Below are 111,046 nucleotides of genomic sequence, written 5' to 3' on the forward strand. Positions count from 1 at the left end.
CCCTCCCTCCCCAAGTGTATCGCGCTCAAAGGGAATCTTCTGCCCCCTCGAGGGTCCTCTCCCTTCCCGGTGGTCTCCCGCTCCGGAGTCCTCCCAGCAGGACCCTGTCCCCATTCCCCCCTCTCCAGATCCTCCTTCCCAGGGTCCTCTTCCCCAAACACTCCCACCCCAGGGTCCTCCCCCACAGGGTCTGCCTATCTCCAGGGTCCTCCCCCAGGGTCCCCCTCCCCCCAAGGCTCTCCCAGGGGTCGCCACGGCCTTCGGACTGACCTGCGAAAGCGTGGGGTCGGGGTCGGACTCTGCCCGCGCCGCGCGCTCTGCCGCCCCCTCCACGACACCGGCCAGTCCGAGTGCGAGCGCGAGCCGCGGGACCCTCCCTCCCAGCAGCGCGAGGCCACTTGGCGCGGCGCCGCCTCCACGCGCTCCCGCCACCAGCGCCCCCCCGCTCGCCTCCCCCCGCCTTCTGCTCCGGGTCCTGAGCCACCCCGCCCCCGCTCCCCGCCCCCAGCCCGGCTGTCGCCACGGCCTCCCCCCACCCCGGCGGCTCCCAGGGCCCCAGCCCGCGCCGCGCCTCCACCTCCTCCCCGGGATCGACGCCGCCGCTGGCCAATCGCTGCCTGGAACCGACAATCAGGCCCCGCCCCTGATCCCGCCCTCATCTCCCCGTCTCCGGAACACACCAATAGGAAGGACGGTGCGGGGGCGGGGCCAGACAGTTGCCTAGCAGCGGCGGGGTTGGGCGGGGGCGGGCGGCCGGGAGCGGTGATCCGGACGCGGCGGGGGCGGGGAGGGGGCGGAGTCTGAAGCGGGGCGGGGCCTGCGGCGGCTATAAAGGCGACCGCCGCTGGGTCCCGCGGTTTGTGGTCCGGGTTCGCGCGTCTTTCCACTTCGCAGTCGCCGCCGCTGTCGCCGTTGCCGCCCGCACCCCCCCTCCGGTCTGTGGTGCAGCCGGGACCCAGGACCATGTCGCTGTCGCGCTCGGAGGAGATGCACCGGCTCACGGAAAATGTCTACAAGGTGAGCCCCCAGCGCCGAGCCGGGCTCGCTCCGTGCTCCCGGGTCCCCGCGCCGCCCGCGCGCTCGGGCCCGACCAGCGCGGCCCCAGGGCCGGGTGGCCGGGGCCTTCGGGGTGCGGCGCCGAGAGTCCGGCGCGGCCGGTTACAGGTGGCCGTCCCCGCCCGGACCCTCTCCGCCCGCAACCTCTCCGCCCGCCGCCGCCTCGCCGCCCCCGGCCCCGGCGGGGTGGACGCTCCCCCGCCTCGACGGCCCACTCGGCCCCCGTGTCTCCCCGTGCTCCCGCCTGGCTTCCGGGGATGGAGCCGTGCGCCAGGCCGCCCTCGCAGCCCGGGGTCCTCCCACGCGGTGGCGCGAGGCTTTGGGCACTTTTCCTCCCTGGGCTTCCCCGTCCACGGCTCGGTCCCGGGCGTGAATGACGGGGCCCGAGGTGGGCGGTCGCGCGGGGCAGGCTGGTCGGGGACGGTAATCCGTCGTCTTATGTAACCGCGAAGGAAACGGGGCGTGTGGGGGCTGGCGCGCCCGCCTCCGCAGCCGCATCGTGCGGTGACAGTCGCACATCCAGGGCCGCAGAGCCCCGTGGAGCCGCCACCCCCTCCCGGCCGTTCCTGCGCCTTGTGCGCGCGCTGGCAGGCCCTTGGCCTTGAGCCTCTTCCGCGTGCGTCCCGTCGGCTCGGGGCCTGGCCCCGGGCGGTCCCCGGCCCTCTCAGGACGTGCTGCGTCTCACACCTGTGTCTGAAGGTGAGGCGCGGGCGGGGATGGCGGGCCTGGCCTCTGTGCGGCAGTTGCTGGTTCAGCGCCCGGAAGGGGGTTGCAGCCCAGCCGACCGAGCTACAGCCTGGAATTGTGTTAAAGAGCCACGGCCAGGCCTTCCTAGCCAGCGGCCTGGGAATCCCTCCTCACGGGCTCAGCCTCCCGACAGCCAGGTGGAGGCTTCGGTTTCAGCTGGAGTCCAGGGGCAGACTGTACTGTGGAGGTGCAGCTCCGTCGGTGGGGAGGAATTCCGAAAGCCGGTGGGGGACAGACCAGCCCCGTTCTGGAGTCATGTCAGAGCTGCTGGAGGACAGCGCTGGGAGAGTGATCTGAAGCAGCGTGGAAGAGGAGCAGCCTTCGGGGTTTATGTTCGGTGTCGTGCAGAATCTGCATACGTTTCTGGTCTCCTCACCTCTGTAGCAGCAAGTGCCGTCAGGGGAGGGAGGTTTATTAAATTATTAGTCATTAGTTCCAGTACAGTTTGCTCACTATTGCAGGGAGTGGAAGAGAAGTGCTGTCTTTTTTTCCTGTTGTCCTTGCTTCTGCACTGAAACCATTAAACAGGAACTTTCATGGTGAGGATTCTGAGGGGTACAGGGAGTGGCTTTGCTCTGGGGAATCCCATGATTGTCCTTAATAAAACTCTCCTAACCCAGGCGTCAGACTGCAGTTACAGCTGAGTGGCTCCCTCGAGATGGAGCTGTAATTTATCTGGAGGTCTGAAGTGAAATCTGTCGGCAGGATGGTGGCAGAAAAACTCTTAGGGTCACAGTGTTTGGATACTTTGAGCCCCTCTGGAAGCAGCTGGCAGCTTTCAGGTGCACTTTAAACACACAGGTGCAGTGTTTTGCTTTTGGCAGGTCACTTGATCGGTGAGTTTCCCATGTGAAGGTGTGGTAATGAGATGACACAGTTCTGCAGGGTTGGAACAGGTTGTAGGTGTCTGAAGGGCTGTTCCACCTTAGAAGCACTCCTGCCCTAATAAGTCTTGGTTCTGTAGGTAGGTGGCTCTCACCACCACTCCGGGTGCTTGACTGCTGAGTCTTCAAGTCCTGATGGTCTATTACCTTTCTGTGTTTTGTCCTAGGGAAACTCTAGGTGCCATGGCAGTGCCAGTCTTGGCTGGGCAGCTGTAGCACATAGGCCAGGCAGAAACCCAGCTCACATGGAGGCAGTCGGAAGACAGCCAAAGCCACCTGTGTGCAGATCTGGGCCGGTCCAGCCGGTCGAGGCACTGCCGTACTCTGTCCTATCCTGGGACAGTGCTGCCTCTGGCATCCCTTCTAGGGGCTACTCCTGTGCCCTGGTTGGAGGCTAGTGGAATCCCTGGCAGTGCCTCTTGGACGGGCTGGATGTGGCCCTGCTCAGTGTCCCTCTGATGCGGCTCAGTGGTTTGCTCTGGCCCTTGTTGCCTCAACTGTGGCTCTGACTGGTGTTTGCCTTGGCACAGGAAGGCACTTGTTCTTGGCCTTGCTGATTAAAAATGTGAGAATAAAATGTACAGTTTGGACTTTCCTCCCTGCAAGAATCTGTAACGCAGATTTTGACCTCTCCCGGTGGCTCAGTTCCCTTGGGAGGTTTGTCCTCGGGGAATTTCATGGGAGATGAAGGACAGAGGAACAGAATGGCTTCTTGATGTCTTCTGAGAACTCATCCTTGGACCTTCACGGAGCAGGGACTGGGCTGGGCCCTGCAGGGGTTGGAAGAGTGAGGCCAGGAAGGCCCCTTCCTCTGCTGGCAGAGCCTGGAGCCCAGACCTGGTGCTCACTCAGGGCAGCCCTGGGTGACTGCCTCGATCCAGGGACAGAGTGCTGGGGTGGATCTCCTGCCCCCAGGTGACTGAGTGTGCCTTTCAGAACTAAGGCAAGTGAGACCACAGCCCTCTTGGTGAGCTCTCCGAGCGTCCCTGCATGCTGAAGGGGGCTCCTTTAGAAGCTGGCCTTGGCTCCTGGGGGTGCCAGGGAGATGGTCACGTACGAGTTTTTCTCTCAGTGTTGTATCCTAAGAGAAGCTCCAGCTCCCGGTCAACCTGCAGACCCTGAGGGTGGCGGTTCCTGCACCTACTGTAGGAATAGTGCCTTCTGCCTCCAGCCTGTCACAAGGCATGAGAATATGGGAGACTGGCCAGAGGAGGAGCAAGATCCTGTTAAAGCCCAGGGCATGGCTGTTCATGGGGGTGTGGCCTCTGGGCTTGGGTCAGGCTGGTCACTGAGGGTCTGATTGCAGTTTTCACCCTGAGGCTATAGCGGGAACCTGGCCTGTACATTCTGCAGCTCTCCCGAGGGAGCGGGTGCCAGAGGGTTCCTGGAGCTGGGAGACAGTTGGGACTGCCACCTCTGGTGTGATTGATAAGGGCTGGCGCAAGGCTCAGGCCTTGGGTGCTGGGTGGCAGGGAGCCCACTGCCAGCCTCTCTGATCAAGGCCAGGCCTTGCCCACTCCACCACAGCATCCCACCACTTCTCCAGGTGGGTATTCAGGGAATTGGGGGAAGCATGGGGCACCCAGGCACTCTGCTGCTGACCTCAGACCACCTTGACCCTCACCCATGGTGGTAGTAGTCAGAAACCCAGCATGTGGAGTGGACAGGACTCACCCCCTACCCCCCATTTGGAGCTGGTGGAGTAGGGTCTCTGACAGGCACTTTCTGGTTGCCCACTTTGCTCAGGAGGAGAGCGTGCGTGCGTGCATGTGCACGTGTGTGTATATGTGTGCACATGTATATATGTACACGCACACACGTGTATATGTGTGCATGTGGTGCTTTGCTTTGTTTTCAGAGATGCTCCAGGGGCTGCCCCCTTGGGTCCGGTCTTCCCATGGCACGCCCAGCTCTGCAGTTCCTAAATGAACCTGCCTGCCCGTCCCTCCCCTTGCCCACCACCAACAGGAATGGGCAAGTGGTTTGAGCAGGAGTGCATCTCTTGGGGCAGAGTAGCCAGGCCAGCAAAAGGCAGTTCCTTTGTCACGCTGATCTCTGAGCTGTCCAGCTCTGCAGCCTTTGTCCCCAGGTCATGTTCTGTAGATGGTCAGCTCCAGGGGCACCCCACTCTTCTGTTGGCCCACCAGGTGCCAGTGCCTGGTGCATAGTTACACACAGTCAATGTTTGCTGTGGGTGTAGCCAGGTGTTTCCAGAGTCACCTGGGACACGGGGGTGTGGCCATCTGCAGAGTTCTGGCAGGCAGGGAGAGTCTCTTGCCTGCTATCCCGATCAAGCATATGTCCTTTGTTGGGGAGGCTGGCTTGACTCCAAGGGCTGATTGAGTGGACTTGAGAATCAAGGTTACAGTGAAGGCTCAGGCTGCTTGGGGCTTTTGGGAACCACCGTCAGAGGGGAGAGGCAGAGGGTGGGTGCCGCTGGGAGCTGTGACCTTGGCAATGCCTGTTTTGGACTGAAGCTTTCGAAGGTCAGGCTCTGTCCCCTGGCCATAGGCAGCACCAGCTGGGCCACCCAGGTTAGATGATCTTGTTGGGGAGGACTGGTGTGTCGCCTGGCCGCTGAGTGGGAGGGTCCCTTTCCCCGCTCCCGAGTGTGGGAGGTAAGGCTGGAAGGGACGCATCGGTGAGGCTCACCCTTCTCTCCAGTTAGCAGATCTGAGCCTGCTCAGGGGAGCAGCCCGATGCTGCTGCAGGACAGCAAGCGGTGAGCAGGGCTGGCCCTTGGCCCTGCTCAACCCTACATGGTCTTCTGTCCACTAGCTGCCCTGCACTGGCATTGGCTGTGGCTGTCATCGTTGGGTGGGGACACCTGAAGAGTCGCTTGGTGTGGGGGTGCCTGGGACTGCTGCTGGCGGGGGCTGGCCCCGGTACACGGAGTCTGGGTGGTCTTTCTTGAGGCCTCAGCATGGAGAAGCCTGTGCTCTCCTGGAAACCCTGCATCAGGGCGCTGGCGCTGTCAGCCTCCCCCTCATGGCTGCGCTGCCATCCGCTGCCTGCGGGCCGCAGTAATGACAGGCAGGCACGGCAGAGCCGGCCCCTTCCTCCAGCGCACTCCCACCTCCCCCAGCGCTGACTCATGCCCGGCCCGGATTGTGTCTGTATAGCTGCAGGATGACTTGAGGGGCCTTCGCCTGGGGGGCACAGGAGGCTGAGGAGGTAGGGCTGCGTCCCTGCACCCTGTGCTGGGCGGCTCAGCCAGCTGGCACTCGAGGAAGTTGACCTGAGTGTCCCAGCCGTCTCAAGTGGGAAGACCCTTCCATCCCCACAAGATGTGTTCTGAAGACTCAGGTCTGGTAGTTCAGGACTTGTTTCATCCGTGGCTGTAGAACATGGTCCTGTCCTGCTCACTAAGGTGTCCTGAGGCCTGGAAGGGTGGCCAGCCCGACAGTGACCTGTTAGGGCTGAGGGATGGACTAATCCCATTTCTGGATTCTGGAGTATTCAGGTGTGATCGCCTTCCCCCCTTTGCCTGGCTCTGCTCTCCATCCCTGCTCCAGGAGCAGCAACCCAGGCCCTTGGTGGGTTGCTTCGAGGTGGTGGCAGGCTTGTGCCCTAAGCAGATGGAATCCCTGTTTTGGGGGCCTGTGGGTGGGCGGAAGCTGGGGAGGTGGCCCTGGCATGGACCTGGCCTGGGTGGGCTGGCGAGTCAGTGGGTAGCGGTTTGTCCTGCTGTGTCTGTCCCAGGAGTGCTTGATGTTGGTCCCATGCTACAGGGACCAGAAAGCCCAAGGGGCTCGAGGGTGGCCGGGATGGCAGTGAGAGAGTGGGAAGGCAGTGCCTGAGTCCGTCCTCGTCCTTCAGTGCATACCTAATGGAAGGTGAAGTTACAAAGGGTCACCTTGGAAACCATGGGGGCAGGCCAGGGATCTGCACCATGTGTGGGCACGCAGTGGCCAGGCTGTCACTGCTATTGGCAGGAGTCCCTCTCTGCCCACCTCGGTGCATTTGGGGGCTGCCAGCCGGCTCCTTTGATCTGCCTTCATCTCCTCCTTCCAACTCCCACCACAGGAGCCTCCGTCACCAGCCAGCCTTGGAAAATCCTGTCTGGCTCTTGGGCTTCCTGCCTGGAAGAACCTTGCCTGGCCTCTCCCCTGCCCTGTCTGTGTGACCTGGACAGTGGGCAGGATGATCCCGGGTCCCTGGAGTCTCCCTCCAGGGCGTGGTGGAGCCAGTCTTGATGTTCCCCAGCTCCGAGATGAGAATCCCAACAGCCCTGGCCTGCACTTTTGTGGGGTGGTGGGTGTAACACATTCTGCCCGCGGTGCCGTCCATGAGATGTGGCCTGCTTGGAGGGAAAAAGATTGCTGATCAGAACAGGGCACTTTCTTCTTACTTAGAATTTTTATTTTATACCTGCTGGAATAGCTCGTTTAGAGTTATTTTAGACAGAGGGGTTTTTGGTTTTTGGCTGGTTGGTACAGGGAAGGAACTCCAAACCCTGGTGTTATCTGCTTCATGCTCTAACTGGCCAGCCTAGACAGAGTTTTAAAAAACGTGTACTAAGGGGCTGCTGGTTGGCTCAGGTGGTCAGAGCACGGTGTTGATAACACCAAGGTCCAGGGTTTGATGCCTGCACTGGCCAGCTGCCAGGAAGAAAACAATCGTGATTATCAGATATATGTGAAGTAGATGGTGGGGTTTTACTGATGCTTTTTCTTATCCTGAGTCTGACTCTTCTGAGTTGTGTTTCATCTCAGGGCTGTCAGCATCTGGGGGTCCCCCCGGCCCTCACCCTTGAGCCATTGTGGGGGTGAATGATGGAGCATTTCCTAAGCATGTCTCGGTGTTTTTTTCTGAGCCCCGTCCTTCCATGTTTGTTACTGGCAATTCCTGGACCAACAGAAGGTTTTCAGATGACAGCTAGCCCTCCTATTCATTCTTTGGATGGTCCTAAGTGGTTTGTGGACTGAAACATCCAGGCTTGTCCCTGCCCAGGCTGGCCTGTGCTGGGTCGTGTGGTGGACATCACGGCTGCTGCTGGTGACAGCAGTCGCGTGACACAGAGATGTCAAGATGCGCGGGGATTGCAGAGGTGTCCATGCTGGGAAGGAAATCGACATCTGGCCTTAGAGTGGGATGTGGGGATGGTGTTGGGGGGAGAGGGTGTCCCCCACCTGCAGGAGCTGGAATTCTGTCCAGAGGAGTGTTTGTGTCACCCAGAGCCCAGTGTGGTCATAGTGGATCCTGCTAACAGCAGACAGAGTGCCCTTGCAGCCTCCAGGCCAGGGGGCTGTGGTGGAGGTAGAGATACCTTTGTCTGAAATCAAATGAACCTGGGGTTCATCAATAACCTTGCCCGCTAAGCCTGCTGCAGGGGCTGATTGAGCTGCCTTGGCCCATCCTGCTCTTTGGCTGGGAGTCCGGGGCCTTGGTGGCCCCAGGCAAGTGGTAGGAGTCCCAGCCCCACCAAGGCGGTGGCGGTGAGGTTGGGTGCCTGGGGCCTGAGTGGTGTCATGGCTCTCACACACTGCTGGCTCTATGCTGAGGGAGGCAGAGTGTGGTGTGAAGAGCCTGGGCTGTGTGTCTGCGATGATAATGGATAACCTTGACAGCTTACCCACCCCGGCACTGTGTTGAGAGTTCTGCTGGCCTGATCTCCTTTACTCTCATACCTGCTTTGTGAGGGGGGTTCTGGGGGTCCCTACTTGATGGGGAGCTGCAGAGGGGCGAGGCAGCATGTCCCAGCCCGTCGCAGGTGTGTGGCTGAGGCGGGGCTGTGGCTTCCCAGTGTGCTGCCCCTGTTCTTCCGCTCAGGTGTCCCGAGGAGTTCATGCAAGGAGTTCAGGTTCTGTGCCACCTATTTCTCCTTAATAATTCATGAGACCGTAGAATATTTCCTGGTGGCTATGGTCATTGGGGGCACAGAGGCCAGTGGTGGAGAGCAGGAGACCCGGCTGCTGTCTGAATTCCTGGGCGCTGAGGGTCCTCTGTGTTCCTGTGCGTGACCATGGCCTCCTGGGCCAGCGCATCCTACCTGCCTGACCCGGGGTCGGTGGGAGGAGGGACTGTTCCTGAGCATTCCAAGGCTGCTTCCCTGCCTGGTCATCCATCAGCCCGGGAACCCAGTCCTGTGAGCCCGGGCTGAGCTTTCACAGGGAGAAGCCGTGAAATGGTCGGCAGCCAGAGCTATTCTTTTTTTTTTTTTTTTTTTTTTTTTAAAAGATGACCGGTAAGGGGATCTTAACCCTTGACTTGGTGTTGTCAGCACCACGCTCAGCCAGTGAGCGAACCGGCCATCCGTATATGGGATCCGAACCCGGGGCCTTGGTGTTATCAGCACCGCACTCTCCCGAGTGAGCCACGGGCCGGCCCAGCCAGAGCTATTCTCATGGGCCAGCAGGAGCCAGACTGGTTCTGTGGCTGGTAAGAGCTGCTGGGGGCCGCTCCACGCGGGTGTGGGAGTGAGCGTCGTCATCCACTCAGGCTGCCACGCACAGTGCCACACACTGGTGGCTTGAACAGACACTTATCTTCCCAGGGTTCCGGAGGCTGGCAGTCCCAGATCAAGGTGTTGCGGGGTGGGTTTCTCCTGAGGCCTCTCTTCTTGGTTTGTAGACATCGTCTTCTGTGTCTTCACATGGTCATTCTTGTGTCTGTCTGTGTTTTAATCTTCTCTTCTAAGGACAGCAGTCAGATTGGATTAGGGCCCACCCATGTGGCCTTGTTTAACCTTAACCTCTTTAAAGGCCCATTGTCCGAATATCATCACATTGTCAGGTACTGGGGTTAAGACTTCCGCATATGAATTTGGGGAGACACAATTCAGTCCATAATACCCAGTGAGCGGAAGTGCAGTCAGCCGGTTTGGGGTGGTGAGGGATGGTCCTGGGTGTTGTCTGTCTTTACTGGGAAACCTGTCTTCAGGCTGATTGTATGTCGATCCCCATGATGGTTTTCCTCCTCTGATCTCAGTCACACTGCAGTGCTCAGTTGGGAACAACAGGAAGATTTGCAGGGGGACATGCTGTGGTTTCATTACCCAGGCAGTCGGTGGGAGTGTGGGCCCTGGCTTCACGACAGACACAGACAGAAAGCAATTTGAGTGCATACCTCCCCTTGTATGGGCCAGGGTAGCCAGACATCAGGGGGTGTCTGCAATGCCTGCCAGGGAGCTGTGTCCCCGTTTACGTGGGGCTGGGCAGGATGTGCCTCTCGGACAGGAAGGAAGTGGCCAGGCTCGTTGGTCCCGTGTTTGGACCATGCAGTGCAGCAGCTTGTGGTCTGATGGGTGTTATCCAGTTCCTGTGGGGGGTGGCTCTCGCCCTGGGATAGATCTGGGTCCAGCACTCACTGGTCAAGCCACTCCAGCATGTGCAGACTTGGGCTTCCTGCATGCAAGGCCCCAGGTGTGGCTTTTGCCTTTGGAGATCTCTGCCTGGGGGACCTGGTTCAGGAGAGGTTGAGAGTGGCGGACTTCAGGAGAAAGCTGGAGGTGGGGGTGTCCAAGGCCCAAGGAAAGGGTGTTGTTCCCCAAAAGGGGAAGTGAGGACTCTGGGGGACTTTGGTGGCCCTTTGAGCCCCGGCTCTGAGTGTAAGTGGCCACTGTGACCCTCCCATATGGGGAGTAAGGAAAGTCCTGGCTCAAGAGTTGGCCAAAATATTGTCTTTTGTCCCTGTTGCAGGGACCTTCTGGGTCTCCTGGCGGGTGGGGTCCAGCAGGGTGATGGGAAGGGGTACCTGCGCCTCCGGCGCCTCCTGATGGGAGACCACCCTGCTCCCTACTGTCTCATCTGGGCCCCATGCCAAAGACACAAGGATCCACTTTATTAAGATGTTGACAGCTTTTCCAGGGGAGCTGCTGGAGGCCTAGAGCTGGAACTACCGCAGTAGGGCAGCTGGCTTCTCAGGCCCTCACACCAGTGGGCTGGCCCTCCCGGCCAGGGCTGGGCCCTCTGCCCGGTCCATCTCGCACAGGCCCCTGGGGGAGCCTTGGTCAAGTGGGCCTTACTGAAGCTGCCCTTCATGAGGCCCCCTGGCTGAACCTGAGCACCACTCATGCAGGTGGGGCCTGCAGCCCTCTGTCTGGAACAGTCTGAGCTTCTCTTCCTGCCTGCATGGGAAGCTGCCATGTGTCCTGATGCTCAGCTTCCACGTAGAGTGCTTTTCTATGTGTCCTGCTCAGGAGACCATGGCCAGCCTGGCCTCCCCATGTGCCGTGTGGCCCGTGTCCACACTGGGAGGCTGTCAGGCTGAGGCCAAGTGCCTGCGGTGGGGGATACTCGTGGCCGGCAGCCCCCCCATGTTGCACAGAGTGGTCTAGCCACTCTGTCCTCCTTCCCATGGACAGGTGGAGGTGCTAGCTGCCACAGCCCCCTGGCTGTGGGGGGCAAGGCTGGAAGGGCGAGCTCTGCCTGGCTCATCCTGCAGGTTCTTGCCAGCCTTCACTCTCCCATTCTCACTCCATGGGTTCTTTCCTTCACTGTGTCCACTCATTTTCCAAGTTACTGTCTGCACACTCTCGACTTTCCTCTGAGTCTAACCAAGTGAGATGCTGCTCACGGTCTGCCTCCTCCAGGCAGCCCTCCTGGCATTCACTGAGCTCTTAGAGTTGGTTTTATTCCTTCAAGAGGATCTCCCAGGACAGACATTCCAGATGTTAGAGGGGAACAGAACCTTCCACCCCACCCCAGTGTGGCACACATTTGGGGGTAAAGTCTCCCCTCTTAGGCACTCCAGTACCTCACCTGGCACACAGAGGATGTTCCCTAATAAATATTGAATGAGCAGGTGAGTAGTGGAAGAATTTGCCAGCGCTAAATAGAGTCCTTAGCACAGGAAAGCTGCCCAAAGAATAAACACAGTCGCAGTGTGCGAGGGCAGGGTCCGGGCAGGTGTCAGGCCTTCTTTTGCCATAACCCAGGTATAGAGTTTAAAGAAAGTTTCTGTCCTGGCGGGGGACGTGGTCACGGAGGCTGGGGCCCTGGGGTTCGTTCCAGGTATGGGGACGACACAATGCGGCCCTGGTGCCCTCAGTGTGGAACAGTGAGCATTAGACCTGCCGTGCAGAGGTGGCTGCTCCAGTGTGGCGAAGTTACTCTTGGTGAAGTTTCTGCTCTCTAGTCTTTACTTTTTAGTTTTTACAGGCCCTTTGTTATTGATAAGAAAAGATCTTGCCTTCCCCTTTAAAGTGAAGAGATCCCGTTCCTCCTCTGACCAAGAGCACGTGTTCCCGAAGGTTGTTTGGGGTTTGGGCATGCTCCCTCCTGGCAGGGGTCCAGCAAAGAGACAGACTTGTTCATTACTGGGAAACAGTGGTGTGTGGCTGCAGACAGAGCTCTTCTCTGCTCGGGGGTGGCAGTCTCAGCATTCTTTCCCTGGGGAGGTGATAGCTGGGGCGGGGGAAGCTGCTGCCCACTGTCTGGGACCCCCAGGGCACAGTGAAGCCCCCATCAGCCACAGGTGCCTGGAGAGGCTGGACAGGCCCTGGATCAGGACACTGGTCTGTAGCATGCTCACCCCACGATGGGCTGTCCCTGGGGGGCAGGAGCCTCCACATGGCCTCTGTGGGTGGGTTTGGGCCCGTTTTGGTCTTTCATGGGGGTCTGAGAGGCCCCCACCAGAGAGAGATGACTCACAGAGGGGCTGCCCCCTTCTCAAGGTCCCTCCCATGGTTCCTGGGAATTCAAGTGACCCAGAGGAGGGTCGGGTGACATTCTGTGGGCACCAAGATAAGGTTCCACAGAAGGCCTGCTCTTCTGGCTGGGGTGCCGGCTGGCGTATGCAGAGCTGGAGGGAGGAACTGGCTCTTCTGCCAGGAAGGAGAGCCTTCCCAGAATGTCAGCTCAATGGCATCATGCTTCTGCCACCACTTCCAGGCTGGGACAGCAGCACCTGTGTTTCCTGGACGGCCGGGCCTCCCTCTTGGCAGACGGAGGCCAGGGCCATGTCCAGGTGGCCTGGCTGACACCCAGTTCGCCCAGGCCCTGCCCACCCGCTCCTGCATTCCTCGTGTGTGAGCTCAGCTGCTGCCCTATGGAGGCAAAACCTCAAGCTGTCCCCACATGTCACATGGAGGGCAGGGCATGGCAGCCCCTGGCTTGTTTTCTACTGTCACTCAGGATGTTAATGGAGTGCAAAGAACTGATCTCAGGTTGAGCTGCTTCTTCCACCCAGGGGCCCACCCAGGAGCCCATGGGGGCCGAGGTCCTCGAGCCAGCACACCGAGGTCTCATGAGACATCTCTAGGGAGGTGTTTGTCATGCACAGTGAGAAACATCTGATTCTGCCACTCTCTGCACACACGTGTACGTGCACACACTGCAACACCAGAATGGGGCCGCACCCACCCTTGCTAGTTTGTACCCCACTTCTGCTCTATTTCAACCGTGCTGCTGAGAGTTCCCCTCGGTCCAAGTGGTCTCCCCCTACCCTTAACTTCCAGACTTTGTCTCCGGCCCAGAATTCTCCCAGACAGCAGATCCATCTCATCCCACTGCCTGTGTGATATTTCTGCCACCGTTCCCAGGCACTTCTTGGATTTAACTGTCCAGACTCCTGGTTCCCTGGCTTATGGGAGGCTTGCCCACCATGGCATCCCCAGACCAGAGGCCTCCATGCTGCCTGCCTCTCCCCTCCCCCCAACATCTCACCCATCCTAACACCGCGGTGCCTGCAAGTGCAGAACATGAGGAATCCCGCCCTGGCCAGGGCGCCTTCCCTTCCCAGGAGCACTGAGCAGCCTCCTGACAGGTCTCCCAGCACATGCTGGAGCCCATGGCTAATGCTGTCTTCCCTGAGCAGCCAGGGGGCTCTTTGAAACATAGCAACACTTGCTCTGCTCAGACCTTCCCTGCCTTTCCTTCCTGCCTAGGGACTTGCCTGCATTGCCATGTCCACTTCTCCTCCCGTTCTTAATCCCTACTGCCCCTTCCACCCCTGCACACCCTGTAGGCTGTGGCCTCGGGGCCTTTGCGCTGCTTGTGCCTGCCAGCTGCTCTCCTCTGCTGATGTCCACATGCTTCTGTCTCTTCCCACCCACCTCTCCATGAGCCTTGTCCCCCTTGTCCTGCATTCTTATTCTCTATTGTTCTCGTTGGCTCAGTGGACGGGACTTTGGCTGAGTGGTCTGCTGCCACCAATGATGCTCATAGGCTTTGGGCCTGCCTGAATAGGTGTCCTCACCTTTGCTGTGTCCAGGAAGGAGGAGGCACCCGCCCCGTGACCTTGGGTGGGTAGCATTACCCTCACAAGGTTCCTGACATGGTCGAGTGCCTGCCACCCCTACCACCGAGCTGCGAGCCCTCGAGGTATGAGGCCTGCACGTGAGTCGGTGGTCATCCCCCAGGACCACAGGGCCATCTTCTCCCCAAGAACATGAGTCTCATCCCCTGCAAGAACACGGGTCTCATCCCCCCCCAGGAACATGGGTCTCATCTCCCCCAGGACCACAGGGTCACCTTTTCCCCAGGAACACGGGTCTCATCCCCAGGAACACGGGTCTCATCCCCAGGAACATGGAGCCTCTGTCCTCCCCCAGGAACACGGGTCTAACCCCCCCCCAGGAACACGGGTCTAACCGCCCCCCCAGGAACACGGGTCTCACCCCCCCCCCAGGAACATGGGTCTCACCCCCCCCAGGAACACGGGTCTCAGCCCCCCCCCCCCCCAGGAACACGGGCCTCGTACCCCAAGAACTCGGGTCTCACTCAGTGCCTCTCTGTGCAGACACCTCGTTTATATCTCTGGGCAGGCAGATGGAGCCACATTTTGTGGTGGGGAGTGGTTTCAGGGCCCTTAAATGCACTTCTCATCTGCCTCGTTGTCTGAGGACAGAAGCTGGGATGGGGTCTCCCTTGCTCCCTGGCCCACAGGTTGGGGCTGGGCAGGTGGGGCCCACAGCCTCCCCAGTGTCTGCAGCAGGGCTGGGACTCTCTTCCCATTGTCCTCAGGGAAGATCAGGTTCATGTCCTAACAAACGATCGGAAGATGTAGGATGTGGCCAAGACAGGTGTCTTTCGAAGTTCCTCCCCGGGACCTCGCTGGCTGGGGTTGGCTGTTGACAGTTGGTGCCTATTATGCTGGGAGAATTCTCATTTGGCTGTGGTTTGTGTGCGCCTGTTTTTATGCCTTGTAATTAAAACATTTATTTGGTCTTCACAGGGAAAATCTAATTTCTTGAGTCTAAGAACTGTGGATGCTGGCACTCAGACTCCAGTCCATGGGGCAAACAGATCGGGAGCCTGTTGGATTATTCATAGCGTGGTGTTTGCAAATCAGGCTGTGGATCGCTGTAATCAGAGCTGATGTTTGCTAATTGATGGGTTGAGTTAGGATTGGGGGGCGCGCCAGGTGTCGCTGAGCACTTGTGCGTGGCCACCGGGGGGCTTTCTGGGGCTGACTCAGCTCTGCCAGACGGGTATTGGCATCTCGTCAGTCACATGTCTGAGTGCCGATTGCATGCCACAGGCTGCCGTACAAGCATTCCCATATTTAATCTGCAGACACCACCCCTGTGCAGCTGGTTCTGTTCCTGTCCCCACTGTGCAGATGTGAAAACTGAGGCTCAAGGAGGTGATCTGCCCAAAGGCATTCAACAAAGGGCAGAGCTGGAAATTGACTTGGGGAGCTTTCCAGATGATGCCTGCTCTGGATTGTGTCCTCAAAGATTGGGGACTCCCAGAGTGATCGTGTGGCTTGTGCCAGTAACATGTCTTTCTCTTTTCTGCTTTTCTCCAGACCATCATGGAGCAGTTCAATCCCAGCCTGCGGAACTTCATCGCCATGGGGAAGAACTACGAGAAGGCTCTGGCAGGTAGAGCTGGAACCCTGGCTCCACGGAATGGGAGTGTCGGGCGGGCTTGGCGCTGGGCACATTCCTGGCATGGCAGACAGACTTCAGCATAGCCCCTGGGCTGACTAGAAGCGGGAGGAGGTCTTTTCTTCCACAAATAAAACCTGACAGAGGCACTGAGTAAAGCTGTAGCTCACCTCAGTGGCCTATGAGCTCTGAATCTGTCCCCGCTGTCACAGAAAGAGCATATCCTTGGCTGTGTCCTGTAGCTGTGGTGACAAGCACAGCATTTAAAGACAGGAGTGGGGTGTGGATGTCTGTTCTTCAGAATCATCTGGAAGCTATAGGATTGGGGCTTAAATGAAGCCATTGGTACCTGCAACTGGGTCTTTCCATCCTGGTGGGTGCCAACTGGCTCCTTGATGAGTTGCACCGTGGTGGGGATGCGCTGTCCCTGGGCACTGACCCCTGTTCTCCTGCACCCCTGACCATGTCTGTCCAGGCAAGGTGTTGGGCTGTCTCTAACTGCGGCACCCTTATAAGCAAAGCTCCCTCCCTGTGTCTCCACATGGGCACACAGCAAGCCGCTGGCCCCTGCTCCTCCACATCGCATCATGGAGTCTCCTGAAGGGTGGAGCTTGTCCAGTTTTGGGTGTCAGGCTTTGTTGGATGGGGTGTCAGGGGGCAAGCAGAGGGCCAGAGTCAGTCAGCGCATGGTCTTTTTCTACCACTTTCACCCCGTGGTCACTGGGAGCAAAGCCCCTGGATGGAGCACTGAGCAGGAGGGGCCTGTCCTGTTAGCGCCTCCTCATCAGTTCTCCAGGTGGGGTTGTCCAGCTACAGTTATGCCTGCCGTGTCCAGTGGGGGACAGAGGTTCTTCCTGCCACCCAAAGGGCCTCCATTGTGCAGTCCTGCCAGGCAGCCTCCTATGCCCTGATCCTTCCCTCTGAGGGCCACTGTGGGCTGGGCTGAACCTTTGGAAGGGGAGTGGCACCGTCTCCTGCCAAGACTGTGGAGGTCACAGGGACCTTGGAGGAGTGCAGGAGGATGGCCTGGGGGAGTCGACAGCCCTGAACAGCAGCCCTGTAGGGTGGTCTCCACATTTCTGTGTGGATGTGAAGGGGCCGGGGCTCCCCATGCTGCCTGCTGCTTGCAGCGTGCACAGAGGTGGTTCTGCAGCCAGCACCCTGCAGTGCAGTTTTGCTCCACCCTGCCCTGCAGTCCTAAGCTCAGTGACACAGCCACAGGGGCTCAGAGCACAGAAAAGCACACCTGCTGTTTGGATACCAACTCTGTCCCATCAAAATTGTCTTAAGGAGCTATTTTTCATCAAGTGGAGAACCTGCCTGTAGGGTCTTAATGACAACCCAGATTCTCGGGCTCCTGGCCAGGAAGCGTCTCTCAGGCCTGGTTGTGGAAGTGGGCAGTGTCCATGTGGCCTCCTGGAGGGAGGAGGATGGACTTGGCCTCTTGTCTGAGGTGTCGATTGCTGGGAAGAGGCTTCTGCATGAAAGCAGGAAGGCTGAGGTGGGCCTCCAGGGCAACCTGGGTGTTCCTGCTGTCTCCAGGTACAGCACGCGATCAGATCCTCCAGGCAGAACTAATTCCCGGACCCTTTGAATGCAAGAATCAACTGGGGGTGGGGGGCGCACTCTGGGAGACTGGGAGTTGGTCTGGCTTATTTCAGACCAGCAGTGGCTTCCTTTTTTCAAAACCATTGGTCTATAGGTCTCTTGGGGACCTAAGCTTTGGAGGTTTCTTTCTTACCCCTTGTGTGGCTTTCTCTGAGAGGATGGAATTTCATCCCCAATTGTCCTGCATTCAGGGAAGTGGTCTGGATGTCCTCTTAGTGGGTCATGGTGGAGGCGGGTCGTGGTGGAGGCCGAGCCTATGGTCCCTTCCTCTTTGATCTGTGTCCTGTGGCTCTTTGATGCCAAGTCCTGGGTTTCCTTCTAGGCCTTCCCGCCTCCCACTCAGGTTCCTCATGCGGTTTGTCATGTGGTAGTCAGGGCTGCGTGTGGAGAATGGGAGGTCGCTTCCTCTTCTCGTTTCCCTGGATTGTCTCCAGACAGAGCTCAGCCGTCCAGGCCACCACCACCTCAGCTGTGTCCAGCCTCCCGTGCCAGATTTCTGCTGTTTTGCTTTTCCTTCATTCAGCTTTCTTAAGCCCACCCCTCCCAGGCAGCAGAAGCACCTCAGTCACCTGCAGACGTGCTCTTGTGCCTCAGGACAAATTGTGTGCATTTCAACTGAAAACCATATAAATAAAACTTGATAAAGCCTCCAGTAATAAGCCCCTGACTGGGCTCTGTAGAACACGGATTAGAAACTGTAATTGTGCTGCTACCGGCTGCTCCCCAAGGTTCTGCTCTCTAGGCGTGGACTCCTCATCCCTCCTGAAGGTCGGGGTGCGTGGGGCTCCTTCTAGGTGCGAGAGGAGGAGCCCAGGCTGTGGCTATCATGGTTGTGGCCTGGGGGGGGTGGGAATTCAGTGGGCCTGAGCTTTCCACCGCTTCTGATTAGATCAGAATTTTCCGGGGAGTGGCGGGTCGCCCTGATAGCAGTAACACTCTGTGATGCCATGATCCTGCTTGGAATAGGAATGACCCACTCCCAGTTACAAGTCTCTGTTCTGACACCCAGAAACTTGGGGATCTTCGAGCGGGTGGCTGCCTGCCTCGCGGTGCACGCCAGGTGGTAGCTCCTCTCCTCCCAGCAGCACGTGGCCGGCAGTCTGCTGTGCGGTTCCTCTCCAATGGCTCTGCACCCCACCCCTGTGCTATTGGCCCTCCCAATGGGAAAGGAATAAGAACGTCAACAAAAAATAGGGTTACATCCGATGCGGAAGTCAAGCTGGAGTGTTCTTTGCGCTTGTCTAGGCACCGAGCAGGGACTGGGGTATGCTGCTGTGGGGGAGGGAGAGGTTGCCCCAGCACCCGCAGTTTGCCTGGATCTAGGACCCACGTTGACACAGGACAGATGAGCAAGAGGAGGCACATATGTGTTACTGGTTTTACATGTGTGTGGGGCTTCCCAAGGGTGAAGTCTGGAGATGTGGCCAGGGATGCTTCTGTAGTTTTTGAGCAGACGACGATCAGTGTGTGAAGAAAGGACAGGACCAGGGGGCTGTGGCCATGGTGACTGGCTCAGGTGTCCCTAGGAGGCATGTGGGGGGAGGCTAGTGGAAGATCAGGGCTGCTTCAGGAGGTTTGTTTATATCCAGGCGCATTGCAGGCTCCAGGCTCTGGTGATAAGGGCTACTTTCTCAGCCTGGTACAGGGAGGGTCAGGCCACCGAGCCCTTTCTGAAACCACAGTGTCTCCTCCAGTGTTTTCAGATCTGAATGATCAACGTGCCAATCTCCGTATATGGGGACAACATGTCCGCCACTCCTGCGCTGTGATCACAGCAGTCTTGCTGTGGGTCTTGTCCAGTCTGTGTGAAGGAACTGACAGCTCCCTCTCTTCTCTCCCAGGTGTGACCTACGCTGCCAAAGGCTACTTCGATGCCCTGGTGAAGATGGGGGAGCTGGCCAGCGAGAGCCAGGGCTCCAAAGAACTTGGTAAGACCCTGAAGACCCCAACTTGCAGAGAGCCCCGGAGGCCTCTGCGGGTGTTGGCTGTGGGAGCCTGTCCTGTGTCTGGTCTTTCTTTGATTGGGAATCAGGAGTCACCTGTCAAATAAGAAAGGATTTTTTAAAGATGAAAATAAGCCTCAGAGCTGGTGATGGCTGTGGGGGGCAATCCCCACCGAAAGTGGGGTGTACCAGGCAACCTTGGGGTGCTGTGCAGAGCTCACAGTGGTGGGCCATCTCCCCTGAGGAGCACAGCTGAGGTGGAGAGGTGTCGCCAATCCATGCTTAAAGATGTCAAGGCAGAACTTGGTTGGAGGGCTTGCCGATTGTTCAGCAGTTAGAGCACAGCCTTGTAGCACCAAGGTCACAGGTTTGGATCCCTGTACCAGCCAAACACCAAAAAGAGAGAACTTGAACATCCAACGTAGCAGATCTGTGTGAAAAGTTAGACTCGGATGATGGTTTTTGGTCTAAAAATGAGTGGAAAAAGGGCACAGACCCATAGTACAGTGTGACCTTGATTTTAAGTACGTCACACACACACGCATCTCATAATGGAGGAGGAGACCCCAGAAGTGTTATCAGGTTGAATTCCTGGGGTGGATTGTTATTTTCTTTAAGCCTTTTCTATGTTTTGCAAATTTCCTACAATGAGCCCATGTTACGTTTATGATCGGGACCCATATGAAACATGGATAGTCACAGGCTCCCGTGCAGTGGTGTTGCAGACGGGGCTTTAGGCTGGATCCATGTTTCTGTGGTCCTCCTGACCGAGGAAGGCGGTGCCGTGGCTGAGATCTCTGCCTTGCCAGGGATGCTGTGGCTGTGGGGACAGCCTGGGGCTGGCCTGGCTTGTGCTCACTGGCAGCTCTCAGGGAGGCTGGCCTTCCACAAACAGGAAAGCCTAAATTGGCCAAGAAACTGCTTGGATTCGTCCACCCTTTAGCCACACAGGACAGGCTTTCTGCGTCTGGCATCTTGTCTGTGGACACTTCCTTGAGGTCAACTTTCTGGGCAGTGGTCAGTGTCTGGCAGTAGGAGTGCACGGACAGGGGTTGATGTGATGGGGGGGTCAGTCTGCCGAGCCCTGGTTCCTTCTGTTCTGCTTTTCTCCCAGCCCTGACAGCTCCCCTCGACTGTACTGGCAGGTGGCGGGGGGGCTGGGTTTCTCTTCCTGCCTGTTAGTTCCAGCTCCTAGAAGCAGCCTGTCTCCCCATGCCATGGCTTTCAGGTAGAGACCCCACTGACACAGCTCTGCCCGCCCTCACTCCCAGTCTCACCATCTCCACGCCCACACCAGTAGTCAGACTTGTTGACTTAGGGCTTTGCATTCACTTCTGCAGCTCCCCCGTTTGAGGACACCAAGCCTAGGTGTGCCGGGTCCTCGGGCAGGCTGCGGGGGTGTGTGCTCTGGCTCTCATGGTCCTTGCAGCAGCCAGAGTTCTAGGAGGTGCTGCTGTGTGGACAGACATAGCCGTGGACTGGCATAGGTTGGGGACGAAGGCGGAGGGGACAGTATGTGCCGCCTGGTCGAGCCTATGAGGATGGGGACTTTCTTCGACATCCAGAAGGAAGGCCACGTGGCTCTCGCCAGCCCTGATGGCTCGAGAGGAAAAGTGTGTCACCTCTTGCAGACACAGAGCTGCTGGAACCCTTGGCAGCCCCGTGGGGTAGTGAGAGCTGAGGGCTGCGTGGTGGGGTTCCCCGGGCTTGGGATGCAGCCTGTCTGGTGTGATGGATGGGCTCCCAAGCCATGGGTTGGGTCTGCAGAGTTTGGAGGAGGTGTCCCCCCTCACAGCCTGGTCTCTGACCCCCTCAGAGGGAGATTGTGCATGATGCCCTGTGTGTGTCTGTGAAAGGGGCGTTTTCTTATCGTGATGAATCTCAAATCAGGGGACATGTGTGCTAGAGGGCAGTTGCTTCTCCCCACAGTAACACGCAAGGGCGGGGTGTGCCCAGTGGAAACTCCAGGCCCCATGAGGACCCACAGCCAGGGGGATGGGTGTGTCTGAAACTGTAGTGAGATCCCAGAACTTCCTCTTGGCAGAGTGCTATTTGGGATTCTGTGTCCTTGAGCCCCGGAGCAGGTGGCTGCAGGAAAGGGGGCACCGGGGAGCCACAGCAGGAGCCCCACAAGTCAGGGAGCATCCTGTCCACGTGTGCTTTTTGAATTCTGCTGTGGGGCTGATTGAGAGAGTGGAGTCCCTCCTCTGCATCTGCAAAGATGGCCGGCCAGCTGGCAGCCTTGCTCCAGGAGTCAAATTTTTTTCTTTATTGACATAATTCATATGCCACAGAGTTCACCCATGCAGAATGCACAGTTGAATGGGTTTTAGTGTATTTCACATGTGCAACCAATACCCCATATAACTTCCAAACACTTCATCACCTTAGAAACCCATACCTGTTAGCAGTTTCCCCGTTCCACCCTCCTCATCCCCTGGCAACTGCTAATCTGCTTCCTGTGTCTGTGGAGTTGCCTGTTCCGGACTTTTCTTATAAGTGTAATCATAGAATTCGTGTCTTCTTGTGCCCAGCTTCTTTCAGTCAGCACATATTTTAAGGTTCATCCACGTTGTGTGTGTCAATGCTTCATTCCTATTTATGGCTAAATAATATCCCATTGTATGGGTGGACCACGTTTTGTTTACCCTTCATCGGCGGTGGACGTCCAGGCCGCTTATACCTCCCAGCTGTCGTGAATACTGTTGCTGTGCACATTCGGGTACAAGTGTGTGGGGACGCATGTTTTCATTTTGTTGGGCACGTACCTGGGAGTGGATTGCTTGGCCGAGTGGTTGGGATTTGAGTTTTCATTAAAGCAGCACACCCTCGGTTTAAAAATAAGTTACTGGCCAGCTGTAAAAAAAAAAATAAATAAGTTGGTCCTGTTGCCCACCCTCCTCACTGGGCCACTTCAAAGACGTGTGCTATTTTCTGTTTGCTTCCGTGTGTCTGAAAGGCAGGCTGTTTCTCCTTATTTTTTCAATTTTAGACTTTAATGAATTGTTACTATGGAAAATTTGGATTTAGCTCTTTCGTAATGTCCTCTTGCCCCTCTCAGCTTAATTATCAAAATTTTTGCTTAAATCAGTGTACAGGGCTTATGTGATGATGATGCAAATCCTTTTCACAGCTAGGACACGTACATATTGTGATTTCATTACAGCTTGATTTGGGTATAATTGAAGTACAGTGAACTGCACATAGTCGGGCGTACCATGTGATGAGTTTTGACGTGTGTGTACACCTGGGAGCCCGTTGCCACGGTCTCGGCAGTGAACTTGCCTGGGAGACTATCCTGCCATGGTCTTCGCCCTCGCCTTGGCTCCTGGCAATCGCCGATCTGCCTGCTGTGCTGTAGTCCAGTGTGCACGTGCTGGGGCTTTGTGTGGGTGGACGCGTGCAGAGCGCGCTCTCCCTGCTTGGCTTCTTCCAGGCTGCACGATCATTTTTGAGATTCTTCTGTGTTGTTGCGTGTATTGATAGCTCGTGTCTTATTGCCTGGTACTGTTCCATGTTTGGATGTACCGCAGTTTGCTTCGACAGTCACCTGTCCGTGGATGTCTCCGTGGTTTCCTGCGTGGGCACTAACACTGCGTTTCTGTAGTCAACTGACAGCGTGGCGTCTTCGCCCGCTCCTGCTTGCCCTGCGTCCTTCTCTAGGGCCGCATCTGTTCAGATCTTTTCCTTTTTTTTTTTTTTTTTTCCCCAAAAGATGACCGGTAAGGGGATCTTAACCCTTGACTTGGTGTTGTCAGCACCACGCTCAGCCAGTGAGCGAACCGGCCATCCCTATATAGGATCCGAACCTGTGGCCTTGGTGTTATCAACACCGCACTCTACCGAGTGAGCCACGGGCCGGCCCTCAGATCTTTCCCTTTATTCTGTTCGGGTTCTGTTCGGGTTTTGTCATCTTAGTGAGTTATAACTGTTCTCTACGTACCCTGGATATGAGTTCTTTGTCAGGTATGTATTTTGTGGATGTTTTTCCCAGTCCTTCATGTTTGTGACAGTGGTTTTAACTTTGATGAAGTTGAGCTGACATTTTTGTGTGGTAGTCCACGAATTTCTGTTATTATGTCTCTGACCATGATGTTTATTATTAGACTTTTTTTTTCTAGAGTTAACGACTGCCTCACCGCTCCCTTTGCTGGGTCTTCAATGCACAGTGACAGATTTATTCCCAAGCCCTCGGACAGCAATCTCAGACCCTTCTTTGCTGTCGCCGTCTCAGTGGGTCTGTCCGTCGTTTCTCCCGCCTCCCCTCCTCCCCCTGTGGTTGTGCTCCTGTCCCTCTGAGCTGTTTGGTTGTGCACAGGGGTACCTTCTCCATCACCTGGAATTCCCATGCCTTCTCCTGGGCAGAGCCCCATGTTTTCTGGGTCCTGTGTCTTTGACCATTCCTGTATTCCTCCCTCAATTAGGGGAATCGTTCTTTTTGGGGGGGCGGTTCTCGAGCAGTTAAACAGGGATGTTTCCTGCGTGTCTGCAGGTGTGCTCTTCTGCCGGTGCTGATGGCTTGACTGGTTTAGAGTTCCACGTGGGACATGGTCTTCACTTGGAGTTTGAAGGCACTGCTCCATCTTCTCACTCCAGTGTCACTGAGTTCAGTGTTGTTTTGAAAGTGATTTTTTTTCATTTTTAATGTGAGTGTTTTTTGTTTTTCTCTCACTGGGGAAGCTTTTGAAACCTTCGTCCTTCTGTGTTCTGAAATTTCCTGACAGTAGCAAGGCAGGGGGCATAGAGACCCGAGAGAGGCCTGCAAACGAAGTGTCATGTGATGGCAGGTGGTGTGCAGCTTCTGGGGCCGCAGAAGCTGCGACCCCCAGGTGAGGAGGACTGGGGTTGCGACTACAGGAGAGCAGCAAAGCACATGTCCAAAGGTGTGCAGTGGACAGAAATGAAGTGTTTTGCAGAAATGCGGGAAGTGTGGAGTGGAGGAGGGTGGTGAGGCTGGGAGGGAGGCAGGGCTTTGAGCAGCCAGGGCCACCATGTGTCAGCCATGGGAAGATTGATTTGTGGCACCCTCTTTTCTCACTCCATCTTAGGATCCGTCCGTGTTCTCATCATAAGCAGCAGATGCGTTTGTTTTCGCTGCTGTAGAATATTCCATAAACACATAATAAACAGTTTGTTTCTCTGTTCTCTTGATTAGCAGTTGAGTTATTCCTGGGGGCTTTACGGTTCTGAACAAGCTGGTCTGTGGGAGCCATGAAGCTGAGCCATTCTACTGGGTGAATTCCATTTGGCTCTGTGGCATTCTGCTGCAACCACTTGGAAAATAAGTGAAAGAGGCATGCATGTTACTCCCTGGGGTTTCTGGCTCATTAGTTCCTGGGTAGTTTTCGCTTTATGTGTTTGCAGCCTGTGTTATTAAGTGCATACATGTTATGCAGATGTATCTCCTTGATGAGCTGACCCTTATTTTTGTGAGAGGACCTTCTTTGGCCCTAATAGTCTCATTTTTAGTGTCTCTTGTTTGATGTTGAGTTTGGTTTCCTCCTCCTTTTCCTGTCTAGAGCCCTGGGGGCTTGTTCACTTCTGATCACTTTCCCCTCAGCATGTTCTTACTGCTTCTGGATGAAGGGGATGAAATGTGATGTCTCTGCTGTCCTGGGGGTGAACCAGAGCCCTTGGGGAGTGGAGTCCCTCCTGGGAGACAGAGCCCAGGTCTCTGCTGGTGTAGAGGCACTCTGTTCAGGCTAACCCTCAATTGGACCAGAGACTGTTTTCAGTGGTTTAAGCTTGACACCCAGCAAAGCAGGGCTTTAGTGCACCCTCTCACTGCTCGCCTCCTGCCTGGGCCCCTCTGTCTGTGCCCCATGGCCAGGTGGGGTGTGGGTTGCCAGGCAAGCTATGGTGCTGACTCTGACTGCTCCCCTTCCTCCTTTTCTGTCTGATCCCTCCCCTCCCATTCTTTTGGTTCTTTCTCATGTGAAATACAGCTGCTTGGTGCTCCTGTGCTGCTCGCTGGGCTGATGTAGGATCTCCTGCACTGACCCTTGTCTAACTGCCGTGGATGATGTTGGCCCCCCCTCACTCCTTCAGAGACCTGAGCTGTGTTCTTCCTATGGAGAGTGAGGGTCTCCAGCAGCATGCCCCCCAACCCCAGGAGTTAGCCCAACGTGTACTGCTCAGGGGTAAACCCCCAAGTCTCCAGAGCAGAGAGGCATCCAGCATGAGCTCTCCTACTTCTGAACGAGAGTACAGCCCACTGTGGTGCAAGCCAGAGTGTCATCGTGCTTTGAACCCACAGCCAGAGCTGCCCCTTTGTTCCTTTCCTCTGTCCTTTTGAGTGAGTGAGAGGTCAGGGCAGTGTCTGCCTCTGTTTCAGCTGGTCTTTCTGTATCTGCAGCTCCAGCAGTGTGGCGCTCACAGCTGGGGAGGCAGCCTTGGGCTCTGCAGCCTGCAGTCCTTGCAGAGGGGACATCCTCTCATCTTTAGTTGGAGGTTTTTTCCCCTGCAGTGAGAAAGTCTGTGCAGTTGACTCGGGACTTTGATATGGCAGCCTGCTTAGGCAGGGGATGGAGGGATGGCTCTGAGTTCCAGAGTCTTCCCACAGCCCTCGATCCCCTAGCCAGCAGCCACCGCAGTGACTTTGCTGGAAGACTCCACTGTCCCGGATCCTCTGGGTCATGTCTCTGCAAGGCATGCCTGGATCCCGGCTCTGGCACATGGACAGTGTACAACTGAGGTGAATCCTGTTGCTCTGTGGCCTCTCTGATGTTCATGTGCTTGGGTGCAGCTTTCCCAAAGTGGCGTTCTGTTCATCTTCCTCACAGTTTTTGGTGCTCAGGAACAGTCCCTGCGGCCAAGGAGCCTGGCTGGTGGCCGAGGGAGGGCGGGCTGAGCCTGGTCACAGACGCAGTGCTGTGTGTGAGCTCGTCCTGTCTCCCTGCTGACAGAGCCGGTACTCTGGGGACTTTGCTAAGATGTGATGAGTGGCCTCCATTTCTCCTGCTCCCCCACGTCTGTCAAGCCCATCTGCAGCAGCAGCACCACCAGGGCTGGCGTGGAGGCCACAGGCTGGAGGTTGGGGCAGGCGGCTCACCTTGCTGCTGGGCCTTGGGGGTGCCCACCGTGAATGGTGTTCTGGGTCTTTGTGCAGGTGGAGGATGCCTGTCCGGTCTGCCTCACAGACAGCAGTGTTGTTTGCAGTACCCCCAGGGGACTGCAACCTGAGCACGTCCCACCTGCTGGACATCCAGGCCCTCTGGCTCTCCTGCCCAAGGCGACTGGGAGTAGAGAGTTGGCCGCGTGGGGAGACAGATAGGAGGAGACCAGAATCTGGATGCATCTGGGCTCCTGCTGCAGCGTGCACACCTGGGCAGGTGGGCAGGTGACTAGCGCTCTGCCAAACCACCCTCGTGAGAGGAGGGTCACGTCGCCTGCCCTTCGGCCCATCCCTGACTCTGTAGGCAGGCTAAGGTCAAATCATCAGTGGAGTGTGGGAGACTTTTCAGGAAGACGCTGTCATCACAGCAAGCAGGGTTGACCTGCACGTCAAGCCTGTCTCTGTCTGGAGGCCTTGACCATCGCTGTGCTTCTTGTCAGAGGCTCCACTGAGGGTAGCATCTGAGCCAGTTGCTTTGTTCAGCCCTCACCTGTCTCTGGAGGACAGTGTTCAGTTGCTGTCCTTTGAAGAGGCAGCTTTGTGCCTGCTGGTGACTGCAGCATGCTTGTTTGTGATGGCAGGGCATGTGTGTGCTTGCTGGGCATGCCAGGCATGTGCTCGGGCACTGCTATGTGTCCTCCAGCACCCGGGAGAGCGGCAGGAGCTCCGTGTTGGGCGCAGCCTTGGAACAGGGATGCTTGCTGGTGGGTGGTGGCGTCCCCGCCTGGAACTGTGGGCCGCGTTTGGTCACTGATTCTCTGAATTGAGGTGTGGCCTGGAAAGCTCCCATGGCCTCTGGCTGCTGTCCACCGTCTTGCCCACATCTGGAAGGCTGGCCTGGGGGGCAGGCACCCCTTACTGGCTCGGCAGGTGTCAGCTATTCTCCCTAGTCAGTCTCACTCTTGGAGGCGGGGGGCTCCATTCCTGTGTGTGGCATTGGTAGTCTCTGAAATGTGGGGTGCCAGCCAGAAGGGAGTACCATTGGCTGTGTGACCCGAGAGGGCCTTCGAGGCTGTCCCTGACAGTTCCTGTTGGCTGAGGTGGTTCACAGGCACTGCCTGGTGCTCCTGGTGAGGCTGGAGGTCACCAAGCTGTGTCACGGCACCTGCTGGATCAGGCTAAGCCATCTACACCTGGGCTAAGAAGCCCGAATATATCCCAGCCTCCCCTCTGGGCGTGTGACAGCGGTCTGGTGGGTGTGTCATGTGCTGTCGGGTCCTAACAGCGGGGACCATCTTTGAGATTTTTAGGTTCTCCTGATAGACATCATTTGGAGGCCATAATTAGATCCATGCAGCAGGAGCGGTCGATTTCACACACCTCAGGGGGCCTGATCCCGAGGTTCCTAGCTGGTCCCAGCCTCCACGGCTGCCTGCAGATGAACGGGTACAAGGGGACCCAGCCCATGGCCAGCCTGGAGTGGGGGCTCCCCTACTGGAGCAAAACTCTTGCTTGCAACTTCCCTTTCTCTCCCCTTCCCAGCTTATGGCTTCAAGCCTCCCCCCAACACATTCTGTTCCTTCTGCCCCTCTCCACCACGGGATGTGGGGGTGAAGGTGCTCCTTAGACAAGCACCCAAAGAAGTAGCTGGTGGACCAGCTCTTCCCTGGGTCCCTTCCTCGAGCCCCCCATATGGATCCATCATGAGGTGACACAAGACAGCATTTTCTAGAATCTGTGTCTTCGTGCCGTGTAGGCCCTATGTAAGCCGAAGCCAGTGCCTGGGCTGTGTTCCCTCAGCCCACGTGGCAGCTGAGGTGACCGGCTCTCCTCCTGGGGCCTCCAGCGTACCAGCTGTACTGCCTGCTGAAGCTTTGTGGTGCTGGATTGAGCCTTTGTCAGGAGAGATTAATATCCATCTTCATTGGATTTGCTGTGTCCTAGGCAGCGGCTCTGTGATAGCGGGAGAGATAGCTCAGCGTGTTTCCATGTCCCTCGGCGCCTGGGTCTGCTGCGCGGTGGGAACGTCAATAAGGAGCAGCGGCAGGGGCCGCGGGGCCTCGGCACAGCCCTCGGGGTTTCTGCTTGCGGAGGATGAAGAGGGACCTTCGGCCGTGGTTCTGTCCCAAGCCTGTGTCCTGCTGGCGGACTGGGGCTGGGTGGACTTAGAATTGACCTTGGGGCTCTGGGAGGACCAGCCGGTGGCCTCCACATACTTTGCTGCTGCTTTGAGAAGGAGAAGCTTGGGACCTGTCCCGTGTCCTGGCTTATAGCAGAGGAGGAGGCGCGGGGTCCCAGAGAGACTTGCGTCTCTGAGCATGAACACCAAATTGTGAGGCTTTGCCTCGGCCAGCCTGGACAGGTGGGCCAGTCTTTCCCCTGAGATGCTGGAGCCGCCAGAGGGCTCTGGGGCCCCTCTAGGAGCCCCTCAGTCCTGGGAGGTGCAAGTGCTGGCTCAGGAGCCTCTGTAGGCAGGTCTCTGTCCATCCCATGTGGGGGGGGGGGGCAGCTGAGGTCCCCAGGGGGTACAGCTCTGTGCATTCTGGGTAGTTGGCAGGAGGGTAGGCAGGTCAGTGGCACTGTGGAACTGACCAAAGCAACCCGAGAGCCAATGGCCAGTGTGTCTGAGTGGCCACTGCTCCTGTCTGTGTCTCACAAGACTGGAGCAAGCCAGTGCCTGAGAGACTGTCCCCAGGAGGGGTGGTGCCCACTTGCACAGTTAATCAGGGAGCACAGATAAGCTCAGTGGAGAGTCGTCCTCAATGGCCCTGGTAACAAGCTGAGCAGCAGGGCCTCCCCCAGGCCGACAGGATGGCCTCACAGTCCCATTTGCAGCGGGAAGGCGAGTCTGTGTGGCTTCTGTCCCCTGCAGAGCAGCTGTTGCAGGGGGTTGGTCCCCAGGGGCCAGGACGCTGGTCAGTGCTGGCTGGCCATGGGTGTCCCTCGGGTCTCCTTGTGTAGAAGGGAAGCAGGTGGGGCTCAGGTCGGAGCCCCTCTTCAATTCTCTGTCTCTGTGGCACAATTAAAAATGAGGTCTGCATAGGCTGGCTGGCTACCAGGTGGTCAGAGCTGGTACTGGTAACACCAAGGTCCAGGGTTCCATCCCTGTACTGGCCAGATGCCCCCCAGCCCCCCCCAAAAAAATGAGTCTGTAGACCTAAGGAGATGGGGACCCAGACGGAGCTGGGACAGGAGCCAGGATGCAGTCAGCTCAGCTCCTGTGCCTTTTCACTGCCCTGGGGAGGGTGTCCCTCCCATCTGGTACTGCCAAGAAGGTCACCTAGATGTCCTCTTGGTTGTGGCACTAAGTCCTACTGGAGGGTTTTGGGGGTGCTGCAGTCTCAGAAGAGTCTTTCTCAGATTTGAGGACCCAGAGACTGGGGCCGGGCCACGCTCCAGCCTCCTCAAGTTCCTGACCGTGGGCGCGGCTGCAGGTGGTGCTGGAGCCTGACAGCTCATTGCTGGGCTTCCCTGGGCAGTGGTATCAATGACCATCGTCCCAGACGTGCTCCCACACCCCAGTCGCTGAGTCTCCACTTTCCTGCTGTCTCCAGGCCCCTCCCTGCCCAAAACACAGCCAGGGACTGAGTCTCAACAGCTTCAGAAGGCAGTCCTGGCTGGAGTGCACCCTGGCTGTCTCTGCTGCATTTGTTTCTTTGAGCATCAGAAGGAAACACTGACAGAATGTTAACTTCTGGTGTATTGGTCTTTTTTTTTTTTTTTGCTTATAACGAAACAACTGGACTGGGTGATTGATAAGAAAGTAAAATTTATTGCTTAAGGTTTTGGAGGCTGGAAAGTCCACATTCAGGGAACAGATCTGATGAGGTGACTACAGCAATGCAGGGTGTCACATGGTGAGAATGGCACAGCAGAGAGACTAACCCCCTCACGTGCTCCCCTTTTAAAGCCCTCAGAACAACACCCCAACTACCATTGTTATCTATTTACTGGCATGGCCCTGCAATCCAGTCACCTCTTCAAGGCCCCGCCTTTCAATTACGGTCATCAGATTTCCCACCCTCAACAGTTACAGTGGGGATTAAGCTTCTAATATATGAATTTTAGGGACACAATCCAATCAATCCACATCTAGCAGCCCTGAATGGTGGGTCCATGGCTTTTGTTGTGTTGTCCTTGGTATGTTTTGTACATTGGACACATTTTACAGTTGTCACCAGTGGCCACACGCAGGCGGTCACGTTGTTGGAGATCTGACTGGACTGTGTCCTGGGCAAAGATTCAGCACATGCGTACACACACCCAGCCAGAGCAAGCGAGCGTAGGTGCACAGCCAGCACTGATTCCAGCTACGCACCAGGAGTGCACGCGCTGTCTGCATGGAGTGCCAGGGAATAGCGACCGTGGCTGGAGGGATCACAGGAAGACTGACGCCGGCAAGGTGGTCAGAGAGGCTGGGAAGGGGGATCCACAGGCAGTGACCCTCAGTGACGTGCCTGGCTGAACTGCTTGCCTGGGACATGTCACATGCTGAGGGTAGCTGGGGTCCCTGGACTGGCCTCAGGGACGGTCAGCAGGCATTTCTGGCGTCTGTTCTCCTGCCTCTGTGGCCGCCCCTTCTCTGTGGGGAATGCTTCCAGGCCCCTCACTTTGTCTGGGCCCACTTGGAAGAGCTGGTGCCTAGTGCCTGTTCACAGTGGACTCACTCTGCCCGTTTGGGGGACCACCCCAGTGCCATGCGCTCTCACAAGCCCAGCCATCAGCCAGAGCGTTCCTAGGCGATGTTCAGTCCGCCCCTCAGGCCACTTCCACATCTACCTCTGTTGTCCCCACACAAGGCCAACATGCTCAGGGCTTGCTGGGATGAAGCCTGGGTCTTTGGAGACACGTCTTTTCCCCAGGGGTGGTTAGTTTCAAAAGACACATTCACCAGAAAGAAAGGAGTGGACTCCACTCTGTGCTATGGGTCTGGGTCTGCCCTCTCCCGCCAAGAGGGTGTCCATGTGGCCTCCTAGGCCTGGGTGTCCGGGTTTGCTCCACCAGGAGACCTTGGTCACTTGTGGCTAAAAGGGAAGGGGAAAGACCCTCCCCTCAACCGTATTCAGACCTTAAATCTCCTTGCAGACATGAGGCAGAAGAGAAGTCAAAGGCGTTTAAAGGGAGAGGGTCTGAGGGACAATGAGTCCTGCAGAGGAGAAGTTCCTGGCGGGTGATGAGGCCAGCAGGAAAGGACAGGGAAAAGGTACCACCATGCCTGCCACCTGCTGTACGGGAGCCGTCCCAGACCCCAGCAGCGAGGCCCGTGTGGAGATGACCATGGCAGGCTTACCAAGTCCTCCCCAGACCTGTCTCCGCTCCGTGGTGGTTCAGGGGCCTTTGAAGCAGCCCACCCCAGCCACCTAGACAGCCAGCCTGTGAACCTGGGGTCTGCTGTGGGACTGTGAGCCTGGAAGTGTGCGACGGATGTCTGTGACCTCGTTAGAACGCAGACTCACCCCCGCAGGCCTGAGGCGGGCCCGAGATGCCCCCGTCTGAACAGACCAGGGGATGGCACCACAGTTCCAGGGCTCTGACCTTGGAGCAGGTGGAGAGGGGCTGCTGGCCGGCTCAGGACAGTAGGAGGGGGAAGGAGGCCAGCTCAGCCCCTCTGCTCCCTCTCTTCTCTTGAAGCCCCTTCCCCCACCACCCCTGGCCCAGTGTCCGAGATCGGATTATTGACTCAACATTGACACTGAGGAGGTTCTGTGGACTTGTTTTGTTTTTGTTTTGGAACACAGGATCAGTCAGCATCCCTGTCTGCTGTCATTACCATGGCAACACAGCCATCGATTTTTCTGTGCTCAGCCCCGGCCACATTTCATTTTGCCTTTTTTGTGGGTGGGAGAAGAACCGTACTCTTCCAAGGAGAAACTTGTGCTCCAGGCAGCAGAGCAGGGGTTCTCAGCCCTGCGGCAGCCCCACGTCCCATCCCCCTCCCCTCCATGGCCCCCCTCACTGCCCTCCTCCTGACGCGTGCTTTGTACCCGCGCCTGGTTCAGGCCTATGCTAATCAGCTCTCCCAGGTGTCTTTCTGCTCTGAAAACACCAGAATAATTGAGCATTATGGATATTTGCCTCAGAAGTCTCCAGAAGGTGATGCGTGCTCCCAGCCAAGTCTGAGCAGGTGACCCTTTGGCTCAGATCCCCCAGCAAAGAGGATGAGAGCTCTGGCACCGCCAGAAATGACAAAGACCCCAGAAAGGAGTGTTCTGGTGCCCTCAGTGCCCACTTGTGCCCAGAAAGAACTCCATGGCCACCTGCCAATGACAGGCGTCTGTCTGCTAGTTTCAGGGATGAAAGTCCAGCTCCAGGAAGAATCAGGGCTCGAGGTAGAGTCAGCTCAAGGGTCCGATGCCTGCTCTCGGCACCTTCTGGCACCATTTGGGCCATTGGCCGACGAGAACTGTTCCAGCACACATTCTGCCATCTGGGGCTCTGCCAGGAGGTCGCAGAGAACAGAAGTGATTTCCATGCCATGTGGGCCTGGCGGGGCAGCCTGTCCCGACATCCTGCATGGCACATATGTGCCCACAATGACACCAGTGTCATGGCCTCAAGATCACGGCTGTGCTGGTCTTGTTTCTCCTCCTCCTGGGTTGGTCTTTGCATGCCAACGTGTCAGCACCCCAGCAGGGTCAGGACTCTCAGCGGGCTTGTGGCTGCTGTGGTCCTCCCTGGGTGGCTCCAGTTCCCAGAACCTCAGGGAGGGGTCAGCTGAGTCACCCACGTTCCACCTGCCGGAGCACTTATACGCCCTTCTCCCAGGTTTAATGCCTCAAGGGGCCCCGGGGCAGAGTCGAGGAGAGTGAATGCCAGCCCAGCCCGCAGGCCCCAGCTCAGTCCACTGCCATGTTCCTTGACTCCGTGGCCTTCTGGGCTCCATTAGGCTCCTCCGGCAAAGCGCACAATGGCCCTGGCCTGGCCTGGCCTGTTGTGAGTCAGGGAGCAAGAGGGTCCCTCCCTAGTACCCTACATTCATGCCTCATGGCCTGAGAAACACTCCTCGGGGTCTAGCTGAAACCCTTTCTGCTTTGACATCCACTCTTGTCAGTCTGACCTTGGCACCAAGAAGCGCCAGCCTCCCCGAGGTGAGACTGGGAGAGTGCACGATGCCCTGCCCCTCTGCTCCCCACCCTGGCCTGGCCTTTCTGCGAGCTCCCGTCCCCATCTGACATAGGGACTGCGGCAGAGAAGGAGACACCCCCTCCCGGTGAGTCCTGGTGGGTGGTGACCCTGGGGTCTGTGATGGCTTCCACTCTGTGGCCATTCTCTGCCTTCTGAGACGTGGTCACGTGGCTGTCATTGGGGATCCTCCCTGGGATAAACATGGCTGCCCTTGACAGATCGCGGCAGTTTTACCTCCAGAGGGGAGCAGCATGGGCCACCATGTGGTTGGGGTGGGGTCTTAGAAGATAGCCCGTGTCTCCTACAGACTGCGTGGTGTGGGGCCTCATATCTCCTGGAAGGGCCAGGAGGGGAGGTGGCAGGCTGTGTTTGGGAGCCCGGGTGCATGGTGGCAGTTGCTCCTGGGCCCATCTGGGCTGGGGGAGTCCAGGTTAGGGCACTCATGTTGTGGGGTGGCCAGACATTGACTGGTGTGCTGGGCTGGGGGTGAGCATGTTATGGGATTTGCATTAAGGGCTCAGGGGGGCTCTGGAGGCCCTCAGAGGTGACCAGTGACCAGATGCCAGGAACTAGGGTTCAGGTGTTGGTGGGGCCTGGATATGGGCGGGGACTCAGGTGTTGGGGAGGAAGGGGCACTGGCCATCACCAGCCTTCTGACCACAGGTGGGCCAAGAGCTCTACCTGTGGGCTGGGGGCTCTTCCTTTCTGCCCGTTTTTTCTAACTGCTTCACCCACCGCCCTCAGGGTGTACGAGGAGGGGCCATCTGTGGCCCCATTCCCTGTAGTTATGAGACCGTAGTCTCACTGGTTTAATCCTGGGTGCCAAGTGCAAACATCCACACTTTGATGAGAAAATGGCTTTGGCTCCAGGAGCTGCTGTCCGTGGGCCCAGTCCTGGAGCACTTTCCCCACGCACCCTATAGTATTGGGGTCCCATTACCCCCAGGTCTCCCACCCTGCATGGACACATTCTCTAACTGGCAGACATGGCAGATGGAGGTCCCAGACCTTGAGAGTTGGTCTCACTACAGGTGGCAGTGGGTTCTGGAAGCCCTGGTTTTTGTAAGTTTCCTTTGTAGATGGTGTTGGATGCTCCCTCCCCGTGACCCATTGCTTGCCCCTTCCACATGTGCCCTGCCCCTCCAAGAGCCAGTGCTCAGCAGCCTGAGCTCTTCGGAGATGCTCAGACCTTCTCCCCACCCAGTGTCCGCAGCTTCATCAACGGTTTCTTGGGTTAAGCAAGTTTTTAGAACTTTCATCACCTGGGTTGCCTTCCAGACACTCTGACCTCTTGGAGATCACGCTAACCTGTGGTGGGCACAGCATTCTGCAGACCTGGCCCCATGACACGGAGCAAGTCCTGGGATTTCTATGCTATGAATTGTTAGTCCATTGTTTTGGCCCTAGAGGGGCCCTCAGGTGGAGTCTGGTTCACTCCCTCTGCCCTTACATATCAGGACAGGGGAGCCGCACAGATCTGCCATCTCCAGCCCACAGGTGACCAAGCCCCCAGCCCACGTCCCCACTCTGCTCCCTGTCTTGTCTGAGTCTCCCAGATTCATACTGCCTCTGTGCAGATTATAAGAACATGTTGTAGGCTGGCCAGTTAGCTCAGCTGGTTAGAGTGCAGTATTATAACACCAAGGTCAAGGGTTCTGATTCCTGTACTGGCCAGCTGCCAAAAAAGAAAAAAAAACCCACATATTTTCGGGGCGGGGGGGAAGGCCTGATTGTTTAAAAGTGTCACTGTTGTGAAAGACACAGTATGATAAGCTCTTCTAGATTAAGAGACTAAAAATTTCCAGCATCACAGAGTGGGGGCAAGGACTCTTCTGGTGCTGCTGGACGTTAGTTATTTCCTCGTGACCCAGAGTTGAGCCCATTTATGGGTTTGTTTTATTCACTTGTTTCAAATGCTTATGAAGCCGTGCTCAAATAAGTAGGATGGTGACTTATTGAAAACAGAGGGAAACACTGAAGACGTGTGTGTGATTCTGACGACCTGGGTTGGGGGAAAGCTCATCGATGGCATTGCGGGGACACTCAGGACATGGTGGTGTGGACCATGCACCGGAAGAGGGCTTGTGTTGTGGTAACCTTCCCCAGTGTCAGGGCGGTGGGGTCATGATGTGGTGAGAGGTCCTTGGTCTTAGGATACAGGCAGAGGTGTTGGGGCGTGGGGGCAATGTCACAGCGTGCGTGCGTGTGTGCGCGCGCATATCAGGAAAAGAGACCTAAAGCAAATGTGGCAAAACCCTGACAGCTCGGGAGCCTGGGGGAAGGTGAGCAGGCATTCGCAGTAGCATTCCGGTGACTTCTCTGTGGGTTTTGGAGGTCGGGCTGGGAGAACACTTTCTGTCTTCCAAGCCGCAGAGAGGAATGGACTCAGCGGTGACTTTTAGCCCTTTTGATCCCTTTTGATCTCTCGGCGGCTTCCCATGGCGTTGACCCAGGGCCATTCGTGGGAACCCCTGGGTGTGGTTGGAGAACCAGCCTCAGACTCGCCCACAGAGCTGGCCCTGGCCACATTTGAGTCCCTGCTGTGCCGGCATTTGGTGCCCTGGGAGACTTCCTGGTGCTCATGGAGCTGGAGTGGGAGGCCAGGTCTGGGGCTCCCTGTGGTCTCAGCACCCCCAGCAGCCGTGGCGTCCCTTAACAGTACAGCCAGGCCGTGCTCTTCCTCTTCTTTTCTGGGACTGCCCTGTCCTCCCCACCCCCCAACCCCCCGCTTCCAACCTCAGTGGCCTTCCCTCTCTTCTCTGAGCACCCCAGAACAGCCGTCTGAGATGTCACCGGTGGCTAAGTCCCTGCACTTGTGTGAAGCCATCTGCTACCCCGGGGGTGCTGCTCGCTGCACTGTGCTGTCTTTCAGAAGTTCTGAAAGCGCCCAAATGAGCGGCCGATCCTTCCGTCATCTGCTGGTATGACTCGGCCGTGTCCCAGCAGTGCCTGCCTTTCTTGGGGTCCAGGCCATGTCTGGAGCTTCGTGCAGCATCCCTAAGACTTCTCCCGAGAGCCTTCCCTGTGAGCTTTGGTCTTGCTTGGCCTCCCTTACCTGTAACCTCACCCTTTAAGTTCTGAGCACATCCCATGCTTCCTCTGTGCCGGGAGTTCTCTGATTTCTGCCTTTTTCTCTCGGGATTGGGATTGCTCAGTATGACATGGCAGCATTTGGTGGTCCTCCAGTCCTGCTCCTTCCCTCAGTGGGCACATTGGTTCCCTTAGGGACTGGCCAGCCTCTACCTTGGCCATCCTGGGCTCCATGTGGGGCCAGCCTGGCACCTCCACCTCTGTCCTGGCAACCAGGGTTCATGCGTATTTTGGAGGGTCTGTGGGAAATTTTTCTTGTACTGGCGGTGAGATAAAATATATAAGGAAGAGACACAGAAGCAACCGAGCCCTGGTGTTCCTCTGTGCATGATCCCAGGGTTTGGCAGAAGCCAGCTTCTTCAGGGGGTGGGTGCGCCAGACGAGGCCAAGGCCCCCCCAGAGTACAGCCTGAGAGCTCGCTGCCTGCTCTGCTCTGCTCTGCACGGGGAGAGAGCTGAGTCACCATACTCCTTGTGGAGTCGGTCCCTATCAGCATCTGCAGCTTAATTTATCCTTCCTTACTTTATCTTCCCAGTGGATTAGGACTAGCCTCGGGCAGGGACAGGAGCATTGTTCTCTAGGGGAGGTGGTAGGTGGCCGCCACCACTGATCTCCAGCTCCTTCTCCATCAGAGGAGGGTCCAGTCTAGATTCTGGAGGAAATTTGAGGGAGTTACAAGGCTCTGACCTCCCAGGACGGTCTCTTGGGGGCTGGGGATGCGACCCCAACGTTTGCGCTGCTTCCCTGGGCTCTGCTCACCAGTGGACTCTGGTTGTGAGCAGGTGAGAGCCTCAAGAACGTGTATCAGGAGGACGCACCGTATGTAAGTGGAGCTTAGGGTCACCCTAAAATAAAACTGCTTCTTAAGGAGCTGTCGCAGCAGCACTGTTTGTAATAGCCCAAAAGTGGAAACAACCCAGATGTCCACCTGTGATGAATGGGTGAACAGATTGGGGCCTGTCCATGTACTGGGATATCATCCAGCCATAAAAAAGAAGTTATGACACATGGTACAACATAGACGATCCTGATGGGCATTATGCTGGGTGAAAGAAGCCAGACATAAAAGGGCTTGTGTCGTGTGATCCCACTCATGGGAAATGTCCAGGGTAGGCAAATCCACAGAGGTAAAAAGCAGATTGGTGGTTGCCAGGGGTGGGAGGAGGAGGGATGGGAGTGACTGCTGAGGGGTGCAGGTTTCCTTGGGGATCATGAATATGTTCTGCAATTAAAATAGAGGTGATGGTTGCTTAACTTCATGAATGTACTATGTGATACTGAATCATTTGCTTTAAAACGGTAAAAAATGGTGAGTTTTATTATAATTTTTAAAAACACAGATCCCACCGCATGGGGGAACAGACTCATCAGTCTCACACACGTTTTGAGGCTCGGTGGTTCTGGGCGCTTGGGTGAGGTTACGGGCCCAGTGCGGAGTCGGGGGCTGACCGCTGCAGGAACCAGGATGCTGTGGTCTTTCTGAAGTGTGGCCACAGTTTCTGTGGGTTTCTTCTTTCTGTTTCTCTGGCCTGGCTGCAGGTCTGAGGAGGCGGCCTCTGCAGCCCCTACAGCTCCTGAGTCTCAACTGCTTATCTCCAGCCTGCCCATTGGCCACGAGTTAGCCTCGGGCAGGTTGTGGGGGGTTCCACTAGAATCCAAGCCCCAAGTCCCTCCCCTGCAAAGTGGGGAAAGAGTATTGAGCCTGCAGCTTAGCATGAGAACTGGTGTTTGTGCTGTGTGGCATCTTTTCAGCTGCAAGTAGAGAGGTCCTGTGAGCGTCTCAGAGAGAGGGAATTTATAAACGGAAGAAGCAGCCGGTGGGGAGGTGGTGGGCTGGTCAGTTCAGCAGGTGGGACCATGGGTGTCCATCTCCACTCTCTGCTACCCCTGGCAGTGTTGCTGGGCTTGCTGGCACCAGAAGATGGGGGCCTGGCTAGGTAGAGTGGGTCAAGGAGAAGCCAGGCTGGGATCTGCCTGCCGGGGGAGGGTCCCCTGTGCCCTGCTGTGATTGCAAGAGGAGCTAGGACTCCTGGATGGACAGGGCACACTTGAGTGGAGCAGACTGGAGGACAGAAAGGTACCTGCTGGGGCTGTGCACAGGGCGGGCCCCCAGCTCCCTGTCCAGCCTCACTGTGGCGCCAGCGTTGACCCTTTGCTGGAGGATGGCACCCTGGCCTGGGTCCTGAAGCAACTGCACTCAGACCATCCACAGGACACCAGGCTCCCTGATCACAGTCAGTCATGTAGAGTGAGGGTGGTAGTGATCATCCAGCATTGTCCTGTGTTGGCCACGAGACACAGCTGGCCCGTGTCAGCTGAACATGCTCCTTGCATATTTCGCACGTCCCGTGTGTCTGTGAGGAAGTGCAATGTGCGCGTGTTGTGCTCGTGTGAGAGCTGTGTGGGTGGGTTCAGAGTGCACGCATGAGTGTGCATGCCTGTGTGTGTCAAGCATGCCCATGTGCACCTTGTGCATGTGCTCACATATGCATGCATGCCTGTGTGTGTCGAGCGTGCCCATGTGTGCCCTGTGCACCCTGCGCGTGTTGAGTGTGCATGTGTATGCGTGCATGTGAGACAGCTGCCCCAGCCCCTGCCTCCCCCCAAGGCAGTGGGGATGTTGCCACATGGACTGAGTTTCACTCCTAATCTAAAAACTCGAGGCCATGTTTGAGGTTACTGACAGTACCAAAAACGTTTGGACAGCAGGGCTGGTGGGGTGAGACCTGAGTGACTCACTGGAGGCCGCCCTTCTGGCTGCCTGACTCACCGTAACTGGGGGTAGAGGGTGGAGGAGGGTGTGGCCTTGTGTGCAGGGAGCCTGTGTGTTCTCTAGACTTTCATCCCAAACAAAGTGTCCTGCCCGTGTCACCCGTGAGTGCCCCTAGACTCTCCTGTCCTTTCCTTGCCTCCTGACGCTCCTCACCACTCCCACACGGGGGGCGCTGCTGGACCCTCCTCCAGCCTCCTGAGCTGCTGAGGAGCTCCCCGGGGTCCTGCCAGCCCCAAGCGGGGGGAGCCAGGACCCAGGGCTCGCTGACTCAGGGCTTCTCCCCAGGCCACTGTGCTCCCACGCCGGCACCCCAGGCTGCCCGATCCCTGTTGACCCTTCAGAGCCCTGGCTCTCTCGCTGTTTGCCCTGGCATAGCTGGATCTCCCTTTCTATTTTGAACCTGGTTTATTGAATTTGGGACCCACCTGTGCTGTGAACCCAGGTGGTGTCTACGTCAAGTGAGGCCAGTTAGGAAGCCCACCAGCCTTCTCCTTCCCTGCAGCAGGGTGGACCTGGAAAGTTCTGACCGCTGGTGGGAGGGAGGGTGGAGAGGTCACAGGACCCCAGAGTGGGGACTCGGCCTCATGTTTCCCCTGGAATGTGGTTCCCACGGGCTCTGGGGCCATTCACTGGCCCGTCTTCCAGGATCCAGAAAGGACACAGGGAACAGAGGACAAGACTTCTTAGTTGCTCATCTGGCAGAAGTCCCTGCCCCTGACCAGCGGTTCTTGTCACCAATGCCTGAGTTTTTGGTGTTCCTGGGAGCTTGGTGCATGGCACAGGAGGTGGCATTGGCAGGGTGACTGTCCCCCAATCGACGTGGCACACCTCTGGCGCTCCAGGGGTTAAGTGCTGGTGGCTGCACACACTCACACAGTGTGCTTGTGGCTTCCTGCAGCTGCTTGTAAAATGCAGTTTAAAACTTCACTGTGTGGGCTGATTTTGCACAGCCACCAGCTTGAAGCTCAGGGCTGTGTGCACGCCTGGTTCTGTGCAGGTTTGCCTGGGCATGCTTGGCGAGCAGGCCGCTGGGCTGGGGCTCCGGCTTGTGGGGAGTCTGGGGTATCAACACGGGCCAGGCAGAGTGGTGACAGCTGTCCCTGTTGGGGTCTCTGACACCGCTCACGTGGCTGGAGTCCCTGAGGAGCGTCACATAGTCTTTGGCATCAACAGTCCTTTTTAAAGGGTTTGCTGTGTGGCGATGTTGTTCTCCAGATGTTCTTGAATCGGTTGTGTGCAGCCTTTTAAGGGAATACATGTTTTCGATTTGATCTTGACCTAAACTTACGATTCTGGGACCTAAAGATCATGGCGAGAGTCCTGTAGGGAGGTTCCAGCCGAGTGTGGTCAGGTGGCCTGAATGCTGCCCCTGGCTGTGGGCTTCACCTCTTTCTTGTGCACTGGTGGCCCAGCTTGGGGCAGCGACCTCGTGAAGGCTGGGTGTGTGTGATGCCCAGGAGTGACGCTGGTGCTTCGAGGCCACAGATTGGAGCCGGGCTCCCCTGCACATTGTGGTCGTGAACTGTCCCTTGACATCGATTGAAGCCAATTCCTGATGTCTTTGGGCCTGAGAGCCAGGAGGTGTATCTAAGACCCCACATCCCACTAGCACAATCACACAAACCCCAGAGTGTTTCCACACCTTGTCTGGGCGGCTTCCTGGTCGCAGAGGCAGTGGGAGCATCCCTGGGATTGGTTGGTGCCGAGAAGCACAGAGGGGCAAAGCGAGCTGGAGCCGCCTCACATACCCTGCTGCTGGCTGGCGCCCTCAGGGCTGCCCACTCCTATCATAGGAGGTCTGGCCCAGGGCTCCTGGTTTCCTGTGACAGGCCCGTGGTGTCCCAGCTATGCAGATCAGGGCACCAAAGCGCCACATGGCAACACGCACATGCTGGCCAGAGTTGTGTCTCCTCTCCCCCAGGGTCTATGCTGGCCACCTGGCTCCTGTCCCCTCAGCTGCCCTGGGCAGGCACCTGCCCTTGTTTGTCTCAGTGGCTTCCCTGCAACCGAGGACAGGATTAGGGTAGTGTGACCAGGCTCCTTGTGCCAAATTCTGCCCCCTTCACCATCCTTGGACCTGCCCTGAGCACCTCAGGCCCCAGGTTGAGATGGGACAGGAGTGGGACTTATGTCAGCTCCTGCTGGAGCTGGCAAACCACAAACTCACCTCTACCTACCATCGGCATGTGGTTTACCACTGACCACATGCAGTCCCGGTCTCATCTCAACCACGAGGGACCTGTGCCATGGCAGCAGCTTTCTTGTTCCTGCAGGTGCAGGTCCTGGGGCCGTCACCACGCCCCTACACTGCCCCACAGTGCTGGGCCACACAGCAATGTCCAGGCTGTGGTCATGCTAGTGGGTGGGGCTGGGGTGAAGAAGCCTACAGTGACGGGCGGACACCTGTGCCTGCGTACATGGAGGAGCTGGGAACACTGTGACACTTGGTAGATGTTTATCAAATTGAACCATGTAGTTTGTACTTGGGCAGGGCTGGGGCTCTGGGGGGTCTCCCCACCCCCATGTTGCCCTCTCATCCCACCTCAGCCCAGCTTGTAGCACAGCATGTCCTGGAGCTATGTGGTACACCATGTACACGCACTGTCACAGCCACTAGCGTGCAAACATGCAAACGTTAACACTCATGCATGCTCACTCCCAGACACTCACAACCACATTTGGTGCTTCCAGGGGTTGGCTGGTGCTTGGCCCCTACCCCTGAGCTCACCTTCCCGGTGGGCTCAGGCAGAGGCACTGTGTCCGCGCTCTCCTCCAGTCACTGGGCCCTGTCTTGGGGGGGGGGGTCTCTGCCCCGGGGACAGGTGGCTACAGGTGCCCAGCCTGGGGCTATGTGTGGTTCCCCTGAGGGGTGCATGGCACCCCGCCAGCCCCCACCCCTGTACACAGGACCATACCAGGTCTGCCCACTATCTCCCAGAGAGGCAGGACATGGTCAGGCTTCATGCCACCTCCAACAGGAACACATCTTGGCTACCAGGTGACTCTCTCCTCCCTGGGCTTACAGGGGTACTCAGATCTCTTTTCTCTCCTCCCTCGACAGAAATCTGTGTGCATGATGTGAGTGCTTGGCTTGTGGGAACGCAGTCAGCAGATGCAGGACTGACAGCAAGAATAGCTCAAGGCCTGGGTAGCCAGAGGGGTGCCTGGAACGGCTCAGGGGTGGTGCTTGAGTGTGCGTCCTTCTGGAAGTGGCCATGGGCCACCAGGCCCTGTGGGGAGGAGGCTGACATGGGTGGCCAAGGCCCCACTCTGCGACACTCACCTTCCTGCTCATGGGGTTGTGCTGATTAAAGGAGGCACGTCCGTGAAGTTCCTCGTCCTTGGTCAGTGCTCAGAGTGTCCCTGTGGTCATTAGGGTCGAAACAGTCCTAGCAGCTTATGGAATATGGCCCCGAGACCTGCGTCAGGTGGTTAGGACTTCCTGCGGGTCGTCAGGGGACTTATTCTGGTTTCTTGTGGGCCCTGGGGGTTCCTCTGTGGCTGTGAAAGGCATTGGCCCCAAGAGAGGACCCCTCTGGGTTGAGCAGCCCTGGAGCAGCCTAGACGTGAGGAGAGGACAGTCCTGCTTCAGGCAGCATCTTGGGGACAGGGTTCGCCAGAAAGTGACCCACTCTCTAGGAGCGACAATCCTCCTGCTCTGTTTGTGTCCACAGCACATGGTCAGTGCCTGGCACCAAAAAACGGTCACTTAGCAAATATTTGCCTATCCAGTGAGTGTGGCCAGACCACCCAGTTCCTCTGCAGACGAGGAGACAGAGCCATCTGCCCTAGGGGCAGGGTCCTTCTTGCCAGTGCTGCTGGGTGAGTGGGCAGCTCTGAGGGTCTCGGGGGTCAGGCACTGTTGCATGCTCCTAGCCCAGAGCATCTGTTCCATGCAGCGCTGATTTGGGGCAGGTGCTGTGGCTCTGCTGACTCAGTGCCCAGGGCCAGGTCCTGGAATGTGCAGGTGGCTGTGCCCCCTCGGTTGGCAATGTGGTCATGCCCACTGGTCCTGGTGGCCTTACTTCAGATGGAATCACAGCTCTGTGGAAGCTTCGGGAGCTTTGGGAGAAGGAAGAAGGTAGGAAACATCTGGCAGAGGAGGCAGGAGCTCGGCTGGGTGCCCATATCTCTGAGCTTCTTCCTCCTGCAGGGCTTCTCTGCCTCTTTGGCAGGGGTGGGTGACAGCAGTTTGGCGATCCCCTGCAGAGAGAGTGCTCAGGGCACGGCCTGACATCAGGTTAACCGAGCGTGCAGGTGAGCCTGAGCCGGGCCTCGCAGACATCCCCACTGGAAGTGGCCTTGACAGCCATTCACCTTTGTGCTGCCACGATTCCAATTTCTTAATCTGCCTTTTGCACACGGACCAGGGGAGCGTCCGCGTCCCTAAAGAGTTGCTGCTGTATGAAAACACAGAGGAAGCAAGAGCTGTGTCCCCAAGGCCCCCGGAGCAGCAAGGTGAACCCAGGCCTCTGTGCACTGATTTGGCCGCCCGATGGGCCAGGCCCAGGGGAGCCTCCTCCAGCCCTCACTGCTCCGGGGTCTGGGCCAAGACGCAGGCCGGTCCCGGAAGCGCCACTTTCTCTTTCCTCCTCTTTGTTCCCCTGGAACTGGTGAGGCCTGGGGTGCCCAGCGTGTGCCCACAGCAGCGTCCCCTAAAGGAGGCCTGTCCACACTGGTGTGGACCCTGGACCATTGGCCTGGGCTCAGCGTGGGTGGGTCAGCGGTCACTGGTGACCGTGAGCGAGAGTGAGTCATGCGTGAAGACGCATGTTTGTGCTCTCAGGTGTGCACCTTGGGGTTGAAATGGCGCACGTGAGATCTTCCTGTCTCCTTTGTTGTGAGTGGCTGCTGTGATGCAGATTTTCAAGGTCCTCTCCAAAGGTGTCAAGCGTTCCGTGCATTTGAGTTCCAAGTCCCCTGTCATTCCAGAATTTTCTGTTTCTCTTGGTGGCGTCCCCTCCCCTCCCCCTCCCATCTGACCCTGGCACCCCCCAGGCCTTGTGCCTGGGGCCATGGGTTTTCCTGGGCAGCAGACGGGACTTTGTGGGTGAAGACCTCCTGTGGCACCAGTAGCTGGCCTGCAGTGTCTGGCACTCGGCCCCCAGGTGGGATGACAGGTGGAGTACCTGACACCCTCTCCCCTTTTCTCTTCCTGCCATTCTGCCTTTCAGGAGACGTTCTCTTCCAGATGGCTGAAGTCCACAGGCAGATCCAAAATCAGTTGGAAGAAATGGTGAGTCCAGGTTCCCAGTGGCCCCCTCAGGGGAGGGGAAGACGCGGGAAGGGGGCTGTTGGGGTCAGCTAAAGGTGGCTGCGTGCTTTGGCCGCACATCCACCAGGAATGTTCCATGGTCCTGCAGCCACACTCAAAGGCAGGACATACCCTGGGCTCAGGATGCAAATCACATGACAACCCTGAGGAGCCCAGGGAGGTGACTCACCATGGGGACCCAAGATGCATGGGGGACCCAGGGAAAAGGGCATGGGCCATACCGGGTTCTCATGTTCAGCTGGTACTGGGGGATCCCTGACAGCCCAGCCAAGACCCACCACCTGCTGCTGATAGGGTCAGGAAGTCAGATTTCCTTTGGACTCTCCCAACTGTAAAATGGAGGCAAAACACACAGTGTTCCCGAATCAACACACTTTTGGGGTCGCTGGTTTGCTGCATCTGGTGTAAAGCGTAGGTTCACTGAGGTCCTTCCAGCTTCCGTCCGGGCCCATGGTTGCTGTCGGCCTGTGTCTTCCAGGTCCTGGCATGGGACAGCAGAGGAAGGGTGGCTGGGAGGCTGTTTCTGCTTCTCCCTTGAGAAACAGAGCCTTTGTAGTTGTCGAAGGCTGGGATTGTCTGATGTTCTGGAGTTCTGTTGAGCACTCACACCCACAACCTCCTGGCTGCAGGGGGCCCACAGGGCCATGCGGGGTCATCTGCTCATTGGTCAGACAGGCTTCTCGCATCCAGGGCATCCAGTGTTGAGGCTGCATGGTGACCGCCCGCCCTCCCCGGCCAGCTCACTTCCCCCAGCCCTAGCCTGCCTCCCGCTCCCGGCCCCGTGCATTCGAGCTGACAGCTGAAATGTTTTCTCTCCTTGTCCAGCTGAAGTCTTTTCACAACGAGCTGCTCACACAGCTGGAGCAGAAGGTGGAGCTGGACTCCAGGTACCTGAGTGTAAGTACGCCCTGCCCTCACCTGCTGGGTCACCTGTGTGCTGGAATCCTACCGTCTGAGGGCTTTTTTCCAACTTCCTCCGAGCTTCCCATCCGAGCAGCTCCTTGACCCTCTGACATTATTGCCCTTTGAGACTGAGTGCCTCCTCCCCTGCGCACACCCCAAATGCAACTCTGGGGGTGGACCTGTTGCACCTGAACCGTGCCTGCCCAGTTCTGGTGCCCGTGCCTCTGGTCCATGTGCAGTGAAGCTGACAATGGGACTGCGCCATGCTCTGGAACCACACGACTCCCTTTGCCCTGCTCAGTGTCACCATGCTGTTCCTGTCCTTGCCCGTTCCCTCCCCACCAGCTGGCAGGAAGCGCAGGCTGCAGCTCTCTGTCCGTTCTGTCTGCTAGTGGCGTTTGGGGGGTGGGTGGTGAGGCTCGGCTGGTTTGGCCAGGTCTGATTTTCATCTTCAGGGAACAGGGAGCTGCCATGGGGTGGGCCCGGGCTAGGGGCTGATTGGCAGGCAGCATCTGCTGCTGTCCATCGCGTCAGCTAAGCAGCCCTCGCCACGCTTCTGTTGTTTGAACCTCAGGCCGCGCTGAAGAAATACCAGACGGAGCAGAGGAGCAAGGGTGACGCCCTGGACAAGTGTCAGGCCGAGCTGAAGAAGCTCCGCAAGAAGAGCCAGGGCAGCAAGAACCCACAGAAGTACTCGGACAAGGAGCTGCAGGTGGGGCCCGCCGCCTGCTGCCATGGCCGCCTGCCGCCACGCTGGGACTTGGGCCCACTTGTTAGCAAGCCATGGAGGGAAGAGTCTGCCTATTCGCCCACAGCCTTCACTCCCTCGGCCACAGGGAGCAGCCCCCAGGCCCCAGGGGATTGGGCAGCAGCAGGCCTTGCTCTCCTGATAGCGTTCTGGACCAGTGCCCCTGCCTTGCTCTTGGGAGCCTCCAAGGGTTGCTGGAAGGTTCTCAGCTGACTAGCAGAGCCCAAATGAAGTCCTCCTGCCCCTCGTCCTCTGGGTTCCTGCCCCGAGGTCAGGCCCCAGACGGTTCATGCAGTCCGCCCATGCCAGGGCTGGGCCACAGAGCCATCAAGGGCATCTCAGCCCCAGCAGCTTGTGGCAGGTGGCATTGGAGGCATCTGAGAGGGACCTGCTGTGGTGTTCCTCTCATCATCACACTGGCACAGGCTCTGTGTGTCGAGCAGGTTTGGGTTTAGGACAGCAATGTCTGTAGGGCACTGTGCGAGCCTTGTCCACCTGACACAGGCAGGCCCCAGAACCCCCTCCCCACGCCCTGTTTGCAACAGGAAACGCCCCAGCCAGTCACCAAGTGGCAGCTTCTCAGAAGTGCCCTGGGCGGGCATAGGTGCGGTGCTGGCAGGTTAGTCCCTGGCTTCTGAGTCCCTATCCTTCCTGCCGGTCAGGTTGGGGAAACTTGGCAAGCGCCACACACACCTGCCCAGGTGAGTGTGAGTGTCCATGTGTGTGCATGCAGGTGTCCTGTGGTGCGGAGACGTAGCTGCCTGCAAGTGCCTCTAGCTTCTCCTGGACCACAAAGCCTGTTCCCACTTGGAGCACGTGCCCTGCTCCCCACTTGACCATGGGGAAGCCAGCGGTCTGCCCAGCCTGCCAAGGGTCCCTGCAAGGGACCACCTGGTGGAGCAGGGTCGGCCCCACAGGAGGGGGCAGGGCTGAGCAGGGCAGGTGGGGATGATGGTAACCCAGTGATCTCCTGTGCAGAGGTGGGAGATCCCTGGAGTGGCTGCTGCTGCCTGTAGGCTCTTGCTCAGGCTCTTGGGTGTGTTTCCCATTCGTGCCTTTATTTAGTGCATCCTCTCCACATCAGGCCCATTTTCCCCTGTCTGGCCTTTGTTTGGATTATTTGGGTCATTTTTTTTAACTAAGGTCCTAACTCCTCACTGCCTCTAAGGGTGTTTCCAGCCTGAGGCTGTTCCAAGTGCTGCTGCAATGAGCCTTGTTATTTCTGTGAATTAATTCCCAGGGGCAGGATGGGGTGGAGTAGTACAGACAGGTGTAGGTCAGCATGTGTCTATTTTTCTTTTAGTTTTGCTGTTTTGCTTTCAGAAGACCTGGCCAGCAACAGCGCCCCTGCAGCCTGGGAGAGCAGTAGCGTCCTCCATGCAGGGGTGGGCAGCACAGGTGTCATTACAGGTGTAATTGTGGAGGGAGCCCCCCTCCCCCAACCTGGTCCAGGTGTGAGAGCGCATCCTAGAGGGAACCTTCCCTAAGGACTGGTTTGGGTGCTGCAGGTCGCCAAGGCGGGCTCCTCTGGGGTTCAGCCACCTGCTGGGAGGAGCCGGAAGCCTGCGGGGTTTTGTCTTTCTGTTTTTGTTCTTTGGTAATGGCTTTATTGAGACATGGTGCACAAAGCATACCATCCACCACTTAAAGTGTACGATCCAGTGGCTTTGGTGTATTCTCAGAGTAGGGCAGCCACCCCTAATGTAGACTGTTTTCATCACCCAGAAAAGAACCCTGTGCCCGCCGGCAGTGCCACCCCAGCAGCTGCCAGTCAGCTTTCGGTCTCTGTAGATTTCCCTGCTCCAGGCGTTTTTACAACTGGACTCACGTAGCTTGAGAGGTATTCAAAAGGTCCACGGAAGGCTGTACCATCTTTCAGTTGTTTTTCCATGAACTTTTTGAAGTACCGTGTATGTGGCTGTGTTTGGCTTCTTGCATTGAGCATGACGTTTCCAAGGTTTGCCTGTGTCACAACGTGTTTCACTACCTCATTCCCTTTTATTGTCAAATATCGGTGTTTTTTCTTTTTCCATCACGGGGATATGTGAGGCTCTGTCCTGCTCAGGGCCAGGGCCCTCTCCCGGGCACAGCCAGCCTGCCCTGTGGCTGGGCTGGCTGGGGGCCATTGTAGGAGTCTCCAGCTGAGGGACAGAGATTGTGGCTGGGACCCTGGTAAGGGTGTCCTGTGGCTGGAAAAAGGCCAGGGCCAGGTAGAGGCTGTGGCCTGCAGGTCAGTTGTAGACTCTGCTGTACAGTACAGAGCTGTGCAGGCAGCCTGCAGAGTGCCGCGGGTGCCATGTGCCCTGGCTCCTCAGGCCTTTCTGTGTGGGGGATGTGGACAGTGCTCTCCTTGCACATGGCCAGGCCTGCCTGTTTGCTGTGGGCTGCCAACCCATTGGGGTCTGCTGTAGGGCCATCTTGGTACCTCAGGGGACCTCGGGGTGGGTCCCATCTGTCCTTCCCATGGGGTCCACCCCAGCTGCCCCATGTGCAGCCTGAGGGTCAGCTGACTGGAAGCCATTACGGACTTGTCATGGAGGTGACTTGATGGGCTTCTGGTCCCACTTTAGCACGTGTCGGCTCCGTGGCCTTGGGCGAGGTGGGTTCCTTCTTCTCCCTCCTCTGTAGAGCCCAAGGGGCTGCACTCAGGCCTGAGGAAAGCTGCAGTGACTGGAGGTCACGCTGGTAGCCTGTAGGTGCCTCTCCCACAGTAAACATGAGTGACCCCCAGCTTAGGAGCTAACCAGATACCTGTCCCTCAGGTCATTTTCATGAAGTCCCGTCCCCTCGCTCTGAGAGGTCAGCTTTCCTGAGCAGGTGTTGGAGGATGAGGTGCGTTTATGCCCCTCCTGGTCTCTCTGTCCTGGTGGGTCAGAGCCAGAAGTTGGGAGTGACAGGGACGTTTTGGTCAGTGGTGTGGCCTGACTGCAATCTGCTGAGCCGAGAGGTCTTCCTAGCCTCTGCAGCTTGGCCTAAGGCACAGGGCGGTGAGGGCAGCAAGGGCAGGGGGTGCAGGCAGTGGCCCTAGAGTGGGTGGTGTGTGGGGACTCCAGGACGGGCCACCTCCCTCTGGAGAGGCCCTCCACTGCCTGGGCGTGATCATGCTTGGTGAGGCTCGCCCACCTCGAGCCCCTCCTTGGAGATGTGTGATGCTGACTTTCTTCTTGGGTTCAAGGGTCAGCCTGCAACCGAAGCTTCCCTGGTGGCCTGTCTCCTCAGTGTAGCTGTGCAGCCCCGCATAGCCTGGCCTCTGCCCCACTGTGTGGCTCTCCCTACACGGGGCCCTGGCCAAGCCGCCTGCTGGCCGCAAACCTGAAGCAGCTCCTGCTCACCCTGTGTGGTCTGCAGAGGCCGAGGCTGGCCTGTCCTGCCCTGGGCACAGCCTCGAGGTGGATGTGGGCTTGGATCCCAGCACTGTCGCTTATGGGTCATGTGGCTGTGGGGAGCTCTGGATTCTTTCTGAGCCTCAGTTTCCCTGTTTGTGAGATGGGGTATTTCTACCTTCCTCCTCTGGGCACTGACAGGAGGGGCCCACAGGGCCTGGACAGAGCAGGCATCCATCTCCCCGTCACATTATTTGCCTGGGCCACCCCTCTGTCTTCTGCTGCTCCAAGCCCACCTTCCTTTTCTGTGGGAAACACTGCTTTGGCCCTTAACCATCCAAGTGTTTAATTTTCGTAATTTTCCCAGATAACTTGAGTTCCTTCCAGAAGGGCCAGGCCGGGCCCTGTCTCTCTCCTGCATACCCCTCAGTGCTGAGCACAGGCTGGTTACGCAGTGGAGAGCCACCTCAAAGGACAAAATTGCAACAAAATTGCTTCAAGATCTCCATTATTCCATAAAGTAGAGTAAGTGTTCCAAAGAGCCAAGCAAAGGAGGTTGGCTTTGTAGACAGAGAAGACTGAAGAAAGTAGAAACGAGGACAAAAAGTGGATTGGGGGCTGGCCCCTTGGCTCACTCGGGAGAGTGTGGTGCTGATAACACCAAGGCCACGGGTTCGGATCCTATATAGGGATGGCTGGTGCGCTCGCTGGCTGAGCGTGGTGCTGACAACACCGTGCCAAGGGTCGTGATCCCCTTACTGGTCCAAAAAAAAAAGCGGATTGGCCTTTCAGAGTTACTTTCCTGGTGAGGTGGGCGCGGGGAGACAGTGGTAGGAAATGACTGACCGGTCCACCTCAGCCTACTTCAGGCCGTCTGTGTGAGGATTAAAGCAGGGACCACTTATTAGCATAGCTGTTGAAGATTTAAACTGGCCCGTTTGGGAGATTGGCTGTTGTCTTTCTCCTGACTTCTCGGAAGGTCAGTGACTGGAACTTAGCAGGCGTGTGACTCCATTTTGACTTTTAGTCTGGTCTTTTGGTGCCTAGGCTAGGAACTTAGTCCAAAACAATGGTTTCCTATAATTTTTATTTAATAGCCAATAAGTGCTGAATTGTTTCAAAAAAACGTTTTGAGCGTGGGAGGTGGAGTGAGCCACTGACCAGCACGTTTTGCTCTCCAGTGGCATAGACGCCCAAGGGGCCAGGGTGGGGCACCGTTGGGGTCCCTAGCCCCATGTCTGAGCTTAAGGGGATGGGTTCAGAGTTAGTGTACAGCTGCTCACAGGTCCCCCTGAGCTGGGCGGGAGGCAGGCTGGGCACTGTCCTGGGGTGAGTATGAGCACCTACCCAGCAGTCTTGCTGGACTTCCCAGCCCTCCTGGGGCTCTTCTTGCGGGTTCTCTTTGCCTTGCAAATCTGGCCAGGGGCCAGGCCCTGACTTCTGCTTTGGGGTGTGGCTGCTGGGCCTGGGCAGGGCCCTCGGCAGTTTCAGTTCTGCAGCACCTTCCGTCCCCTTCTGAAGGGCAGGTGAGCTGAGCTGGCTGTCCCCGCCCCTCCATGCACAGCCACGCCCCTCTGTGCAGACCAAACTCCTCCATGTATAGTCACACTCCTCCAGGCCAGACTCGCAGACACTGTTGTCTTGCAGGGAAGACATCCCAGGTCCTGGTCGTCACAGGGCAATGGCTTGTTTGAGTCACTTTCCATGAGGAAGAGCAAGACTCTTTCATTTCTTAAGGCAGCTGATGGCTTCCAGCTGTTCTGCATGCTGGCCCAGTAGCCACCTGCCCTGGAGGCTGCTGGGGGTCTCCAGCCAGATTGTAGCTCATGGTGCTGCTCTGAAGAGCCCTGCCTTGGCTGGACCCTCAGGACATTGCAGCCACTAGGCCTGCGTGCTGTGATCTCTTGAACTGTGGCTTTGATGTGTGCCCTATGGGGGCCACCGGTGACTTTGCAGTTGTCCCCAACCCTGCAGAAGGGCTAGGAGAGGTGGACATGCCCACACACTGTGACTAGGGTAGGGCAGGATTCTGGCCTGTTTGAGCTCCTGGGGTTACTTCCTTGAGCTGACCAGGAGATAACTGGACTGCTGGAAGTGGCCCGAATCTCATCTCAGGCCAGGGGTGCATGGGGCTGATATGCGGACGTTCCCAGGTCGCTCCTGCACACGGGGACCTTTCCCTTTCCCTCTGGAGACTCTCCAACTCTGCATATTCTCCCCTGGCAGACCAGAGCCGTGCAGCTCCTGCCTAGTGGGCAGCGTGTGCAGGTGGAGGCTGGTTAGGGAGCCCCAGCTTGGGGTCCTCGAGCTGTGCCCAAGTCTGTGCCCCGACACTAGTTGCTCTTGCTGCACTCGTTGGAGCAGAGGGGGCCACATGTGCCAGGCCACCTCAGTCTGAGGATGAGAGGCTCTAAAATGCAGTTGTCAGACATGGGTTCCCCTCAGTGCCCTGAGAGGTGGGTGGTTTGTTTTGAGAATCTGTTGCAGGGCTCACCTGTGTACTTCTGGAGCCCACGCTAGCTTCAGCCCTTGCCCCATGCTCTCGAGCTGTGTATGTGCAGAGCGCCCGCGGGGCTCTTGTCAATGGGATGTGCAGGGGAGAGCTGTGAGCTGCCTGGCATCGGGGCTGAGCCCATGCAGCTTGCTGGGGGTGGGAGTGGGAGGACAGCTCCACACTCTCCAGGGGTGTGGACCTGGCAGAGGCCCCCACCGCCTGCTGCCCTTTCCTATAGCCTCTCTGCCTCCGGGCACTGCTTGTGGCTCATCCACCTGCAACAGTGGCCAGGTCCCAGCTAGACTGAGGACAGGCCGTGCCCAGAGTGGTGGTCACCATGCACTGGGTGTCAGAGGGGGTGGAGGTGGTGCTGCATGAGGGCGTGAGGTTGATGAGACCCTCCCCCAGAGAGGGAGGCAGACCAGGAGCATCGCCCCTCTGTCATTGACAGCTTCCTGTGAGCGGGGCTGAGCTGCGGAGCCTGCCATTTTCAAGACCTGCCCATAATTGAGAATGTGTTTTGGGATTTCTTTGAGAGGAGTTAATTTTAGTTATAGGTCAAGGAATAGGAGCAGAGAAGCATTTGGGGCATTAACTAGGACGGGGACTTTCAGGAACACCCTCATGGCCCAACGTGGCCCTTCACTCCCCAGACGTCCAGTCGCTGCAGCGTTCGCAGGCCAGGCACTGACGGAGATGCCCATCTGCGTGCAGCATGGAGGGACGTTCTCCTGGGACACAGGGGGAGGACGAACCATGTGTCTGGCGTGTGCAGGCACAGGCTTCGCCCAGCTCCTCCTCAGTATGGAGGGTGCAGCTGTCCCAGTGGGGCTCGCAGGGACATGGGAAGTGAAAGCCACGATGGGCCTCAGAGCAGAGTCCAGCCCAGGCCCACCTCAGGGTGTGGGGAAGGGACATGTCCACGTGCCCTACCCTGCAGATGGCACCCAGGGCAGAAGGGAGGGGCTGGGGAGCCAGGTGGTCCACCCCATTCCCTGGGCTGGCTTGTGGGTGTGAGGGGCTTCGTGCGGCAGAGGGGAGCCCCTGCCCACTGAAGCCAGCTGCACCCGGCTGCTGAGAGGCAGGAGGGCCTGCGGATCCGGCTGCTCATGGCCATGCTGGTTCCATCGCCGGAGAGGGGGGTCCTTCCACTGTGCCAAGGGCAGCTCTGCTCCTAGTCGCCTACCGAGAGTCATGGCTCCGACCCCGGGCCGGCCACTCCTGTCCTCTGCCTGGGTGCCCGTGGCCGTTCACGCCTCTGCAGGGGCCCCTTCCTCGCCCGGCCATTGTCTCCATGGTCCCCACGCAGGCACACAGTGTGTACACGTTCTCCCTCCTGTAAACCTCGCAGGGCTTGGGACGGGTTTCTCCTGTTCTTATTTTTGTCACATTTGACCCACCCCCAGCCCAGCTCTTATTAGAACCAGACTGAACACAAGCAGGAGGTTGAATGCGACATTTTTTCTTTCTCGCTGTGTGACTTGGCTACATCACTGACACCCTTCTGGGCTCTCACTCTCTGGAGTGGAGCATCGTGGGTGCTGGGGCCGAGGGGCACCGTGACCATGAGGACACCCATCCATCACGCCAGCCTTCACAGTGTGTGCTGGGCGTGTCATGGGTACTGAGGGAGGGGCGACTGAGACCCCAAAGGCCCACGTGACAGCCCAGAAAGAAGCAGCTGGAGGCGGGTGGGCGGGCTGGGAGCCGGCGTGGGGCACCCGGCCCCTGCTCAGAATCACCTTGGGAGGGGCAGGACCTGATGGCCCCAAGCCTAGGGAGTGAAAACCCCAGAATGTCCCTGCTTGGCCCGCAGGGGTGTTCTTGGGCAGCCCTGCCCTCCACCCACCCCACCTGGGGCTATCCTGGGCTGGGGTGCTGTGTGGAGAGCCAGGTGTCCTGCCCAGGCCAGCCCTCAGCTGTCACCGTTCTGAGGCAACATGGGCGACACGGGCTGGCCTGGGGGAGGGAGGGGCTGTCCCACAACCCAGGCAGGGGTGCTGTTCCAGAAGGCCATGGGGCGCAGGCGCGCGGGCCGCCCTTCAGCCCAGGGGGAAGCAGCCCTGTTGCTGTTTCTGTAACACGGAGACACAGGTCAGGTGCCTCTCCCTGGCTGGGTCTGCCTGTTCCAGAAGGCCTGAACACCAGATTGCCCTCTGAGAAAGGGGAGAAACTCTATTTAAAGGGGTGTAATTAACAAAGCAGAGACAAAGTAACTATAGTTTAGATCTTCAAAAGAGATAATAGCAGAGGCTGGTCCTGGTTGCAGCAGCGGCCTGGAGTTTGATGGCGGCGGGGCGGTCGAGCCTGTTCTTGTCTTAGCAGAGCTCTTAAGAGCTGAAGGCAGCCTGTGACAAACCCACCTTGCCAGTGTCTCTCCCTGGAGTAAAGTCAGTCAAAGCCCTCCTAGGCAGCCTGGGGACAGGACGGCTGGGGGCGGGGACTGTGCCCTGCTGAGCATCCCACCTTGCCTGCCCCCACACCCTTGTGGACGGTTTGGTCGGTGGGCCTCCAGCTTCTCAGCGTGGTCAGCCGCTATGTCGGGTGACATGGCCACACGCTATCCTACGTCTCAGTGTGCAGAGTGCTGGCATGGGTGGGGCATGGGGCAGTGGGTGCCTGTGGCTTATGGACCTCAACCCTTGTCCATCTGGTGGAAGCCTGGGCTCCTTTCCCAGGAAAACGGGGTCCCCTGGGGCTCGTTAATCCTGGAAAGCCTGCCACAGAGGTGCGACACTGCCTGCTGTCCTCATGTGGACATTCTTTTCAAGAAAGGCCAGGTGTGCCTCAGGCCCTGGCCACAGAGGGCATGGCCTGAGACTGGCTCTGCACTCTCGTGTTTAGGATGAAATTTAAGGGTCCTCCATTTCTTTGAACTACCTGCCATGGCCCCATCATGCCTGTAATCCAGCCGCTCTGTGTGTTGGGTCCTGCAGACTGGAAGGCCTGGTCGGCAGGGAGGCTGTTGGCTGCAGCCAGCAGGTGCCCGTGGTTACATGCAATCTGGGTGTCCGAGCCTTGCTGCCTCCTGCACATCACAGCTGATAGGGTTCCTGGCTGGCTGCTTGGAGTAACTGCTTCTAGAGGTGAGAGCTGAAGGCCGGGAATTAGGTTCTTATTCATGAGCTGCAGGGGACCTAGGGCGTAGCGCGAGGTTCAAGGTTTATGAGAAAGCCACCACAGCCATCTGGGTTGAGGGAAACCAAAGCAGCTTTGGATGATTCTAGAATGCCCCTCCCCCACTCTGAGTCACTGCTTGCTCTGGAGAGGGAGGAGATATGTTGGGATCACTTTTGTCTTCAGAGCACAGGGCTGTGCCGCCCAGGGTGACCAAGTGGGAGCGTTTTGTGGGTCTTAAATGCTCTCAGCTGGGCGTTTCCATAGCACGTCGCCATGGCACCCAGGAAAGCAAGGAGCACGCACAGGCAGTGGTGGGCGGGGACGGGCTGGGTGCCATGTGAAATGGCCTGCTGCCACGCTTGAATGGCATGGGCCACGGCTGCGTTCTGGCCTCTATACTTTGCAGAAGGCTCAAATCTCCTCTCTGTGTCCACCCACTCCCCAACATTCCCCTTGTGGGGTGAAGATCCTCATTTGGCCTAGATTTCCAGGGTCTGCCTAGTGAAGTTGTGGCCTGTCTCCGTAAGGAGTTAGCGTCCTGGAAAAGGAGGTCAGGAAAGTCAGCTGTGGTTCCTAGACAGAAGGGGCAGCCACGTGTCACTCGCCGACTAGGGCTCTGCTGCAGCCCTGTGCTTGTGCCAGGGGCTCAGAGCAGCTCACCCGCTCAGGACGCACTGCAGAGATGTGGGCTCTTCCCCGGGGCCTGGCAGTCCCTGCCTGGGCTGTCCATCCAGGCCGTGTGCTCAGGGAGTATCTCTCCTGCCGGCCCCCCAGAGTTGGGATTTGTGGGGAGACACTGGGGGCTCCTGCAGCCCCTGCAGTTGTGCTCCCCCACCTCCCGTGGTTCCTGGGTGTGATCTGTGCTACTCTCAGCTGTTCCCAGCTTATTCGAGTGAGTGGAAATCTTAAAAATAAACCATTTCCTCCCCCAGCACAGAGGCTGCCAGGCTCTGCTAACGAGGCCAGGGCCCCTCGCAGACACTCCACTCCAGGGAGCAGGGGCGTCGACGTGAAGGAGGCCTCGCAGCCTAAAAACCCAGAAACCGTCTGTAGGGTGGGCAGCTGGCCAGCCCCTGGGGCCTCAGTTTGGAAGGTGCTGTTCTGAGGGTGAGGACACCCAGGGGGCCTCGCGTCCTGGTTTACGTCGCTGTTCCGGGGTAACTGTTCCACGTGGTGCTTTCTCCTCCAGAGGCCATGCAGTGGACAGCCTGCAGGAGGCCAGTGCTCTGGGCAGCCCCCACCACCTTCCTTTTCTCAGGGCTTGGAATCCTCTTGTCTAAGCATCTCCTGCTGAGCCCCCTGTGGTCCTGGCCCCAGTCACCCACCATGCCCCCAGGCTTGGCCACCACTAGAGCAGTCCCCAGGGAGGGCAGGATGTAGTGGCCCCAGGACAGGGGTGGATTGGGGATCTCCCAGCCCTGTCTCTCAGGAACCTTGCATCAAGCCCAGCTCCTGTAGGTGAGGTCAGGGACCCAGGGAGGTGCCCTCATCTCAGGCTGGCTGAAGCCTAAAGGCCACAACGCCAAAGTCCCTGACAGTTCGGGGGTTGGGGGTAAAGACATCCACAGGGCAGAGCGAGTGTGGGGCCCCCCAGGAGCTTCAGGCTGCTACTGGGTGTTGCTTTGGGAATGGCGCAGGGGCATGGGGATGTTCATCTCTAGCCCCCTCTTTGAGCACAGACCTCCATCTCTCTGAGCATGCCCTGCTATCCTCAAGGTTGGAGAGGAGCCAGCACCAAAGCCAGAGCACGGCTGGGCCAGGCGCCTCTTCCATGGCTGCCACATGCAGCAGGAGGAGTCCCCCCACTCACAGCCTGGCCATGCCCTCCACGGCCCCCAGGGGTGCCCCTGAATCTGACTGGCTCCCTCCCTACTCCCTGGAGCAGGAGGCTCACGGGCAGGAGGCCTTGGCAGGCACACGTTGCATAACCAGAGGAAAAGTACCTGGAGTGCTGTGCTGCAAGGGGTGGGGACAGGGAGGGGCCACAGACACTGCTCCAGCTGCCCTGAAGGGCCTCTCACCTGTGTCCAGATTTCTCCCTCTCCAAGTGCCTTCCTGCGCTCCATTCAGGCAGAGCCAGTGGCCAGGCCCTGAGGCTATTCAGGAGGGCCAAGGCCTATTCATTGAAGCTGGGGCCTTGATTAAGGGGTGGGGGTAGACAGACGCCTACTTTGTGGCTCATTTAAGATGCCCTCCCAGAGGGGAGGGGCTGGAGTTCAGCTTGGGAAGGTGGGGTGGTCAGCAAGAGCAGAGGGAGGGTGGGGTCCCATGTTTGGTGACAGGGCTGGACAGGCCCTGGCCTTGGGGACAGTGTGGCTCGCTCTGGCTGGTCCTCGTCTCTGCGCCCCCCCCCAGACCTGCATGGGGAGGCTGCAAGAAAACAGCCTGTTCTGTGCCCCCCTCCCAGTCTCCCGCCCACCCACCCAGCACCGCCCACCCACGCTGAGTCAGAGCTCCCTGGTGGGGGAGGCTGGTGAGTCAGGCGGGGGAGGCCACCCCCTCGCAGGCATGGCCTGCCCCCTGCTGGTAAACAGGCCTTCTCAAGAACAGATTCTACAAACATTCTGAACAGCGATCCTGGTGGATTAGGGGTCTGTGCCCTGAGTGGACAGTCTGCTCCAGGCCGGGTGGGGGTCCAGCCCAAAGAGGGTGGGCACAAGAGGAGAGGTGAGACAGGAAGAGACCTAAAAGATCTTCCTGGCAGACGAGAAGCCGGCTCCCTGCAGATGCATCAGGGAAGGGTCTGGGGGTCTGCCTCTGGGGTGCTCCTGTCTCACCCTTGCCGGCTACCCAGTTTCCTTGGCATTTTGTGAAGGAAAGTTTTCAATCTACAAAACCAGAGAAGGATCCCATCCCCCCCAGCATCAAGGGTTTTACCCAAATCCTCACTCACCCCCCACCCCGAGTGATCCAGCTATGACTCAGTCAACATAAAGGGCCCAGGTGGAGCTTCCCCAGTTGACTGTCGAGGTCCTTTTATGTTGTTGAAATCAGGAACCGTGGGCAGTGCTGGGTCCGCACCAGGCCACCACCATAATCCGCCAACCAGGGTCATGGAGGGGGCAGTGGGGTTGGGGGGACACACTTGTCCCATGAGACAGGGCGGTGGCGGGGGATGGGGGCAAAACCCTGTCTGGGACTGTCACGATCAAGTGATCACTTGCCCCCACATCCTGTGGGCTAGTGGGAGTCACATGGCTAAGCCCAGCACCCATGGGCCCCCGGTGGGTGGGGCCAGTAGTTATGGCCTCAGGGAGGGGTGGCAGTCCCCACCCTGCCGGTAGTTACCCCCCTTCTCCCTCCTGTCCTCTTTCCCCCAAGCCCCCCACTCCCGTTCCCCGCGTGCCATGACGCGTCTGAAAGACTTCCTCCTTCAGCCGGGCCTTTCTCCATCTGGGTTTGCTTGTACTGTTTTTATGAGACTTTTTCAATTGTGGTAAAATGCACATAACTAATACAACTACCGTTCTAACCATTCTTAAGTGCACAGGTCACTGGCTTTAGGTACATTCACATTGTCATGCAGCTGTCACCTCCGTCCATCTCCAGAACCTTTCCATCTTCCCAGACTGGAAATCTGTCCCCATTAAACACCAGCTCCTCATCCGCCTCCCCCAGCCCCTGGCACCCACCATCCCACTTTCCATCTCTATGATTAGACTCCTCTGTGTCTGTGCCGTTTGTGATGCGTCCCTCATCCTGCTAGGTTTGAAGTTGGTAGTCGGGTCTGGAGGCTTGGTCAGATTGAGACTCAGATTTCATTTTTGGGTTGTTTGTGCAGGAACTCTTCTTGGGTGGGCTGTGTGTCCACCAGGAAGCACAGAGGGGCAGGAACGTGATAGCCATCACCAATGACAGCCAGATCTGTGCCTATTGAGGCCTACACAGGGGCTGGACCTCTGGATCTGGGAGTGGGGTGCACCTGCTGGCTTCTCCTGGGTTCCAGAGTCTGGCCTGACCATCTGAACTTCCTGAGCTCAGGGCACCTGTGAGAGTTGAGGGGGTTTCCAGAGGCGCCATGTTTGTCCTGGGCGCATCGTTGCCTCTTGCAAGGGGTTAAGCACTCAGGGAGCTCTGAGGCGGCAGGTCAGCAGTCTGGGTCACTTTTCAGTCCTCGTTCTTTGTGGGTCCCTCAGCCAAGCACGTTCTGTTTCAACCAGTGTGACTCTGCACCAGCAGTCATCCTGGCTCTTTGCTGGGCTCCCCATGTGCTCTGCAAACTTATTTCTCAGGCTCTCACCTTGGCCTGTGGTCATTCAGAAAACAGTCTTCAAAGTCTTGGACCAGCCCCGCTCCCCACTTACCCAGAGCTAGGAGGTAGCAGAAGTGAGGTGACCTCGGGGTCTCCTCTCTATCAGAAGGCTCACCCAGGTCTCCTCAGCCAGTGCCCCCAACTAACTCTCCTGCGTCTTATGCTCAAACTGAGGTGTAGAGGCTCTGGAAGCATCTACTTGGGCCATGGCCGTGGCCATATGGAGGGCCTAGCCTGCAATCCCAAAAGTGAGCCTGACCCCTCTACCCGCACCCTCCTGCTAGAGGCAGGACCTTCAGCCACATGGGACGAGGTCATGAGGCCTCTCCTGAGTGGTCCCAGAACGCCATTCTGTTTGCAGTCTCCACTCTGCAGGAAGGAATGTGTTGTTTAACTAAATCCATGGGGCTGTCCCGAGCTGGACCTCACACGTGTCTCCGTCTCTCTCCTTCCCCACCAGTACATCGACGCCATCAGCAACAAGCAAGGGGAGCTGGAGAGCTATGTGTCCGACGGCTACAAGACTGCCCTCACTGAGGAGCGCAGGAGGTTCTGCTTCCTGGTGGAGAAGCAGTGTGCCGTGGCCAAGAACTCTGCCGCCTACCACTCCAAGGTGAGGTGCGGCCAGGCCGTGTGCGCGCGGGAGCCGGCCCGGGAGTGCGGCAGCCAGTGTCTGGTCTCAAGCTCTGGAGCAAGCAGTGCTAGATGAATGTCTCCATGCATTTTGGGTTTTCTTGGGGATACAGTCCCAGAAAGAGGACCACCAGCTCAAGGTGTGGGCATTTTGATGGCTCACATTCGAAGTTACTGGGCAAGGCCTGGCCAGTTAGCTTAGCTGGTTAGAGCTGGTGCTGATAACACCCAGTTCCAGGGTCTGATCCCTGTACCAGCCAGCAGCCAAAAAAGAGAAAGAAAAAAATTGCCCGGTGTGGTTTTGATAGCAGTTGTACCAGCAGCCTGCCCAGGGAGGGCCTAGAGGATGGGTCTTTGGGATCTTTGCCCCAGTGTCTGCGTCTCACTGAGGCCTGGTCTGCTGGAAGGCTGTGGAGGTGCTCGCGCTCCTTTGGGTCTGGGGTCTCCCCGCTGGCTTCCAGGCAGCCTTGCTGTGTGCCTTCACCTGCCCCTCCTGGTGGCTCCCCTCAAACCAGAGTCCTGGGATGTGGCCTCTGGGCTCACGGTTCTGCTGGATTGCAGGGCTGAGGGCTCCCAGCTTCACCCCACCCCATCCATGCCTGCTTCACCCCTCAGAAATGTGAGTTGATCCCCAGCCACTCTCCTGGGCACTGGGACGCTGCCCTTGAGCCCCATGGAGCTGGGAGAATGCCACCACTCACCCGTCCCCAAACCCAGCCCTGGGAGGGTGCATCCCTGACACCCCTCAGCCGGTCCCTCAGGTCCTGGGCAGCCCTGGGCCCTGCCCAGCACACTGGCTCCCCAGCTCTCAGGCTGTCCTCTCCCCATGGCTCCAGAAGGGCCTCCCTGGGACGCAGACCTTGCCACGTGGTACTCCTTGGGGTCTCCTGGGCTCTCTGTGCCCTCATCACCCCCACTGGTCCCTGCACCCACTAGCCACTGAGGTTCCCAGGTGGGGCTCAGTGGTGCCCAGCTATATCCTGCTGCCCTCATGAGCCCTGAGAGGGCTTCCTGCCCACAGGCTGGTGAGGGCCCCTCCTGGCTCGCAGCCTCTGTGCCACCATGGGCCCCCATCACAGATCCTGAACCCCGTGTTTCCTACTGGTCCCGCAGCTTGACAGCTCCTGGGGGTGGGGTAGGGGATTCTGCCTTCACTTAACTAAGACAGCTACGGGCTCCTCTGAAAAGTGGGGTCAGGAGCAGGTGCTGCCCTGAGGGCAGGTGAGGCTCAGAAGACAGAATCCTTTGCTGGGAACAGGCAGGTCAGTGGGGCCTCATTTATCTATAGTCCACAGCAAGAGCTGGGGGGGATCAGATTGTGCCCCCGGGACGTTCCAGAATATCCGAGTCCTTCTTAAGCAAAGGGTTATTCAGACCAGCAGGGTACGCATCAACACTGGCCCGCCTCCACTCTCACACGTGCTGTCATGCATGGTCTGGAACCACAGCGTTGGTCTCCACAGCCTGGGCTACCAAGGAGGCAAGTGTCCCTCCCACTCTGGAGAGGCTCCTCTGTTCGTCCGGCCTGGGCCTGCTCTGGTGCTGTGGGCAGATGTAAGGTGAGGGCAGGGATATTAGCACCTGCATCCCCTGTGGCGGGGGCACACCATGCTAGGAGTGCTGGCTGGTGTCAAGGTGCCCTGCCCCAGCGTCCTGCCAAGGGAGCGTAGTGGGAATGCGGGCACAGCCTCCCACCTGTGCACTGAGCTCTGCGGCAGGTGGGTGCGCCCTCTAGCGGACTCCGGGCCTGTGCCGGAGCCAGGGAGGGAAAGCACAGGATGGACGGCAGGAAAGCCAGCTGCTCCTGAGAGCCCTGCTGTCTCCCGGGAAGGGATGTGGGATGTGCACATGCAGGGGATGGCAGCCGGGCTCCCCAGCACCCTGCATATCCCCCAGGCATGTCTGGGAGAGGCACACCGCCCACAAGCCCACTTGGGCAAGCCCCCTGGCTGGGGACTAGGGCATAAGGGCAGAGCCCTCCTGGGGCTGTCCTCAGCAGTGGGGCGACTGGGTGCTCCCTGGGGCCTGGGTCTGGACCTACTCTGAGGTGACCTGCAGGGATCTCAGGGTGGAAGTGGCATGGGCTCATGGCTGTCTGGGCTGCATCTGCCTGTACAGGCTCACAACGAGGCAGCTGGTGCTACCCCCCGCAGCATGGGGGCCATGCTGCCATGAGGCCAGCGTCCTTGGGCATGTGTCCCCTGTAGGGAGGTGCATGCTGACCCTGGGACCGACCACACTGGTGCTGTTCCCTGTGACATGCTTCCCTCACCACTGCTGCCTTTTTTGTTCAAAGCCCAGACTCGCTCCTCTACCGCCGATCTAAACCAGGGCTCAGCAGATAGTAAATGTGTTTGGCGTTGTGGGCCATGCAGTCTCCGTCTCTGGCAGTTTTTGTCATTGCAGCATGAGAGCAGCCACAGATGGTCCCTGAATAAATGCACGTGGCTGTGTTCCAGTAAAACTTTATTTACAAAGCAGGGAGTCGGGGTACAGGGGTGTTGCTTACGCTGTGCCCAGCTGTGGGAGTCCGCGGCTGGCCCTGACTCTGTCCTGCTTCCTCCACTTCAGGGCAAGGAGCTGCTGGCCCAGAAGCTGCCGCTGTGGCAGCAGGCCTGCGCCGACCCCAACAAGATTCCGGACCGTGCTGTCCAGCTGATGCAGCAGATGGCCAACAGCAATGGCTCCATCCTCCCCAGTGCCCTGTCGGCCTCCAAGTCCAACCTGGTCATCTCAGACCCCATTCCGGGAGCCAAGCCCCTTCCGGTACCTCCTGAACTGGCACCATTTGTGGGGGTGAGTCTTTGGCATCTAGAAAGCTTTATGTGGGAGGATGCCCCCTTTGCAGCGGGTTGGGTTGGCAGCTCGTTCTCCAAGGGGCAGGCCCAGTGTGCCAAACCCAGGTCCCTGCTGCAGGGCAAAGGGTACGCTCCCCGCCTGGCCTTGCCTGGTGGCCCCCAGCAACACCCTGCCCCACCTCCCCCCTCTGCAGCGGATGTCTGCGCAGGAGAACACACCCATCATGAACGGCGTCGCAGGCCCGGACAGCGAGGACTACAACCCCTGGGCTGACCCCAAGGCTGCCCAGCCCAAGTCCCTGTCTCCCCCACAGTCTCAGAGCAAGCTGAGTGACTCGTATTCCAACACACTCCCCGTGCGCAAGAGCGTGACCCCGAAAAACAGCTATGCCACCAGTAAGGGTTCTGCTGGGGTGCTGGGCTGGGGTCCCCAGATATGCCTCCCGAGGTCCCACAGTAATGCCATCTGAAAGTAGAGGTCCAGGAGACCCCGGGACTCATGAGTGTGTGTGTGCACATGTGTGCGTTTTTGCATGTGTGCATGTGCCTGAGGGCAGTGTGCATGTATGTACATGTGCATGCATGTGGGTATGTTGTGTGGGTGTGCTTTCACATGTGCGCGTGCATACATGTGTGCAGTGTGTGTGTGTGTGTGTGTGTGCAGCCCTGTGGGGACTTACAGCCTGTACTCCCAAGCTCAGTTCTGCCTCTCCTATTATGTCTGTGGCAAGCAGCGGGGCCATCCATGCACGGGCCACAGGGCACAGGCTCACTCGTTGCCGGATCAGGAGTGGACAGGCAGTGCTGGGGAGACCTTCCGTTAGTTGGGGACAGCTCCTCTAGTCTTATCTAGGCCAATCTGTGCCATTGGCAGCACCTGAAGCTGGGCTCCCAGCCTCCACCCTGGGCTCTGTTTCCCCATTCGCTGGGGACGGGCCCCTCACATCCGTCCCATTGTCCCTCCCGGCAGCCGAGAACAAGACTCTGCCCCGCTCGAGCTCCATGGCGGCCGGCCTGGAGCGCAATGGCCGTATGCGGGTGAAGGCCATTTTCTCTCACGCGGCTGGGGACAACAGCACCCTGCTGAGCTTCAAGGAGGGTGACCTCATCACCCTGCTGGTGCCTGAGGCCCGTGACGGCTGGCACTATGGCGAGAGTGAGAAGACCAAGATGTGAGTGCCCTTCAGGCCAGTGGTGCTCAGGCGTGCTGGTGCTTCTCAGTTCCTTCCCTAAACTGGTGACCTGAGTCATGGGTTCTCACCATAGAAAAGCCAGGTAGTGAGGACACGCAGGGTCCACGCGAGCCTTCCCACAGCACAGGAGCTCCTTCGGCTCGCCGTCTTGTGCACCCCTCAGTTTGGCACAGGGCCCACATTCTGCACAGATATGTACCGCGGCACCCCCAACACTTCCCTGCCATGGGGCGTGTGGCTTCCCATAGTTAGCAGGTGGCAGTGCAGGGCTTGGACAGCCTGAGACCCTGTGACCTCTGTGCCACCCTGTGGCTCTCCCGCTTGTCCCTGAGTTGGAGTTCTGGGTCACATTCTCAAGTCATGTGGGCCACATCTTTGCAGCTTAATTGAATTCCTGGTGCAGAACACCCTGTTCTCACCCAGCCTGGGCACTATGTGGATCGAGGGCTGCCCCTCCCCAGGCCCCCGTCCTTGTCTGGGTGTGTCTTGGCAAGGTGGGGACATCATCCTCTTAGCAGAGTCACCCTGGCATCTCTTCCCGCTTCACAGGACGGGGTGGTGTGAACTGAGCTTTGCTCTGGCTTCAAGGCAGCCGCTGCCCTGCGGAGGGGGCGAGGGGTAGGGGTCTCTGAGGAGCAAAACCTTCCAGTGGTTTTGGTGCTATGGCTCAGCGTGGCGGCTGGGGGCTGCGTGGCAGGGACCAGCTCTGTTCAGGAGCAGCAGCTCTGCTGGAGCCCTGCCAAGGCCCCCGCCCCCCAGTCTTGCAGTCAGGTCAAGCCACCAGGACAGGGGCAGCTCGAGCCACCTCGTCCTTAGAGCTGAGCACACGCCCAGGTCAGGGTTGGGGTCCCTGGTCTCCCTGAAGCGCCTGCACGTGTTCCCTCCACTGACAGTGCAGCCGGGCTGGGGAGTGGGTGGGGCTTGGGGTAGGATGGCTGTTGGCAGGGGTGGGGTGCCGCTCAGTGCCCACCTGGGGACCGCAGAGCTGAGCAGGGCCTCTCCTGGGCCTCCCTTGCAGGCGGGGCTGGTTTCCCTTCTCCTACACCCGCGTCCTGGACAGCGACGGTAGTGACAGGTTGCACATGAGGTGAGAGCGTCAGTGGCCCCCAGTGCTGGGGTAGGATGGGCAGGGAGTGCTCTGCAAGGTGGGGGGCCTTGTGGGACCACCTATCTAGGTGAAGGGTTCACCCCCATTGCCCAATCCTGCCGTCTCACTGGTCTTCCAGCTTCTCCTGGCCCTGGGAGAGTCACTGCTGACCCTGCTGGGGAGAGTAGCTGCTGCGAGGGCTGGGGATTGCTGTAGGACTCACAGCCCCCAGAGGGCTGCCAGCGGGCTCTCAAGCCCAGCCACTTCTACAGTGTCCACCCAGTGCCTCTTCAGGCGCAGTTCAGGGTGGCCAGCCGCAAGGAGGGAGGGGGCCAGGCTGAGTGGGCAGTGGGTCAGCGTGGCTCCCCGCCAAACCCTCTGCGGGGCTGAGCCACTGTGGGGACACGGAAGGTGGGCCCCCCAGGGTACTTCAGCACTTGGGTGGGACTTCCTGGGTGGGGAGGGCCTGGATCGAGGGTGGCGCTCTGAGCCGCGTCCCTACAGCCTGCAGCAGGGAAAGAGCAGCAGCACCGGCAACCTGCTGGACAAGGAGGACCTGGCTGTGCCGCCGCCCGACTACGCTACGTCCTCCCGGGCCTTCCCCGCCCAGGCGGCCAGCACCTTCAAGCAGAGGCCCTATAGCGTGGCCGTGCCTGCCTTCGCCCAGGTGAGTGGGATGGGCGGCAGGAGGTGCCAGGTGGTGGCAGGCTTGGCCTGCAGCCCATGTTGGGACCTCCATGGAGGGGCCAGGCACCTGGCGCTGGGTAGTGTCTGGGTCTTTGTCAGACAGGCCTGGTAAGGGCTCAGTGCTCAGGGACTTGTGTCCACGTGCCTCTCGCAGTTACCTTGTGGGTTACTGCTGGGCACCTGCCCCACCTGTCGGGCTCCCTTTGTCCGCAGGCACCTGCCTGTGGGCTGACCGGTGCCACACGCAGCCCTCTGCTGGCCATGGTCTGCTCACTGCCCTTCCCCCAGGTGCTGCGTCTGGGCCTTGGGTGGAGCCTGGGGGTCAGGGAGGACTTGCTTTCCAAGAGCCCCTTCCCCAAGAGCTGTAGGGCTCTCTTAGTCAGGCCCAAGTGGGGACGTGAGCACCCTGCTCAGGGTCTTGGGATGTGACCCTGGGGGGTCGGGTCAGTACTGAGAGGCCAGAGGCAGAGAGAGGATCGAGGCCTGGGTTTGGGGCCCTAGTGTGGGTCCTGGGCAGGCCCCTGAGCATGTGGCACTCTTGGTGCCCAGGCTGGGCTTTGAGTGTGAAAAAGAGCTTGCCAGGCCCCACCTGGCTCTGTCCAGGGAGGCTCGGGGCTGAGAGGTGGAGGTCTCTGTCAGCCTGGAGCTCCTCAGCCAACATCCAAGTCTGCTCTAGCCTTGAGGTCAGGAACGGGCCAGCAGCTCTGCTCCAGACTCCAGCCTCCAGGAGCAGGCCGCAGGCAGGACATAGAGGGAGAAGACCACCCACCTTTTTCCGAGATTTGGGAAGTCTGGGTGACAGTGTGAGCTGGGCCTGTGGGAGGTCACCATAGACAGGCACTGTTCTGTCCAGCAATCGCCCTGAATGGCCTTTCCCCCGAGACAAGGCTTCCCCAGCCACAGAGGTGCCCCAGAGGAACTGTTTCCAGGGGAGCCTGTGGTTTCAGCAGCATGAACACAAGAAGGGCCAGACTGCAGTGGTGGGGCTGGGGTCCTTGCCTAGAAACTTCCAGAGAAGGCGAGACTGGAGCTGGTGCCCAGAGCTGTCAACACGTGGGCAGCAGGGTGAGGCGATCCTGCCTGCGGTGGGGGGGCAGTCTTTGGCCAGGGAGATGCCTCTGGGTTGGGTTTTAGTGCTAGCAGAGCCAAGGAGGGGGTCCCCACACTCACTGATGCCCCCAGGGCCAGGTCAGGCTGGCAGGGACACACAGCCGTCCACAGCCAGCCCCAGCTGCGTGCCAGGTCTTCCTCTCCTGGGCAGCAGTGCCTTCCTAGGGCCAGTGCTCTGTTCGCCACGTGTGTCTAGGAAGCTGCAGCTGGAGTCTCAGGGCTTGGGGACGTGTGGCCCAGGGGCCAGCCCAGGCTTGAGCGAGGCAGGTCCACAGCTACTCTCCCCATATCTCTCCCCCTCCAGCCGCACACCTGTCGGCCCCCTTTGAGCCCTCCCCCACCCAGGCTATCCTGGTTTGAGGTCCTGGCTCTCGGGAGGTACCTCACCTGCCCCGAGACTGCCAAGTAGCCCTGACCTCACCTGTCCCCGTCCTCCTGCGCCAGGACCTGCAGGTGCTCAGGGGACCCCACCCACCGTGAGAGAGGTGGACTGGGGGCAGTTGTTAGGTGGTCAGTCCTGTATGTGCTCGAGAGTTAACTCACAGTCCATGGTCAGACACTGGCCAGACAAGCAGGTGTCCCAGTTGTTTGGGAGGTCACCGCATCACCACAGGACCCAAGGGCTCCAGAGAGGCCCCTGACTGCTGTGGGGTGGAAAGGTGGCACGAGGTGGGGGTAGGGGCAGCCTTCCCAGGGAGCCTGGTCTGAAACCCCCAGGGAGCAGGTTTTATGCATATGGATGGTGCCAGGCAGGGATGGGGGGGGCTTGGCTCAGGACCCCGGGCCCCAGGCTGACCTGTTTCTGCCTTTGCCCCCCAGGGTCTGGATGACTACGGGGCGCGGTCCGTGAGCAGGTAAGGGGGCTTTGGACTTGTCCTTGGGACTATGGGTGGGTGCACCAGAGACTGGGTCGGGGACAGGTTTCCTCTCTTGGGACGTCCAAGGCTTCCTTTGGGAGCCCAGCCTGGCCCTGCTCTTCTTTCCTGGAGCCCAGGCCTGCCCCGTCCACCGCCAGTGGGCAAGGGCAGGGAAGGGGAGGGGGCCTGCTGCCTCTGACCTCTACTTCGCTGCCTCCTTGGCCCCCATCTGGGCTCAGCTGCTCAGAAGTCCCGGCTTCCCCATCTGCCCCCTCGAGGGCCAGGGGCCTGGGCGGGCTGGCTGACCCGGCACTGCTGGGCGGTGGGCAGCCTGTGGCCGGGCAGCTGGTGAGCAGCCGGGCAGCTGTCTGCTTTGTTTCACAGCGGCAGCGGCACGCTGGTGTCCACAGTGTGAGGACGCTGACCACGGGCAGCTGCTGCTCAGAAGAGCTTCCGCTCCTCCCCCACGCGTCTCCCTCAGTTTCCCTCCTCAGCGCTCGGCAGTTTGTTCTTGGGTGGTTCTTCTCCACCGCCTCCCCCGCCTTTTGGTTGGTGACCCCAGACTCTGTGATCCCCCAGGGTCCATGGTGCTGCTCCATCCACCCCCTCCCCGTGTTTACACGCCCCCACCCCCGCGCGCCCGGCCTTTCGAGCGGAGACTGCCAGGCAGGGGCCGCCGGCCCGGGCAGCGCAGTGGTGCCCCGGCCCGCACTGCGGCGTTCGCGACACCCTCCCCTTTTATAAGGCTCGCCACGAGCCAGGTCTAAAGTTTGAAGAAAAAGAAAAATCTTAAAAAAAAAAAACCAAAAAACAAAAGACGAAAAACAGGAAAAAGGACTTTTTTTTTCCTGGAAAACAAAAACACATGCATGGACTCCGGTGTTCGTACTGTTAGCTTGCATCGACTCCCCGGCGCTGGTGGCCACCAGCACGGCCAGGCTTGGGGCCATGGAGGCTCACCCGGGGCCCCCGCCACCCCAGGCACCTTCCAAGGGCCGCACCAAGAAAGGGGACCTGTGCCGAGCCAGGGGGCCTCCTGAGGAAGCCGGCTGCTCCTGTGAGGGAGGCCACGGCCCGGCCCAGCGTGGCCCAGCAGGCCGGGCCCCTGAGGGCTGCTTTCCTCCGTGGACACTGCGGACAGGTGTGCGCCGACCAGAGGGCACGGCGTCAAGCAGCAGGGCCTATCACCTCCCGCAGTGAGCTGGCGGGCACGGGGGTCAGGCGCAGGCACTGCCCGGCCGCACACGGACATTCCAAAGACCTCAAGAGAGCACCCCTACCCCACGTGTTTTGGAAATCGTTTCTTTAACCAGCCTTGTAAGGGAGGGAGTCGGCCGCCTGTGGCCACCTGGCTGCATGGGGCAGGGTGTGTGCAGCCCGCCCAGCGAGGCTGGTCCCAGGAAGGGCAGCTTTGGGCACAGTGCCCCCCACGGCTCCTGCCCGGGGAAGCAGGCAGTCCCTGCCCCGTTCTTCCTAAACGCTCTCGTCTTTTTGTGTGTCTTGGTGACTTTAGAAACAAACACACTGGACTCAGTGGCTACTGGTATTGTCTCTTCACACACTGAAGAGCACAGCCCAGCTGAGCCTGCCCGCAGCGGGAGCCCGTCTGTGAAGCTGTGAACGCTCCTTTTTCTAATGTGATTTAGCAAAACCCTCCCGCACACCTGCCTGGGGATGGGACATGGCTGGTGGTGTTTCTGAGAGAAAAGCGGCTCAAGACACAGCAGAGCCTGTTCCCCATTTAAGGAAAACAAGCCAGAACCGGGACCCACGTAAAGAGAGCCTTCTGTGTCGGTGTTGCGACTTTGCTAAAAGATCTCAAATCCAGGGGATTCCATGCTCAGTGGATGAATGTAGACGCAAAACCGCAAAACTTGTACGAAGATGTAAAGAGCTGAAAATATTTTTTTCCTTTTTCCTTTCCTTTTTTTAAAAAAAATCTGAATTGTGCCCTGTACTGCAGTTAATTGTTTGAATAAAAGTTTTATTTATTGCATTGAGTTGGGTTTGGAGCCTCCTTGCAGTTCCCAGCATGTGTCGGTCGTGAGGGCTGTGCCAGGCTGTGGGTGCCTGCGGGTCCCTTCCCTGCAGAGCTCCTCGGGGTCACCTGCTGGAGTAGCCTAGGCTTAGAGACCATGCCAGCCCAGTTGGGTGCCATCACCCTGGCCTTCACTGCTGACTCTGATGGGCGTCCGGGGTGGCCCGCCACCTGGCTGACAGAGCAGGGCCTTGTGGGCTCCGTGCAGGCTACAGAGAGAGCAGGGATACCTGCCCACACCAGCACAAGCCCTCGGTGCCACCTCCTAGCTCACCCAGCCTCACAGAGCAAGGTGGGACCTGCAGGTGCCCTCCAGGGCCAGGAGCCCCAGCTCTGCCTGCAGCTGGTTCATGTGCTCACAGGCTCAAGGTTTCCACCTGACAGCCTGCACTGATCCACCAGTACCTCTGTCTTCTGTTGGGCCTCTGCATCCCCGTGGAGTCCTCAGACCCCACCCCGACCTGTGCCCATCTACCAACCGAGCCTTGTGTTTCCTTGCAGCACCGATGTGGAAGCGGCCAGATTTTGAGCTGCCCCTGACTAGAGTTAGTAAGTTGCCCTGGTTTTCTTGTGCCGTCCCTCTGCACCTCCAACAGCTCTGGACAGACCCTCTGGTCTCAGCCAAGGCAGCCTGGGTGGGGAGGGGCCGGCTGCCTGGCAGGGCCCGGGGGTCTGCTGAGCCTGCCCTGCTCTGGGCTCTGGGCCTTCGCTTCCACAGGGGCCCTTCCTTGGGCTCGTGGGTTTCCTTCCTTCCATCTGGAAGCTGTAGGTCTCGGTTCTGTCTGCTCCCCTCGCTGCTGGGTGTGGGTCTGGCCCTGGTCCTCTGTCCAGTTCTCTGCTGCCCTTGCTGGTGCTTTGGCCACAGTCAAAGGGTGGCCCTGGTATGCAGCTGCAGGCCAGGCCTCTCCCACCTGACCATGCAGCGCCTAACTTTGGCTTCTCTGGGTGTGTGTCCCTTCTCGTACTGACCCTTTGGGGGGCGGGGTCGCACCCTGGTCTGGCAGGCTGCTGAACTGGTGAGCATTACAGCCCAGTAGGGGGCTGGGAGTCAGTGTCCTGGAGACGCTGGAACGCACATTGGCTCTGCTGGGGACAGGTGGATATAGGGGTTCCACTGCTCCCCTGCCCAGTCTGACCCCTCTCCTCTGCCCCATGTGGTCCCAAGATGCTGTGCCAGGTGTCCCAGAGGCAGCCCCCGCCCAAGTGGGGGGCGCATCACCTGCCTCCTCCCACTCCCTTTCTGGTGACAGTCCCTTCCCTTAGTCCTGGTGACGCCAGCCCCAACAGACAGCTAGTCAGGTGGGTACTGCCGCCCATCTGTCCCCACTCCACGCATGGGGCTTCCTGCTGCCACCCTCCTCCCCTAGAGGACTGGGCGGTTTGTCTTGTGAAGCCAGTGCCTTCCTCCTGCACAAGGACACTGGTCACTCCCCTCCCCAGTGGTCACAGCAGTGTGTTCCAGCCTACAGCAGCCAGAGCACTCAGGCAGATTTTGGACTCTCTCTCTGATCTTGGTGCCTTTTGTTGTTGATGTTGGTGAGGGGCAGCATGAATTCTGGAACGTTCTGTAGAGAAATGGTACTGAAATTTGGGGACAGACTGGAAATGCCCCTGGTGGGCCCTGGGCCCACCACCTTTTTTCCTGCTTCCATCTTCCTTCTCTGAGATGTGCTGTTGGGGAGGCCTGCCCACACGCCCCACCTTGCTGCCCCCAAGGTCCCTGAGCTGACTGGGGCCCTGCCGTCCTCACCCGTGGGAGGCCCGGGAAGGCTGAAGCCTCTGCCCAGGATCACACCCATTGGTGTGGGGCAGAGACGGGGCATTGTGAGGTGGGGTGTCAGGGCATGCGGGGGTGGGAGTGCAGCCCTGGCTCCACATCACAGTACCATGGACCAGTTTCCTGGCCACACAGTCTGCCTGTCCTGACCTGGGAGCGGGTGTCAAAGGCTATCTGTGGTTGGTCGAGGGATTCTCTCTCCACCACCTGCCATGCTTTGCCCTGAGCTGGGCCCTGGGAGGGGGTCTCGGAATGGGAATAGAGGGGCGAGCACCCCCATCCTGGTCCGCAGAGGCCCGAGCGCCCCCCCTCTGACTCAACTCCAGAAGGGCGGAGGCGCTGAAGACCCGGGAAGACCGCCCACGTGGGGAGAGGGAAGTGAGTGGGAGCTGCTCCCGGCTCCCGCTCCTCTGCTCGGGGGTCGCCGTAGCGATCGAGACGTGCCATGTGATGAGGTGGTTTGTTCTCAGAACTATGCTGCTGCTTATCAGGTCGTTGGTTCAGATCGTAGATTATTCCCGCAAGCCTGCAGTGCTCTTAAGTTTATACGGCAGGAGAAGGAAGCTGTCAGCTGCAGGGAGTTGACTTTTCCAGGATGTGGGGTTCGCAGGAGCAGTGGGGACAGGACCCCTGTGATGCACCATGTCTGGTCATAGGGTCCGCAAGTGCTGCTGTGGGGCAGGGGGCACACCAGCCCCCCAGCCCACACAAGGCTCCTCTGGCAGCCACTCCCTGGCAGGGGCGCCCTGCTCCTGCCTGCCCCAGCCACACCTGTAGCCTACCCAACCCCCTGGAAGTACACGGCTTCCCACACGTGGAAGCCATGGCCACTCCTGCACCCGTTCTCGGGGACCTCTGACAGGGTGGCTCCTGGGGAACACTGGACCTCCTGCAGCGTGACGCTCAGAGCCGGCTCTGTCCCCAGGGTTCTCCCGCTCTGGGTAGTGTCTTGCTGGTTCCTTTGCCAGCACAAGTCGCACTGGGTCTGTTTCTTGGTGGTTTGCTGCCGGCTGCCTGCCTGATGGTGTGTTGAGAAGGAAGCTGGGCCCTGAGTGTGTCCCTGCTGGAGGATCTGCTGTGTGGCACACAGGCTCCCCCTACCATACTGAGGCTCTGCAGTGGCATCAGGCTCCAGAAGTTGCCGTGTTCTGTCACCTCCGTGTTAGACCCCAGCCCCACCCAGGGGTCCCACAGGTGCCGCAGGTAGCCCATGAGCACTTTCTTTCACAGACTGTTCCAGAAGGTGGTACAGACACCCAGCTGTCCCTCTCAGTGTGGGCCTGCGCTCTCAGCGAGCCTTGGGTGGGGTATCCCCGGGGCCCTGCCTGCTGCCATGTCTTCCCCGCGAGCTCAGGTGTGGCACAGCATGTGCGGCCTTAGCCCTGACGGCTCAGAACCTCACAGTGTAGACCGCTCCATGACCTCAGATGGTCCCGTTTTGAGGAGGAGACAAACGTGGTTGGAGGACAGAGATCCTCTCAGGTGGGGGGACTTTTGTGTCCCTGAGGCACCCCCTGAGGTCCTGACTGCCAGTGTGGTTTTAATGAGAACTCAGTGTGAGCCAGGACGGGAGTAAGACGTGTTTTCACTCACTTGGCCATTCAGCCCTCAGCTCTGGCCTGAACCTTTTTCCAGTCCCAGGGGACAGGACTGCTCTCTCCTCTGCTGTGTCCCAGACTCTGAATAGAAAAATGTGCCCATTTCTAATCTCCTGATCCTGGTGTGGGGACAGATTCGGGTCCTGGAGCCCTCTCTAGGAGCTGGACTCTAAGCAGAGTGAGCTGGCAGGGCCCGGGCCGCCCTGGGCCTGCTGGAGGGAGACATCACCAGTCAGCAGAATCCTTACTGTTGGACCCCCAGACAGCCCCTGGCTAGCCAGCATGTGAGGGGTGAAGCTCACCTGCCCAGACCAAAGCCAAAGAGAAGCCCAGGACTGAGCAGAGCCTGAGGCTCCACGGCGGAGTGGACAGTGGCCTCTGATCCCAGGGCGTCACACTCTAACAAATGGTGTTCGTGTTGCAGGACACTCAGACATCACTTGGGAGTTAAATGCCATCCACTGGTCCATCAGTCTCCTCTCCATATCTTATCCTTTCGAACACTCACAGTCTGAGGTGTTTCAGTTTTTTAGAAAACGCAAAGTTCTCAGAAAAACACAGGGGCACGCCCCACCCGTGTGCCTCCTGCTGGGCACACTGGACAGAGCTCCCGCCCTCCTGGGACCCTGCTGTGCCAGAGGTGACCTTGCTCCAGGTAACGGCTCCAGAGCCACACCGCTCAATTGGAGCTCAGTCCTGCTGCTGCCGAGTCTCTGTGTCTACGTGCCATTTGTGCTGACACCCCGTCCTGTGCTGTCCCGCCCTGGGTGGGGGTCCTCCTGAGCCTGGCAGGGACTCCGAGAAGAGGCTTCCCAAGGACCAGGCAGGCACTGCCCCCATCTGTGCTCATCTTGTTCCATTTCAGCTTCCTGTCTCCAGTCCTGTCTGTGCCTCAGCTGTGGCCCCAGGGACACAGGGGAGGGCTTCACAGCCAAGGGGGCAGTCAGGCCTCTGCAGGGGCTACGGGTGCAGTGTGCGTGCGCCTCATGCCGTGTTCCGCGTGTCTGAAGTGTGCCTCTGTCGGACGCCCTGCATGCCTGGGCTGGGCTGGTGTGGTTGCGGGGCTGTCTCTGTGTCTCAACAGACCAGTCCTCACAAAGGGGCTCGGTGCTCCTTGGTCTTGCTTTGGTGGGAGCTTCCTGAACTCTGTCCATTTAGGACTGTCTCAAGTCCTGAGAAGGACCTGGCTCCCGGCCCACTCCGGGGCATGCCCACCTGCCCACACTGTCCTGAGGGTCGGCCTGCCTTGCCTGGGGCAGGTGGGGGTGAGCAGAGGGGAGCGGACCTTGCAGACCGCACCCGCCCTGGCCCCCCAGCTGTCTCCACTGCCTACCACTCTGTGCTGAGACTGGGCCCTGATGGGGGTCCCCGGGCAGAGGGCAGCCCAGGCGCCACAGGTAGCCTATGGCGCCTGTCCCAAACTAAAACTGCTCTTCTCTCTATTCCACAGGAACCCCTTCGCCAGTGTGCAGCTGAAGCCGACAGTGACCAACGACAGGTCTGCTCCCCTTCTCAGCTGACAGCCACGTCTGCATCGCTGCCTGCCCTCCCTGACTCCCACCTGCCTGGCTTGGCCCTTACTTCAGTCTGGCCCGGCTGGATCCCGGCCGCTCTTGGGGAGGTGGCACCTGGGCAGGGGGCAGGAGGGGTGGCCCCTGAGAGGCTGAGACCTGCTGGCTCGGCCACCGGTGTGGCAGAGGAGGGCTGTCCTGTCTGGGGGCACATGCCTCTGGTCATGGGGGCCAAGGACCCCTGGGTACAGGGGAGGAAGTTCCCTCAGCTCGTAGCTGGAAGGGGAGCCCGGCCCCCATGCTACTTTTAGCTCCCATGTGTCTGGCAATAAAAAGGCTGCCGTATCTGTGCGCGAGGCATGATCTGTTGGCCTGTGGGGGCGGGAGGCAGGAGCACAGAGTGGGGTGACCCTTCCACCCTTGCTCGTAAGACTGATTTATCTTTAGCACTGAGCTTCCCTTCGGGCCCAGCCTGCTGTGCTTGGGCTGTGGGGACCAGTCCCCAACCCCTGCTGCCTCTAGGCAGGTCCCCACCTCCCCCCGTCGGGCCTCCCATCCAGTCGTGCACTGCTGGGGCCTGCAGCTCCCCTAGCCATAGCCAGGAGCAGGGGCCGGCGGGTACTGTGGCCTGGGTCTCCCAGAGGTGTGCCCACTTGATGGTGGGCAGGCCCTTCTGCACTCTGCCCTGGGACTCCCAGGTGGGCCTCAGCCGCTTCCTGCTGTGACTGGGGTCCTCTGCTGAAATACGGGATTTTAAAACTTTACTATCAGATTTGAACTATTTGACATCTTTGGACAAAATGCAGTGTGGTGACCTGCGTTGGTGACAACAGTCCTTATCTGAGAAGTCCCAGGCACAGCTTATTCCTCACAGAACCTCCAGGGAGGCCTTCTGGAGCCCCCAACCCACCTGCAACTGCCCACACACTGGGACAGGAAGCCAAGGGGCTGGAAGCTGGACACTGGCCAGGGGAGGCGTACATGGGAGCCCCAGGGCCCTAAACTCTCCTGCCTCCCACTTCACCCAGCCCTGAGCTGGGGCAGGCACAGCCCCTCTGGCCCACATTCCTCTTCCTTCCCAGGCAGGGTCAGCTTCGGGGACAGGAAAAGAGGGCTGCAGGGATGGGCAGACCTGCACCCAGGCACAGTGGGGGCCCCGGTTACCATCTCCCTCCACCAGGGCCTGCCAAGGACAGTGGGGACGAGGGGAGCAGCCTCCTCCCCGCCCCCTGGGCAGAGCTGGCAGCTGGGTCCCCACGCTAGCCACGGCCCATCCCTCCTTCTGCCTGGGGCTTTAGCTACAGATCCCTGAAGAAAACACACTTAGCACAGAGGCCTTTTTTTTTTTTTTTTTTTTCTTAGCTTGATTTGTCTTAAAAAACAAAGAAATGGAAAAGGAACAAGATCACTGCACCAGCATCCTGAGCCTCAAACTAATAAGAAACAAAAGATACAAATACAAGCCCTCACCACCCCCAAAGCAACAAGAAACTTTACATAAGTCTCTTTGGCAACAGTAACTTAAAATCATCCACATCCATTCACTCCAGCAAAGGCGATTACAAAAATACTCCCTGTGCTGCCGCCAGCTCTACCCCTTCTCCGCGGTCACCGTCCCTGCAAGCAGGAGCCCCTGACACTCACTGTGAGGTGCAGCCCCATCTCCTCTGGCAACTAGGTCCAGGGCCCGGCAGTGCCTTGCAGAGGGGAGCTGCCGCACTGCCCTGCCAAGGACACCTCTAGAAGGGAGCCCATGGCAGCAGGGGTGCGACCCAGAAGCCTCCCACTCCCTGTCTTTCTGGCTGCCCACTTTTGTGGCCCACCCGCCTGCAGCCCGGGCTCCCGCAGTGGGACCCAGGCGGGAGCAGCCCAGAACCTGTGTGGAAGGAGGCCTTATGGGGCAAGTGAGTCAGGGAACAAAAACACAGCCACAGACTTTGAATTTAGGGTGAGGGGACACGGGGGCCCAGAGTCCTCTCCTTGCACTGAGCAAACCAAAACTAGGCAAGAAAAGCAAAGGGAGCAGGAAGGGGCTTGTGCGCCTCCCGTCGTGAGGCCAGTGTCCTGGGAGCACGCCGAGGGGCCAGCTGGGCAGGGCATGCAGGCCCCTTGGACAAGAGCAGGTCCCTCTGGCCTCAGAGGTCAAGCAGCCCAACAGCAGCAGCCAGGGGAAAGGGCAACTGCAAGGTGGGGAGCCACCTGGCCTAGGGGTGTGAGGCCCCTCTTGAGTGTTTATATGTGTGTGTACAGACGCCCACGGGCATCCCTGGGAGCTAGCAGCAAACCAAGTGTCCAGGACACATTCTGCCCCCAGGGCAGCACAGGACTGGCATACGCAGCCCATCTATGTCCAGGGCCGGAGAGGAGCCTCTTGTCCCACTTACTTCTCCAGCACGTGCATGGGGCACCGAGGCACTGGAATCTGCTGCCCACAGCTGCCAGGACTTCAGTCCTCTTATTCTTGGTCACCTGGAAAAGGACAGGCAGGGGCCCCGGTGACCCCAGCCTCTGGTGGGGGGGGAGCTGCCTGGGTCTTAAGCCTCTTTCCACCTGCCCCCACACTTGCTGCAGGGCCTAGCAAACAGGAGGTGCCACATGAGCATGTTGGGAGACACCCAGAGTCCCCTGCCCCATGACTCCCACCTAGCCTCCATCCCTGGCCTACATACAGGCCATCACTGCCGCAGGTCTCTGACTAGGTGGGAGATGGGCACATACCTCACCCGAACCCAGACCCAATAATGCTCAGCAATTGCCCTCCTAAGTTCTTCATTTACAGATGGGAAAACTGAGCCCTGAATGGGAAGTGGCTGGCCAGGGTCATGCAGTTGCTCCTGGTGACCTGCCTGTTTGTTCAGACACACCTGAAGGGCACTCTGTGCCAGGGGTGGGGCAGACAGTTCCCTCTCCCCACCCCCAGGCTGCAGCCACAGGCCAAGGGCAACTGGGGAGGGGCTGAGTTTACATGGGTGGGCAGTGAGATGGCATGGAGGTTTCTGGCAGCAGGTGGGCTTTGAGGGAAGCCTAGTAGGGCATTTAGAGACCTGTCAGGCACGTTGGTGGAGGTGTGGCTGGAGGGGGCCCTGCAGAGATGAGCCCAGCCTCGTACTGAAGTTGACAGCCAGGTGGGGCATGACTGGGAAGGGTGGCTTAGGGTCCCCTGATGCCAAGGGCCTTAGCCACTGGCCAGACCCATGCCCCTGGGGTAGAGCACGTGCAGGGGCGAGAACAGCCAGGTGTGAGATGTGCCCTCGGGTGGGGGCGGCTGTGGACCAGGAAGGCTCTGGTGGGAGAGGCTGCAGCAGGTTTGGGGAGCCAGGGTCGAGCTATGGGGAGCGGGTAGGGGGCCCTCAGTGTCCAGCCGGTGCTGCGTGGCGGGGAGGCGTCAAAGGCGGGGTCCAGGCTGGGACCTGGAGCCCAGACGGTGCTGGGCCAGAGACTCTGCACGTGCCCGGAAGATACAGGGAGACCAGACCGCCGGCCCAGGGTGCAGCTGACCCCGGGCAAGGGCCCTAACCTCTGCCTCTGTTTCCTCCCTTGGGTGCGCCTCCGCCCCGTGCCCCGCGACTCACCTCCCACGGAGTCGGCGTCCAAGTCGGACACGTGGGTGATGGAGAAGCGGCTCGCGGGCGCGGGCGACACGGTGAAGCGCGGGAAGGCCGCGGCAGGGGCGGGCGCGGGGGCAGGCGCGAGCGCGAAGTCGTCGCGCCACCGGAAGCCGCCGCCTGCAACGGGCCGCGGCGTCACTCGCGCCCGCGGGAGGCCCCGCCCCGCCCGCGCCCGTCCCGCCCCCGCTCACCGTCCGAGGCGCAGCCGTCGGGGGGCCGCTGTGCGCGCCGCGGCCGGCAGGGGGCGCCGGGGCTGTCCGCGCCGGGGAGGGGCGGCCCGGGCTCCCGCGTGGGGCTCTCCTGGGGGGGGGGAGAGAAACCACATGGCTCCGGCTGCCTCGAGCCGCGCCCGCCCGCCCCGCGCGGCCCCGAGCGGCGCAGGCGCACCTGGTCGAAGAGGTAGACGGTGACGTCGTCGAAGAAGGACACGGCCTTCTTCTTGCGCTCCAGGTCCTCGCAGAAGGCCTCAGGCAGCGGGCCGGGCACCTTGAGCAGGCCGCGCAGGTGGCGCGCGCTCTGGCTCTCGGCCACCACCACGGGCACGGCCGGCGCGTCCTCCTCGCTGTCCTCGCTCGGCTCCTGGACGCTGTAGCAGCGCAGCTCCTCGTCCGACTCGTCGCTCTCCTCGCTGTCCTCCTCCTCCTCCAACCGGCCCTCCACGGCCGCGGGCACCCCCGGCAGGGCCGGGCACGGCGGGGCTCGGGGTGAGCCCGGCCGCCCGGTCCGCTCCCGCGGGGCCCCCTGGAGCTCGGCGCCGTCGCCTTCTGAGCTCAGCAGGAAAAACTTGGAGCGTCGGGGGCTGGGCACGGGCAGCGCGCCAGCCGGGCCTTGGGACCTGGGGTGCTGCGGCCCGGGGCCTAGTGGGTAGCCGCTGGGCTCTGGGGAAGGCTCGTCCCGGGGCAGCAGCTCCCCGGGCCCCAGGGGAGCCTGCACAGACCGCGGCCCCGGGCCCCGAGGGCTCTCCAGTCCCTGCTCCGGCCCTGGGCACTGGACGCCGCGGCCCTTTTCCAGTTCCACGTCCAGGTCTGAGAAGTAGGCCGAGTCTCGGTGGGGGCTCTTCCCGCCGAGGCCCCCGGGGGAGGCGGAGAGCCATGCCTCGGGCCCGGGGCGCCCGCCCTCTGAGGCTGGCCCCCCTAAGACCTCGGGCACACACAGCTCATGTGCCTCTTTGAGCACAAACTCCGGGGACTCGTAGTTCTCCGTGTCATAGCCGCTGTCCAGGGCGCGGGGCTGCCCACCAGGGGTGCCAGCGGCCAACGGGCTGAAGCCCTCGCAGCCACCATCGCTGGCTGAGGACGGGATGTCCAGCGAGTCGAGGGAGTCGGGGGTCCCCGCCTGCTTCTGCAGGGAGCGGAAGGCTGGCCCCACATCTGGCTTCTCGGCCTGTGGGCCGTCACCGGACAAGTCAGTGAAGACACCTGAAGTGGCCTCGTCCTCACTGCTGGGGGCCTCTGGCTTGGGGGAGCTGCTGCTGCTGGGGCTGAGGGTCCGGGTTGGCTCAGTGGCAGCAGGCGTGGGTGAGGCGGGCAGGGAGTCGGGGGCCCCGGCCTCCTCCGAGGGCAGCAGGGCTCCCTCCTGGGAAGGGGAGGGGATGGAGGGGGGGAGCAGCTGGGGTCCGGCAGAGCCGTCAGCCTCCTCAGCAAGCATGGGCTCTGCCTGGCAGCCACCGCCCCCACTTACAATTACTTCCATCCCGGGGGATGTGACCAGGCTGGCGGTGGGGGCCAGGCCTTGGGCAGGGCACAGGTGGGGAAGGGGGATGCAGCCACCTGGCTCCTGGCCAGGGGAGGCCACCTGTGGCCGAAGCAGAGGCTCTCTGGGGTCCTCCAGGGCCAGTGGGTGGGCTGGCTCAGGGGAGGTCCGTGGGGGCTGCTTGGGGCTAGGGCGGTCTCCTGCATAGCCGCCCGAGTAGCCCGGGTCCCAGGACTCTGGGTCACGCGTGCCGCTGTTGTTGTTGGCCGACATGTTGGAGCTCCAGTGTCTGTGCTGGGCAGCCCTCTGCGCCTCCACCTTCCCCAGCTCCTCCTCGCCTGGGGACGGCTGGGTCCTGGAGCTCCCCAAGGGGGATGCTCCCAGCGGGTCCTCAAACAAGGGTGGGCAGAAGGCAGCCAAGCCCCAGTCCGCGTTCTCTGCTCCCGGTTCTGTGAGCATCGAGGGTCCAGGCGAGGGGCAGATGGGGTCCTGGGGCTGGCTCCTGTGCAAGGAGTGGTCGCAGGCGGGCGGTGCATGGCCCAGCAGCGGCTCCATGGCCAGAGAGGTGGTGGCGCTGCCCTCTGAGTCATCGTCTGCGTCGTCGGGCCGCGGGCTGCGGGTGCAGCCGGCACAGTCAGAGTCATGGCCGGCCACGGGCATGGTTTCCTCCAGGCGGATGAAGTACTCGCTGCCCAGCGAGGGGCTGTGCGCACTGAGCACGGGCAGCACACCGGGCGGCGCACTGTCGGGGGCGCACAGCTCCTGCAGGCATGCAGGGTGGCCCGGGCTGGGCGTGGCCCCTGGCGGCGGGAAAGACTCGGTGCCGTGGCCTGCCTCCCATTTGTACTCAAAGTTGAGGCCGTGTCTTGTCTCAGTCACTGTCAGCACGTCGTCGCCGTCCACATGGAAGCCGTCGCCTGCGAACTGCTCCAGCAGTGGGAAGGACGAGGCGGCGAGCTCAGCCGCGCTGCCCAGTGCGGGGCCTGTGGCCCCAGGCCCGGGGCCTGCACCGCCCCCGCTCGGCTGCAGCGACCGCCAGCGCCGCTGGAAGTCCTCTTCCGCCTCAGTGGTGCCCTTGGCACACAGGTAGGACAGCAACAGGTGCACCTCCTCGGCCGTGGGCCGCTGCTCCGGCTGCAGCCAGCAGAACTGCATCACCTCGTACCTGCCGGGAAGCCCCCATGGGTGGCCCCAGCCACATCCAGGAACACCGCCCAACCAGAAACCTCCCAGGGGGAGGAGTGAAGCCACTTGGCCCTCAAAGTGGGGATTGGGGTTCCCCTACATTCAAAGTGCCTTGAGTGCAATTAAGGGAATCTCCCACTTAATTCAAGGCCACCCTGAATCTCCTGAGATGGGTCCAGCAGTTGGGGAGCAGGCAGTGGGCCGCAGCACTTTGCTCACAGGTGATGGAGAGCCTGCGGGGGAAGGTTAGGGGGCGCCCAGGGGCTACACAAGGGGAGGGGAGGCCAGGGAGAGCTGGAACCCCAGGCAGTAGGTCGAGCCCTTCTGCTCTGGGGACTTGAGCACCCCTGTCCATCTTGGCCTTCCTGTCCAGGGCAGGGCAGGGGGCGTGTGGGGTCCTCACCAGCGGTCAGACAGGGTCAACGGCAGCTGGGGCTTGGGCAGCTTGAGCTGCTGCTCCCGGATGGTGTAAGCCAGCACCTGCCGGTCCGAGTGGTGAGGGTAGGGCTGCGTGCCCAGCTCAAAGAGCTCCCAGATGGTCACGCCCAGGGACCTGGGGGGACGACAGCCATGAGAAGGATCTTGGCATGGCAGGCCACCGCACTGGCCACACAAGATCCTTGGATGCCTAAGGGGCAGCTCCTGTCACCACACCAGCACCTCTGGGACCAGGATTCAGTACTGCACCTGCCGCTCCTCCTCAAGGACAGCTGATCCCATCAGCAAATGGATAGAACATGCCACCCTGGCCAGGCCCAAGCCCAGGGCCCAGAGCACCTAGTGAATAAAAGCCAGACTGGCCTTGTGTGAAGTCAAGTTCATTCACTCATCCACTCATGCACTTGACACACTGAAGACCAGACACTGAGCCAAGTGTGGGAGCTGAGGAGGGCGTGGGGCCCAGGGCAGGGCGGCCCATGGGGTGCGAGGCTAAGGGGGATGAGTCTGGGGGAGCCCAGCCTAGCATGGGTAGGACCCAGGGAACAGTCAGGGGCACACAGAGCACACAGAGCTGGGAGAATGCAACTGAGGGTTCCTTCCTGTGGGCAGTGACTTTGCCCGGCTCCTGTGAACCCCAGGCTGTCCCAAGAGGCTGGGGGAGCGGAGGACAACTGATTTGGCAATGGAGAAGTCACAGTGACCTTGGCCACAGCCCTGTGACTGGGGACCCCAGTCAGCGTGCAGTGGGGTGGGCAGACCAGGAAGAAGCACCTCAAAGGAGTAGGGAGAACTGGGATGGAGTGTCTGTGAGGGGATCACAGGTAAATGGCTTAGGGGAGGGGCCCTGGAAGCTCAAGAGGGAGCTGGTCTACGGATCCAGACCCGGGGTTCAGCAGGAGCAGAGGACCGGGGAGTGGGTCAAGGCCGGAAATGGGCACCCACCATGGCAGGAGACGCCCCCACAGAAGCCTGCGCCTCCGGATTCCCCAGGGCAGCTTGGCCCAACCCTCTGGAGCTGCAGCACCAGGTCTGATTGACGCCCCTCTGTGCTCGTTCAGAGCTGGGAACTCAGGATGGGGGGCTTCCAGGCTGCAGTCATGGGAGATTCCCCAGCACCCCTCCCTGTCAGCTCCTCTGCCTGACATGGCCTGACCTGCACCCCCACAAAGGCAGCCAACACCCCTGAGAGCCTTTCCACAGGAAAAGGTGAAAGCTGAGGCTCCACATCCCAGAAAGCCCACGCTGCAGCTCAAAGTGGGCTTTAGTGGGCTTTGGAATCTAAATGTGTGCTTTGACCTGGTACTGGTGGCTGTCAGCCCAGTGGGTCCTGGGAGGCCCGGGTACCCTGTGAAGGTGGCACCTCTGCCAGTGCAGGGTGCCCACAGACTCTGCTGCTGTGGGCTGCTGGGACCCAGCAGGGACAGGCGGCACCTCATGAGTGGCCACACTTGACAGACACGTCATCTCACACATAGCTTTCTCTAGGTGTCCAGCCGTGTCCCACCAGCAAGAGAAGAAAGGATGGGGGTGGCAGTGGGACACAGTGCCCTGGTGTCTCAGCGGGCCTGCCACCGCACACCCTTGCTGGGTGTCCACGCGGGTACTGGGCAGCCATGCAGGCGGGCAGCAGGTCCCGCCGGCCGCGCTCACCACACGTTGCCGGCCCTGGTCTGGTCCGCCACCAGCAGGTTGCCATGTACCTCGTCCACCAACTCAGGTGCGAGCCAGCGCAGCGGCACCCACAGCTGGCCAGCAGCCACGAAGTAGTCTTCCTGTGGCACACGGGGACACAGTCACCTTTCCAGGCGGCCACCCCACCCCACATGCCCAGCCCGGCCTGACTTACTCTGTACTTGCAGTGGGACAGGCCGTAGTCGCCAATCTTCACTGTCAGGTCGGCCGTGAGCAGGCAGTTCCGCAGGGCCAGGTCGCTGCGGGCAGGAGGCAGGGTCAGCTGGCCATGCCGGGCTGAGGACGTCCAGCACTGAGGGTCCTTTGCCAATGACTGGGTGACTTGTCACCCAAGGCATCTGGGTTCAGCCCAGCAAGCAGGTGGGAAAGGGGGTCCCCACCCCTGCCCAGAGCCCCCCCCCAGCACTGGGCACTTGGAAGGTCCATGTGGACGGGGCCTCCGACATTACGGTGCCAGCACTAGGCCATCCCTGACCCCTCTGCCCTTCTGCTGGAACATGTCTGCTGCCCTGCCTCGCAGCCACACCAGGCCAGAGAGAGCCCCGGCCGTAGGTCTGCAGTTCTCCCTCCAGTACTCCCCTCACAACCCCGCTCCCCCATCACCCCAGCTCCCTGGAAGGTGGGAACAAATGGGGAAACTGAGTCCCAGAGTGTCACAGGGTCCTGTCAGCAGGCACAGTCCGTGTTCCAGGGCCTGGCCCGGACTGTCAGTCTGCAGAGCTTGCAGGTTACTCCTGGCACTACGTTCAACCCAGCAGCCAGCTTGGGGCTGCTGGCTTTTACCCCGACCGGGCTGGTGGCCATGTGGGCATTTGGGGCACAGGGCACTGGGGCAAATATGGGGCCAGCCCATACCCGCCATGTTGCTGCTGTGCTGATGACTCCAGGTGGGGATGCAGCAGGCCAGCCTGACCCTCCCCCAGGCCTGTGTCTGGGTGCCAGGGGCTGTGGGGGCTGGGCCCGGCAGGCAGGTCAGGAGGCTGGCAGCTGCCCTCTCCAACAAAATCACTGATGCTGGAGTTGCATGTGTCATCACTCAGCACCAGGATCTTGTTGGGGAGGACAGCCTGTGTGGCAGCCGGGTCTGGCGGGGCCACTCGTCCATCACTGCTCCTTCCAGCACACACACCCCCCCCCCCGGGCTTCCTGGGGCATCCCGGCCAGAAGCAGGACACACCCGTCCCTCCCACTACAGGGCCAGCTAAGCCCTTCCTCTGGGACTGGAGGGACAGAGCGTGGGGCCGCCGGAGGTGGCTGACCACCTCAGGGACAGAGGACAGGCCAGATGGACAGTATGTGCTCCTGTGTTTAACTCCTACAAATCAGGTGTCAGACCCCTATCTTCCCAATTTCTTAATTTAATGAAATGCCCTTCATGGTGGTTATCCGATGCTGTACAAAGATTCACTCGGTTCATCTTCGCAACGCCCTAAGTAGGAATCGCCGTCACCCCCGCTGCAGGCGAGGAGGCTGAGGCACGGAGCGCCAGTGCCCGGTGCCCGCCCTCACCTGTGCACATAGTTGTTGCGATGCAGGTGCACGATGCCACAGGCCACCTCACAGGCCATGCGCTGCAGGGTCAGGGGGTCAGGCGCCACAGACTCTGTCACCCGGCAGCTCCGCAGGTAACCCTTGAGGTCCCCCTGCCGAAAGGGAGCACAGCACAGTCACCTGCCACTGGGGAGCAGCCATCAGCACCAGCCTGCGTCTGGCCCTGGAAGGGCCCCCCCCAACCCCTCCATCCCCATGTCAGGAACAGGTGGGGCTCAGCTGGTGCCCATTAACAGCTGCAGGGCAGCAGCTGCCCAGAGGAGCCACTGCGTCCTGCCCATAGCAGCTGGCACTGGGTTGCTGCTGGAGAGGGGCTGTGTGCCCCAGGGATGGGCCAGGCCGTGCACCAGCCAGGGGGACCCCACAGGCAGGTGGCACTTTACAGGACACTCTCTCTAAACTGCCCCTGTCAGCCAGTCCTGTGGGGTCAGTAGGCCATGTCCTGTGGTACCAACGAGAACACGGGCCCAAATGGATGCCCTTGCCACCACCACACAAGCTGGGACTGTGGGCCACAGCGGGAGCCGGAGCTGGTGACCAGAGGGTCAGCTGGCAGCCCCTGACCTGCTGACACAGCCCAGCTCCAAGGAGGGCCCAGATGTCAAGAGTTCAGACACCAAACTGTGAGGGCCTGTGTCCCACAGGAAGCCGGCAGGGGACCCAGCTCTGCTGCAGGTGGCCTTGGTGTTGGCCTTGGCGGGCACCTCAGCTCTGCCACAGCTGTGTGTGTGCAAAGGGGGCCCAAGGTGAGTGGCTTGCAGGCACAAGACTCAGAGTCAGCCCTGGGGAAGTGGCCTGGTCTGAGGCCCTCACGGTTAAAACACAAGCCTGAGTGAGGCTGGGGAGCTGGAGTGAGTGTGTGGCCCACGGTGGCCCAGATGCCTTGTGCTAAAGCACCGCCCAGGCTGCTCCTAGGAGCACAGGCAGGTGGGCAGGCAGCCCCAGGCCCGCACTGCCCCACCCCACAACCCCCTCCTTAGTGAGGCTGGGTCACCCCCTCTGCAGGTGGTGGGACAGAGCCCTCCAGGGCCCTGCTTTAGGGAGGATGTGAGGCCCACTGGGTTGCGGGGGCAGCCCCTATGCTGGCAGGGCAAGGGAGGACCCCAGCTCAGCAAAGTCCCCCCACCCTGCTCCTTCCCATCTGGACAGCAGCTCAGAGCGGGGGTCTGGAGCAGCAGCGACTCACCAGCGGACAGAACTCCATCACCAGAAGGTAGGGCGTCACCTCAGCACACTGGGCCAGGCACTGGAGCAGATTGCTGTGCTGCAGGGCCCTGCGAGAGCCAACACGCTGTCCCCGACTCCAGTGGGGGGCAGCACAGAGCTTGCCTGTGTCACAGGGGGCAGCCCCTGCCCCTCCCCACCCGGCTGCTGCCCGCCGCCTCCATGGCGTGTCCCAGGTGCCACCCACCTGTAGGGCTGCGCCTCATCCAGAAACTGCATCTGCTCCTGCACGCTGGCACTCGCCTGCAACTCCTTCACCACCACCTGGGTGCTGCTGACACCCGAGGTCACCTCCCCCAGGAACACCTGCCAGGGACAGGCGTCACCCTGGGCCCCCTCCCAGAGCTGCAGCTTCCAGTCCTTGCTGTTGCTCCACCCCCAGGACAAGTCACTTCTCTTCCTGAGCCTCAGTTTACTCGTGTGCAGAGTGGGTGCCGGCTCCCCTGGAGAGCCCTTCCTGCTCTGACACTGTCTTCTGTGTTCATTGCCCCAAGGTCCCCAGCTGTTCTCGCTGTCTCTGGGAGTCCGCCATGAGGAAAAAGAACCTGGTGGCCCCATCCAGGCTGGGGCCGGGGAGTAGCCAGGACCGAGATGCTGCCCCACGCACCTCCCAGCACCTCTGACGCCAGACCCGGGGGACCTCCCTAGGAGGGCCCAGCAGGCCAGGGCCTGGAGAGGAGACCCTGGGTGGGGCGGGGTTCACACTCACCTTGCCGAACCAGCCGTGGCCGATCTCCTTCAGGTACAGGAGGCTGTGCCGGCCCAGGTCTGTGGACCTGAGGAGCTGCACTGTAACAGGGCGGGGGCTCAGGGACCCTGCTCGGCCTCTTCACCTTCCCATCTTCCTCCCCCAGACCCGCAGGGTGCTGCCCGCTTGGCCTGTCCTAGGGAGCCACTGAATCCCCCAGCGCCAGCAGGGAGGGCAGGTCAGGCCGCCGGGGCAGAGGCTACACCGTTCAGAGCTGCGGCCTCTCAGGGGCAGGGGCAGCTGCTGCCCACGAGAGCTGTGGGTCCGCAGGCTCCGTCCATCCTTCTGGGTAGGTCTGTGGAAGGGGTGCCCGGAGCCCCAGGACAAGCCAGGCTGGAGGCAGCAGGGCCGGAGCCAGGCAGGCAGTGTGCTGGGCAGGAGGTGGGCACCAAGGCGAAGGGTGGGTGCAGGGGCGGCCTGTCCCCTCACCCCTGCCACAGGCTGGCATCCCAGCACCAGGCACACCAAAGGCTCCTTTGTTGGGGGCTGCTTGGCACAGCCCCGTACGGAACACACTGGGCCCATTCTCCCTGCAGGCCAGGCTGGGTGAGGTCAGCAGAGAGGAAGGGTCAGTGAGGGCCCGGGAGGAAGGGGCTGGCCTAGCCCACTCGTGCCCCTGCCTGTGCCCCAAGGGATTCCCTGAATTCTGCTCCCACGCCAGCTGCCCAGAGGGCTGAGCCTGGAGTGAGGGGGCCACTCTCAGGAACCAGGGACCTGGGGAATGTTGATTTGTTGATGAGCAGAATTTAGGGTGGGGGTCCCTGGGCCCTAAGTCTTGGGGCTTCTCCCACTGAACCCCAGTCTGGCCAGGCCCTCATTGTCCCCAAGCAGACTCAGCGGTCCTGATTGGACTCTGGGACAGTGATGGAGGCAGGAGCAGAAAAAGTCCCCTCTTAGCGGTTGCAGGAGGCACATGCGCCAGGGCCTGGCTGTGCTGTCCTGCTCTGTGATCTCCAGGGGGTGCACTTGCCGCCCAGGTTTCTAACCGCTGAACTCCAGGTGAGCTGCCCTTCCAACCTCACCCCAAATCTCTCCCCTCCCTGGAAACAGGATGCCCCCCCCAGAAAACTGAGACCATAGCTGCAAAAATGGAAAAGCAGGTAATCATTGCCCTCTTTTTGGTCCCTGTCCCCTTCATCCCCAGGGACAGTTCTCTAGGGGGGTGGGAAGAACTAGGTCTCAAAGAGTCTGTGGGGTCCCAGGAATGCACCTGTCCCTGGGGTAACAGGCCCAAGCCCAGGCCTGGGGGGCAGTGCCCCCTGGGTGGTCCCTCAATCTCCACCAGCTCCCAGCACTGTCAGCACAGGATGGCCTGCGAGGCCCCCCTACAGCCATCCGGGAAGGTCAGGGGCCCTTGTGTGGCATAGAGCCTGCCCTGGGCAGCTGCAGGCCTCGGGCCAGTGGACGATGTGCTCATCGCTTTGCACGCCAGGCCCTGGTTCCTGCCTGAGTGGTGATCTCTCCTCCAGGAGACTCAGACTGGGGGGACATGCATGGGGCCTGGGCCTGGGGCTGGGGGCTGGTGGCCCTCTCTGGGTCTGCTCTGGAGACCTAGACCAGTGTCTCCAACCCAAGCCACGATGAAGGCTGATGAAGGGTGTGAGGAGGCTACTTGTCACCAGGGTAACAGGGCCAGCAGGGGTTCGGCTCCTGGGCCTGACACTCCCCCACCACTCAGTGTTCCTGGAGGACCTGGGGTGGGCAGTGAGGAAGGGCAGCCCTTGTCTAGAAGCTTCCAGGGAAGGGAGTGAAGGTCTGACTGCTGAGTAGGCGGTCTGAGGCCAGCGACCCCTGCCCACCGCCCGGGCTCCAGAACAGAACAGGGGACCCCTGAAGCTTGGCCATTTACCCATAACCTCTCGAGCTCAGGCCCCATGTCTGCCCATGTGGGTGGTCAGCACAGGGGGAGGAAGCCCAGGATGGACAAGGAAGTCACAGGAGAGGCCCCTGTCCGCGCCTGCACCCACTGGGTGGGACCCGGACCCTCCTCTCCCTCCCCCACCAAGCCTAAGTGAAAGGCCAATTCACAACCCCACCCACGGGGGGAGCCCCAGCCCCCAGGACTCCTGCTGAGTGCCAGCGGGCACAATGGAGCCCATGTGCCTACAGGGGTGGGGCCAGGCATCCCAGAGTCTACAGAGGAGCCACTGCTCCCAGCACGTGGGTGGCTGATCCCAGGCCAGGGGGGGCGAGGGCTGCCCCCCTGCCTCCAGGGCCCTCTCTGCCCCTTTGCACAGCAGCCCCTCGGCAGGGAAGGCAGTGGGTGAAGGATTGTCCCCAGGCTTACCAACAGTGGCTGCCAGGTCTAGGAGAAGGGGACCTCTCCCCACAGCCCGGCTGGGATGCAGCCACAGGGAGACCTGGGTCCACACGTGCGCCTGGCCCCAGCTGTCCCCTGGCTCCGGAGCTGAGTGTTGGGACTTCCCAGGGCCAGGCCTGCAGACCCCCAGGACACACCCCACACCCACCACACGGCCTCCAGCCCCACCCCCCGCCCCCGCCCCGCCGCACACTCACCTGAGCGCCCCGGCTGCTTGGCCATGGGCAGGGAGACCTCGGTGAGCGGCAGGACGTACACGTCGGGCCCGTTCTGTGCCGCAGCGGCCGGGGAGCCCTGCGCCGAGAAGTCGGCCGCACGCTCATCCCCTTCGGCATTCTCAAACTCCTGCGGCCGGGCCGGGCACAGCACACCGTGAGCTCGGCTCGCCAAGGGCCAGAGGGAAGGGTGCGGCTGAGCCCTGAAAGGCTCCTTTCTTCCCCCGGGCCCAGTTCCCACCCCCATCTGGGTGTGCTTGACCCAGAGTTGGAGCCCCCACCCCTGCTGGCTGCTCCTACACCCACCTCCGCCTGCAGACCCCACTCCTAGCTCCCTCCCTCCCCAGGGATGGCTGTCCCAGGAGGGGCCAAGGCAGAACCAAGAGACAAGACTCATCTCAGCCTCCAGGGAGGGGATCACGCTCTCTGGGGGAGCAGCGCTCGGCGCTACCACACCAGAGGCAGGGGACCGAGGGACAGAGGTGAGGGCCTCAAGGCCAGCTGCCTTGCCCATCCCCAGCAGCCCCTCACCCCTGCCCTGCCCGTGGTCCCATCCTTGCCCCAAAGTCATCCAGGAGAAGCAACTAAGTGTCCCCACCCCTGCACAGACAAGGAGCGTTCCTGAGTGCCCCAGAGCAGCAGGCCCACCAGCCACTTTCACCCCAGAGGGGCACCCTGCACCTCCCATGGCCATCATCACCTGCAGGCCGCCTTGGACCTTTACCCTGGGACGGCTGTACCACCTACAGGAGCTCCCAGAGCTCCTTAAGAGCCTGCCCTGGGCAGCTCAGGGCTGGGCCACTCCTGGCCAGGCTGCTATTTTGAAATGCACCTGCCACACCTGTCTAGGGGAGACACCACCCCCAGGTCCAGAGCACATTCCTGAGCAGACAGCCAAAGTCTCCTGAGAAGTCCTGGGCCTGCTTTAAAACAATGCTTGCTAACACCAGCAGCGCCCCCTGCGCACTGGTCCAGGCCCTCAGAGCTACGCTCATGGTGTCCCACCCCACAGCCCCCACTGCCCCAGTGGGGAAACTGAGGCTCAGAGGAGTTGAGGGACTTCCTGAGGAGCTGAAGCCTGGCCACCCACTCTGGGCCCCTATTCTCAGGGACAGAAGGCTGCACTGAGAGGGAAGAGGCCTGGGTTCCTGGCACAGTTGTGGCGGTCCCCTCCTTTCCCTGGGCCTCAGTTTTCTTGCTGCAAAGATTCCTGCAGGCTAGTCCCAGTTTGCACTCCAAGAGGACAGAGACACCTGAGGACAGGGGAAGGGGCTGGTGCCTGTGGCAACTCCCCCTCCCCAGGGCCCAGGAGACCACCCTAGAAACCCTCCCACCCTGGGCCTGCTGCTGCCCCAGCCGCACCCACACAACTGGGCTCTGTGGAGGGGCCCAGAGCCCAGATGCCCACCTCCCCCCATCAAGGGTCGGCCCTGGCTCCAGCCTGTTACCTGACCATGCGGCTTGGGGGCCCACCGGGTCCTGCCAGCCCAGCGGGCAATCAGGTAGCAGAGGGTGAACATCAGGGCCCTACCCAGCCCCTTCCCCCAGCACACTGCGGGTGGGCAGCCCGGCACTGGCCCCCCAGAGTCCAGGAGAGAGCCCGCGGTGGAGGCAAGCCCTCCCACAGAAGCACGTGGTGCTGGAATGTTCCGGGCATCATGTTCCCAAGGAGGTGAGAAGGGCAGGGGAGGGAGGGCTGTGGCTGGCCCTTGTTGGGGCCTTGTTCTCACAGGGCCCTGGGGAGGGGCAGCTCATACAGTGGCCCACAAGTGCCACCCTGGGTCCCCGCCCCCCACAACCTTGAAGCTCAGGCCTCAGGGTCCTCCAGGAAAACACCCAGCGTGTCCTCAGGTCAGAGGGATGGCATCCCTGGGGTGCAGAGGGACACGTGGGCAGGAGCACAGACCCTGCAGCTCAGGGGGCCACAGCCCTGCCACTCGTGCTCAGCTCCCCGCTGGCTGTCGGAGGACTGGGTCCACCTCAGAGGGTCTGGAAGGCTGAACAAGCCGGCAGATGTGGGCTTTGGGAAAGGCAGGGGCCACATTCATCGTCCTCACCTGCCACATGGGACAGGTGGCAGGTGTGAGCTTCCAGGCTCACCTCTGTGACATGACATACTGGGGGGGAAGGTGGGACGCCAGGACTCTGGGGCTGTTTCTCTCAAATGTGAGCAACGTTGGCAGGGGTTTGGGTGGATAGGTCAGAGATGCCCCCAAAATACAGGTGGGGCACACCCGGCAGCTGCTCCCACTCTGATCTCTCTGGCGCAGGCCCGCAAGCCCCGGGGCAGGGATGAGCCACATGCGAGTGCCCGGCCTGCACCCACCGAGCGGCAGGGACACGGCCCGCGGGCTCCGGCTGGGCGCCTCTGGGTGCGGTTCTTAGTCCTGAGCTCTTCCAGCCCCGTCCTCCCTGCTCAGAGCTACAGCTGAACATGGGGTGGGTGTCCACGGGGGGCGTGCAGGGCGGGGGACAGCACCCCAAGGGATGCCCTTTGGCCACCGTCCGTGCTCAGGAGGGAAAGGCCTCTGCTCCAGCGGTCAGCCTTGGGGGCTCGCCCCGTGAGGCCGGCCATGTGCGGGGCAGAGATCCAGCAGTCGCGTCCGTCCCGATTTTCAGCACACAATGAGCAGGGAATTTGAATAGGACCCCTGGGAGGCAAGCCCCCTCCCACTCCAGCCCAGGAGCCCCCGATCAGCGTCCTTGAGCACTGAGGGGCCACCTTGAGCCAGGATACGACAGCACAAGGACGAAGCGGGCAGGGGCCCTGAGCGCCCCAGAGGAGGGCTGTGGGATCCCAGGCCCAGGGTCCAGATGTCCCCAGATAGCCTCACAGCAGCCACAGCCACCCAGCAGCCACCTTGGTGGGCCCAGGAGGGAGGGAAGCTCAGTGCCAAATGGACACAAGAGGACCCTGGGATCCCACAGACAGCCCCCGCGGACCCCCAGCCCTCACCTTGAACCCGATGCCGCCCTTCTTACAGCACAAGCAGGCCAGCATGAGGACGATGGCAGTGAAGAGCCCTGAGAAAGACACAGCCACCACGGCCAGGGAGGACGACCAGGAGAGCTCGCTCAGCGGGGCGCCGTCTGCTGAGGAAAGGGCGCGGTCAGGGCAGCCCCCAGGCCGGCCCCAACGCCGCATGCAGCACCCTGGGGCGCACCACACCAGGTCCTCACCTCGAGGGCCAGCCAGGGCTCCCTGCCCTGGGCTCTCCAGCCCACCCAGACCCCAAAATGCCCTCCCAAGACCCCACACTTAGAGGTACGGCCTAAAGCAGGTGGACAGAGGGGGCCTCAGTGGCTGGAGCCTGCAGTCCTGCAGCCGACCACAGGGCGCTGCTGTGGCCTCATGCAGGGACATCAGGTTGACAAAACAGCCAGAGCCTGCCCAGCTCCTGATCCTGGGGTTGATGGACAGCTCTCTGAGAGCTCAGGGTGTCAGGGGCCGCCAGGGACCCCTTCCATGTCTCTCCATGACTCTAGTCACCCCACCTTGCCCCTCTGGGGCTCAGAAGGAGTCACAAACTCTGCCACTCAGAGGAGATGGTTGAGCTGGCCACTGGCTGGCCACGTGCTGGGCTCTGGACAGCTGGGGTTGGGGCCGTGAGATGTAAGGCCTGTCCAGCCACCCAGGTGAGGGGACCCTCCACACTGCCTGGCGTCTCCAGGTTGTCCCTTGGCTGAGCCCACCAGGTCTCTCTGGTGCTGCTTCTGTTTTGGGGATAGTGTGGACCCCTCTTCAGCACCTGGTCCACATGAGCCCCCTCACTTCAGATGGACAGACTGAGCTTCGCAGGCCAGCAGAACGTGCCCCCTATTATGGATTGAATTGTGTCCCCCCAAAGTTTAATGCGTTGGAGGCTTGGTCCCTACTGTGACAGCGTTAAGAGATGGGAAGTCCTATTGTGGTAGCTGGAAGGTGGGGCCTTCGAGAGGTGATTGGACTGTGAGGACCACACCCTTGTGTGGGGACTGACCCGTTCTTGGAATAACGGGAGCAGTTCTCGTGGTTCTCAGGGGACAGGAGGACGTTAGTCTCCCTCTCTGCTCCGCCGTCTCCTGCCATGTGAGAGCCCTGAGCCGCTGTAAAGCCACCACCAAGAAGACCCTCACCATAAGTGTTCCCTGGACTGTGGGCTTCCCCACCTCCAAAACTATAAGCAATAAACCTCATTCTCTTTATAAATCCCCCAGGTCCAGGTATTTTGTGGTCAGCAACAGAATCAGATGAATACAGCCCCCAACACCCAACCAACTACTGAGCCAGAGTCCGGCTCCCAGATGAGGGTTCCCAGGGCAAGCCAGGCTCTGGGGAGGCTCAGTCCATCTAGTGCCACAGGATAGCACAGCGGGGCCAGCCTGGGCATCCCCTGGAGAGAGCAGGGGCCTGCTGAGCTGGCAGCTCCCGCCCGCTCCGGGCCTGCCCTGTCCCACCACATCCGGCTCCAATCCACGCCCTTCTCTGAGGGCTCTATCTGTCTGTCTGTCCTCCGCTTGGCTGCTGGAGGTTTTCTGGCCCATGTCCAGCTGTCCTGGCCACTGAGCAACCTCTCAGCTCCCAACACTGACCCCTCAAGACCCTGTCACCTGACCTGCACACCACTGAGGCAATCGCTATTTCTACCCCACCGGACAGGCGAGAAAACAGGCTCAGCATTGGGAGGCGCCACCCAAGCGGCGCAGCTGGCCTCCTGCTGGCCAGCTCCTGCCAGGGCTGCGGGCTAACGGCACATCTGGGAGGGCTGCCTGGAGGCGGTGTGAGCCTGAGGGTCTGGACAGACAGCGAGTGCAGCCTGGTCTTCCTGCTCAGGTCTCCAGGCCTGTTCCCCGCACCCACACACAGGAAGAGAGGAGTCTGGGCAGCTTAGGTGGCCAGACAGGGCTGGGGGGACAGGAGGGCAGGGCCGGCCAACAAAGGGAGGGGTGCAACCATGGTGGGGAAACCAGCTCAGCCTGCACGTGGTGAAAACTCGTGTGCAAGGCGACTGCACCCGACGGGCCGTGTCCCCTGCCCTGAAGGGCTGCAAGCCGATGCCCTTGCGGGCCTTTGCAAGCAAGGCTCCGGGGGTGCACATGCGTGTGTGCGTGCCTAGGTGAGCACCCCCACTCCAGGCAAGCCCCCCACTGTGTTCTTATCCCTGCATGGTACACGAATGCGGGCGCCAGGCTCATGGACCCCAGGAAACAGCCCCATTGCCATGGTGACCCTCGCCCCCTTCTCCATCTGTGCCCACTGGGAGTCAGCACGCTCTCCGCCTACCACCCTCCAGCACCCCCCACCCCTGGCTAGCCGAGGACTTCGGGAACTTCCCATGTGGGACGAACTGGCTGAGTGAATGAGCCCACTGGCATCTCGGAGCCTGGGTCGGGCTGGTCCCCTGGTCTTCAAAGGTGGCACCAGACGCCACAGCCCATCAACCACCCTCCCGCCCTTAGAGCTGTACAGGTCATCTGCTGGGCAGTAGCTGCCCCGGGAGCCGGTCCTCAGCCCCCACCTGAGGGTGCAGCAGCATTGGGAGCCCTTCCCCCAGCTCATGACCATGCCGTCTCACAGATGAGGATGCGAGGCCATAGAAGCTAGGGGACTTGGTTGGGATCACCCATGAGCCTGGGCCCTGCCTGCCATGGCCACGGGAACACGGGAGGTTCCAAGTGCCCTCCACTGCAGGCTGCTATCCCCAGCCCTGCGGGGACATCTGCCACCTGGAAGCGCAGAGTCATTCCGTGCCCTCGTCTGCAGGGGCCCCACTGACTGCCAGCTCGAGACACACCAGGGACACCCTGATGCTGGTTGGAACAACACAGCACTCACACGTACCAACATACGTGTGCAAACACATGTGAGCTCACATGCCCAGACACATGACACACACGCAGCCACATGTATGAACACACACAGACACAGGATGTACACACACAACCACACGTTACCCACATGCACAGGCACACTGTGTACACAGGCACACTCATGAACATGCACACACAGACACGTGCACATCACACATGAACACGTGCCACACACATGCATGCACACACACGTGCACACATGACAGCCACACATGTGAGCACAGGCACCGGCACAGACAGGCACAGGAAGCAGTCTGTGCACTATGTGTCCACGTATCCACATGTGTAGATTTCCTCCCCCGAAGGTCCCCCGAGGGCGCCTGGGAGCAGAGACCCCAAAACCGTGCCCCAGTGTGCTCAGCTGAGGAACAGTCCCGCGACGGCACCAATGTGACCCACTCGTCCCAGACTATTGCGGGAAGATGCGCGGCGTGTGGCTTTGTTGTTCCCGAGCCTCTGTGCACAGCCCCCCCGACCAGATGCCAGCCCCTTGGCTCTTCAACACGAGCTCCAGCACCGTTTGTCCCCAGACTCTCCCAAACCCCTGCCTTGCTGTGCCCACCGATCCCGTTGCACCTCTCATGCTGTCCTAAGCAGGCCCACTTTAAACCAGAACCCTGAGCAGCCCCCACAGGGTCCCCAAGCCACTGCCGAGCCGGACTCCCCAGCCAAAGTCTCATCAACAATGCAGCGGGGTGCTTAGGGGAGCTGCAGTCACACACCCCAACAGCAGCAGGCACACAGTGCCAGATTGTGGCTTGCCAAGGCCACCATGCACTAAAGGAGCCAGGCTTCCCCTGTGGTAGATATTCCAAGACGCGCCAGGATCCTCACGGCCCGCAAGTCCTCCATTCACAGCCTGTCCCCTCGCACCTGACTCGGCCACCACTCGGACCCCCCGATGGTGACTCTACTTCTACTGTCCCTCCCCTAAGGGAGGGCCCCCCCCACCACTCACCTATGTGTTTACATCAGCACTCGGGAGGTCTGGTTTTATTCCCGTTCATCTATTTATGTCACACATAGGGATTCTGATGTTTTCAGTGAACTGTAATGTGTTACTATAGTTATTTAGTTTGGTTCTCAAATCGCCCCAGGTTTGGTAAGAGGGCACCTCGTACATATAGGCAGAATAATGACCCTCAAAGCTGTCCACCTCCTAACCCCCAAACCTGTGACGATGTCAAAAGGGACTTTGCAGCTGTGATTAAAGTAAGGGTCCTGTGATGGGAGACTGTCCTAGATTATCACATGACTCCAGTGTCACCTCAAGGGTCCTCAGAAGAGGGAGACAGGGAGGTCAATTCAGAGAGGAGACAGGACCACAGAGGCAGAGGTCCGACAATCTGAGGAAGGGCCATGGGCCGGGTCCTGCGGGCAGCCTTAAGAAGCTGGAAAGGCAGGGAACGGATTGTCCCCAAGAGCCCCCAGAGCCGGCCCCCCAGCACTTCAATTGCAGGCAATGAAAGTGACATTACACTTCTGACCTCCAGCACCTGATATAAGAGACTTGTGCTGCTTTACGCTGCTCCCTGTAGGAGTTTGTTACAGCAGCCCCAGGAAGCTAACACAGCAGCCCTTCCAGGTGGCCCCCGGTGGCCAAGCAGAGCCTTTGAGGCACGGCTAGCCCAAGCACCTGCCTCAGATGCCCCTTGCAGGACTGGGGGGTGGGGCGCCCACAGAACTCTTGTCCAGACAGGTGGATCAATGTGCCTAGCCTGGACGGGTCCACAGAGCACCTGGCTTCAATCCTCCAAGTGACGCTGGGGACTCACTGCTTGGCAGGTGCAGCTCCACGTGCATGCACCTCCAGGAGGAGGTGGCCAGGGTCAGGGGGAGGGGAGCCCTTCTAACCAGAGGAGACCCTGAAGCCCACCAAGAAGCTTCCCTGGCTTCTGGTCACAGTGGGGGGAGAAGCCACCAGCCCACCCTGGGCAGGCTTTGCTGGGGCAGCTCCAGGCCGGGTGAGTCTGCCCGGGCTCCTAGCCGTCCCTGTCAGGCCAGGAGGGACAGGCGGGACAGGGATTGGAGCACTAGGGCATTCTTGGGCCAGACCAGCCCTGCCCCTCACCAGCTGTGGGGACCTCAGCCTCTCCACCAGGAAAAGTGGGGTCCCTACCTCTAGGGTCACCTGGTGCACTGCACTGAGTGTGCAACAGAGACACGTCAGCCTTCAATATCAACCGACCTGGCCCACACCCCAGACCCCCACCCCATAAGACCTTGTCCCCTTATCCCATCTTCAAGGCTTACGCGGGTCCTACTGGGTCCAGGGCCAGCTCTGCCAGAGACAAACCCCCTGCCCTCCCCACTTCAGTCCAGCCCCAGGCTGGGGGTGGAGGCTGGCCTCTGCTGAGCCCCAAGAGGCGGGGCGAGATGCAGCCCACCTCCCAGCAACCCAGGGACAGGGTGTCTCTCTCTGCACCCCTGGGGCCCAGTGTCCCTGAGCTGGAGCACCTAGTTCCCCAACAAGGTTGGGGGGCACTCACAGCCTGGCCCACCCCTGGCCCCAGGCCCCTCACCTGCCAGCCTTGCCCTGTCTGGAGGGCCCTGCCACAGGCATAAACATGGTCAGCCCCGAGTGCCAGAATACTGGGAGCATTTCAGGAGTGACCTGGCTGAGGCTGGGGTTGACCCTCCTCCAGTAACCTGCCGGCCTCACAGGCAGAAACCACAGCCTCCGGTGGGCAGCACGTCCCCCCTCCCCACCTGTGCCCGTCCTGGCGTCCTCATACGTGTCCCCTGACCTGGCCCAGCTTCTACACAATCATCCCCAGGACCGGAGAGGGCTTGCTGCTGCACATGGCAGGGCCCTGCCCTTCATGGCCACTCTGAGTGCTGGGAAGTTCTCTGTGTAGGGTGCAAATCCACTCCCCCAGATCCCATCTGGGTCTGCCTCGGGCCACCCAGACCCACCTCTTGCACTGTGTCCTCACTTGAGTCCTTGTGCCCAGAATTAGCAACCCACATCCCAATGAGGCCAGGACTGCATTGAGTCCAGGGGCTCCAAGTCGCGGGCAGTCTCACACGTGGGGCCCCTGAGGGCTAAGGCCAGGTTTCCACCGTTCAGCTCATTCCCCTTCCTGAACTTTGGGCCTGGCCTCCCAGGATCTTGAGGCCTGCTCACGTGGACATGCCTGGCATGCCCAAGATGTACAAGTGTGAGCCCACCCAGGGACCAGCTCAGTCTGAGGCTGAGGATCCTGGTTTTTCCACTCCCAGCAGCAGGCAGGCCAGAGTGGGCAGGCTGCCTCTGCAGGGGCAGGTGGCCAGCGCAGCCACCACCCGGGGCAGGGGGTGCGTCTTGGATCTCTGGGCTCCTGCCAAGCAGCAGCAGCATCTGTGCATATCCCTCTAGTGAGGCAGAGCTCACTCCCCAAAAGGTGCCCTTTCACCTTGGGAGGCACTGACAGCAGGGTCTCCTTGCAATGGACCCATCCTGGCCCACGCCCCCCCAGATTCCCCCAAATCACCCAAACAAATGTGCCTGGATGAGCAAAGCTGCCGACAGGAGCCTGGGGCACAGAGGGTGAGGCCTCTCATCCCAGATCCCCCTGTCCTCCCCACTGCCCCGTGCCAGCTCTGTGGTCAGAACTGCAGGAGGGGGCCAGGACCCTGGGAAGAGGGCGCTGACATCGTCAGGGAGGGGCAGGGCTTAGGGAAGGCCAAGGGCACAGCATGGACTCAGACCCCCAGGAGGGGCCACTGCAGCTTGGGGGGAAGGGGGCTGCAAAGGGTGGAAGGGCTGAGCCAGGGGTTCAGCAGGAAAACCCCATAGGGGACCTCCCTGAGAGCACCAGGCTGGGGTCAGCCCCACACACCCTTCAAGCTGGCCACCCTGAGAGTCCTTTTTGATTGTTATTAAAGCTTCTGTGTCAATCAGACACATTCACACAGGAAGGACTGCGGAGTCCAGCTCCCCCATGTGGACGCATATGTTGTAAAAATCAAACATGTTCATGCTCGTTAAAAATAATGCCCTGGATGAAGCTCTAAACACGGGAAGAAGCTAAAATATTCTGGAAAAAATAGAAGAGCAGAGAAAGGAATCTTGCCTTTCCAGCTGTCACATCAGAAAGCTACAATAGTGCAAACCACACGTGCTGCTGCAAACACGGACCGACAACTGAGGACTGAACAACCGGGCTAGGCCGGGCTGGGCTGCGTGGCCGCAGGCAAATGTCGCACTCGAGACTTATGACACCATGTCGGGGAAATCAGCCGTTTCGCCTCAAACCACGCACCAGGGTGACTTCAGATGGGTGAAGTGTTTTTAAGTCGTATTACAGCATCTTAGAAGAAAATAGGTAAATATGAAGTTTCTTAATGGAGAGAAGTTTTAAGCTAAAAGCAGTGGGAGGAATCAAAAAAAAAAAAAGATGGTAGGGTTTGGCTGCGTCAAAATATATGTTCAAGAAAAGCCCCCAAATTAAAGGCACCCAGCAAACCAGGAAAAACGATTTACAGAAAGTATGTCAAGGAGCTGCTGTCATACTATACAGAGCACACAGTCAGCGAAGTAAATATTACTGTAAGACCTCAAAAGATAAACAAGCAAACCACGTGGAGTCAGCTCACAGATGAGGAAAAATGAATTGTCCAGCCCACAAAAAAAAGTTCAGCTGCAATCATCATCAAAGAAATGCCAATGAAACACGACATTCAACTTGCAGCTGGTAAACCAGAACCGGCTGCCCAGGTTCTTGGTGGGGATTAAGTTGGAGCAGCGTGGAGCGGAGACCTGCCTTCTCTTTGGCCAAGCAATTCCACACCTGGGAATTGGAACTAAGAAAATAACCCAGAGGGCACACACATCCAGAATAAAAATGAATGGAGGAATGAGAAAATTAATACCACAAACAGAAAAAGCTTTTTGCACAAAGATATTCATTGCAGTAGTGTTTATGAGAGTTTTTTAAAAAGCCTAAATATTTAACAATGAGTGAATGATTAAATAAAAACAATGGTATATCTGCAAAAGAAGCTATAAAAAGTGGATTTAAAATGTTTTAGGGGCCGGCCCATGGCTCACTCGGGAGAGTGTGGTGCTGATAACACCAAGGCCACGGGTTCAGATCCTATATAGGGATGGCCGGTTAGCTCACTTGGGAGAGCATGGTGCTGACAACACCAAGTCAAGGGTTAAGATCCCCTTACCGGTCATCTTTTAGAAAAAAAAAAAAAAAACTATGTGGAAAAAAAAAAAACTGGGCGAAAACGTCCCACAACGTGAACAGTGGTTGTCCTGGGTGGTAGGAATCTGCGAGCTTTCTTTCTGCACATTTAGTATTTTCTACAACAACCATGCACTCGCCATGCTCAGAATCAGATGAGGTGTCGTTTTATTTAATTATCACTCAAACCTAATCCGGTCATCCTGCCACCCCTTCCCTGACGGAACCTCGAGGCTGGCTGGGTGGCTTGGTCGGTCAGAGCGCGGTGCTGATAACACCAAGGTCGAGGGTTCAGATCGCCATACCGAGGTGTCACCGCACACAGAATAAAACCCAGATCCCCTGCCCTGGGGTCACAGGTTCCTGGGGACTCTGCTCTCTGGCCATCCCCTCCTCCCACCCCTGGTCTCCGTCCCTCTAGGCCTGGGATGTGGGCCCCCTTGGCCTCTGGCAAAGCCAGCTCACAGGAGCCCCCAAACTACAACCTTGAGGGAGGGCCCGGTTCCCAGTGAGCCAGAGCCAGCCTCCAAGACAACCTGCGGATGTGGCCCTGGACAAAGCACCTGAAGGTGCCGGAAATGGAGGGGAGGAAGCGCCGATGCTGAAGTGCCCATGGTGTGCCCGGGCAGCACAGGGTGAGAGGGCACACGGGCACACTCATGCGCACGCTCACGCAACATGCATGCGTGTGCCCACAGTCCTGCATCTGAGCTGGCCGGGACCCACCTGAGCGTCTCGGGAGGATGTGAGTGTCCTGCAGGGGGAGCCCCCAGGCCAAATGGCAAGCTGTCCGCAGGTACTGGGAGCACAGAGGTGGAAGACGGAGCTGCCTCGGCTGGGCACAAGAAGCGGCAGCGGTCGACCTGTCCTGAGCCGGTGGATGCACCCTGGCCGGGCTCAAGGTTTGAACACATCGCAGAAAGGACAGAGTCCTGAGAGCCACCTTCCGGGTCCAGGGGCAGACCTGCTGGTCCTCTCCACCTTCTCTGAGCCCCCACCTCTGTCACCCCTCGGCCCCCTCTGTCCTGGGCTGGAGCCTCCTCCCCGGGTGGGCCCAGGCTCTCCCCTCCATAGTCCCCAGCTCCTCTGCAGCCAAGGCCACCAGCCTTGACATCAGGCCCCCAACAACCCCCTGCGCCCTCCCCGGCCCCTTCACTTGGATGATCCGAGCAACCCAAACCAGACACAGCCACAGCCCAAGCCCTGACGTGGTCCTGCTCCCCACAGCAAACCTACTCCCCCAGCCCTCCCAGGTCAGGACCCCCACACAGGGAACCTTGACTCCTGGATTCCTCTTGCACCTCACCACATCCAGCCCTGCCCCGGCCATCGACCTCCACCCACGGCTGCCAGCCCACCAGGACCCCGCTCACATCTCCCAGGGGTCTGCGGCTTCCACCTCCCCCCAAGCCATTCCCGACCCAGGGCCACCGACTCCTTCTAAAAGCAGCGCCCACCAACGCCCTCCCCTAGATCCCAGGCCCTGGCCCCATGCCTGCCTGGCTGGCACGACGTTGCTGGTCCTGCCTCCTGCATGCTGGCCGGTGTATGTGTCTACATGCCCACTGTCCCTGCGAGGGCAGGGTCTAGAAACGCGTCCTCAGGAAGCATCGCTGGAAGGGGAGGGAGGTGCACGGGGCCGGCAGCCCCCACAGCCTCATCACTCGATGCCTCGGTGTCCCCAGTCTACCTGGAGGTGCCCCCCCCACCATCTGGTCTGGCAGCCAGCTGCTCTGAAGAAGGGGCAGCAATCTCACCCCCGAGGACGGCCACCGTTTCCACTTCACTGTTAGAAAAGGAAAGCAACCATGCTGGAGAGGGCGTGCAGGAGTCGGCGCCTCACACTGCCGGTGGGGACGCTGGGGACGCTGGGGATGCTGGGGACAGCAGTCTGCTGCCTCCGTGATGGAATGTCTCCCAACTGCACTGACAGGAAATGCGCAGACAGGCAAATCCAGAGACGGAGAGTGGATCAGAGGTGGCGGGGGCTGGGGGTGGGGGGAGACACTGCTTCACGGGGTCTCCTTCTGGGCCAGGAAGGCTCTGGAACTCACCAGAGGTGGCGGCTGCCACCACAAAGAATGTGCCACACGCCCAGGATCGCCCACTTTCAGGTGGTCCATCTCGGTCTCATGTATTCCACCTCAAAAATACTCCAAAGTGAGCAGTCTCGAGTGTTCATGCCACGGAAGGTGGCCTCCAGCTCCGCCCCCCATGTGCCCCAGTGTCCCCTGTGCCTCACGGCCCTTCCCCTGGATTTCCTTCCTGCTCTGCCACCAGGGTCACCCTGAGGAGTCCACGGCCTCGTCCTTACCCGCCCCTTGGGAAAGCTGCCCGAACCCTCCTGGAACAGGAGCCACGTTCACCACAGACTCCTGTCCTGGGACTCCTGTCCTGGGGGATCCCCCATCACGGCTAGACACCCCTGCTGCTCACACTGCGGGGAGCACACTCCTCACCCAAGGTCTCTGCCAGGTACCGTGGCGCCCTGAGGACGGAGGGAGGGTGAGGCACGGGGGTCATCAAGGGCCCGGGGCAGGCTCAGGGTCCAAAGGCAGCCAGATGGGGCCTCTCTGCCCGGATAGCCATTGGCGGGGCCTGGCAGGGCATCTGAGAACCTCCTGGCATCAGCCCCGGCCCCGTCCACCCAGTGATGCAAACAGGATCTCAGGCAGGAAGGAACTTGTGCAACCCAGGCGGGCAAGCCACGAGTGAAGGGCACTGAAGGGGTGGTCTGCATGCCCATGGGTCGCTGCCAATGCCTCTGGGAGCCCAGAGGGTCTCCATCATGTGTCGCTGATGCCCTGCATCCTGGCTCCCAGCTGGAGCAAGCAGCAGGATTCTGGGGGTCCCTGGTGCAGGAGCAGAGGTGCCCCCATGTCCCCAAGCCACAGAGGGCAGATAGAGCTGAGAAGGCTGGGGGCAAAGTTTCTTGGCAAAGATTTGCCCATGGGCCCAGGCATGGGAGCTTCTTCCAAGAGGAATGGAATTCCCAAGTGAGACACAGAGTCCCTCTTCCAAGTGGAGAGTCGGAAGCCAGGTCATGGCACCTGCGCAGCAGGGCAAAGTGCCACCTGTCCCTAGCTTCTCCTTCCACAAATCCCCAAGGGAAAGGAAGACCCCTCCCCACAAGAAACGAAAGCACAGACCCAGTGACGGACAGCAAAGCATGAACGTATCTCTAAACCGAGCCGCACTGGGGCTGGGCCGTGCACAGGTGCGCATGCGCTCAGACACACACAGCCTGCATCCTCGAGGCAGCAGGCCCCCCAGGCCCCCAGCCCAGCATGACCAAGCTTTCCTTCAGAGACCTGGCCTCCACATAGCCTCCTGGGACAAAGGCCATGTCTAAAGGACACCCCGACCCCAAGAGCAGCTGCTGCGTGGGGCACGGTTACGGACAGCCCCAGGGGACCCCTCCTGGGTCAGGCTCTGGGGAGGGACATAGCCAGACCCCACAGACACCCTAGCAGGTGAGAGGGGGCTCAAGGGGCATCTGGGACAGGAGCTTGTGCCTCCCAAAGGCCCAGACTCAGCACGCCCACCCCCAGAGCCTTCCCATAGTCGCGCAGGCGTGGGCAGCATCCACCAGGTGGGAATTCTGGTGATTGACAAGGAAACGGGGAGGGACTGGGAGTTAAAAGACTGCCTGCCGCCCCATCTGGGAGGGTGGAACTCAGTGTCCATGGCGAAGCGGCTGTATCTGCTCTGCAAGGAATGTGTACACCCAAAGGGACAAACCCAGGGTGCGGCGAGATCCACAGGCGTGTAGCCAGATCCAGCCTGCAGCCACGTGAGCCTCCACAGGACAACCATGCAGCTGCCTCTGCCGGGTGGAGAGGACCCACTGAGGCACAATTGCCCAGGCCCCCGCAAGCAGCCCATGGGCCGCTGGACTGTAGAGAAGACAGCTACAGACACAGGGGGCCACACCGCTCCAGGCCAGTTCACTCCCAGGCCCGGGACCCCAGCTCCAGGGAGGGCGTGGGTTGCTGGCGTGGCTGGTGTGAACCCCCTTCTGTCCTCACGGCAGATCAGGAAGCCTAAGAGAGACAGCCAGGGGCTCCAACCTCCTCCAGGGGCAGGGGAGGGCCAGGAGAGAGCATGCGGGCACAGCAGGGAGCCTGGTCTGGGGGGACTTGTGGGATCTTGATGGGGCCAGGAAGGAGTCTGCCCTCACACACACGCATACACACGCCTACCCCCATGCACACGCATAGTCACAAACACGCGGATGTGCACATACGCTCACAGGCGCGCACACGCCCACTCCATCCTTGCACTCACGGCCCGACACGCCCCTTCCACATGCGCCCTGAAGCCCACACTGGCAGTTCTGGGGGTCGGCATCCAGACCCGTCACCCGTGCTAGGAGCCGCTCCACTCCCTGATGCAGGGACCCTACAGGATCCCCCAGCAATCCCACCCCAGGACCCCGAAGCCCACCTGCCCTGCCCCTCAACAGTCCAGCACTGGAATCAAAGACACGGTGCAAGGATGGAAGGAAATGCCACCAGCTCACTGTTCACGACCCCTCTGTTGACGTGTGACAAAGCCTGACCTGGTCTCCCTCAGCACTGGTGCCCCAGGACACACCCCAGGTTAGTCCGAGGGTGGGGCAGGCGCCCTGTCCCTGATGGCTGAAAAGCCACCCGGACAGCCTGCTCAGGCAGCTCGGTGGGGGCTTGGCTAGGAGAGGGTGACACACGCTCCCCATCGCTGCGTTCCGGGGGCCGCTCCCTGCTCCACACACAGTCTGTCCCCTCTGCACAGACGCTCATCCCACCTCAGCCCCCAGCCTCAGCCTTCCTGACAAATGCACCCCACAGTCCCGCTCTCCCTGGGGGCCTGCCCATCCTGTCACCTCCGGACCCAGCTGTGACACTGGAGGGGCCCAGGATGGATAGATGAGCCCCTCTCGCAAGTGTGGGCTGGGGCTGCTGGGTGTAGGTTCGTGCAAGAGGGAACCTGCAGGTCCCCATCCGGGCCCATCAGGCGTCCTGGGACGCAGGCAGTCTATGGTTGTTTCTAGATGGGCCTCGCAGGGCTGCCCGTTACAGAAGGAAAAATAAAGCAGTCCAATGTGCTGCTCCGGCTCCAGCGGCAGCGCCATCAGCGCCGACCTCACTGGGCCCAAGAAACCAAGGAAGAGGCTGGAAAGCGCACCAGGAAGGCCAGCGAGCCGCGCACAGGCACCCAGCCGCGCCATCGGGAGCCGCGAACGCGACCGCCACAGGCCCCGCCACACCTCGCAATAAGGGCCGATGCTGCAGGGCCAACAGCACCACCCAGGGGCACCGAGACTCCCACTGCGGGCGGTGTAAGGCACATGCCTCCTAGCAGGGCGGATGCCAGCATCCCCTGAGACCAGGCCCACTCCTGGCATCTACACAACGCAGGCTAGACAAGGCGATCAAGGGACAAAGACCATGGGATTCTGTGTGTATGAGACGGACATCCAGCCAGGTGACTCCAGATGGAAGAAGATTCGGGTTGCCAGGCTGGGAGCAGGGGATGAGAGCCACAGCTAATGGGATGGGTTTTTATTAGGGGGACAAAAATGTTTCAAAATTGATGGTGGTGATGACTACATGGCTCTGAGAAGATACTAAAAACCCCATAGGGTATGTGAATTATATCTCAGTAAGGAAAAGACAGACACAGAGAGAGACAGACACAGAGACACAGTGACAGAGAGACAGACACAGAGACACAGTGACAGAGACAGAGACACACAGAGAGAGAAATAGAGACAGAGACAGAGACACAGAGACAGAGACACAGTGACAGACAGACACAGAGACACAGTGACAGAGACAGAGACACACAGAGAGAAATAGAGACAGAGACAGAGACAGAGAGACAGACACAGAGACACAGTGACAGAGACAGAGAGACAGACACAGAGACACAGTGACAGAGAGACAGACACAGAGACACAGTGACAGTGACAGAGAGACAGACACAGAGACACAGTGACAGAGACAGAGACACAGAAATAGAGACAGACACAGAGACACAGAGACAGAGACACAGTGACAGTGACAGAGAGACAGACACAGAGACACAGTGACAGAGACAGAGACACAGAGAGAGAGAAATAGAGACAGAGACACAGTGACAGAGACAGAGACACAGAGACAGAGACACAGTGACAGAGACAGAGAGACAGACACAGAGACACAATGACAGAGAGACGCAGAGACACAGTGACAGAGACAGACACAGAGACACAGTGACAGTGACAGAGACACAGAGAGAGAGAAATAGAGACAGAGACAGAGACAGACACAGAGACACAGTGACAGAGACAGAGAGACAGACACAGAGACACAATGACAGCGACAGAGACACAGAGAGAGAGAAATAGAGACAGAGACAGAGAGACAGACACAGAGACACAATGACAGAGACAGAGACACAGTGACAGAGAGACAGACACAGAGACACAGTGACAGAGACAGAGACACAGAGAGAGAGAAATAGAGACAGAGACAGAGAGACAGACACAGAGACACAATGACAGAGACAGAGACACAGTGACAGAGAGACAGACACAGAGACACAGTGACAGAGACAGAGACAGAGACAGAGACACAGTGACAGAGACAGAGACACATAGAGAGAGAAATAGAGACAGAGACAGAGACAGAGAAACAGACAGAGACACAGTGACAGAGACAGAGACACAGAGACAGAGACACAGTGACAGAGACAGAGAGACAGACACAGAGACACAGTGACAGTGACAGAGACACAGAGAGAGAGAAATAGAGACAGAGACAGAGAGAGACAGAGAGACAGACGCAGAGACACAGTGACAGAGACAGAGACACAGAGACAGAGACACAGTGACAGAGACAGAGAGACAGACACAGAGACACAGTGACAGTGACAGAGACACAGAGAGAGAGAAATAGAGACAGAGACAGAGAGAGACAGAGAGACAGACACAGAGACACAGTGACAGTGACAGAGACACAGAGACAGAGAAACAGAGACAGAGACACAGAGAGACAGAGACAGAGGGAGAGAAACAGAGAGACAGAGACAGAAAGACAGAGAGAGACAGGCAGACAGACAAATACAGAGACACAGAGAGAGAGAGACACTACAATGCTCACAGCAGCATGATAGGGAACAGCGCAGACAGAGCTGGACAGATGTGACGTTCGCCCACCCTCAAGCAGATAAGTGTGCAGAGCTGTGTTGACAGGTGAAATATTGCGACATTCAGCGACAGGAACCACCCTCAGGCACGAGGCGAGGCGAGAGCACCAGGCACACAGAGCAGAGGCTGGCACGTGACTTGCTCACCACGGGGTCCACAGACAGCTCCATGGCTTCAGGCAACAAATGCAAAAAGGGAGCCTGGCCAGTGACAACAGCCACTGCGTCCCTCTGTAAAGTGACCACCTGCCCGAACGTCCTGCCAGCCCAGCCTGGCCCTGAGCCTGGACAGGCCGCCCTGGAGCAGGACCTGCCAGCTGCAGGATTTGCAGGGCCCAGTGCAAAGTGAAAACATGGAGCCCTTGTTCCAAATCATTAGGAATTTCAAGACGGCAGGAGCAGCGGGACCCTACTGCACACTGGACGCCCTCGGGAGGACTCCCAGAGACGGAGGACAGAGTCCAGCCCCATCCCACACCGGCCTCAAGCCTCGGCCTCCGCACATGGAGTAACCTGGCTCATTCAGGCCAGCAGGTTGTCTCCCTGGTGAGCCCAATGCCACGTGCCCAGACCAGCAACAAGGAAGGGCTCCCTGGAGACCCTGGCACGTGGGTGGAGCTGGGTGCCCGTGCTGGCGGGCAGAGCAAAACATCACCACATCTTCTTCTCTAGGGATAAGGCAGGGGCGGGCAGGCCACGACCCCCATGAGAGGTGACCCTGGGGGCCACCCGGCCCTTCAACTCCAGCGAGCATCCTGCAGCCTCACCTCACACAGCCACAGGTGACCCTGGACTGCCCAGCACCGCCACTGCAGAGGCCCTGCCCTCCCTAGGCATGACCACCTCCTGTGGCAGGGTCCTCACAAAAGCAGAGACCCCATGACCACAGCCCCCCACGACCACAGCCCAGGGTCAGCTACAGGAGCACGGCCGGAGACCTCCCAGGACCCCCACGTACCAGGCTCTGGACGGCCACTCCCGTGTGGCTCCGACTGCAGCACTAACCCAAGAGAGAAGCTCAGGAACCCCCACCCCACCCAGAGGCACCCAGCCCCCTGACCCCGGGCCCGGGCCCTGGCAGAGGAGGGCAGGGGGGTCAGGGTGGACACCGCCTGTGGTGACAATCCTCACAGGCAGCCTGGGAACCGGCTCCGGCCCCAGCCTCAGCCCTCATTTCCTCTGCTGGCTTCCTCTGCTGGGGGTGGGGAGGCCCTGGCCGCCTGACCTGCTGCTGCAGGCCAGGGACTGGGGACCAGGGGCCAGGCCCAGAGGGTCCCACATGCCAAAGCCCTCCTGGCACGATGGCCCACAGGTAGGGCTCTCGGGCCCGTGCTGCTCATGCCGCCTGAGAATAGGCCAGTGGGGCCAGCAGACCCTGGGCAACAGGCCGAGGTCCCACAGGTGCCGGTTTGCATCACGTTCCCATCCGGGATGTGGTCGAGTCAGCTGTACAAGAGGGGCAGGTGGCCGCAGGGCCCAGTAGGAGGGCCTGGCAGTGGGGCTGGGTGCAGCCCACCCTCAGGAAGTGCTCCATGAGCGAGAGATGAGGTCTGGGTGTCTAAGCAGAACCTGCGCCATCTGGGGACTGGCCACATGAGGACAGAGGGCTGAGGTCCTCACTGGCCTCAGTGCACAGCCCACGTGGCTGCCTCCCCCGCCTGCTGCCTCTCTACGTTGTCGTCCAGGGAGCTGACGTGTTCCGAGGCCCTGCACACGTGTGTGCCCACGTTTTGTTCCAAGGATGACCCTTTAAGGGGGCGCCGCTGTCCTGGGGACAGAGGCTGGTGGGCCCCAGGCAAGGCCAAAACCTGGGGCCGCAGTAACAAAGGACCACGCACCGGTGGCTAAAACAACAGGAATTTATTCTCTCAAGGTTCTGGAGGGCAGAAGCCAGAGGTCAAAGCGGGGCAGGGCCGCGCTCCCTCCAGAGGCTCCAGGGGAGGGTCTTTCCTGCCTCTTCCAGCTTCTGGGGGCTCGGGGGCTCCTTGGCTTGTGGCGGTGTCACTCCAGTCTCTGCCTCCGTCTTCACACAGCTTCTTCTGTGAACCTGTCTTTTCATCTCCTTACAAAGACACCAGTCATTGGATTTAGGGCCCACCCTGCTCCCGTACGGTCTCATCTTAACTCGATTACAAAGTTAATCAAGTTGAAGACCTGATTAACTTGACCCGCAAAGACCATATTTCCAGATAAGGTCACCTTCTGAGGTTCTGGTGGACATGAATTTAGGGGTGACACTATTCAACCCAGCACATGCCTCCAGGAGAGCCCCTTGAGGTGGGGACAGCGGGGCACAGGGAAGAACCCCAGAGTCTAGAGGAGCAGGTTTCCCAGGTGCAGCGGGCATGATGGGGAGTCTATGCACCTTGAAAATGCAAAGTGGCAGGAGGCAGACCGTCCCAACGTGCTCCAAATGACACTGCAGCCACAGGTCCACTCCGGCCGGCTCTGGGGACTCAGGCCCACGAGGTCACCATCTGCTGTGTGGACACCCACATGGGCTGGCGCTGGGCCTGACGGCAAGCACGGGCTGCTCAGTCGCACACGTCCAGGGGACAGGCCAGTCCTCCAGGTCACTGACTCCTGGCCCAGGAGATGGGAAGGGGAATTTTCCAGGAGACAGTCAGCAAGCTGCGCAGCTTGGCCTGAACAGAGGACAGGCTGACGTGCCCTGCAGCGTCACCTCAGGTGGAGGGGCCAGGCCGTCCCAGCCTGTTCAGCTCTGCCTCACCTTGCTGTGTGGCCCAGGGCAGGAGCAGAACCTCTGAGCTGGGGCTGCTGGGAGGTCCATCCTGTCATGTTCTGGCATCTGGCCCATGGCCACTACTCAGAAGTCGGTGACCAGATACCCGTGTTCCACGGTCAGCTGCTCCCAGCAGGGGTCAGGGTCAGGAGGGCGCTTCTGTCTCCCAGTTTGGGGACTCCACCCAGCCTTTAGGGTCAGCCCCCAGGAGGGATGGCTTCCTGCTCCCCAAGCCTCAGGGCACCGGCTCAGGGCACACATGTCCCTGCCTACCGTGACTTCATTGACAGTCGGGGCACCAACATGCCCAGCACAAGGGCACCCATGACCAAAGAGAAGCTCTGGGCCTCAGAAGAGCCAGGGCCCAGGAAAGACTGAGCTCAGGCCCCAACCAACAGGAGGGGCCGCCAGCCCAGAGGGGAGAGACGGGTGCCCGGAACCCCAGAAGAGGCCCCCCCAGGTAGGCAACGACACCACATGGGCACACATGTGTGCCCTGTTCGCCTGCGTGTGAGCATGTGCAAATGTAGGTGTGCGTTGTGCTAGCACGCGTGCGAGGCACACGTGCACATTCACGGCCCCACCGAGGGAAGGCACAGCCTGGCTTCCCAGGAAACGTGCCAGGATGAGAAGCCACCCCCAGGGAGGCCACTGCCAGCCCTTCTCACCCAGACCCCCTGCAAGGACCTGCCTGAGCCTGTCCACCTGTGCCCTGAGAGTCTTGGCAGGAAAGCCGCCCCTTGCTCAGGGCATCCTTTGTCAGGCCCCACAGGGAGGGGAGGGTACTCTGGTCAGGGCAGGCTCCTTCTCCAGGCCTGAGCCGTCTGTACCTGCCTTCACAGGCCCCTGCAGCACTTGGGCTGCAACACTAGCAGGTCACATCCGAAAGCCAGTGAGCAGGATTCCCGGGGACCCCCAGCCCATTCTCCAGGCTCCCTCTCGGCCCCTCAAGCCCCAAGTGTACCCTCTTCCAT

General features: G+C 59.7%; 2 protein-coding genes across 4 annotated transcripts; one reads left to right on the plus strand and one right to left on the minus strand.

Annotated features, from left to right (window-relative positions):
• Positions 1-874: 874 nt before the first annotated feature.
• BAIAP2 (BAR/IMD domain containing adaptor protein 2) lies at positions 875-74,791 on the plus strand. Of its 3 annotated transcripts, XM_063080267.1 has the most exons (15): positions 875-1,017; positions 15,381-15,456; positions 18,912-18,998; positions 44,230-44,291; positions 45,156-45,227; positions 45,808-45,945; positions 59,631-59,783; positions 62,375-62,599; positions 62,796-62,997; positions 63,572-63,773; positions 64,813-64,881; positions 65,386-65,548; positions 67,498-67,532; positions 70,075-70,122; positions 74,399-74,482. In XM_063080267.1, the coding sequence occupies exons 1-14, from the start codon at positions 964-966 to the stop codon at positions 70,100-70,102; spliced, it is 1,566 nt and encodes a 521-aa protein (XP_062936337.1). In that variant the 5' UTR covers positions 875-963; the 3' UTR covers positions 70,103-70,122; positions 74,399-74,482. The 3 variants fall into 3 exon arrangements, with proteins under 3 accessions (XP_062936337.1, XP_062936335.1, XP_062936336.1); XM_063080265.1 differs by lacking the exon at positions 70,075-70,122 and having other exon boundaries at positions 74,399-74,791; XM_063080266.1 differs by lacking the exons at positions 70,075-70,122; positions 74,399-74,482 and adding an exon at positions 67,920-68,271.
• AATK (apoptosis associated tyrosine kinase) lies at positions 74,531-89,157 on the minus strand. Its single transcript, XM_063080388.1, has 16 exons — positions 89,118-89,157; positions 86,562-86,641; positions 86,040-86,158; positions 85,815-85,902; positions 84,587-84,720; positions 83,232-83,316; positions 83,036-83,157; positions 81,348-81,497; positions 78,455-80,924; positions 78,259-78,367; positions 78,032-78,184; positions 77,733-77,869; positions 76,844-76,928; positions 76,270-76,335; positions 75,370-75,421; positions 74,531-74,831 (listed from the first exon to the last, which is right to left on the minus strand). The coding sequence occupies exons 1-16, from the start codon at positions 89,140-89,142 to the stop codon at positions 74,531-74,533; spliced, it is 4,176 nt and encodes a 1,391-aa protein (XP_062936458.1). The 5' UTR covers positions 89,143-89,157.
• Positions 89,158-111,046: the final 21,889 nt, after the last annotated feature.

Source organism: Cynocephalus volans, chromosome 16 (genome assembly GCF_027409185.1).
Source record: "Cynocephalus volans isolate mCynVol1 chromosome 16, mCynVol1.pri, whole genome shotgun sequence".
NCBI lineage: Eukaryota > Metazoa > Chordata > Mammalia > Dermoptera > Cynocephalidae > Cynocephalus > Cynocephalus volans.

Coding starts and splice junctions, on each gene's coding strand:
- BAIAP2 (XM_063080265.1), top strand. CDS start 964: ATGTCGCTGTCGCGCTCGGAGGAGATGCACCGGCTCACGGAAAATGTC. Junction 18,999..44,229: donor CCAGGGCTCCAAAGAACTTG/GTAAGACCCTGA, acceptor TCTGCCTTTCAG/GAGACGTTCTCTTCCAGATG. Junction 45,228..45,807: donor TGGACTCCAGGTACCTGAGT/GTAAGTACGCCC, acceptor TTTGAACCTCAG/GCCGCGCTGAAGAAATACCA.
- AATK (XM_063080388.1), bottom strand. CDS start 89,142: ATGGCCAAGCAGCCGGGGCGCTCAG. Junction 85,903..86,039: donor GATGAGGCGCAGCCCTACAG/GTGGGTGGCACC, acceptor TGGCTCTCGCAG/GGCCCTGCAGCACAGCAATC. Junction 74,832..75,369: donor CAGTGTGTGGGCAGTTGCAG/GTGGGTTGGGGG, acceptor CCGCCCCCACAG/GCCAACAGATCATGCCTCGC.